The sequence below is a fragment of the Pezoporus flaviventris genome, unplaced genomic scaffold, assembly GCF_033815535.1.
Source record: "Pezoporus flaviventris isolate CSIRO_AGI_PZ_B2104156 unplaced genomic scaffold, CSIRO_AGI_Pfla_v1 ptg000035l, whole genome shotgun sequence".
Classification (NCBI taxonomy): Eukaryota; Metazoa; Chordata; class Aves; order Psittaciformes; family Psittacidae; genus Pezoporus; species Pezoporus flaviventris.
The window spans coordinates 5,402,712-5,543,663 of NW_026892583.1; the positions used below are offsets into that span (position 1 = coordinate 5,402,712).

Sequence of the window (140,952 nt, forward strand, 5' to 3'; positions counted from 1 at the left end):
TTGTTTTTTGTCCTTGTCTGACTCAGCTTTTCAATATGATGCTCTTACTCCTGAGCTGCTCGGCTCTCTTGGCTGACACCTTTCTGTGCACAGCCTCTCCCTGTTGTCTGTACCAGTGGGGTCCAGACTGTCACCCCTTCTGCCTTACAGAATGTGGGTACTTCTTCACAGCTGCCATGCAATAAACCAAAGCCCTTTTTTTCTACCTCACATCATGGTGCCTTTAACTGTTGCTTTTTAACAGTCCCTACAGATAGAAATTTGGCACAAATACAATGTTCAGCCCAGATTTCTCAGCGCACAATTCTCTGGCTTGGCACATTTCCTCTAACCACAGCACTCCATCATGCCCCAGCACAGCCACAGACACCCGTTTCATAGTGTATATAAGGTCACTGAAACCATCTAGACAAACGTACGTGGGCTGACCAAGCAGAACAGGGGTTTTCTCACTGCTCCTCTAGACCTTGGTGAGCCAAGTCACAGGCACTCCTTATACATTCTTCACCTCTCCTTTCCATGTCCCAGTTATGACCCTCTCCCAGCCCGTCTGGCTCTTATCTCAAGGAGATCGTTTCCCATTGTGCTACTTAGGGAAAGGAAATGGGGTGTTTTAAATGTGTGTTTCCATGCAGTTTATAAACCTGTGTTGTATTGCCTTCCACCAGGAGCATTCAGCAGTTCCTCTCCAAGGCTGAGAGGAGCAAAAGCCAGACTACTTTGCACGTATGTATTGGATGCAGCTAAATAAATGCTATTCGTGCCAGGAGGAGATATCATCAGGGGAGAACAAGTCACATGTGGCTGTAGCTACGGTGGCAGCAGACGCACTTCAGTGTGATCGAGCCACAGGAGGCAAAGGGAGTTTGTCAGTTGTCTCTCATGGACATCCTGCACCTCCAAAATGGTGGGCATCAGCCAAGACTTGTCCAATGCAATGAATAGCCTGAAACTCAGATGTTGAAGATGCCAACATTTGCAGAAGATTCCAGCTTTAGGGCTTTTTTTCTCTACACAGTCACATACCAAGCACCATTCCCTGCTCTGCAGTCCCTCAAACCAAACTCTTGCACAGCCTGAGTGCCTTGAGACAAGATTTCCAGAGCAGCGTGCCTGAAAAGCAGGAAGCGTGTTGTGGCAGTAGTTGAGGTGTGAATATTAAAGTGAAGGCTGATGCTTCAAGTGTGTTTGCTTGCCTGTTTGCAAGATTTTGTGAAGCATTTAAAATATACACTGCTCTAGGGCACAAGGAGAGAAACGGATCAAATGAGATGAGCCTCACAAGGCAAAGACTGTAATGAAACATGAGGCAAACATGCAGAGATAAGATGGTGCAGTACACCAGTTCTGGTCAGCAGGAGATAATGACGGGATGCGTTGAGAGCAGGGTGCAGTCGGGAGGAGGAAATACTGGCAGTGCAGGGAGTTCGCAGGAGGCTGCAGTTGGGGAAAACGGGGACCTGTGCTGGAGGCACATGAAGCCGTAGGAAAGGCTCAGGCAGCAGGGAAGGGAGGAAGGGGCAGGAGCAGCAGGGTGCCTCCATTTCCTCCACCAGCTACTCCTCCGGGAGAACGGAGGAGAAGGTGGGCAGCAGGGCCGGGGCAGCTCCGCGCCAACGCTCCTATCGCACCGGAGGCAGCAGAAATCCCACGGCCGTGAACGGGGTGAAGCAGGACTGGCGGCTGCTGCTGCTCCCCGGCTGCGCCTGGAGGAGCTGGGGTAGCCCCAGCGTTCAGTAGCGGCAGCTCCGCGCTCTACCCCCTGTGCGAGCGGCCGGGGACAGAGCGGGGCAGCGCAGGGCAACTTTATCTGTCGGCTCCGTGCGGGAGCGCTCCCGCGGGGTAGCCTTCATCATCCTCCTCCTCCTGCTGCTGCTGCCGAGGGGTGCTGCCAGCCCGGGCGAGATGCGGGCTCTGGAGAGAGGCGGGAGAGGTCGCCAGGGCGGCGAAGATGCGCTGAGAGCGGGGTGCACCCCGCGGAGGGGGAGCGAGGCTGATCCCGAGAAGGAGACATGAGGGGGCGCCCCGGGGAGGAGAAGGGGCTCCCTGGGGAGGGTAGGGGCTGGGAGGGAGGGGAGGGCGCACCCCGCAGCTCCCAGCCTCCCGCAGAGGCGCTCCGGGAGCCGCCGGGCTGTCGCCTGCCCACCTGGGGGGGCCGGGAGCTGCAGGGGCACCCCCCCTCCGCCTCGTCTTTCTCTCCTCCCCTCCGCCGCCTCCCTCTCTCCCTCCCTCCCTGCCCGCCTGCCTGGGATGGTGGAGGGAGCCTGGAGCACCCGGCAGGGCCGCCCTGGGCGCGGGGTGCGGCTCGCCCCGGCCCCGGGTAGGGGGGCGGCCAGCGGGGGACTCCGCTGTCTCGGGGTCCCGCAGCCCCCGCCGCCGCTGCCAGCACCGGTGATGGCCAAGGATGTCCTCGGAGGGGGAAGCCGAGGCGGCTGCTGAGAGCGGGCCGGGCAGCACCCCCGCGCCGGGGGCCGCCGCCGCTGTGCGGGAGGAGGTGAGCGGCGGCGGGGGCGCCCGCCCCGGGCCAGGGGGAGACCGGGAGGGGCAAAGGCAGCTCCGCCGCGGGGCCGGGGTGCGGGGCGAGGGGGGGGGGAAACCGGGGAGCGGCGGCGGGAGGAGGGTGCCCTGGGGGGGGAGGGGGGGAGGTGTTTGCGGGGCGAGGGAGCTGAGGAGCCACCCGCAGCCTGGCCACCCGCCCGGCTACCTGCAGCCCCGCCGCGGTGCGGTGCGCGGTGCGCGGTGCGGTGCCCACCGCGCCCTGCAGTGCCCGGGCCGCAACGAGCCCCCCGGGTTCGGTGGCCGCACCGGGTGCTGCGGGGCTTTCCCGACGGGCCCCAGCGCCGGGCTCGGTGCGGCGGCTCGGCTCCAAACGGTGCGGTGAGGGGAAGGGAGCCTGTCCAGTGTAAGTTTGGCTGAATAAGCCCCGCGGGGTTTGGCCTGGGAGAGCCCACCGCTTCCCCGGGACTTCTGAAACGGCCGAGAAACTGCAGCTCTGCGGGGCGCTGGTGTCACTGGCGGGGCGGGGGGAGGCACATTGAGCAAAGGGAAGGGGTTTGCAGCCAGGGGCTCCGTGGCTTTCAAGTGTTTTGAACTGAAGGACATGGTCGAACCTCTCATTCCCCATTAGGGCCTATGCACTCCTGTTGTCTAACCTGCAATAGGAAACACTGCCGAAAATACAGATTAATGTGTTTCTTCGGATCAGCTTGGAAGCCTTGCGCATCATGGGGATGGAATGATGGATGTGTCTGAGTGTTGACACGAAATTCTGAGCCACAAGACATGGCCAGACAGAGCTGCAGGGCTCTGTGGCAGTAGGTGACGATGCACATACAGCCCTGGACACTGGGGACAGCAAGCTGTCCTGTTTTAGGGATGCCTGAGATTTTCTTCTATGCCTAATATAGCCCTTGCTCCCAACTGTTTTGACAGGTCTGCTATTACATCGTGTAATCCATGTGCAGATCATGGAAGTGACTGAACTTTCTTCATAATGTGGAGTTAAAGCAAATAAATGCACATTCTGCCAGGGATGCAGAGAGCAGCCTTAAAGGAGGCAGACAAAAGAGAAAACAGAAGTGAAAGCAACCCTGTAATATTGCTGTGTGCCTTTAATCTGTTTAAAGCTTTTGTTAACAGGTCCCAATGCTCATCAACAGTCTCAGCCCTGTAGTCAAAATCAGGAGCCACAGCAAACCCTGCATGAAGACACAGTACCCTGAGGCCTAAACCAACCAGCACTTTTTAAAAGTACCTGTATTAGAAAATTCACTTTGCAGCTCAAGTTGAAAAAAACTGCCCTCAATGGGTGAAAATTGGGGTTTTCTCCTGTACAATTGCTTTTTAAAGACCTGTGACACGGTTCACTGTGAAGAGCTGTGGCTGGATCCAGGATCCCACTGTTCCAGCAGTAGAGCTCCCCAATGTAATTACAGCCCTGCAGAAGATCAGTGGATGGCTGATGCTGGGAGGGATTTTTTGATTTATTTGGTCTATAACCAGGAGCTACAGAAGGCTTTTCAATGTATTAAGTCCACCATAAAAACATCCAAGACACTTCTAGACATGAGAGCACTTGAACTCTCTGCTAAGCACATTATATCTTGCTTCAGTCATCCTGCTCTCAGTTTTTCTTCTGTTCCACACATATTTCTATATCTCAAATGCCAGTAACAGCAATAGCTTAACACTGCAGTCCTACAATATTGGTCTTTTCCTTGTGCTTTCCCCATCTCTATGTAAATAGCCTTTTTGCACTAGGACCAGCAGTTGCATTTAAATGCCTGGTATTAAATGGGCATTGCATGGGCTTCTCTATTAGTCTTGTCATTTATGGATTTCACTTAGATCAAATGCACAGGCTTAAATCGTAATAGTGACTGAAAATTGCCTTTGTTGGGTAACAAATCAATGTGATATAAAACCCTGAGCTAGTAACAGAGAATGTATCTGGGGTCTACATCTTTATTATGGAAAGCAGAACAAGAAAAGGTGCAGGTACAGTGTGGGGAGAAGAGAGGCTCTTTGGTTACCGGCCGCAACCCTCATCCTCTTCTGCCAAAGGCCACTTGGGTTTCCTGCTGTCTTTGCAGAGTGTCAGAGCAAGCCCTCAGATTACCTGCCAGTATTCTGGTTTGGGTATTCTTCCGTTAAGTTATTGATTGCTCGACCTGGAATGACTGCGCTTTCGGTGTTAGTTACCAGCCCATCAAACCTGCAAAACAGAATCAAGATCTTTTGAGAGGAGGGAATGGAAAGGATGTGTTTTGCCAAATGTTATTGCTAGGGATGGATTCTCTGGACATACTTGCCTTTACTTTTCTGTCTGAGGTAACAGAACCTGCTGCTGGGTACTGCCCCGGTTAAGCAGTGGGCATTATTTTTCTTGCTTTACTTCTTACTGTGACAGCCGACACCCGCACTGAAGAGCTGATAGTGACTTTTCTGCATATCTGCCAATTTACACCTCAATCCAGAAATGGTCTTAAATGTATGAGTCTTTAAAATCTAGTTGGAATTTAGCTGGAAATTGTTTTTTTTTTCCCAGGGAAGTAAAGCCGTTGCATACAAACATCATTTATTTGCTACCAAAGCCAAGTAATCACTAAAGAAAGCTGAAAGCAGCAGCCGCTTGACATTTTGAAATACGTATTTGTCTTGTCTGTACTGGCAGAGTCAAACAGCAGTTGTCCATGCCTGTTTTTATCTTCTCTTCCATATTTAGGAACTTTAATTGGGCATGACATAATGCAATCAGTTGAGTTATTTGAAGAAATAAGGGGGGAAAACCTCGTGGATCGATGTTCCTGAAACCCACGGTCATCAGCTCACTGATGGAGATGTTACAGAAGAGAGGGGGCACTTAAAACTGTCTCATCTGCCTCTCACTGCCATTGCAAAATGCAGCAGGAGCTGGTTTGAAAAGTCCTATTTGTGGTCATGAGAGCACCAAGGGGTGTTACAAGTTAAGAAAGCATAGCTTGTTTCCAGGCTACAGCTTTACGGGATGTCAGGTCAAAAGATAGCCAGGTCCTTTCCTCTTAAGCGTGCCACTGGAGAGACACCCTCTACTTGGGCAGTTGGCTCCACTTAGTTCTCCAGGGTTTTTACCCATTTCCCCCAATATGAATGTCAAACACTTACTTTATTTGTCATTGAAATGACATTGAAAACATCAGGCATAAGGCATTTCATAACTTAAACCAGGTAGTTTTACACTGTCCCTATCTATGGGGTTGAGCAGTGGTGGAGGAAGCAAGGCAGGAAGCCTCTCGGGTTTATCAGGCCTGAGGCAGGTGAAGCTTCCTCACCAACAGATACCCAGAGTATGGTGAGCCCCACTCTCTGCAGGAGCCCATTTACTGCCCAGTGCTTCTGTGACATCCTTGAGCAGGGGATGGAGAGAAGCAAGGGCACAGAGGCTGTGATGGAGGCTAACATTCCCCACTACCTTTTAAGTAAAAGCTGCAGAAGGACCATTAGGAACCAACCTCCAGGGAGGGTTTATTTCCCTTGTAAACCTTCCCCCAGGAGCTGCACAGGGCACTGACCCAGCAGGCGCTGCCAACAGGGATGGGCAGGAAATGTGAGATGTGGCTCCTAGGGAATCTCTGCTTTTTCCTTCCCCTCAGCTCTTCCAAACCTCATGTGAAAGACTTGCTCGGCTAACACCCTGAATGTTAGCTGCTGGTTAGCCTGGTGGAAGACTGTCACCATCCCAAATGAGTACCATTGACCAAACAGTTATTTTGAGGGCAGTGCATGATATTCCAGTCTTGAGTGAGATTCAAACAGGACAAGCCCCTTTCTACCCCTCCTGCCCTGGGTTTATTCAGCAGTCATAACCCAAGGAGTGCACCTCATTCCTTGATCCAGATGGTCTCCCTCATAGAGATGAAGTCCAGCAGGAGTGGCATTGGAGAAACTGGAAAGCTTTACTTCATGATCCTGGAGTTCCAGGCGATATTTGCATTGCAGATCCTGTCATAAGAAGATCCATGCTGAGGCATCACATCTTTTTTGTGCTTTTGTTCTTTTCATTGCCCCACTTTATCTTCTGATCACATGTCTGTTCTTGGTGCCCTGAAGTTGTCTGTCTTCTCTGCACTTCACACAAGAAGCTGTCAAGAGCTTGGAAAAAATAGATATGATACATCAAATGGATGTATCTGAGCTCTGAAGGGCAATGCAGGCTCCAGCTATGTGGGTTTCTATGGGCAAAGTCTTCTGCCCTCTCCAACAGAGAGTGCTTCCTTGCCCCCATGTCTGAACTGGAGGGAGTTGCTTATTCTGGCTGACTTTCCCAGGTTCCTCCAGCAAGGGAATTCTCTCAGTGGAGCACTGGCTGGAGCAACCGGGGAGCTCAGGGAGCTCCACCATCAGAGGTTTATAATGGCAATTTAGGCAAATATCTGTTAAGTACATAGATATTGTCTCATGGGGGAAGGAGAGACCAGGTGACTCTTCAGATCCCCTGCAGACCTGGTTTCTAATGCTGTTCTCTCAGGTGGATGCAGTCACCTGCTGCCAAAGGAAAAACAGTGGGTCTGCACCCTTTTTTGAAGCCCCAGATACTCTCCTTGCTCTCTCTTTCTCACTTCAGAGACCCCAGAGGATGATCTCCCTCCAGAAGGGAAGTGTGGATACCAAGGATGCTTTTTAATCAATGCAAACCATTGCAAGAGAGAGGTAGGAGGCATCTTCTCCCTGGGAACAGTGCGTGAGTCTTCCTCTGATCTCTTTCTATGCCTTAGAAGAAAATAGCTCAAATCATTGCCAGCGACTAGGGACAATGTGGGGATTAAAATGAGTGGAACATCCCCACGTATCCATAGTGAGTAGGGCTTGTTTTTACGTGTGTCTTAGCACATGATAGGGAGTTAAAACCAAAACTAGTGGCTGCCAAGCTGTCATCAGCACTGTAAAGCCCTTTAAGTTGTTACAGTGATTCTGTCCCTGCACTGTAGATAAGACTGTGCTTGATCTTTCACTTACAGCAGGAGTTCTACTTTTCACAAAAGCGTGGGTAAGCATTTAATTAGTTTTTAAGCTCTGATCATGGAAAATATAGTTCACTCAAGAGTTCACTTTCAGACTCTAATAATTCAGCTCCTCTGAGCTTAAGAACTGTAAAATTGAATCTAGCACGTAGTGAAGCCTTGTTGAGGTCACAGTTGCTGTAATGGCTTTGTTAACTACTCAAAACTCTTTAATAGGGTAACTTCATTTAAGCAGAATAGGTGTTACAGCAAGGCTGTAACAGGGTCAGCAGTGCAGGTCAGGGGTAGAGGCTGCCTCCCTGAGCACTGACCGCTGCCCACAGCACATCCTGTCTCCAGCTGCAAAAGCAGGGAGAAGAAGAGCCAGAGAGGGGCAGGACAGGATGGCGAGTGGGAAGGCTGGAGGAGCTGGCACCTGCCTCAAGTGGAGTGAAGGTTGTGAAGTGGTATCTGGTGTACCTGGCAGCCGCTCTCCCAATGTCGTAAGTGACACCAGGAGAGGATGGAGGGGCTTACAACGCACAGAATGCCTGAGCTTTTGACTGCTGCGGCTTTACATCAGGTGAATAATGTGCAGGGAGTCCCAGCTCACACACAGCATTGTTTCTATACAGCTGTGGTGTTGCACATCCTGGTCCAACATCCAGCCTGGGGAGGCCTGGTTAAGGAAGGACTGGTGGTTCTGGGCTGGGGAAAGGCAGGGGCTGGAAACAGCCACTGGTGAGGGTGGGAACTGGCAGGGTGGGAGCTGACAGCAAAGGGCGGAGAGCAGATCATGAAGTCACGCTTCTGGCAAGGAGATAATGGTAGGTAATGGGGGTGACTTGCAAATGTGGAGTCTGCGTAACCTGACATTACCAGGGAAGGGGATGATAGCTCACAGTATATTTGGCTGTGGGAGAGAAGGGACTTGTGGCTGGAGGCCTTTTTCGACCCACGAAACTGATTGCCCTTAGGAGCTGGACTGGGAATTGTGGAGTACAGCATTCAATTAGTGTGGTAACAAAAGTGATTCAGCATAAGGTATCGGTGCGTTCCTTTGAGTAGCTCTTGCAAACCAGTATGGTGTGTCTTGGAGGACAAGAGCTGGGAGAGTCTCAGTGCCCACAAGTCTTCTCACCTTGCAATGGGCAGAGGGAGTACAAAGGACCCCAGAGGCAGGAGTGGTAGCATCTGCCAGCATGGGATCCCTCCAAGGTCCTAAAGATGGAGAACAGCCCCTTGTGGCTACCTGAAGGTGAGGTGGCCAGCCTGAAGTGCCAGTACCTGCTGGAGGAAGGGGGTAATAAGGGCTTGTGCTGAAAGGGAGGGAATGACAGTCTGTCTGCAGGCCATGGCAGGAGCTAAATGCCCTGCTTCCCACCAGCTGGTACTCAAAGTGGCAGGATGCAACAGTTCACATGCAGATGAGATGCCTTCCTGGAGAGTGCTGCTGCGATGCTCATGTGAAAGCACTTTGTGTCTTCAGGAGGTATAAGAAGGTGTATTGAAGCTGTGCCATGGGTCAAAGTCAGGTCAAGAGATAAAACTCAGGTGTCCTGGCTCCCAGGATGCCTTTTAACCATTAGGTATTGAAAGTGAATTTCTAGTGGAGTTTTCACCTGCTGTGCTCTCACATGTGATTGCAGAATGTGTGACAGAGAGAAGCAAGAGGGAGTGAGAAGTGGTGTTTATGATGAAACCTCATGCCTCACAGGGAAGCATTATCTGATGGGATACTACCTCATCTTAACAGGCGCACCATTATATGGAAACATGACAGCGCTGAGGTCCCAGCTGTGTTCAGAAAGGTGCAGCAATGAGGAAACACTCCCCGAATCTGACAGAGCAGTAGCTGGATGTTATCATGAAGTACTCAGCTCAGCAGCAGAGGGATCTGGCACAGCCACAGCATGAGCTGCAGCAGCTCAGCACCATGGAGATGTAGGTCCTCTGATGAAATGAGCCTGGCAAGGCTCTAACTGGGAGGTCACGTGGGAAACGGGAAGGATGGAGGTTGAGAGGTCAAATCACAGAGCTACCCTGTTCTGGGTTTGTTAGGTGAAAGGATGGCATTGCAAGTAAGTGAGAATAAAACTTCATGGTTCTGGACAAAGCTTGAGTCACAGATCCCTTTGAAAGACTTCCCGAAACTTCACTGGAGCTTGGATCAGTCCTGGATCATATTTCTTGTGAGGACCTGGGACCTGTTTCTATCCCCATTTAAATCTCAGCATGTTCCTTTAAAGTAAGCAAAGATTAAATGGTATTCATAACAATGAAGTATTTTTGTCACTTGCCATGACTCTAAAAAGAGGCATTCAATGAGTAGGCTGGTGAGGAACTAACACTCCTTGGGCTTCCTCTTCACAAGGCTGTGTCCTCCTGGCTCCCCACTTTCCATCCCAAGGAAGCTGATCCATGGCTGATTTTCAGCCTGGTTGCAGGTCAGTCCCTCCCTTCCTCACACTGAGACTGAGGGAGGGTCAGGCAGGACACACAGGACATATGGCAATGGTGAGAACACTGTGGCACAGGACATGCACTCTTCAAGGATGAGAAGAGCACCTTGCAGCCTTAGAGACCCAGGAGAGGGAAGGGACTTTAGTACACCACTGAACTATGGCTCTAGCATCCACTACTGCAGATTCCTTGTGTGCACAGCACAGGGGAAAACACTTACGCTCAGCACCACCAGCCTCCTATCACTGCTTGCTCCTCTCCCACCCCTGGAGAGCTGCATGTTGTGAGCAAAGGAGGGTGTAAAATAGGCAGTGCAGCATTCCTGTTGAAATGAGACTTTCTCAAGCACATAGAGGCTGACAGGTAGCTACTGTCCCCTTCTCCCCACTGTCCCCATCCCTCTGGACTGAAGCAATGGGAGCTGGTCCCATCTGCATTCCTATTTACCCTTGGCTGGTGTTCAGCAAAGCCACCAGTAACATCAGTACAAGCTGCAAGCCAGTAAGTCACACCTAGCTGATCCCCTGGGGCTGTGGTACTGCATCCCAGCAGCTCCCTGAGGATATGTGATGCTGTTATCGGCTGACTGTTAAGTGTTGAGGTAAGCCATGGTGTTACAGCTGTAAAATCTAGTAGGAAACACTTAGAGTGGGTAATAGGAGCTAAGGATAATGGTGGTTAAAGTGTAGAAAAAATAATCATTCTTGGAGATACTCTTGTGCTCTGAGGCAGCTCAGATCCCAGCTTTTCTTTCCCGAGGAGCTCATTCCCAGCATTGGCATTACTGGGAAAAGTCCTCTGCCCCCAGAGTATGTTATTTGCGTTGCTGCTGAGTTGAAAGCCAGGCGCAACAACAACAGCAATCTAGGGGGAAAGGGATAATTTCATTAGTTTAGCATTTTCATGAGCTTGTAAGAAGCTGCCACTAAAATAGCCCTGATTTCTGTTTTGCCCATGGTGACCACTTTGTTGCTAGGCTTCCTTGGCACTGAAAATGTAACTGCACGGATTTCCTTGGAACAGCATGCAGGAGCATCACCCATGGATGTGTCTAGGGACAAATTCTTCATGCTACTTGCGTACGTACTCTTGTGTTTTAGTGAATGGCTTCCCTATCCTGCTGCAATGGGCAGCATATATGTTGGCTGGGATCCAAATGCCTTTCTTTTCTGGAATTTCCTTTATTTCTGCTTGAAGACCTCAGAAGTATCCTGCAAGAGCTCTTCTGAATCTGACATTTTAGAGGGCTGGATGCTCTTCTGTCCTCACCTCTGCTTTCCTCATGGTGGCGTGAACTCGTGAAGGTGAATGGTGTGAAATACCAGGCTGTCTTTGTATGGTATTTCAGGGACATCCTAGCATCTGAAATTCAAGTGAATCAGCAAGATCTGTGCTTTTTCCTGGTTTGTCTTGTCCTACAATAGGCTCTGCTAGAGAGAGGATTAAATGCTACCATTTTGTGCACCTTCCCACCCTGAGATGCTCTCCCTGACAGCTCCATTGATGGAAGGAGAAGATTGAATCTCTGCAGGGATTTAAACAATGAGAGAACAAGTGATCTCAGCTCACCACAGGAGGGCAACTGCTGAAGCGAATGCCTGAGTCAGTGATGCACGTGGAGTACATGCAGGTTATCCTTTTAAAACCGAGTAACAGCATCTTTTTGCTGGGCATTGATGTTGTGGTCCTGAACTGCAGGAAGTTTTCATTCTCACAGGAGTTTCATGGCAGAAGAGCAAATGGTGCATCCAAGATATACGTGCAGCAACCAATGTGCTGCATTGCATTGCAATTGCATTGCAGTTGCATTGCATTGCAACCGTTCAAGGACGGGAGGGAAACTGTCTTTGATGCAAAATGTTTTTTCCTGTTGCCTTCTATCCCTTATATTTCCTTTTCCCTCCACGCTGAGAGCACTTGCTACTGGCTCAGCATGAGCTAGGGGTAATGGGCTTCCTGCTGCTCTGGATGGATGGCAGGAGGGATTTTGTTTCAGGGTCCCTAGGAAGGGATTTATGAGACGACTGTTGCAGTATCTCCCTATTCCCAGGCCTTATTACTGATGCCCCATGTGGAGCCCAGATAGAGTCACAGGTGGAGGAGCCCTTCTACCCATCGTACACCAGCCCTTCTACCCATTATACACCAATGTCTGGTGTAGCATAGCCTGCAGGTTCCTTCTTCACTGTGCTCATGAGTGTCTGACCTAGGAGTTCATTTGGTCCTGGAAAGCAAGAAGAGGTTAACTCTCTTCCTGCAGTTGTCTTCACCCCAGGCTTCTTGGGCCAGTCTTTCACTAGGATCACCTCAGGAGCTGGAAGATGATATTTTACCCACCTCTCTGTGGCTGCCCGGGGACAGGGGGAGGACATCTCCTGGCTCCCCTTATATCATCCTTGTCCACTGCAAAATGGTGACACCTTTCTCAGCATCAGAGGTTCGTCCTGGTGTCAGAGCTCACCTCAATTATGGTTAACAGCACAGCCTAGGGCTTGCCTAGCAAGGACTCAGTGGTCCTCTCTGTGTTATGTCCTGCCATGTCCATCAGGAGGTAGAACATTTTGTGTTAAAGATGGTGTTAAAGTCACCCTGTAGCCCTGAAACCAGGTCTTGGTGGAGGGCAGGAGGATGCTGTGGTGCTGTACTTCTCACTGAGACTCAGCTGCAGTGCCAACCCTGCAGCACACTGTCACCTCCATGGGAATCTCTGCCCTGATTTAGCACAACCTTATCCCACACCCACAGGCTGTGAGGAGGAGATAGGGGCAGAGATCTGGGTTTTGGAGAAGTTTCCAGCAGCAAGAAAGCAGCCATTCAGGGGTAGCTGCTTTCCAGGTCACCGATGGGCCAGGAGGACTGCTGGCTCAGAGGATGCTTTGGTGCTGTTGGGCTCAGGGCTTTCCCTGTCTGTCCTCACCCAGGTCCTTTCTCTGGGCCCAATTCCCTCCTGCCCCTGCTCAGGCTGGCTGGTCTCTGTTGGTCCCTGCCTCTGCCGCTGTCACTTGGTGCATGTCTGGGCTATCCTTTTCTGTCCTCCACCTCTTCCCACTCCCTGTGTTTCTCCCTCATTTCTCTATTTTCATTCAGGCCACATCTCACTATCCTGTTTTCTCTCATTCTTTCATTTTAGACATAATGGCATTTTGCTTCAGTAAAATTGCAGCTCTTGAGGTCAGCCACCAAGGGCAAATGCTTTACAAGAGGGGTTTAAAAGGACAGGAAACACTTTTGGCATGTTTTCCCCAAAGGAGAATTTTAAAGCTTTTGAAACTGGGGAACCCAGATATCTGGCTGCAAACCAGACACAGGCAGTCAAACTGGGGCCCAAACTGTCCACAAAACAAACATCAGAATAAATTCATGCTGTAGCAGCATATTGCCTGCTTATACAGCTTATGATGGAGTTTTCAAGGAGACTGAAGAATGAAGTCTGACAGAAGAGGGGGGAAAAAAACATTTTGATAATAGAGAAATAGTAAGCATAAGACAAAATTATACATCAATTGTTTAAAGGTCGTGACTCCAGAATACTTTGGTCCCTAACCTTTGGACCTCACAGACTGTTTCTTCCCCACTATTGGGGTCAGTTTGGCAACTTTAAGTTCAAATTTATTTTGCCAGGCAAAATCAGAAGTGGGTAAAACAAGAGGTTTATCATTGTCACCATAACCATTTGCATGCTGCAAGCAGTACTGAGGCAGCTAGGAAATGAAGAGATGATTCAAGCCCACACTGCCATACTGCCGCAGTACAATACAGTTACTGGTGAAGATAGTACAGCAACAGCAGGCCTGGTGATAATGTGATCCACTGAAGCTTTGGGAGGGTTTCTTATAGGATTATATGTAGGACTGAGTATAGGATTACTCTGGTGGCAGAGAAGTGTGAGGAGCACCTCAGTGTCCATGTAATGCTCACAGCTTTGTTTTTATGGTTGACACTCAGCTTTGTGAAGACATTTGTCTTGTATAAGTTAATGGGGTATTTAGCCATTAGATTGGCAGAGTTCTGCAGGAATAATTACTAGATATAGCACTATCAACTGGAATTAGCATAAAATCACTGCTGGTAACATTTAAAGTTGGCACAAACATTAGCAGGCTGGTCTGTAATGTTGAGAAGAGCACAGGCCTACAGAGGGATCTGCTTCATTTGATAATTTCATTATTCACTGCAAAGCCAAGTCTGAAATTGCACATTTCAGGGTGGAGAGTGCAGCCACCGCTGAGCCGTCCTCAGAAACAGTGACTGGGAACAAAGTGTGTGAGTGGTTGAACATGAACCCCTGGGTTGGTGCTGGGCAAAAATTTTCTAATGCCACACTTGGAGACAGTAAAAAGGGGGAAATGAGTGGGAATAGGAGGTGATTTTATGTTTTGATATGATGCCACTGAAATAAGTGAAGTCCTGTGTCCACTTGCAGGGTACACATTAAGAAGGATCTCAAGGTGCTGGAGGGAGCGCGGAGCACTAAAAAGAGCTAGAGCAGTGCAGTGAAAGACTTCAAGACCTTGACCCATTTAAATTGTCAAAAAGGAGGCTGAGAGGTGTCACAATTAGTATGGAGAGGTGTCTTCAGAGAAAGCACTCATATGAAAAGCATCTTTTATCACCTGAAGAATGAGCATCCCACTGCCATGAATGGGGGACAAAGTGAGGTGAAATTGCAGGGCCAGTAAAAATCCATCACCAGAACAAATTACAAAGGGGATTTCAGGTTCTTCGTTTCTTCTCATCTCTCAGTTTAAAGCAAAGTGTCTTTGTGGAAGATAGCTTTTCCTAACCACAAGTTACTGGGCTGTAGATAGGACTATAGAGTGAAATTTCATTGCCTGTGAGATACTACAGAGAGAAGGCATAGTGTCTCCCAGTCTTAAAATGTAAACGTAGCTTGGGTTGTAATAGAACCTAAACCTTCCTGACCCAGAATAGCCTTGCAGGGTTGAAAACAGAAATTGCTGTGACTGCTTGTAAGTGCTAAAGAACTGTCTGTCTGTTTACTATATCCTAGGAATCCCCTCCGTCACCAAGGGACAGCCACATGGCTCGTGGGTGAGTCCTGCTATCAGATATATCCAGAGGTCAGCAAAAGCGGTGAGCCATTACTGATAAAGCAGAGGCACCAGTTTCAGGTTAGGCAGCCCACTGTGCTAGTGGAATCAGTCTGGGCATCTCTGAGGGTGGCCCTTCCTCCTCCTGATAATGGAGGAGGGACATGCAGACCATATTGGAAGAACAGGGACATGCCGACCACCCTGACCTGTGCTCTGGAAATTTGTTAGTTATGTACCCATCAAGAGGAAGGGACCTAGAAACACGAGCACAGTTTGCTCACCCAGAAATATACTGTTCTGATTCTCTAACATCAGGTTTTTACATTTCAAACACGCCTTTTAAGGAGAAATCAGGGTTTGAAGGGGATAGCTCTTTAGCATTCTTAGGGACCCCCAATGCAGTTGCTTGCAGGCTTGTTTAGGATGCTTACCAGCTAAAACATACCTGCTTGTCTCTTAATGCTGGTCACTTGCAAGGAGCCAAGGGATGGGGTCAGAGTGCCGAAACCCTGGTCACCAGATCCATGCTTTTGCCATCAGAGCACATTCAGCTCCAGCTGGGAAGTGGGGGATGTGCCATGCTATGCTTCCCTCTCCCTTCTCTCTTCACCCCTTTACACATAGGCCAGATTAACAGCCCAAACCTGGATGCTGCTGTGACACGGAGTATGTTTTAATGATTTTAATTATGGTTCCTGCAGCCAGAACCCAGCCTGGCTCCTATTGAGCCAGGATGAGTGCAGGGTGGGCGTGCCTGAACACGGGAGGCTCCACGCCAGTCCTTGCATACCTGCTTTTGATCTTGGGCATCTGCCATCGCAGGGTGTCTTTGAAGGCAATTGCCCTTTCAGCCACTGACGGGGTGTTTTATCATTTGCAAACTAAGTTCTGCACAAAACTCTCTCGAAGGAGAAATAATCGAAATGCTGCCAGCCTGGAAACTCCTGTCTGCTGCAGGTGTCAGTTGAAATTCCAGTTCTCTGTCAGTACTTAGGGCTTTCCAGACTATTTTCCACCAACTGCAGCAACAAATTAAATAGCATCTATCATTTAGTGTCTCAGAAGGCTCCACGCCACCAGACAGAAAACAGACCATGGGAGGACGTGGAGCTGCCTCTTCACTTTGTGTCATGCACAAATCCTTTGCTCTGCCTGAGCTTTCTGGAAATGATGGCCCAAAACACCGCGACACAAATGTGGAGCAGCAGTGTGGGGCTGAATGCCTGGGGCTAGGGCCAGCTCAGGACAGGGCTGTCCCCAAACCCACAAGGCACCAGATTGTGCCACCTCTCGCCCATGGTATTTTCCTCATTTGTGCCAAGATCTGCTAAAGAATTGGAGAAATGTTTTGTTGTTGTTTTTAGGGGTGGAAGAGTAAAGTGAGTTTTGGCTTGTAATTATGGATAGTTCAGGTAAGAGTTAGCAGGAGTTTCCAATCCAGTCATGTGCAGTGAGAACAAATACCTCTAAAAGCTGTTCAGCAGCATGCCAGAGTGTAGCAAGACGTTATTTACAGCATGTGCTTTAACGTGAAACTCACAAACAGTGATACTGACAGCTCAGCTGTGCTTCTTCACAGCATTCCATCCAAACCAGGAAGATGTACTGTCATCAGTGCTGGCTGAGACCTTGTGGGCGAAATATTTGATTCAGCAAAGCCATCCCTCTGCACAGACGTAGTTGTTGAATCACAGAATTGGGTTGGAATGGACCTTCAAAAGTCATCTAATCCAAGCCCCCTGCCATGGACAGGGACGTACTGCAGTGGATTGGGTTGCTCAAAGGCCCATCCAGCCTGACCGTGAACATTTCCAATGATGGGACACCCAAAACTTCTCTGGGCAGCCTGTGTCTCATTTAATCTTCTGTCAGGAGCTTTCCTGGTTAACACTGGAAGCAAAGCCCAAAGCCCCCACAAGCAGGTGAGGAAGGACACCTCTCTTGATTTGGGTTAGAGACCCAAATCCATGAGTCCTAGACCACAGGCCAAGTGCCTGATGACCGAGCCTCCATCTATTCTGGGACAGGCTGCTTGGCTTGGGCTTTCTGTCAGGCTCTGTCTTTGCTTTCTTCAATTACATTTCTCTGTTAACATTTTGCAGGGGTTATGCTTTTGTTCCACACCAAAACAACTCAGATCCCACAGCATTCCTGAAAGGACGCAACTCCCGTTTGCTGGCTGGCCCAAGTTATCATGGAAATTATTAGTTTCCTCAAGTGCTTATTGTACTCATCCAGAAAGACAAGCTTGCCCTGTTTCAATCCGAAACACTGTGCACAGAAAGGAGAAAATTCCACGTAGCACCACAAGCATTATGCTTGCAGGAAGGTGGTATGTTAATTAATAAAGTCTGGGAGCAGTGCTTTAAGATATTAAGGAATTTTTTATGCAGAGAGAGATGGAAAGATGTATCTTCTTATTAGATTATCGACTGTGTGATACTTCTATTGTAATTGTGTTCCATTTCATGTCTTGCTTGCAAACACTTTAATAGTGTTTCTAATAGTATGATTGTATTAGATTTATTTCAGCAATGGGAAGGAGAAATAAGGGGCTAGAGGCCAGACGAATGTATTCAGAACTTTTGAATACAGAAGTGCTTCATAGGAACAGCATAGATGCTGGAGGAGAGATCCTTTTTATAACCAAGGACCTGCGGAGAGTGGGATTTGCTTATGAACAAAGGAGGGTTTGAGACAGTGGGTGAGAAGAGCCAGGAGAAAGGAACTGTGGTTGTCCCAAAGGGTTTTGAACATGAAGGCCCTGCTGAACTGGACTGGTAGGTGTGTGAATCAGAGATGAGGCAGTGGGCTCTATGGCTGAACGTCTTCATTTTAATGCAAGAGGCAGAGAAGGTGCCTTTTTTACAGGCTGTAGTGAGAACAGTGAAGAATAGTGGCTCAGGCTGATCCATTTTTGAAGAGTGTCCAAAGGATGCATACAGAAATATCATCTTGGACCTGCAAGCCTCTGAGCTGCTGCCAGCCCAGCCTGGTGCTTCTCCAGCGCTGGTGAGACCAGAGCCATCTCTTTCCCCAAAGGGGAGTTGGCATCTCCTGGAGCTAAGCACATTAGGAGGCATTTGCCCACTCTGATATGGCCACTGATAGCCCTAACTAGTGGGGCTGGTTGAATCACCCCTTGGGCAGAAGCCAACCTGTGGGTTGCAAGTTGGACCACAGAGCTGCGGAGAGCAGAGAAGCTGTTAGTCAAGCGAAGAGAGATAAAAGGAAGGTGGGGATTGCAGTGCCTTTGGCAAATAGTGCCTTAACTGGCGTGGGACAGCCTCTCACTTGGCTGTGCCCATGGCCAGGCTGCCAGTGCTTCAAACACGTCATAGAAAAAACTGGGGTTCCTGGAGCTGCACGGAGTACTGAAACACCCCCACTAAAACTGACTGCTGGGCATCTTTTCCTTGGCCTGCTGGCATTGTTCACAGCATTGACCATATGTGACTTTACATGAGCCGTACCTGTGGAAAACTGAGTGTGAACTAAAATTCCTGTGTTAGAATATTGCCCAGGTGTTTTCTTCTGCACAGTACCGGTGACTGGATGGAGATGTTCATTTTTAGAGTTTTCTTCATCTTGGAAAATATTCAGGTTTGGGAAAAGGGCAGAGGTTTGCAGTTCTTCACTACAGTGTATTACTATAGCTCTTTGAAACTCCAGTTCTGTGTCAAGAAAAGACAAAGAATAGGATTTCCCATGAGCTCTGACCTGGAGTCCAGTGTATGGCTGAGGTAGAGGCTTACGTATTGGGGCAGTAACCACACAGGAATAGAGCAGTGGGAATTTGACAAGAGTTTCAAACGATGAAACTCTCAGTGACTGCATTTAGACTTGGGGACTCACCCCATCATGGTTTAACCCCAGCTGGCAACCAAGTACCATGCAGCCATTTGCTCACTCTTCACCACTCCCCTGTTAGGATGGGGAGGAGATCTGGAAGAAGATAAGCCCACGAGTTGAAATAAGGACAGTTTAATAACTGAAATAAAGTGACATATAATAATAGGAAAAAGAGAGGAAGAGGAATGAACTTCAGGAAACCCAAGTGATACACAGTACCATCACTCACCACCTGTTGACCGATGCTCAGCCCTTCCCCAAGAAGTGATTGGCGTCTCCTGGCCAGCTCTCCCCAGTTTGTATCCTGAGCACGATGCTCTAGGGTATGAAATATCCCTGAGGCTAGTTTGGGTCAGGTGTCCTGTCCCTGCTCCCTCCCAGCATCTTGTGCCTTTCCTCACTGGCAGAGCGTGGGAGACTGAAAAGTCCTTGACTTAGGATAAGCACTACTGAGCAACAACTGAACCATCGGTGTGTTACCAGCATTATTCTCAAACTAAAGCCAAAACCCAGCACTGCACCAGCTACTAGGAAGAAAAATAACTGCATCCCAGTCAAAACCAGGACACTCCCCAAAGCTCCCATAGTAATTTTTTCAGCTGATTTGGGGACTACCCGAAGCCACTTTGAGGGTTTCCTGCAAGAGGCCGAGGAAAACAGTCCTAATTCTTACCTGTACTAATATCTTCGCACTGCTGCATCTACAGAGAAGTTAATGTACCATGGCCTTTTGTCGTGGTGACCCCAGGACACCTTTATAACCCACTCAGCTTCTCTAGACCCATTTTGGCCACTGTAAAAAGGATATAGCCCAGAATAATTATTCTTTATTCTGACACATCCACACATACAAAAAGTTCAGGATAAGAACATAAATTCTTTCCAGACTCCTTCTGGATGCATCAGGAAGAATCAGGCCCAGATTCTGCCCTTAGTTGCCGCAGATGCATACTGTGTAGCTCCCTAAATCAGAAAAATTACTCTGTACTTCCACAGTGTCAGATTCGAAGCTATGAAATCAAAACCAAACCCCAGAGTTTGGCAGTGCTCACAGAAAGCCATAAAACCTGTAGTTACTTAGAAGTGGTTCTCTGTCCCAGGAAAAGAAGAAAGCAGTATTAAATCTGACTTACAGCCGCGCAGGGTTAGATGCCAATGCTTCCATCTCATTGAGAAGACAGTAAACTCTTCTTTCTAGTGGTGCTGTGCTAGTATTTCCTGAGTCTGCTGCTCCTTAAATTCCCTGCTGGTTCAAGATTACTTACAGATTCCTGACTGCTGTGGGTCTGAGATAAGCTGTGTTAGGGGAGAACTTTATCCATGGAGAAAGAAAGAGATGACATTTCCCAAACCTAACATCTGTTGGCATCTACAGAGCAGTTTGATGCATTAGAGGCGTCCCCTTGGGAGAAGGAGTAACTGTGTTTCTATTTTTGCATGAAATCAGGCTCAGCAGAGGGCATGATGCTGCATGAAAATCAGTGTGGATCTGCTTTCCCACTGTCATCTCCTTGGAGTTAGGGGTGAGGCAGAGGATGGCAGTAAGAAGAGGGATGCAAGCAGCCCTCCACATCACCTACTAAAGCAAAGGGGGGTCTGTTTCATGCACTTTCTGCTGGCTGCCAGCCAGTAACGTAACTCACTCTGCTTCTGCTCTTTGCAGGGAGACAGCTCTGTTTCCGCTAACTGCTTGGCTCAATTCGGCACTTTTTATTATAGCCCAACATAGCACGACAATGCAGCTGATTCACTGCATCACGGCTGGGGTGAGGACCGCAATCATGCCATCCCAGGGGAAGCAGTGGGAGTACGAGAGCATGAGCTCTGGCTCTGCTCCCAGCCCAACTTTTGGGACTTGAAAGGGATGGATGTGCTGTGTTCTAAATATCCACTCGTACACCTTTAACTCCAATGCTTAAGCTTTCAGGTATTTTAGGTTAGAGCTGTCTCCTAACCAGCCTGAAGCTACTCTGCACCATGCTGTAATCCTGACAATCCTTTTGACTGGATGTGCTTGGATCTAGTAATTTTCCCGATGGCTGACCTCCAAGAAAAATGGTGTTGATCATTTGGTAGGTTTCAGGGTTGGGTGTGAGTCAGCTCTGAGTCAGGCAGCAGCTCCACTAAGCGCTGGTCTTTCTGTGCTGGCACGACCCGTGCAGCTGCAGCCCTGCAGCAGATGCTGCTCCTGAGCCTCCCCAGCAGCAGCATTTGAGAACCCAGGCACTGGGCATCCACAGAGCAAAGGGGCAAGCCCACAGCCCCATGCTTTCAGCTGGGTATGTAGTCTGAAGCCCTCTTGCCCTTGGAAGATGGTGGAGTGCATAAATGTTGCTCGGTCCAGGCAGGGAGAAAGACTGGGACCTGCCTCACCCCCTTCAGAGGGACCCATCCAACTGGGGTGCGGACACGCAAGTCACTGCTGAGCAGAGAGCTTCCCCGAGCCAGGAGGAAGCAAGGAAGGAGTTTTGTTCAGAGACCTCAGTCTCTGGCACGGTGTTTCTGTTTATATTCCCATTTATATTAAGCAGGGTGGTGTCCCAGTCCTCAGGCACCCGAGAGAAAAGCCAGACACAGGCTCAAAGGCAACACTCATTGTGTGTGTTGTGAAAAGCAACGTGACTGACAGGTTCCCCGCTCTCTCTTTGTCTTTCTCTCCCCCTCCCCGGTGGTGTGATTGAAGCAACGCCCCGTGAAGCAGTCCCTGAGTGCCTGCATGTGCCGGGAGTCCCACTGGAAATGTCTCCTCCTCTCCATCCTCATGTATGGCTGCCTGGGTGCAGTGGCCTGGTGTCAGCTGGCTCGGGTCACCAAGCTTAGCTTTGATAGCTCCTTCAAGGGCAAGTCCATGATCTACCATGACAGCCCATGCTCAGACGGCTACGTCTATATCCCGCTGGCCTTCCTCTCTATGCTGTACGTGGTGTACCTGGTAGAGTGCTGGCACTGCCATGTCAAGAGAGAGCTGCAGTACAAGGCAGATGTGGACAGTGTCTATGAATGCATCAACCGCATGCAGCAAGCCACTCCGTGCATCTGGTGGAAGGCCATCAGCTACCACTTTGTGCGGCGAACCCGGCAGGTGACCCGCTACCGCAACGGTGATGCCTACACCACCACACAGGTCTACCATGAGAGGGTCAACACCCACGTGGCTGAAGCTGAGTTTGACTACTCTCACTGTGGATACAAGGACATCTCTAAGGAGCTCCTAGGCCTGGAGAGCTACACAGCCACCAAGCTGAGGTTCACCAAGTGCTTCAGCTTTGCCAACACTGAGTCTGAGAACTCCTACCTGACTCAGAGGGCTCACTTCTTCACAGAGATTGAGGGTCTGGATGACTACATGGAGGTGAGGGAAGGAATGCAGCTCAAAAACGTGGACTTCAAAGAGCTTATGATGGCCTACGGGGACCCGGATCACCTCCCATGGTACGTGTCCCACTATGCTTTCTGGGTGGCAGCTATCCTCATGATCTCGTGGCCGCTCAGGGTACTCATAGAGTATCGGACTGCTTACGTCCACTACCACGTGGAGAAGCTGCTGGGCCTGGAGTACACGGCACCCACGGCGGTGGAGGAGCCCTTGTACCGATACCGCATGCCCCGCGACGCCACACAGGACAGCACGGAGCTGGAGTGGCACATCTGCACCAACCGGCAGCTGATCCCCAGCTACTCGGAGGCCATGCTCATGGACCTGGCCAGCTCCCCAGCCTATGCAGTGTGCCAGTACAGCCAAACGGCCCACGGCTGTGACCGCTGCAACCGCGCCTCCAGCACCTCCTCCATCTTCTCGCGCCACGCTTTCCATAGCTGCAACTCCCGCCTCTCCCTCAACACCAGCCGCTTCTCCCTGTGCCGCGTCCATGGCTCCCACAGGACAGGCCTCTGGAGGAGCCACAGCAGCAGCATCGCTGACCGCGGCTGCCAGGACGAGCAGTGCTGCTCCTACTCCAGCCAGCTGGCCATCAATGAGAATCCCCCGACCTACCATGATGCCCGCTTCTTCCCCGTGCTCATCGTGCACCGGCCCGAGGGGCACAGCAGGCAGCCTTTCTATGTCAGGCGCTCCTCCTGCCTGGAAACCTCGCTGTGACGTGAATCCATGATTCCCCAGCTCCTCTGCCCCGGGATGGGGCTCGCAGAGGTGCTGCCAGTGGGAGCCTGCAAGTGTCAGTCCCTGCAGTGGTCAGCAGGATGAGCTTTAGCTCTTCCCCCTGCCACTGCAAGAAGATGTAGTCCCTCTGACCAACAGCTAACCTCATTTCCCTCCTTCCATTGGTGTCCCTAGGCTTTTGTTCCCCTCTTCCTTTCACTCTTCACCCCTTCTTGTGCTCCTCAGGTCCCTGCCTCCCCTCCCATCCCACTCCCAGTCTTGTTCTTTGCATTTCAGCCACAGCATTGTTGCCACGGGAGGATTTATAAAGCCTGTGCTCTGCAGTGTATTTGCCCTCCTGGATGCCCTGCAAGGTAAGAAACCCGGATAAAGCAAGGCAAAAGGCGAGAGTCAGAAGGCGAATCAGATCTGCAGACACTGAGTAACCATCTGCAAGCCCCAAACAAGTTGCTTTTTTAATGCATTTTATTTTCACCAGTCTTTTTTCCTTTTCTTCTCTCATTTATTGTCTCTTTTCTTCATGTTCTCCTCCTCTCACTTTACCCTCATCTTCCTTTTTCCTTTATTTCAGTTTTCTCACATCTGCTCTCCATTTTTTCAGGGGGTTTGCCAGTCACGGTGTCTTTCAGGGTGTAATTCCCTTACACTGGGCAAAAATACGGTATTTGCAGCACAAACATCACTGCTGACACAACCACAGGCTATGCCCCTGGGAAGTGCTGAGGACTTTCTTTCCAGAGCGGTGACATGCACCAAGAAAGCAAAATGCCCTTTGCTCACCTTGCCCTGCCTGGGCTGCAGCAGAGACACTGCTGCATTTCCAGCTGTAGTTAACCTTGCCCAGCTCCACCCCTGTTAGCAATCCTTACGAGCCCTAATGTAGATCAGTGTCCTGTTAGTGCCACTATTTTTAGGACCGTGGGTCTGGTTTGTGGTTGTTTCATTCCCAGCACTTGCTCAGAGCAGCGCAGGCTGGACAAGACAAGAGGATCTGCAGAGGGAAAGGCAAATATGGTATGAACCCTCCCAGGGGTAGTCTGGAGTTGTTAGGAAGCTCTTCCACCCACAGTGTCTATTAGAGCAGTTGCAGGACTGCTCTACGTTATCATTCAGCAATCTGTGTGCCCTAGGAAGGCTTTTTGGCCAGTAGCCCACTGCCTCCTTCCCACCTTCCCAAGCAGGATGTGGTGCCACCCCAGCCCCAGGCAGGGAGCACAGCCGGGAGCCAGCCCCACCGGCCATTCCTGCTGGGATAATGGCTCTTCCCATAAGGCTTCCCCTGGTGCAGCACCTGCCGGAATTAGTCCCAGCAATGCCAAACCCAGGAGGTGTCCTGCTGTGCTCTGGGCTGCGGGCTGCCCTGCTGGCCCAGTGGAGAGCCCCAAGAGCCAGGGACCAACCCAAGAAGCTTATGGCCACACTGAGGACCTGCCAGCGACCTTGCACCTGCAAACCTCCATCCCACAAGGGATGGTCATGCGCTGAGCAAGCTCCATACCATGTTGTTGTGTGGATGGTGGAGATTATTATCCACCGTGACTCACAGGAGAATGCAATACGATCGCAACACTGTCACTTTAGCACACAAAGTGTTGTCACACCCTGCAGCATATAGGTAAGAAACTGAGCCCCAAGAAGGGCTGGTAACAAATGCTTCCTCCCAAGTCCGTTCTGTGTGCACCTACATGTGATTTAAGATTTGTAAAGTCATAGTCATATGTGTAAATTATCTATAACTCTGCATACTTATATGGTGGTTTCTTATGGCATTGACTGTTGCACTGTGTTAAATACATTTTGTTTTGGTTTGATGACTCCATTTTGATGTGCTGTATTCATTTCAACTCCAGAAATAGAAGCATTGGCAATACCTGGCTAACCTGCTGCAAATGATGGCACCACCAGGAAAGTTGTTTAAATTCATATGAGTTGATCTTTTTTAATATAAATACTTTATGTATGATTTATGTGACATTTTTGTTCTGACAGCTTGGCATTTATCGCAGAAGATGGATAACACATATGATGTGTTATTTTATCACCTCTTAAAAAAGAATAACCATCCCAGACATGTGGAGGAACCAGGTTTGGGCTCAGAGTAATGATTACGTTTGGGCTGGCGCCAAACTGGGTAACATTGAAACTTAGAGAAAAAACCAAAGGGTGTAAATCCACCCTACAGTGACCCAGTCCTACTCTCCCATCTCCACCGTGCCACCTACCACCCCCAGGCAGAGCTGGGAGAGTTTGGGAACTAGGAGGGGATCAGGCCTGGACTCAAAGCTCAGACTCATCCCTGATTTACTTGCATTCCAAAGACAAAGTAAATGCAATCCTTTAATATGGCTCCCTGTCCTCATCTTCACTCACACAGAAAGTTAAAACCAGCACATATGGAAGATGTAAGAGCTGGAGGAGGATGAAACTTCACGAAACAGAGAGGCTGGAATATTTCAACACGGTTTCTTACTGAAGGAGGTGGTAGGGAGGAAAACAAGAAAGGAGATTTGGTATAAATTAAAAGAGAGCAGAGTTCAGCTGCAGCTATGATATTTCCCAAATGAACAGCATAACTCAGTTATGGCAAGCTTAGACCAGACGCAGCCAGGGTGAGCTTCAGTCTTCTTGTGAGCTGTAGCAGCCACCTGTGGCTTTAAATACCACATCCAAGGTCTTGGCATGGCCACTTTGGTCCCATATGTATTTCAGAATGGAGAGCTATATTTGGGCCCTCAGAAGTGGTCACGTTAAACAGTATTATATTCTGACGTGAACGAGCTCTGGCAATCCCATTATTATGATGGGCTGGGCAGAGAATGGAGTTTAACATTTAGTGTCCTCAAAAGCCAATGTAATATCCAGCAGCTCTCAAGCTGTGTCGTTGGCAGGGTTTGGAAAGCACAGAGGGTTTCTGCTTCCTCACTCCCTGTGTTCTGGCCCAACTTTGGGGCATTTATTTGAGAAGTCATCCCTAAGCTGCAAGAGCCCTCACACACACAGAGCTCTTTGCTGTCACTTGCCGTAGCCTCCAGTGGTGACTGAAAGGCTGGGAGCAGCTCTTGTTCTGGCCTGGGGCTGAATATGCTGCCTTCAGCAAATCACCCACTCAGGAAACACCTGAGCAGCCATCCTCGGTCTGCTACACCATAGAGCAGTGCTACTCCTGTGGCCCTTGAATGCCACTTCATTGTCACTCTTCCCATTGCCACAGCTTCCTGATGCAGGATGAGGGATCTGTCTACTAGCGATGGAGGGGATAACGCTGCTCTTCACATCCAGAGTAGGGGGCAGGCAGGTTCTCAAATCCAAGTGCAAACCAGGCAGCTCTATGGAAAACACCTTGCACAAAACACAGGCATTTTGTATCCAACTGCAGACTGACTGCTTTGACAATGGAGTAGGCCATGTGCCAGCAGCTGTTGGTGAACTTTCAGGGCTTCTCATGGAGATAGGTGATTTGGGGTGCTTTCTCACAGGGATAACTCATCCTTATCCCATTTGGTCTCATAATTCGAAGAAGCTGAACAGCACAGGAAGGTGAGGATGCCCAGCAAATATTTCTCTCTCCTGCCTTCTCTCCCGCTTCTCTCCCTCTCTTCCTTTCTTCCTTTTTCTTTCTCCTTCAGAAGTCTCCCAGCACTGGGAATTTATCTCTTGATTGTTGTGCTCCTCTTCAGGCATTTTCTAGAACATGTGTATGCAGCCAGCAAGTCCAGTGAGATGTGACAACACAGTATCGCAACAGAAGTAAGGAAAGGACATAAGCCAGGAAGGCACTGGCTTATTTATAATCCACTGTGCTGTGTCCTGTGCATGTGAGCAGCGAGCACTGCCACCAGTGTTATGGCCTGTAGAACAAAGCCACGTTGCTTAATTCAGTGGCCCAAGAGGTGAGAAGAGCTTATTTTTGTTCAGTACCTAAAAGCATTTCAGATTCTCCGGTTCCTTTGGTTTCCGCACGGTACCATTGCACTCCTCCGTAAGTTTTCCCACAGCAGTTTGCACTCCAACTGGCAGTGCGTGCAGGATTCCAGTCCAATTTTCATATGGCTTTTCCTGCCTATCACTGTTAACACAAAGCCCTTTTCAGAAGAGCCGAAGCCAGATCCCCTGCTGAGGAAAATTCCCTTTGGTCTCCTCCTTCCAGCAAAGCTTTGCTTTCTCACACTAGCCTGGAGCCTGGCCTGTGCTGTGCTACAACTTTCTATCAGGTACTCCTCTTTGCAGATAAACGCTCCCTTCCCCTTCCCAAAGCCTTTGGGAGTATCACCTATGACATTTGGGTGAAGGTAGATTTGGTTATGGTAGAAGCATGCTCCAGGCATGCAGCATGGAGCCAGTCAAGCCTCTCTCAGCTGCTGCCTCCCCCGATGGGTTTGGCTGAGTGGCAGTGCTCGCCTGTGCCTCCTCATTCCTGCTTGTACACTGGAGCGTTCCCTGAGCCCACAGGGCCAAGGTGGTGGTGTAAGCCTCTGTAATTGTAAGGCCGGGAGAAATGCTTAGAAGGAAAATGCCATAGAAACACAGCATTATTCTAATGGGAATTCTTTGTTTTTCTCATGAAAAACCTAAAATCTGCAGAAGTAGCTACTTTGTGGAAGGAGCTATCGCCATGAGTAAGTGTCGATGGGTATATATGGATACACGGGGGAGAGGGAGCAGTGATAGCAAGTGTACGTGAGGCTTTTAGCAAAGAACCAGCACAGAACCTCTCAGCCCAGGAGCCATCGTGATCCTGGCAAGAGGTATGTCACGATTTCCTGTCCCCAAGAGCACCGAGGCTTCCCGCAAGCTTTTAGGTGGATGGCTTCCCAGTGTATCCCCTCACGGCCACCTCACTGCGGCCGGAGGCGCTGGAGTGGGATTGACATCTCCATTCCAGTAATGAAATGTTCATGGCATGGCTCCAGTCCCCTAGGAATCCCTATCAGATATGCAAATAGGAGAGGGAGGGGGAGATCAGAGCTTGGGAGGGAATTACATGAGCTTGTCATGCCTCAGTTTCTCCATCCCCCTACTAGGATAACGCAGTTTCCCTGTGCTCCTCTGTTTAGCCAGGTTTCCAGAGCGTTGCATGCTGATGGCTGTGGCAGAGCTGCCTCGTGTTCTAATGATATTGTTTCTTACGGTGCTTTTCAACCCAGATTCTCACCGTTAACTCCTACGTAAAGGCAGCGACAGATCTCTTTAAGAACTGCCGGTGACTTTTTCCACGCCGTGCTTGTAACTGTGGCAGCAGAGGTCTCCTTCCTCAGAGCTCTCCCTACTTTTCCACTAGCAGAAAAGAGGGCAAGGCCAAGCATGAAGAGCACGGGCGGCTCTCCTCACGTTGCCGCTGCTCTTCCACAGGTCAGGCACCGGGATCGGGTGGCCGGCAGCCCCGAGTGACGGGAGCGTGGGGCTAGAAAGGGCCGGCCAGGGAAGATGGGGCTGGGGCTGCTGCCATCGAGGGGAGGTGCTGCTCATCCCACGTTTAAATCCTGGATTTAGGCGAGCAGAGCCCCGGTGGTGACGGCCTCAAACCCCCCTCCGCTGGGAGGCTGGAGGGTGCGCGGGGGCTCCATAGGGGCCAGGCTGGCCTCCTGCTTCCACGTGTAGAGAGGCCAATAAGCGACCTGGTTCCCGGTGCCCCGGCAGCTCCCGCGGATGTGGGTCACCCGCTCCCGGCGCTCTGCAAACCAGGCCGCCCGGTGGGGCAGCCCCCGGGGGTGTGGGGGGAGCCGCCTGCAGAGCCCCTCTCGCTCGCCCTCCAGAGGAGTCCAACCGCGGCGTGGCGCGGGCCGGTCCCGCGGGTGCGGAGCGGGGCCGGTCCCGGTGATTCGCCGGTCCGGGGGCGGCGGGCGCCCGGCTGATGCATATTCATGATGTGATGTCAGAGGGGGAGCACAGCGCCCCGTGACCGCCCGAGAGCGCCATTTCCTGGAGGAGGCGGCGGCGGCGGCGGCTGAGGAGCGGCGGGCGGGCGGGCGGAACCGTGCGGGGGAGCCGCCGAGCGGCTGCGCGCCGGCAGGGGGAGACCGACCGACCGGCGGCGGCGGCGGCGACCGGACCGGACACAGCGACCGGACCGATCGACCCGGAGGGGCCTCCCGCGCTCGCCCCGGCCGGAGCTGCAGCCAGAAGTTTGAGTCCCCGCAGCCTCCTCGGGGAGCCCGTCGGCGGGAGGCGGTGCGGGGCTGCCTGAGCCGCTGTCGCCGCCGCCGCCTGCGCGGGCGGTGGGAGCCCCCCGCGGCGCGCCGGGAGCTGTGGGGAGGATGGTGGTGCGGGAGCGATGGAGCTGAAGCGGAGCATGGCGATCCCGCGGCTGCTCTTGCTGGGACTGTGGGCTGCGGCGCTCCGGGACGTCGCCACCGTGGCAGGTGAGCGGAGCTGACGGCCGCCGGCGGCAGAGGACCGGGGGCAGCGGGGAAGGGCGGTGGGGCAGAGACCCCTGGGCGCGGCGGGACGAGCTGCGGGGCCGTGCGGGGAGACCGCTCCCAGTCCCCGGAGGGGTTCCCCCGTGGGCAGCCCCCGCCGCGCCGCCTCTGCTGGTGCCGGCAGCCCGCTGAAAGAGAGCACAGCGCCGGAGGACCGGGCACCGCTCTCCGGACAGGGCTGCCTGGAGCAGCGCCGGGGTGCGGGGTCCGCCCGAGGTGGCGGCTGCGGACCCTCGGGCAGCCACAGGTGGGGGTCGGGCCCGTCCCGTCCCGTTTGGCCCCGCCGGGCTCTGGGGGCTCTGCTGCATGTGCAGGTCCAGGGGCTGCTGGGGAGCCGGCGGTGCCCGGTGGGGAGCTCGGGCTGTGCCGCCTGCAAGTACGGAGGAGTGAGTCGCAGCCCGAGTAATCCTCCTGGTTGTTTGCGGAGGCATTACTCTGGTATGTGCCCAGCGCGGACCGTCGCCGGGGGAAGCCGGGCGCTAGCGCATTCCTGAGTGGCTTTTGTTGGCTTTTCCCTCCTGAACTCCCTTTCCGAAGTTTCACCCCCGAGTGGGCAGGGAGAGGCAGCGTGCGGGAGCCTCCCGCCGCTGCACCGGGAGCTGCGGCTCCGCGGGGAGCCTGCGGTGGCACCGAGCGGGGGAGACGGCGGTGCGGGCTGCATCCCCAGGTCAGGGTCCTGAGGAAGCGAAAAGCCTTTCCCTTGCTGTGCTTGAGAGCATCTTCCTCTCACTCTCCGCTCCCAGCATAACTTCACTAAACGCGTACTTCTGAGGAATCAATACTCAGAGGTGGCAAGTTTAAAAACTAAACAGATACATCACGTATTTGACAACCGGTATGTTTGCTCGCTGTCAGTGCTGTCTAACAACTGCTTGATAAGAAATTTCATGCAATTATTTCCTATCTATACATTTGAAGTCCTACAGGTAGGCTTGGAGGAGCCTATTTGCTTGAGCTTGTTGCACTGGCAAGAATGTTATCAGATGAGAAATCATGAGTGGGAGAGTAGAAGGAGGAATAGGTGGAAATTAAAATCCATATTGGCATTCTATGTGCTTCTTGCTGATACCTGCAGGAAGAGATGCTGCAGCTAGAACTGGATTATTGTCAAAACGTGGTGAATTTACTAAAAATCCCTGATCTGTATTTTCTTCATTTCAGTTGATCTTATATCGTAGAGGGATTATATTTTGGTGATGTGGAGAATTACAACTCGGGCTGAACACTTGTACTCTATGTTAATTTCCGACATCATTAATTTGTAAGGGAACCGAGAAGCATAGAGGGTCTCTAACAACACTTCTTTGTTGAACATGTGGCTAAGTCTTTCAGCAGGGCAGTCTGAGGGGAGCTGAGTAGTTTGCTCTTCCACGAGGGCACCTGCAATGAAAGTGGCTGTCAGGTTGTGCATGTGCTCATCAGCCTGGTACCATCTGTTTGCTTTAACACAGACAGAGCTGTGAAGCTTTCATGTTTTATTCCAGTACTGTGAGTGGTGGAAGGGAGGGTGCTTTCTGGCACGCACTGGGACCTGTCATTCGTGCTACCAATGAGTTAAGTAATGCGAGGTTAGATCATCCTCGCCCAAAGTGATTAAATCCTTAACCCAGCAAACAAGCTGTACCAACTAAACTGAAATGATCATCTTACCAGTTTAACAGTGCTCTCTGTGAATTTTGTTCAATTAATAACAGCAGATAGAGAGGCAAAGGACTCAACTTGGGGAAATCAGCTGTTAATAGATTGGGGATCTCATTAAGGAAAGGAGTAGGGGCCTTCTGCCTGTGTTCTGGGATTGCTCCCGGAGCAGTGGTACTCCACCAGGAGTTACAGAGCGCAGTGCTGTTCCCGGGTACCAGCTGCCAGTGGCAGAGCTGGTCCCACAGTGCTGGTGTCCCTTCTCCCAGCAGTTACACCCGTGCTCTGTGTCCCTCTGCCCGGTGAGGAGGCGCCTCGTGGCTGTGCGAGGGTGGTGTTTGGGCAGGGAGGGAAGTGGCACAGGAGAAATCTCGGTATTTGATCACTGGTAATGCTGTAGCAGAGCAGGAGCAACAGGGCTGCTTGCTTTAGCAGCGCTCTGCGTTTCACAACTGGTGTTTTTCTGCTGGGCTCTGTAGGCTTAGTGAGGCATCAGTGAGAAGCTGACCAGGCAGTGAACTGGGTGAAGTTGTCATGGGCTGTGATACGTTCCCGGGCAAGAGTGATGGAGTTGTTTCTTTTTTTTTCTGAAGGATGTGGAAGCCACTTCCAGGGCATAATATTGAATTTGGCCAGACCTGTTCTGGTCTGTCAGTCCTGTGCCACCGCATAGGAAATGGCCACTCTCCCTAACAAAACTGGCTTTACATTCATTTCCCGCTTCCCACCTTCCTGCTTTCCCATGGTCTCCTTTGATCCTCTCGTTCCTCCTTTATATGCCTTTCTTTCTTAAACGTGCTTACATAGCTGGCTTCCGTGTTTTCTCATGGTAATGTGTTTCATATATTCACTTCTGCTTGAGGGAAACACTCCCCATCCACCCACACATGCAGCAGTGCTCGAGGTCAAATCCTGATCGCTTCTGTGTCAACATCAACCCGAGCAGCTCTACCGACTCTGGCCCTGCTGCTATGGGGTCTCGGCTCTGTAGCTCTGGGTACAACGCGGCCCTTTGGCTGGGCTGAAGGGTCAGGGAGGCTCATTGGAGCGCACACCCACATCACGCGATAGAAATATCTGTTCTGTAAACAGTTCTGCTCCTTGGCGAGGCGTGCTGTGGAGCAGGCTTTGCTTTCACGGGTTTCGCAAATTGCAGGGCTGTCTGTAGTGCAGGGGAGCAGCGTACGCTGAATAACGAGACGTAATTGAGTCTTTCTCCTATCCCGGCTCTTTGCAAAGGCATACAATGGAGCAAGCACGGTGATTTCTTAGCAGCGCAGGAGCCCCGTAGTTGAAATTACAGCCTGGGAAAAAGAGGGAGGTGTGGTACCGTGCTGAGTGAACACGCTTGGAGCTGCGGGATCACAGGCACAGCGAAGCTCCCAGTGTGTCTGTCCAGCTCAGCTCTGCAGAAGCTCACCCTGCTGTTACGCAACTTGAAGGAAGCCCCATGTGTACACTGACCCTCTGCTTTTCAGTGCTTGCTTTTGACTATTGCTTAGCAGGCGTAGTATAGCAGTGCCGAGACTAACAGACCCCCTCTGCAGCGTGTGCTGGTAGGGTGTGTAACTCCAGACCACCAACCTAGAGTAATTTGATGTACTCCAACCCCCCTTCTTCTGGGGGTGGGGCGGAGTAGTATTTTTCTTTTAGGTATGAAATTTACAGGATCTCCAATCAAATTAAAGGTGTCCCAGGGCCAACCCGTGAAACTAAATTGCAGCCTCGAGGGAACGGAAGATCCCGAGATGTTGTGGATCAAGGACGGAGCAGTGGTGCAAAGCGTAGACCAGGTGTACATTCCAGTAGATGAAGAACACTGGATCGGCTTCCTCAGGTACAACGGATGCAGGGAAGGAAGGATACTGTGGAAACTATTGCACAGTTTTCTGCTGTCAGCTATAGCTGTGCAACTGCAGTGCCCTCGGCAGGGCAGGGTCCTTCGCTCTGCAGTTCAACACGTGGCAAGGGCATAACTGAGAGCAGAGCTGAAGCCACTTGAGGGCTGAGATTTTATGCACTAGATCCATATTGGTTTCCTGACTGCTGTGGTGACAGGTGCTTTGCTAATGCTTGTGGTGCTTGAGACGTGACTTCAAGGTGAGAGGATGTTCTTACCTTGTTCATCTTATTCTGCCGTGCAGCAGGAAGACTAAGGTCTGACTTACATAGATACGTTTTCTCTTTCATACTCATTCCCTTCTCTTTCTCTCTTGAGCTCTCAGTCTGCCTAAAGGGTAAGGGTTGGTAATTGAAATGGACTCCCAGGATTACATCCCTTTCCTTTCTTTGGGGAGAAGGGTTTGTTACCTGAACCATCACTGAGTCGTTTTGCAGAGACTTTCCTAATGCATTTGCACTACATGGTATCAGTCCTGCCCTGCTCAGAGGCACAAAACTCTTCTGCAAAGCAGCTCTGTGTGCCTTCATTTCAACAGAAGAGGGATGTCAGCTAGTTACAGAAGTACCAAGTTAAACAAGACCCAAGGTTCTGCTCTGGCTTTTCCTATGCATAAAGAGAGCTTGTATAAGCAAACATGCCATCACCATGAGGACTCAAAACTGGTGATTGAGAATCAATCTTCCCTGAGCTCCAGCTTCATCTCCTATTAGGTTTCTTGGATTGACATTGCACAGTCTCCAATTCAAGCAACTAAAGGTCTCTGTGCTAAAGCTTGTCTGCAAGAAACATTTTGATAAGGAAAAAATCTGTGCCTAAGAAAATCATTGCATTATAGTGTGTTTTTCTTGAAATGACACCATTTACTGCCCTCCTGTTCTATTCGTTAGCTCTCTTTGCTCTCCGCACTCTCTCAACCTGATCTCCTTTCTCATCTCTTGTTTTCCTCCACTGCAAACTTTCTGCAGCACCAGGGCTAAGTTAGGGTGCTAAATCCAGATGTGTCTGAACCTCTTTCTCCTTTTTCCTTTCTTCTCCTAAAGTGATCATTTCTACCACCTTCTGTGTAAGACTTTGCTGCAATCGATGTGTTTCAGAACATGGGGCTCGATGGGCGGGACAGCTGATGCCATTTGAAGGCGCAGCTCTGAAAAACAGGCTGTAGTGGGTCCGTTCTGTGCATTTTGGCAAACCCTCTCCCTTTTCTCTCTTCCTTCCTGAGATGTTCTTCCCTTTCCTCAAGGTGAACTGCTAGCGTTAGAAAGGTGGGCATCAGATCTGCTGAGGATCCCTGCATGGCAGCAAGCACATGGGTGCACATCCCATGGGGGGCAGTCCACTTCTGTACATTGACAGGCACTCAGAGGCACAGTGGTGCCTTGGGTAGCTGAGACCTTGTTGCTTTGGGACCACATTCTGCCCTTATTCACCACAGTAGCTTTGTGCTGCTAACAGCAGTGAGGATGCTGCAGATTTCCAGCAGTGGAGCAAGGAGCAGAATTTCTCCCCTGAACTGGAGGTCTGTGACCTGAATGCAAGCCCCCCACAGCTGCCTTCCCCTGCTTGGGTGCATCTTCTCAGACAGGGAACGGTTGCTGAGCAAGGGACAACACAGAAATGTTCATAGGGTGAGGTCCTGTGCTGGAATAAGCCAGCATGACCCCTTGAAATCATTAACCAAGCGGCCCAAGGAGTGTGAGACACTCTTGGGGTAAGAATAACACTAAGTGCAGCTGAGGGGTCAGAAAAGAGCCCCCTTCACATCTGTTCCTGTATGAGGCTGTCACCAGCCCTGTCACCTCACTGGGGCAAAGCTTTGGGCTCACTGAGGTTTGTGATTTGGAGCTTCCCACTAGCTCAGACACTGCAGGTCAAGCTGCTGCTCTTGAAGGCTAGCTAGAGTCATGGTCCAGGATCCAGATGACCAACCCCTTCTATTCTCGGAAGACACAAATGATGGGGTTTCTGCAAGGATCTTTCAGAGGAAGGCTGTCTGCTCTGCTGAGGATTCCTTCTACCCACTTGCTGCGTGGTTTGTGCTGGCTGGCTGTTGCCCTCCTCTCCAGAGCTGGCTGTGTCTCAGTAGGTGTTGCCCATGCATCTGGTTTGCCAAACACTGAAGGGTCCTTTGGGGCAAAAACATGCTTTATCCACGTAAAATATCGATCTGGCTTTTGACTTTTTTCAGCTTGAAATCCGTCGAGCGGACAGATTCTGGGAAGTACTGGTGCCAGGTTGAGAACGGGGGGAAGAAGGAAGAATCACAGCAAGTGTGGCTCATAGTGGAAGGTAAGGAGGAGTAGTAGTGCTGGTTTCCTTTCAGGGATGACCCACCAGTATGCTCTAGGTGGAAGTGGTGAGAGCAGATTGCTCGTGACAGGCTTCTTGGCTCTGAACCTTTGCTGCTAACTGCAGTGAGATCGCTACAGAGCAGGAGTAAGAATAGGAGAGCAGCTTCAAGGAGAGGAGCTGTCAGTTCTTATTCTGGTTTTATTTTGGCACATTAGGAAACAAGATCCTTTCATGCACACACATTTCTTTCCAGCCCCTCAATCCATTGTTGTTTTCATCTCCAAATAATTCATAGAATGATGGGATGGTTCATGTTGAAAGGGATCCATGGGGACCATGTGGTCCAACCCACTTCTCAAAGCAGAGTCACTGCCTGGTTCTGTGTATCAGGCAAGCAGGTCTTTGAGGGCAAAGAACTCTTTTAGCCCAGTTCTGAGTTTCAGAAGGACTGTACATCAGCACTTCATAGCTGTGACTGTTCCATGTGGCACTGTTTCATCCAGTCTTATCTGATAAAGAATAACTTCTACATGGTTGCCCAAAAGTCACCCAGAGCAGCATGGGTTGGTGGCTTCTCACTGCCTCCAGTTTCATTTCCCTTGAGCCATGGCTGTGTTAATAGTCATAAGATGGCTTAATATTTGATGAGGAAGTTAACAGTGCACTTGCAGGAAGAAGTGGCTTTTCGGATGTAATTGGTAACGTTTTGGTCCAGTGCTGAATCAGCAGTCTTAAAGAGGGGGAGCAGGGAGGGTGCTGTGGGAGGTGGTGTGGTCTGGGTGTTGTACAGCAAAGCACTCACTCAGAGCCTTGATAACATCCATAGCAGTTCTCACAGCAGGAGGGACTCTTACCTGGTGCTGTTTCAACTAGAAAGCGTTTACAGCTGAAAACTCTCTCTACTGTGTAGTGTTTCCATTTCTATTCCAGTCGCCATGGCCTGCTCCAAAGGTGGCTGCGTTTGCATGGTGCGTGCATTAGGAGTGATGGGGTCGCTCAGTGTGCTAAGCCATCTGCAAAGACAGAGGAGCCCTGGACAGCGCAGGCAGCAAGTGTCAGAGTCACAACAAGCAGCTGCAGCTATGTAAGGGGGAGTGCTAAGAATGAAGGCCAAAGCTTACAGCAGAAGTTGACAAAATGCAACTAATGGCCTTTATGAGAAAAGCAAGCACAGCAGAAGCTGGTTAAACGTGAACTGAGCTTGTAATCATCTGAAAAGGGAGTTACTGGGGAAAATTAATAAATAACAAATAGTGATAAGGTCTGGTGTTTGAAAATGTGTCAGCTGTTAGCATCAGAAAGCACAGGGAATGCAAAAGCCTATCAGTCCCTCCACTGTTATCTCTGTGTGTTTCTTCTCTGGGCGTACCAGCTTTGTCTAGAGGTGGTTGCTGTATTGATAACAACTGTTGACATCTTTGAGACTGGATCTTTACTCTGGCTGTTTGCAGCCTTTGGTAGGTGCTGACACCCTCTTTGTGTGCCACAAACAAGTGTGAGCTACTGGTGAACTAATTTAAAGTGAGCTCGAGTGGGTTTCGATGCTGTCTAATATCAGCCTTGAGATCCACGTAGGTAGTCTGTATCACGCAGAATTTGTAGCAATGTTGTTTGAACTGGCTTTGTAATACAGCTCAAATGTTTGCTCCTATGAAACACAAAATAAACCCCAAATTAGTCTGAAACTGTTTTCTGGTTTAGAAAGGAGACTCTGGCCTTCCAAGTACATGATGGCATTCGATGCCCAGAGAGGTAATTGAAGAGACGCACTGCAGAGTGTGAACATCTTCAAAGCACAGATTATGTTTCTTACAGAGCTTTCCTCTGAAATTACACCCCTGGCTATGCTCTGTTCCTGGGCTGTGGGCCCCTGTTGTGGCTGCAGTCACACTTGTATGGACACGACTCCATCTATAAACTGAGCTGTAGGAGCAAAATCAGCCCTGTAGGTTGGATGCTGGTGTGAAACAGGGAACAGACAAGCTCATTTCCCTGCTTTGCCACTGATGTCCTGTTGGCTGCTCTGTGCCCCTATGGTGCATCTGTGAAGGGCGGTGCAGGCACTGACCTCTTGTACAAGGAACTGGAGGGCTGAATGGGTCATGGACAGTGAGGTATCCAGGTAACACATATATGGGCACAGTGCAAGTTCCTGAGCTGGATGAATCAGCTGCACACCCTGAACTAGGAGAGTGCTTAATTGTGGTCTTGTCTGATCTGGTTAGCTGCTCCCAGAGCCAGAAAACCTGCCGAGCTGGGCAGGATCCTCCCAGAAGGTTACCTGGGGTGCCATGGTAAAGGGACAGGAGGCAGGGATCCTGCTTGCAAGAGAAAGAAACGATGGTGTTTTCTTTTCTAATCTTCCTTGGAGAAGGAGGGCAAAGCAGATGGAGATGTCGCAGCTGGAATGTGGGAAGTTTATTCACTTTTATTGTTCATGTATGACTGCAATAAAAAACATGAAATAAAACGTGTAAGCACAAACCAGCAGTAAATCCTGCTGATGGATTTGCCTGTGCTGAGCATTAGCCTTTGCACAGATAGGCGCCAGCATTCCCAAAGGGACCTATTTTTGGACCTGTTCTATTTTGCTCATTTATTTGCCACTCCAAAGCGAGTGTCAAGGAGGTGAGGAAGGCACAAAGAAACTGCCACCTGGAAGACACAGACAGCGACTGGACAGACTGAGGACACCGCTTCAGCTGGAGTCTCAGTAAAGTGTTGGGTATAAAAGCAAACTCAGTGTTTCTCAGGGCCTCAACTCTTCTACCAGCCACCAGAAGCACATGCTGGGCCCTGCAGGGACAGCGCTGGTGCTGATGGCTGGTGGATTTTGTGTTACTGGTTTGGAGCACTGAGACTGCAAGAGCATTGCCTATAAAAGGAACCACACGTCTTGATGTGTTGTTACGCTCAGCTATTGCCGCTTGGAGATGACCTGAGGCAGTTAGCACTGCAGCTGTGTTTTGTTCCCTATGGGCCTGATGGAAGGCTGGTTGTACCAAGCAGGAATCTTTGCGTGGTTGGGAACAGATAGCTATCAAGAGAGCTACGTGCATGGATCGCCTTCAGCTCTGAAACAAATTACCCCTCACTCCAAGGCAGGAGTTCTTGTGGTGTCGGAGAGCGCTGGAAGGTGGCTCCAGTCAGTTAAGCTGTGGAGAGAGCATTGTAAATGATCCCAGTCTAGCATCAGGGCAGATTCTTTCCTCATTCACTGGTTTGTTACAGCCACTAGTTCAACACAGTCACCAGCTTCAGTTTTTCATGCATGTCAAGGAGTATCTTGCAGCTGGTCTTTTAAAGTGGTGTTTGCCACCGCTGAAGTTATTGACTGTTGCCTCTTTAAACTCCAGTCTCTCCAGCTGAAAAATTGAGCAAATACTGCCACTAAAACTACTTCACTGGGGAGACTTGAGGGAGACTCAGTGGAAAAGGTTTTTCAAAGGCATTTTGGGAAGCAAACACTCTTATCTCTGACTTCTTCTAGTGGGAGTATGTAGATGTTCCTGCCCTGAGGTGCTCCAGCGTATCTGACCCCTGGTTCTTGTGAAGGGCTTACCCTTCACAAGAGGGAGTCGGATTAGGCACAGGGGCATGGCCGATGGGTGTCCTATATCGGGCACTGGTATCAGTAGAAATAAACAGAAGACAGGAATCGTTCCAGTTATTATCACTTGTCTGTTGCTTTTCTAGGTGTGCCCTACTTTACTGTGGAACCTGAGGATGTGTCCGTGTCCCCTAATGTCCCATTTCATATGGCCTGTGCTGCTGTTGGTCCCCCTGAACCAGTGACAATTGTCTGGTGGATGGGAGACTCTAGAGTGGGGCTTCCAGACATCTCCCCCTCCATCTTAAATGTGTCAGGTAAGGCTGCTACCGATCCAGGGGATCACTTTGAGCATCAGAAGCAGAGAGCTCTCTTCTGATCATGCCTAGTGATACCGGGTAGCCACATAGTGTGAGAATGGTCTTTGACTGTAATTGAGAGTTGAGAGATAACTATCATCACATACAAAGCCGGATCATCTGAGAGGTGATTGTTGCTTTGTGTATTTTCTGCTGGTTTGAGGCACACAGGTTTGGGTGGGACTGGTAATGGGATAAGGATGCTACAGGATACATGCATTCATTGGGTGCTTCTTTTGTTCCACCTCCTGGAAGGTGTTCATGGTTCTATTAAGTGACTCAATTGGTGACATTTAGCTTGATGGCATTCACATGCAAAATCATGCTTCTGCGCACAGCCATGTCACACACACTGCTTTCCTCTTCTCCTGCTCTCTGTTCTTGCATGCCTGCTGGAAGCTGTAATTGTTAAACCCTGATTGCCTCATGTAATTGACACTTTTAGTGCAGTTATATTGGTGCTGAAGTGGGCTGGTTGATGTCAGAGACCAAGGTTTGCCCTACAGCAGGCACTAGGTGCATGGAGGTGAGCCTGCCTCTCCCAGCAGTGTCAGCTGCAGAACTTGGAGCCAGGACGTGTCCATGCTTCTCTCCAGCCCCACTTTCAGGGAAGGGCAATGTATCTCTACCAGGACCTGACTGCATTATTCTTGTAGTTACCTCCTACAGGTAACTTCAGTTAGTTGTTGAACAGCTTTGTGATACTTCTCTTTGCTGTATTTTATTGTTCTCAGCAGCCCTGAGCCAAAGTTAACTATTTAGAAAGAAAAGGTTTTATGACAGAGTCATCTCTGGGGCCTCTTCATCAGTGTTAATACAGTTACACCCAGGGGGAGTTTCTTTCTCGATATCTTGACATCTTTGGCCATCGTTTTTTGTTATCTAGTCCTATTCAGCTTTCCCTTAGAACTTAATTTATATGCAAATCAAAACCTGATTTTGTGATTTGCAGTGGTTTATAATCTGCTCCCTCTCTTATATAGCCAGTCAATGCTCTTCCAAGTTGGAAATGAAAACTGCTCCCTTATGATATAATCTGCCTGTTGAAATGGAGACTGGGAAGACTGATACTCAAAAGGGGAAAGACAATAATGAAATAAGTCTCCCTTCTTCCAGTGAACTCATCCCATGGTGCCCCACACAACTTCTGTCATTGTGGGGCAGTGGCAGAGAGGCCGGAAGAAGGGCATCTGCTCCTAGTGATTCTCCAAATGAATTGCTATTATATATAGTCATCATCGGTGCCTTTCTTTGCCCCTTTTAGTGTTCTCTGAGATACTCCTTGTCTTTGCAAAAACGTGTAGCAAACACAAGCTACATGGTCAGATTGCCAAAGCACGTCAAAAATGATGGTAAGGAAACAAGGATTGCTAGCTAAAGAAAATACCAAATTCTGAAGAAAATAATAATAAAGTACTGGCTAGAAAGCAAACATTTAGAAGGTTCAGCAAGCAGTTGGTTTGGTTTAAAGGATTGTTGGGTTTGGGAAGCAGAGCTGGGAATGGTGCTAGAGAGCAAGGAGATCTTGGTTTGTGGTGTGTTTTGTGTTTTCCTCAGGGCAGGGCTGTGTTTGGTTCTGTCTTTGGGACATGCCTAGCACGTCAGTTTGTGCTCTGCTCTGCTGCCTGGCCTTCTGCCTGCTGGCAGCATTTTCCTCTGGTTCACTGGGGTGAATGGAAGAAGATAAAATACTTTGCTCTTTCATTTCAAAGCAGTCCCTCCTCTCTTCCACTACACCTTCTTCGCAATGATGTTAATCTCAGGCTTGGGAGTTGAATCAAAGGGCAAAGACAGACACTGTGCGAGCTGCTCCACGCAGCTCTGAAATCTTTTTTCTTCCTAAGCTGGATGATAGAATCCTAGAATCATAGAACAGTTTGGCTTGGAAAGGACCTTAAGACCATCCAGTTCCAACCCCCCTGCCATGGGCAGGGACACCTCACACTGAACCATGTCTCCCAAGGCTCTGTCCAACCTGGCCTTGAACACTGCCAGGGATGAAGCGTTCACAGCTTCCCTGGGCAACCCATTCCAGTGCCTCACCACCCTCACAGTAAAGAACTTCGTCCTTATACCCAATCTAAACTTCCCCTGTTTAAGTTTTAACCTGTTACCCCTTGTCCTATCACTACAGTCCCTAATGAAGAGTCCCTTCCCAGCATCCTTGTAGGCCCCCTTCAGATACTGGATGTTCATAGCTTACTCAACATCTCTCAGATAGCCTTGTAAGGCAGCTGAGGGCCAAGTCAAGTGAAAACATAGGGTGGACACATTTCTTCAGGCAGCTTTGTAGATCTTAGATCTGTCTCAGTTCTGATTAATTATCAATGCCTATCTAAATCTTGGAGCAGCCAGCCATCGGTATGATGCCACGTTCCGGCCCTGTGCGATGGATGGATGCTAACAGAAGAGAGGGAACGTAATCCTCACTTGTATAATATCATCCCTGGAAAGTGCCTCAGTGCTCATGCCATAGCATTCTGCTTCAACTTCTTTGCATATCTTCAGAAGTCTGATGCAAAGTGAGGGACAGGTGGGCATTAGCTTGAAATCTGCAGCATCTAGCTGGAGGTTTGCCTTACAGCCCAGTTAGAAGATGGTTGTTGCTCAGGTGGCAGGCTGAAGTCCAGAGCATTGGTTGTTGTATAAGCTCATGGCTCAGCATGATCCTTGCTCCCGAGATGCTCACTAGGATGTGGGAAGTGGACATCTATCAACTGAGCTGCTCTTCTGCCAGATTCACCCTTTTTCAGCGCTTTCTGAAGCTCCCAGGGAAGCTTTGCTACATTCCACACTCACTCCATTAAAAATGTGTTTAGCACATTAATTACATTGAATTCCACGTGCCTTTGACTGGCGCCCAGCTCAGCCCGCCAGTTGCTCGTGCAGCTTGAGCTGGATGTCTCACATAATTGAAATCCTGCTGAAGGTTGAAGCTGGATTATATCGCTGTTTGTGTTTCCTTTTTTGGCTGATCTCCAGGTATTAATCAAAGCACAGTTTTCTCCTGCGAAGCTCACAACGTTAAGGGATTGTCTTCATCTCGGACAGCCACTGTTCAAATTAAAGGTGAGAGAGTACAAGAGAACGGGCAAGGGACTCGGGTTTGCTCCCTGGGGAGGGAAAGGAGGGCTCCTAAATGCAAAGGGATGTCTCAAAGCTGCCAGCAACCAGCACCAGTTGGAGCTCTCAGCAGTCAAAACAGTGCTTTGTGCTCTAACAGCAGTTCCCACTTGCTGTGTGGGGCCGTATCCTCTTGAAAATGGGATTCAAGACTGGAAATAGGATGTCAAATAACAGTTTTTCCTGGAAAAGGAGCCAGTCGGAGTAGTCAGATTGCTTATGAGAGATTAAGCTAGATATAAATCTGTAGCTGGGGAAATCTTTCTTTCCTGGAGATAGATGGGTCTTGTTAGAGCTAAAGAGGCCGTTGCTTCTACTTGCTTCAATTGGCATCACATCTCATGCTGAAAAAAGACAAGGAAGGTGGTCACTGGTGGCTGGTAAAGTCTGCTCATCCACATGGGTTTTATGGATTTGATTTTTTTAACTCTTTGCTCTTTAAAAACTCATTCAAAATAAATAATCTGTAGCTTTTGCATGACCAGTTGCCATTTGGAAGTCCCTAAGTTGATGTCATGATTCCTCTCTTCCTCCGGGTGACTGAAACAGGGACGATCAGAGCAATCAGCTCTTCCCCTCCTCTTCATGTTGAGATGCTTCTGCATTTGAATTTTTAGTCATATTTTAATGCACATTAAATGACATGATTATCACTTCCAGGAGAGGCATGTCACAAAAATCGTTTCCTCCAAGTAGTAGCTTATTGCTCAGTGTGAGTAAGAGCACGCGTTTATGTCTGTATCAGAACTCGCAGTTGTATTAGCTAATATTCATTAAAGGGTACCTTCAAATCCAGCTGTAGATCTAGTGTTTGTACAGTGTATTTTTCTTCAGGACATTGTGGTTGCTGCTGTGCCAAGAATGCAGTCTGCTGGACTAGTAAGATTTATAACTTAATTTAAAAATGTTTGGAGTTGTTGCCTTAAAGGCTCGTCTACGCAGGGGAATTAGTTATTGTGGAATATATCTTCTATGGATATTTTTATCCTTTGGATAGAATGTAGTTCACAAAGCTATTGTGCTTTAAAAAATCTCATCAAGCCATAATTTGAAATAACATTTAGCATAAACAAGCTGCCTTTTTTTTAATGTTAACACAGATGACTTTAATCTTTCTTAATGTATGAATATGATGATGGGGTAAAGGCCTCGAATTCTTGCATTTCCAGCAATTATGTTTAGCCAGAAGTGTTCCATGAGGGCCAATTATCAGCTAATGAATCCACACAACCTATCTGGGAGGGATGTTTCACCATCACACAGCTGTGTGCACACACACATGCTTTTAGGGCTAAGGAAGAGCTAGCTTAAGTGATTCAGCTTAAGTGCCCCAGTATGTGGCAATTCCTAGAGATAAAAGCTGGATCTTAAATAGCAAGTCCAATGCTATAGCTGTAGATGTTCTCACTGTAATACCTCAAAGAGGAGAGTCTGAAAGAGGAGTTATACACTCGGGGAAGCGATGGGGCTCTTTGAAAGAGCAGAAGTTTTGAAGATCTGTTACAGCCCCTTTACAATTAAAGCCAAGCTCCTAACAAGGACATCAGCAGAAACAGGAACAGGCCCAGATAATCTTTGTTTCATCTTTGATTCTATGAACACGTAGGCTTCAATGAAATCACTCCCAGGAGTTGCTGTCCATACATGCACGAACCTCTCTTACCCAGATCCATATGTTAATGAGGACTCATGTCTTCCTACAATTTATTAAACCATTTGTTTCTTCTGTGTTTCCAGAGGCAAATATTTTTGCTAGGACATTTACAAACTGTCAACGTTTCTTCCTATTTGCTGCTGTTGTTGTTCATTATCTATTCTCTGTAGTGCCCACAATGTGCTGGGTATACTCCAAGCAGAAAATTACTGTTATTGTAGCCCACAGTCCCAAGCCATGTACAAAGCCCCATTGTTCCAGCCACTCTACAAGCACAGAGGAAGTTAAGCCTCATTATGTTAACACTCAAGGTCCTGTTTTCAGACTGGCTTTCCTCTATCTACTTCATGTGTGTGGCTAAGGCTTTGAGGGTCGTATCCTGTGTTTCAGAGCACAGAAGGAAACAACAACCCACAAGTTTTTTTCCCAGTGGTTGATGGGGAAATGCAATTTGTAGAAGGGACAGATGCAGCTTTAGGGGAAGGTTCTAGCAAGCCAACCCTCTTCAGTGGCTGTCTCCATTACTGGGTGGATGTGTTGGCGGTTCATTATTTATTCTCACTGATGGTATAGCCAATATCTCCCTTTGCCCTGCCATCCAGTGTTGAAAAATTGCATGTTCCTAAACCCAAAAGTTACAAGTGCGTTTACAAAAGACTTGAATTAAGGGCAGTGTTTCAGTGATATCCAAGTAAGCAGTAAGCCCAAGCTGTTTTTCCCCCAAAAAAAGCTTACAAACCTGACTACCCAGCACCAAAAGGGAAAGAAACCAAGACAGAAAAGTCTTGACTCACAAAGGCCTTGCAAAGAACTCATTTGCCCATCTTCCATCCCAGACCCTTGCTCTGCTGCCCAACCTCTCACCCACAAACACTTCTTATCTTGGTGGCAGACCCCTGCCTTGTGTCCTGGTAACTTGTTAACCAGATAACAAAGGCTTTATAGGGTTAATCTGTGGCACCATCTATTCCCTGCCCCATATTCTCCTCTAGGCCATCTGTAGAGACTTAGGAGGGGGACTTTGGTCAATGCCTTTCTTCTACAGAATGGCCCTGTGGAGAAGCTGAAGGCAGTATTGTGGCTGTCCTCGGTGCAGTGAGAGACAAAGGTGCTCTCTAGCAGAATACAAGTTGGAGGTGGAGAAATCCTGGTTTGCAATTACTTTTCCACTGCTGCTTTCCACTGGATATCACTCAGGAGAGGTGGAAAATGCGGTCAGTCACAGACCTTGTCCTGAGGACCACTGGGTTTGTGAAAGAGGACTCTTGAGGGTACAGTTTTTGGAGGTGCTGCAGGAAAAGTATTGCAGCAGCAGCAAAGGATTGTTTGAAATGAGCACAAGATCAGCGGAGAGGTTGGTGTTCATGAGGCCAGTAATTTTGCAGGAGTGAGGTGCCTAAATGAGAACAGACATTTGGGATTGAAGAAGAGGTAGTGAGGGTTATATGGGAAAGAATAGGAAGTAACTATGTGGAATTACAGTGGGAGGAAAAGAAAGGGCAAAGGGAAGCATTGAGGATCAAAAGGAAGCCGAAGGGCTCAGGTTGATGTGACAGCACACTGGATGCCTTGCAGTGATGGAGGTGTCTGGTCGGAAAGAGGGGAGGGGGGCAGTGCTCTGGTGCTGCTCTGTGCTGGTAGGAAGCACAAACATCCCACTAAATGGCCAGTTTGGCAATCCTGGTTTTGTTCCTGGCTCTGCCCTTTGCCTCGAACATCCCCTCTATAAAACAGAGTGCTTTTGAAGCCTGAAGGAGGCAGTTTTCAGTCCAGGGTGTTTCAGGGTTTGTAATGGTTTTGTAGTGAGAACCGGGGGAGGGATTTTAAAGCCTCATTTGGTTCACAATGTAGGTCCACAGGCCATTGTGTGCACAGGGCTGGGTCATTCATTGCAATGGAGGGGGCAGGGAAGAGGGCTGAGTAGCCAAGGTGTAAACATCACACACTGGCACTGCTATCAAAGAGGTCAACCTCTGCCTGTATGTAACAAGTAAGATACATACTATGAAAGAATGGGTGCCAATAGCTTGTTCAATGTTAAAATAATAGTTTAATCCACAACAGCCGGGGGCACTCTCTAAAGATGTGATATTGTTCCATTTCAGTTAGTGATTTCATTGCATAATTTCCAGCCTCAAGCCTCTGCCATTTCCATGTGAATACCTGCTCGATTCTGTGTATACTGAAAGGCCTCTTTGTTTCCTTTCTAGCCATGCCTCTCCAGCCTCTCAATGTAACCGTAAGCCAAGTCACCAGCAGCAATGCCAGTGTGGTCTGGGTGCCAGGATTTGACGGCCGTGCACCCCTCCATTCTTGCACTCTTCAGGTATGGCCCCTCTGGGTTGTCCCCTGCCCTGCATGAAGAATGGGACTCTCCTGAGCCACAACATTGCTTGGGCCATCTTTTGCTCTCCTAACTGCTAGGCAGTAGTGTTTGAATTCATATTCCACAGCTTTAAAACATGGAAACTTAACAGGATGCGCTCAGGGCATATATGTAGGTGCCAAAGAGCAGGGCATGAAGTTCTGAGCACGGAGTGTCCAGCTGAGAATTTGAGACTGGCCCCATTCTGCCTCCCAGCACATCAGTTATCACGTAATTTGTTCCATGGCAGCTACTCCGTGCAGGGTATGACACAGCAGCACATATGGAGCACATATCGCTCTATGGGAAGTGCCCCTGAGTAGCTGCAGGGTGCTTCTGCTAGCATGGAGCAGCTGGCCCATGATAACTTGTTCCAGTGCAGTGCAGTCCCATGCCAGTTCAACCCTGTGCTTTGTGGTGCCAGGGGAAAAGTTGGGTTCCACACATGCCAGTGAGCCCAAGGGACGAGGAGCTTGCAAAATGTAGGATGTGGTACAGGAAAGGTGGGAATGATGTTGGCAGAAGACACAGACACGTTGGGTTTTTTCATACAAGGTCAGGCCTATTTGAATGTTTCAGTGTAATTTTAAGCCCTACCTCTAAATCTTGGTTGATTTTCCCTTGCCAAAGACCAGAAAATCAAGGGTGATCCTTGAGCTCTACCAGGTGCTGAGAAATCAACATCTTTAGAAAATTGACTGCTTCTTTAGGCTCCTGAGGGAAAAAGGTGCCTGTCCAACGTCAGGCAGAGGTAGTTTCTAGTATTGCACACTTAGAACAGCTGGTAGCAAGCAGTGTGTCATGAAGAAACGGTGGCTCCTGAAGCAGGCTGTGTAAACACAGCCAGGCACATTCCCCATGAATTTATCTGCCAGGTGTCAGTATTGGGCCCCTGTGCTTTCTCTACCGGATTACAACATGAGCTGGAGTGGAATTTCTATGTGGTGTTGCCAACTACACAGAGGAGGATTACAAACACAAGGTACGCTGGAAGCAGCCTAGGTAATTTACTTGCAATCCTCTTTTTATTTGGCAAAGAAACCAGAGATTTCATGCTCTGATGTTTATTCCCTTTCATAAGTAAAAGAAGCCATCATCTTGCCTTAATTCACTGACAGAAATAGTGCCTGAATATAGCTGGCCCCGGTCTCTGGGTTTTGTTGCTGCTTCTGTTCTTGTTCGCAGTTGAAAATGGTGTTCTTCCTCCCTTCTACAATGCGAGTTATCTCCAGTTGGAACAGCCTATTCTCTCTGGCTTGCATGCAGCAATGCTAATCACCCTGGGGTTTGAGTTCCCCCTCACTTTTGGCAGGGGTAAGGAGAAGGGGGATGGGACGTGTGGAAAAGAGGTTGGATGAGAGCAGCTCAGTTTCTGTCCACTCAGCAGTCTCTCACCCCTTTTCTAAGCCTTTTCTGTTCTATTTGGGGAGGACGAAGTTCCTGCTCCTGGATGTGGGAGCAGGGTAACTTGGCAGTAACCCTCCGTGCTTCCTCTGTATCCAGCAATGAGAGGTTTTGAGAGAGACATTGACCCCCATTTCCATGTGAAAACGATCATGCTGCTGGATCCCCATGATCGCTCCTCTGCTCGCCTCCTCCCAGAAAGAGAAGGGTTATTGAGACTTGGCTGTGGTTTTCTGGCGCTCAGGAATTGCAGAGGGTGCCCCAAGAACACCATGTTCAGGCAGGCAGATTGCTTCTGGGGACACGGTAGGGAATCACCATGCTCAGTGCCTGTTAAACACAAGCCCTGTTCCAGGGCATGCGGGGGACAGATGTAAGAACACCGACTCTTCAGACTGTTGAACGGAAACACACATCATCAAGCTGACAGGGTTTAACACAAAAGTCTGCTTGTTTTTTCCCTGCTTTGGATGACACTGATAATGACAACAATATGCTTTTCTGTTAAGGAAACTTGAGATCCTTCCGTTTTCTAGCCAAATAAATCAGTGGGCCAAAAGTGTGCGTGAGAGTGACCAGAAGGGCAGGGAGAAAGGCTGCTGTATATAAAGCACATAAAGTCCACATGAGTGTTTCACTTGTCAGTGCAACTTGCTTTTAATCCCAGCTTTTCTATTCCATGTGCACTTGAGAAGGAAGATAGGCTGAGCCTGGCAGCCATGCAGTGATTTCTGCTATTGTCAATACAAAAGCAGGAGCACTGAACCCGTCTGTGCACTGAAAGCACGCAGTGATATCAGATTTAAATTAACATTCATGTTGCTTACAAGTTCAGATTGGGCGGGGGGAAGAGAGAAGGGTTGCAGAAGCTTCTTTGCAGTTTAACTTGAAACAGCTGAACCAAGCCACCAGTGTCTGCAATGCCTTTAATCCACTACAAAACTGGAAATACACAAAAAGGAGCTGAGAAAAAGGTGACACTTGGCAACACGGAGGTTGATGTTGCCCAGGTTTACACAAGTCTCAGAAGCCAACCATAGCACTCAATGCAATGAGCACATTTAGTCTTCTTTAAAGGAAATAATAATCAACTGTAGAATTTGTAACACAGGTAAGGAAATGTTTTAAAGCATGGAACCAAATTTTCAGCTGGTGAAAAATGGTCCTGCCAGAAAGTGATGCCACTGAAACCGAATAAATGCTCCTGATTCTTGGTCTGACAACTCCCTTTCCCATGTTTTAAACATCACTGGTACCATAGTTATTCTTACACATTCCTGAACTAAACATGGAATGGATTCTTACACCTGTGGACCTGTTAGTCATGCGGTGTACAGTAACAGTCTGTGTTTCACTCTCGGCACAGGTAGCTGAGTCACCAGATGGCCAGGAGGTCTCCACTGAAGTCACCCCAGTGCCACCCTTTGCCTATGGGGTGCAAGGCCTGAAGCATTCCACCAACTACAGTGTTCGTGTGCAGTGCAGCAATGAGATGGGCAGCTCCCCTTTCACTGACAGGGTTTATTTCCAGACCCTGGAGCTTGGTAAGCAAATAGCAGACAAGAACAGGAAAGTAGCTCTGAATCTGAAAAAGAGACAATGATGATAAACTTCATTGGACTCCTCCTTGCTAATTTGGGAATGCAGGAAACATTATATGTGCGTTATGTGTGGAGACCTCGTAGCAGCCTTCCAGTGTCTGAAGGGGGGCTGTAGGGGTGCTGGGGAGGGACTCTTCATTAGGGACTGTAGTGACAGGACAAGGGGTAACGGGTTCAAACTTAAACAGGGGAAGTTTATATTAGATATGAGGAAGAAGTTCTTTACTGTAAGGGTGGTGAGGCACTGGAATGGGTTGCCCAGGGAAGTTGTGAATGCTCCATCCCTGGCAGTGTTCAAGGCCAGGTTGGACAGAGCCTTGGGTGAGATGGTTTAGTGTGAGGTGTCTCTGCCCATGGCAGGGGAGTTGGAACTGGATGATCTTAAGGTCCTTTCCAACCCTAACTGTTCTATGATTCTATACTATCATATTGCTTGTCCACTCCAAGGGTCTCGTAACACCTAACATAATAATATGCAGTCAAATGTGGTTAACATCAGTGGTGCATGATCACAGGGTTTCTTCATGCCGGGCATATGCTCTGTTAGCTCTGAGGGCCTTGGGGTCTTGGAAAGAAATGAGATTCTGACCAACCTTATTTTGTCCTCTTGAAGCAATCATTGTGCTGGTGGCTTGCAGAAGTTGTTCTCTCCCCTCACACTCTCTCTTCCAGCTGATCTCAGGAAAGAGGGTAAAACTGTCTTTGCAGCCATTTTCAGTGTGGATAGTGATTGTGTTCTGTCCTCTGCTTCCAGCTCCAAGCAGCACCCCACAAAATATCCATGTTATTCAAAGAGATCCCGGTCTGATTCTGGAGTGGGAAGGTGTGGCTCCAGATGTGCTCAAAGAAAATGTTCTGGGATACAGGCTGGAGTGGATTCAGGATAATGTAACTCAGGTAACAGATCGAGGGGAGAGCTGAACCATTGGGCTCAGAGTTGGAGAATGTTCACATTTTCTGTTAATTAGGGTTCCTCATCCCTTATCCACACCAGGGACCTAGATTGCTGGTATTGCTTTTGTGTAAATGGATCTATTCCTTGGTATTTGGCCTGAAGAATTAGGCCCATTTCTCCCTTCCTGGCATATTCAGAATTCCTTCACTTGACTGTTCATCTGCAGACAGAGCAGTTCTCTGCCATCCCTCGTACAAGGATAACACAGAGGGAATTTGGTTTGCCTCTATCTCTTCCTAAGTGCTGTCCTGAAGGCAGCTCAGACAGACAGCGCATAATATGGGCTTTCTCTGTTCTCTGACTGGGACTTGGCTTTCCAAATCCCAGCAGCAAGGGTGTATTTAGGAAGTGAATGAGTTGTGCTGTAAATCACAGGAAGAAGGTGGTGGATTCGTTTCTTTCATTTACAGTATGTAGGGAGTTGAAAGGATCCTGTCAGGGTGGAAGGCATTTCATTTCTTCTTCAGCATTGACCTTTCCCAGGTATCTACCTGTCTTTGAAGTTCACAGCATTTCTTATGGTTTCTCACTTCTTAATATGTACTTAGCCAGTGCTTATTAATGATGAACAAGCTTATAATAATAGACAGCTAGAGGGAAAAGAGACTTATTTCCTTTCTGCATGGCCCATTTCATTCTAGGTCAGCACCACTGACTTTGACAATATTTTGAGTTCCCATTGAATTGACATTGTGCCTGTGGTGGCAGCTGGATCTTCAGGGGTTTACTGCAAATTATGTGTATGAAGAAGATCCACGTGTTGGCCTTGTCATCCTAAGTGAAAACCGGCCATGAAATTCAGAAACCATGTGGGATTTGGTCAGCAAGTTAAAACAGACAGACTCCTCCCTTGGATTAAAACTGTCAGATGCTTTGCTGCATGTTAGCGCATCTTTGTGTTTAAACCACAAGCAGTAGGTGTATCTTTTAATAGCAAAATAAGCCCCACATTTCTATAGCAACTCTCACGGAAGGACCTCAAAGGAGAAAATCACTAAACCTCATCTCTTCCACATACCCTGGGAAACTGGGGAAAAATAGCAGTATTTTTGAAGAGAAACCCCAGATGATATCCCAGGGCAAAACTGAGTAGGACCAGCTCCCAGACCTTGTATCACAACTCCCAGCCCTTGTTGTAGCACCAATGAAGTATACAGTCATGGTCTGGTGTAGTTTTAAAGGTGACATGTTGGACTGGATTCCTTTGAAGACAGCTTACAGTTTGTTGCCGTTTGCTCTCAGGGCGAGATGATCGTGCAGGATACAAAAGCTAATCTCACAACATGGAACCCCCTCAAAGACCTGATCATCAGGGTGTGTGTGCTGAACACTGCAGGATGCGGGCCCTGGAGTGACCTCTTCCTGCTTGAAGCCCAAGAGGTCATGGGTGAGTGTCCGTTGCCTTCCCTTCTCTTTGGGGAAGAACGGCAGAAGTGCTGGGACTGCTGGTTCTCTCTGACTCTTCTCTCTTCAGTGCTTTCAGCTGACTGAGCCACGTGCCTTTATAGAGCAGACTTCATCAAGCAGAGTACAAATAAAATCATATTTAAAGAGCTGGTACAAACAAAACAGCTTTTGGCCACTACTGAGTCTTCTTTAACAGGATTTGCTGTGTTTAGTGCAGAACCTGGCAATAGGAGACACAACAGAAAAGGTGCAAAGGAAAGTCTGAAATCCTTCATTTAGGCTTAAGCCACACACATTTATAAGAGTAAATGTGACAAAAACTCTAACATAGTTCCTCTTCTTTGATTTAATTTGAAGCCATTCCTGACTAGTTTCAGTTGAGCCTGATTTAAACCATGGCCACATGGGGGTTTGTAATGTTTTTACTGAATGTGTTCATACTAAACCAGTTCAGCTCTCTCCCTGGAAAAGCTGAGCTACTGGCAGAAGAGAGAGGTGATGGTACAGAAGCTGTATCATGCAATCTGGACCAGGTGGAAGGGTTTGTTGAGAGCAAAGAACAAGCCATGCATGTGTAGCGTGCATTCCTAGTGATAAAGGGTAGTGAGGCTCATCTGTGCTGGTTTTCTTGCTGCTTGGATTTCACAGTGAATGGGAAGTGGGGGGAATCAGGCTATAGTGAAGGGCAGGATGTCCTATGGGGAGATGAGTAGAAGGGAAAAAAGAATGAAAGACACTGTAAAACAACTAGGGGGAAGACATTCCAAATGAAAATATGGATTGGTGATAAGTCAGTGAGGTGCCAACATGCAAAAACCCCATAGTCTCCTGATGTTTTGTTCCCAGCACCTGTGGCAGGATGAGAGAGCAGTCTCTCATATCTGATGCTGACCCTCCTGCTGCTGCTTTCTTCCCATTCCACATGTCTTTTGAGGAATCACATGGACAATGATCCCTCCACACTTAGGGATGGTAGTGGAAACACGGAGTAGGGTTCTGAGGCCAGCAGGACGTGGGGAATAGGGACAGGGTAGCAGGAGAGAACTGTAGCCTTATTTGCAGTAGTGTATCTAATCCTAGTTTTAATGTGCACATTACTCAGGCCCTTTGGCAACCGGGTTCCTGTGATGAAGTCAGCACTGGTGGCTATGTGTAAGCACATACTCACTGTGGGATCAAAGCCCTCACATTATTTAAAGGAGAATGAAGGGTGCAGAGGTCCAGAGCTGACTCTACGAGAGGCTGGGCATTGGCTCCATCAATTTTTTTCCTCCTGCTTTTTGCTCAGTTATTTTCTGTGGTACCCAAATACAGAGAAAAGTACCTGAAAGGACTAGAATATCCCTTTGCAAACTGGCCAGCACTGCTGGAAGCACCAGGGAATATATAGCATTTTACATGGAGCTGGAATGGGATAAACCTGAAAGCTCAATATGTTTTCTTGGTTTTATATACAAACCACTTCAAAGAAAGTAGCATAAGGAGTGATGCTTGTTTTGGCCAAATGCTGAAAGTACACGTATATTTCTTCACACACATAACAGGCTGGAAATAAAGGTTCACTGTGGAAACACTGACAGGCCTTGAACATCAGAGCTGCAGAAAGGCTGCAGTTTTGTTTCAGGCCTAGTAGAAAATATAAGTTGCTTCCTTTCCCAAAATAGCAAACTGGCACTGGTTGCTTTCTGTGAGAAATGCCAGGGGTGGTTTCTGACTGGCTCCTAGTGCGGCAGTGAGGATGACTAAGCTTGTATAAACTTTAAATCATATTTCTCATCACAGCAAAGGCAGTCAGAGCACCACCCAGCTTATGCAGAGATCTTGTGCACCATTAACAAAGATGACTTTAATATTTCCAATAGAAACATCATTGCAGAGAGGAACAGAATGGGCTAATAGCTTTCTCCAGTCTGTAATCTTCACGACTGTATGCAGGAGAAGACTCTTGGGTTACACTCTTTGTACACCTTTGTGATGTAAAACCTGCTACAGAAATAAAGGGGGTTCTCTCATCATCAAAGGGTTCCTAAATACTCAAGCTCATCTAATACTGTCTTCTCTCTGCCTTGTGCAGCCTTAAGGCATATGCCTGTTGGAAAATAGGGATGCAGGAGATGGGAAGGAGACAGAGCTGGGGGAGGAAAGGCAACTCAATCTTGAGCTGCAGCTATCTTCTGTATCTCAGTGGCACTAGTGGGAAGCAATGATCTGTGGGGCAGAGGAGAAGCAGTGAATTTCAGCATTTATTTCTACTTCTGACACATTTGCTATGAACTGTGGGATGTGCTCCTGATTCCTACAGTTCAGAAACAGGGAGAATAACTTAGTTTTGTGTTTGTTTTGTTTTCATCCAGCCTCCTTTTGGAGGTGACCTAAATCTCTGCTCTCTCCCCAGGCCAGCTAGCAGAGAGAGACTAGAAAATAGGCTGAGAAAGGTTTGTCTCACCACAGGGGGAGGGAAACCTCATGGTTTCAGAGAAGACATTTTACATCAGTGTTGTTAGTTGTTTCTGCCCTGATTGTTTGGCAGGAACAGCCCAAACGATTGGTTTGGGGATTGTGGAGAGGGTTCGAGTTACCTTTCATAGCATTTTATTCCACTTCTGTTTCTGATCCCTCTCCCTCCTCATAAGCAGCCTTGAAGGCTGGGGTCAAAAGGTGCAGCAAGAGGGAGTAAGTATCATGAAACTCAGAGCTTATAAAACTCTGTGAGTCACTGATAAGATGCTAGAAAATAGGTGCTAAAGCTCTGGTAATTTGTCTCAAGTGGAGAAGTACCAGTTCTGCTTCTTCAGTGGTCCAGAATTCTGTTTCCTTAAGCTCTACCTGTTAATTAGACTAACACTGCTTCTAAAAAAATTGGGTGATAAGGCTTTACAATGTTACTAGCAATTAAGCCTTAGAAGCCTTTTGCTTGCCAGGACTCTGCCAGTAGGGACGTCTGACTCCTTTTCACATACATCTATGGAGAGGTTCATTCAAATCTCAGCCCATTAACCTAACATCTGTTTTAAGGGCAGATTTGCTTACACTCTGACATATAACAGAAAAGGATTACATACATTGTCAAAGTTGGTTCTTGCTTAGCTCTGGTTTTACCAGAGCACAGTCAACTGCTGAAGGTGAGCACGGGAGCATGAAGATGAAGGAAGGGTTTAAGGACCCGTTACCTGTTTGGAGATACGAAGGCTATACTAGATTTTAATAAACCCATACAAATTATCATGTAATATTTGGTAATAGTATTTGGAGAAGAAATCTCTTGGGGAATTGGATTGATTTCTCTGTTGTTTGCCAAGCATAGATAATATTCTTTTATTCATAACCATTTGCTTATCTTCCTCTCCTGGCAGCTTACTCAGATTGGCAGCATCTCCATTTCTTCTGTAGACAGTTGTAGTCAAAATCATACGTATCCTGGGAGCAAATATTAGACCAGAACTGGAACCTGCACGCTGGCTAACTTATTTCTTGCTTTGCATGGCACCTTTTAAAATGCACCTTTTCTTTGGTAGAGACACATTGAGAAGTTGCACCAACCAACCAATAACATTGGGAAGTTACAGCCAATACCAGTCCCATGGCGTGCCCTTCTTTGTGGGAGGGGAAGTGCAAATATTTTCACTGGATTGCAGTTGTCTTTCTCTATTGTCTTTCAAAGTGTTATCCGGTTGGCATTCAGGCAGTACTGAGTAGCCTGGTCAAGGTCCTGCTGCCTGCCTCAAACAGGACGAGGTGAAACCTGCACACAAAATGCTCCTATTAAGCAGCCTTTTTGCTGTGAGAGTCCAGTTTCAAGTGCCCCAGATCATGAGCTCATGTGAAGTAACATAATGTGGAACAGCAAGTGCCTTTTACTTTCTTGAGGCTCACAAGGAAGAACAGATTCTGATAACTGGATGCATCTGCTCTGCCTTTGCTGTGTGAAACAGCTAGTTTTTCTGATGATCGACTGAGTAGCTGTTTATGCCAAATTCCAGTGTACAATAACCCACTGTGTACACCAGACCCAGCAGCATGGCTTTTCCATTGAAAAGCAAATAGGAGAAATGTCCCAGTATGGTCTGTTTACTATTGACAGTCTTCTGTGTCCTGACTGGTGTTTTCTCCATCATCTAGGTGGCCAGAGACAACCTCCTTATGGAACGTCCTGGGTCCCTGTGGCATTGGGCATTCTCACAGCTCTGGTCACGGCTGTTGCCCTGGCTCTTATTCTCCTTAGGAAAAGAAGAAAGGAAACTCGATTTGGGTAAGGGAGGTTCTTGTGTTGGTTAGACAGAACACTGAAAATACAGTAGAAAAAATGTTATATCAATAGCTAGGCTTTAATAGAATACGGAAATATAAACTAGATAAACATAACTCTGTAAGTTCTTAGCATTGTTGCTTAAGAGACTCAAAGAGAAAAGACCCACAGATGAATCATTTTCTGTGTTCTTAGGGGCTGGGCCCTTTATCCCATGCCAATTTTCAGGCTAGCAGCTTCTTGTAACTTCCTGACTGCCCAGAGCTCACTGGATCCCCAGAAGTCTCCTTTCCATCACCTCTGACACTTGGCTGTGGGTTGCTTTCTGCTGCAAGCAAGGTTCCTGTTCTTTTCAGAGTCTCACAAACCTCTCACAGCAGCATCTCTGTTTATGTGTCTCTTGCAGCCTGCCCCAACCTGGGCACTTAGGATAAGTGATTCCCCTCTTTCCAAGGGCTCTCACCTCCTCTAAGTTCATCAACAAGGCAGCATAAACCCCATCATTCCTCCTCTTTGACTCTTTAGCAAAACAATCTGTAGTATTCATATGGCAAGGGATAAGAAATCATCTGTACTGTTCAAGACACCCTTTTAGAAGTGAATGGCCCTGTAAGTAACCATGGTCCTTGTGTGTCTTTTCTGCCTTCTAGCCATGCCTTTGGCAGTGTGGTTGGCAGAGGGGATCCAGCAGTCCATTTCAGAGCTGCCAGGTCTTTCAACAGGGAAGGTCCAGAGCTCATTGAAGCAACATGTAAGTAAAATGACGTGAGTGATTCTGCTTGAGAAACTGTGTTCATGCATGTACTATACTGCTCTGTTTTCCCTGACACTGATGGTTTGGACCAAGAACATGTGATCAATTTACACAAGGAGGTTTAGACAGTGTGGGTGGCAGAGGTGAAAGGCCAGAATTACTGTTGCCATACCAATTACAGAGCACTTGCTAATTACAGATACAGTCATTGGGTATATTAGTGGGAGGCATAAATTCACCACTCCCCTGCCCCAGTTTCACACTACTGTGACTCCTTCTACTGTAATATTATGCAACAGTGAGATAAATATGGCTCAACAATAACAGCATGCTTTAAACTCAGTGCTGAGCTGTGCTACAAGCATGAACCAATTAATCAGTCTTGGAACACCAGGAATTCATAACTTCTCAAACAGGAGATCGAATCCCAGGAATGGCCAGAGTTAAGATGATCCATTTCTGTCTCTATGTTCAGTAATGCCATGGCTCTCTGTAGCTGCGTTGCATGCCTGGGTTACAATGATGAAGTTCACTTCTCTGGGTTTAGAGGCCCCTCCATTAAATCTAGTGACCATAAACTGTTGGACATTGTGTTATCCTCTCAACCAGGTACTGTGAGACTTGTACTTAAAATAGTCTGAGAGACAATCATTGAAACTGGTGCAGCTCCATCAGCTTAAATGAAGCTGTGTGAACCAGTGTCTATCAATGTCCTTTCTCACTGGATTTTGTCTTCTCAGGGTTACTTACAGTACTTCTGTATTCCTGTTGCCCTTGGTGTGTTCAAGGATGGTGTTATCACAATCTTCCCTGTTCAGTACTGTTGGTGAGGCTAGAGGACATGGACGGGAGCTCTGTCTTTTTCGTTTTCATGCTTCCAGTATGGGAATCAGATTGGAGATGGAGATAAGAACAGGCAATTCTTGATGTTGTGAGAGAACATTCAAGTATCCCTTATTTGACTCTTCCTTTGCTTTTTTCCAGTGGAGAGTGTAGGGATCAGTGACGAGCTGAAGACGAAACTCAAAGATGTTCTAATCCAGGAACAGCAGTTCACCTTGGGAAGAATGTTGGGCAAGGGTAAGAACCAAAACTGAACAAGTCTTCACATTGGAAGTCCCACATGTGTTACCTTTACTGTTGAGCAGGGATAAGCAATTATTAAGCAGCTTGTTTTATGTCCCTCTGCTTGTAGATGTCAGTTTAAATGGAACTTTCCCTTCCACAGAGATAAAACCTTTCAAAGGTTTAGCGTAACTAAGAGGATATTGGCTAAGCCATTCCTATAATACTGCTCTACGGAGTCATGAACTGTAGTCTGTGCTCAGCTTTCCAAAGTACTATTGATTCACTGGTGTGTGAATCTCAGAGATTTAAACAAAGGGATATTCAATTAAACTTCTGCTCTTTCTAGTAACAAAGTGGTGCTACAGAATTCCTTCCACTTAAGTGAGCATGCATCAAGTATTAAATGGGCTGAGACAATACAGAGACAGAGGTGATCTACCTCAAACACTCCAACCTCTCATAAAGTATGTTGATTCAGCTATTCTCAATACCTGGGGTGGTTTGACTGTAGATTTTAGTTTGGGCTCTTAGAGAGGCCCCTTTGGAACATTTATCCTCATTAGTTCAGGTCCTTAGGAGCATTTCTGACTGTGGGTGTCCATCTGGATGTCCCGCACAGGTGCTTCATCCATTTCCTTGAGGTTTTCAGCTCAGGAGGGATGGGCAGAGTAAAGGTGGGGATGCTTCTCATTTTGCTTTAGCTAAAAGATTTGCTGAGAAACCCTGTGAGGAAAGATGGTTTTGAATTTAGATTTCCCAAATGGCAGGCAGGCCAATGTGATAACTGTTGTATCATCCTTCCCTGTTTCTCAGTCTGAAGGCAATCTCTGGAAATAAGTGAAAACATGTAATGGTAAAGCCGGTAACTAAGAGGGGAGCATAAGTCAGGGGTTATAAGCAAAAGGAAGCTAAAGTGTTTGGCTTCCTTCTTCTTTATAAGCAGTTTCATTGCAGTTTTCTTTGACCCTTTCCCACTGAGAGCATTCTTTTGCTCCATCCCTCCTAGAACAAATGCGTTTCTTTCAGAGCAGGAAGATGACCTTCCTGCAGAAGTGGTCTCGGAGGGCTTAACAATGCTAAGTAATCAAACAGCTGTTTCATCTATGTCAGCTTTTGGCCAGTTTCTGGGATCCTGCTTCAGCCCTTCTGGGTTCTGGGCTGTCCCCATGACAGGTAGCTGGAAATTGGCTGCAGTGAGGCCCCTGGGATGGCCTTGGTGGGAGGCTGCAGCTGGCGGGATCTGGTCTGTGTTGTCAGCCCTGTTCCCTCAATCCCATGCTTAGCATACAGGTTCTAATATAGCATAGCTGCATTGCCTTGGGCTCTGCTGACTCTACAGCTGAGAAATAGCTCCATAATACAGAAGCAGCACAGAAGAGCCTTCGCTCCTTCCAGTTTTCCTCTTTTGTGGTCAGATCCACTGCTCTTGGTTATTGTGAAATAGGCATGCGCCATGCAGTAGTGAAGGACACTGCTGAAAGGCTAATGGAAAGATAATGCTTTCAGGGTAAGTGTCCCGAGTGCCATGGTTTGCTTCCCTCTTTTCAGTACTAGAGTTCCTCATACTACTGCTTTTTTGGTGGGGTAAGCAGTTACAAAATTAGGAAGAGCAAATCTGGCATCATCCATCTGATACGGGATTGCCTTCTTTCCCTCTTGTTTTCTTCTGTTTTCTGGACTGCTAGCACAGTGACCTCTGTTTACTGGTAGTGATACCTCTTGTAGGTATACATAGGCTGAAAGCTGCTGGTTGGAACTGCAGAATACAAAATGAAGCTGGTAGCTGTGTTTCCTATGGTTATTCAGCTTTGCCAGTGACCCTTGGAGTGACCCTGCTGTGAATCATACTTTCTTTACAAGAAGCTGTTTCCTCATTGCCTGCTCTGGTCACTTCACAGGGGAGTTTGGATCAGTTCGAGAGGCACTACTGAAGCTAGATGATGGCTCTTTCCAGAAAGTGGCAGTGAAGATGCTGAAAGGTAAGTGGGAGCAGAGCTACCTGAAGTACTTAAGAGAAGAGAGCTTGGAAGGATTAAATGCTATCTGTCCTATCCTCCAGGAAACATCCCCCAATGCTCTTTACTCCTCTCTGAGCTTCCCACTCAACCACTCTACCCATGTTGTCTTCTATCCCTTTCATGTCAGTCTTGTAGCAGAAGCTTTTCAGAGAATGACCTATACCACCTTAGTTGCTTGTATGGCACCTAGCATGTGGTGAGTGCAACCGAAACCAAATCATAGCTACAGCTTCTGTGCATAGAGAATCTTGTTTAGTTGCTTGATTCAACACAACACTACATCACATGGCATAGACAGCTCAGAGAGGTCTGCTTTGCCCCATTAATTCAGCAGTGAAAGACAGCATTCCTCCAAGCATATATCCTAGAATAAACAGAAGAGTGTTTGGGCTGAATGCAGTGACAGGCTAACTCATCTTAGTCAAGCAAATTTGAATAAATAGTCTAACTCCCTTCTGATTTGTCATTTGTTGAGTGTACACAACTAACACGTTCATCAGGCAGAAGTCTAACAAGAAAAGCAATTAATAGACAGATATAAGTCAAAGCAAGTATGTGTATATATGTATGTGTATATATATTAACCTATGTTATTTCACCCCTGTTGCCTGTAAAGCAGAAATGAACTGTGGCTGACTTAAAGCAGAGTCATACTCACTTATCTCTGGAGCTGAGTTTGGCTGCCACAGAATACCAGCTTATACTGAATATCCTAGTACCACATTAGTGTAAGTTGCATCGCCAGTTTCAACAGTGATTCTAATCAGTTTGCGAGCTTTTGTGTAGTCACACTGTCTACCTTCAGGCATGTAACTTGGAAACTGTCACCCTCCAGGAGCACCTTCCTCCTCCATTGACTGTCAAAAGGGAATCTACCTTTCTCTTCTTAATCATATTTAAATTACTTGCCTAAAGCAGATAATGTGAATACTCCCCTACAGATCTGAGTGTGATCTTGCAGCAGGACTGGAGGATTCCTGCTAAATTCAACAGCAGCAGTGGGCGAAGTAGTCCACTGAGTTAATTCTTTATTATAGTGATATAATTCCATAAATCTGGAGCAATAGCAGTGAGAAATAATTTACTGCAGCTTTATGCTGATGTATGTCACTGCTGAATTAGGTCCAAGCTCTCCAGCAGTGTGGGGTTTTAAATCTTAGCTCTAGCACTTCAGAAGACTCAGCTGTGCTAAGAGACATAAAAGCATAGATCTTTCATGCCATCCTTATGAGAGATGAGCTGGGGTCTGCCGTGCCAGCCAGGGGCTCCAGGCCATCTCCTCAGTTTCAACAGTCTCTTTTATTTTCTATGATGTCTCCCTCACATTGCAGTTTAAGTTCTTTTAGCTAATTAGTTTCTTACATCTTTAACCCACACATGCTCTGCATGGCTTCCAAGGGAAGCTGTCCCTGAGAAAAGAGCTTCTAATCAGCAGGTCCTTATTCTGCTAAGAACCAGTTTACCAGATGTCTCTGGTGTGTGCTTACCGCTCCCATCCCAGGAGAAAGTGTCAGGCTCTGCTTTGTTGTAAACGGGCTCATCCAGCTGTAGGTCTGAGAGGATGAGCTGTGCCACAAAGAGCAAGCCTCTGATAATCATTATGTGTAAAGTCCCTTGGAGCCACCTACAAAGGAAGCAAACTTACAGTGACTTTCTTCCCAGCGGATATCTTCACCTCGACTGACATTGAGGAGTTCCTGCGAGAGGCTGCCTGTATGAAGGAGTTTGACCACCCCCATGTCACTAAACTGATCGGTAAGGAGGCACTGCTGCTTGTGCCACAGAGCACCTCCTCTTCCTTCACAGCCTCACACACTCACCCTCACTGCTGTACAACAGCAGTGCTAGTGCAGCCGCCTCTTGCATGCACCTGGAGTCTTGCATGCACCAGCACTCAGAGGGAGTTGGAGTGTGTGTAAGTGCTCACGACGCTTGCCCTCATACACCAGTAGTAAGCATCTCTTCAGCTATTTCTTTGATCTTGCAAGCATTACCTGGGCTGGCTGAGGTGTGTCCAAACTGCTGTGAATTGTGGACAGATGGGTTGGTAGACATATAGAGTGAATGGAGATTGTGCGTTCCAAAGTAAGGGACCAAGACATCTGTTTGTGGGTGGGCACTATGGAATAGACAATATACAGAATGTGGAGACTGCTCTGCAGAGACTGAGGTTTGGGGCTGGCTGGTCTGGAGTGATCCTAGAAACACTTATAGCTGGTCCTGCTGGGAGAGCAGAGAGGCAGTGCTGCCTCTGTAAACAGGGTTAGAGGTATCTTAACACCTCCTGGCATGAAGCCATGCAGAGAAGCTTGGAGCATGGAACCCACGCACCAAAACTGTGCATTTTCCTCCGGATTTCTAGGAGAAAAGGCACAGCAGCCTGTGAGATCCCCCTTAAGACTGATGTGTTTGCTAAAACCCCTTTGCTATGTGTGTCCTGATTAGGAGTCAGTCTGCGGAGCCGTCCCAAGGGCCGTCTCCCAATTCCCATGGTGATCCTGCCCTTCATGAAGCATGGGGACCTTCATGCTTTTCTGCTGATGTCACGGATTGGGGAAAACCCTTTTGTAAGTGTTTTACTTTAGAATTCCTTCTGGGAGGGTATGGATTTTCAGAGAATCTGCTCAGATCTGTTCAGGGTTGGTCCCCCCAAGGCATTGGCATTTGGCTGGATTTTAATAGCAGAGAAAGCTGTGAGATGCGATGTTGCAGTATTTCATTCCATGCATGTTGAGGACCAACTCTTCCATTCCATCCCCTCCCTGTTTCCCCCATCCCTGCTCAGTCAGCCAGCAGAAAACCTTGCAGTTTTGCCATACATGCTTGCAAGTTTCCAGGAAGAGAACTTGAACTGTTCTTTCTTTCAGAACTTGCCTGTTCAGACACTGCTCAAGTTCATGATTGATATTGCCAGCGGGATGGAGTACTTGAGCTCAAAAAACTTCATACACAGGGACCTTGCAGCTCGGAACTGCATGTAAGTGATCCACGTAAGGACCAGAGTGGGTGAGAGAGGGATGGGAAGCCTTTTGTGTGACAGAAGTGGAGGCGGGTCCCATCCAAGGATGGTGGTCCTTGCATTTAAGTGACCATGGGCATAGGGGAGCCATGGCCATGGGGGTAGGGGTGTGTGTGGGCAGTGCTGGGAGCACAGTGATCCCCGCAGTCCCACTGAGCTTCCAAGTAGACCCTATTTATAAGGAACTTTGCCATCATGTTCTGCACATACAGTTTCATAGAGTTGCACAATTGTCACTAGTCACTCAAATGACTGTGTCAGCATGGGCTATTTGTTCCACAATATAATGTAGCCAAGAGGAGAGAAGGGGTTTGGGTGTGTTAGGAGAAAGGGACTTTCACTGTAGCCTGGAGTCTGTATTTCTTGTATCTATTTTGAGACTTGATTATCACAATATAAGAAATGTAGCATTTCCCTGAAAGCCTGTGGAGAATGCCTTTAGAAATAATTGCAGGGTGAATACACTGTATGATCCCACATTGCTGTTCTTGTCCCCAAACTGCCTTGCCTGCTTCGAAGGGAAGAAAAGTCCTTTTCTTATCCTTTGCACTCTGCTCCTCTGAGAACAGAGTAGAGAATTGTCAAACAGAAATCTGCCTCTGAACAAAACCACGACAACGGGCAAAATCCTCAGTGAGGCACAGATTTCCAAAGGCATTTGAATTCCCAGATGCACAGACAGGAGCCTGGTGTTCACAATGAAGAACGACGGGTTAGCCTGCTTTGGCATTTACCAGAAACCCATACTGATTTCCTATTTTCAAACATCTAGAAAATACAAACTTCCTCCAGAGGAAGCTGAATGCCTGTTTCAGCGTATCTTCTGGGGAAAGCAGGGAGTCCTTTATGAGGCCTGGGAGCAGGAAGCCTTTGTGGGCTTTACTTGCACCGTGTGTCTAGGTTTAAGTAGTGACAGAGCAATCTAGACGATTAGCCAGGCCTGGAGACAAGATGTGGCAGATATAGTTTGAGCAGTTGTAGCAGCCAGTCTAGGCAAGCACCCTGTGGTGCTTGATTGCCTATATACAGTGCATGCCTTAGTGACAGCAGTGAGCGCTGCAGGTGTCCTCTGGCAATCCTTGATACTATAGAAAGTACCTTTGCATAACAGAGTAGACCATCTGAGCATAGCCATTTCCTTGCCTCCTTAGTCCTCATTATCTCCCTGTTAGTCCCAAGGAACTGATTTGAGGCCACTAAACTACTTCACATTGGTCATCAAGTAGATGAAGTCATTATCCTTCTGGGTAACACTTGGTGATCTGTATACCTCAGTTCCCTGGACATAACAGGGCTCTGTGTTTCGCCTGAGGTGGCCTCTAAATGCTTTCCTCAGTGATGGAAACTTTCCCTTAGGTTGGATGAGAACATGAACGTGAGTGTTGCAGACTTTGGGCTGTCTAAGAAGATCTACAGCGGAGACTACTACCGCCAGGGCTGTGCCTCCAAGCTGCCAGTGAAGTGGCTTGCTCTGGAAAGCCTGGCAGACAATCTGTACACAACACACAGCGATGTGGTGAGTTTTGCTCTGGTGCGTCTGGGAATCACTTGTATTCCTGCTGAAGTGGAGGAATCCTTCTGTGTTCATTGAAGGTGGAAAAGGCCCTGGTGACGGGAAGGGGAGTTTGCCTTGTGTTTGAGGAACAGTGCTACCCGTCTTGGGTGTCAGAACTCAAGACTAAAAATACATGCAAGTGGTTTATGGCAGAAGTCATGAACCTTTTTCCTCTTGTTCTTTGGTCCTTCATTTTTCAGTGCTTATCCCCATGCTCTCATTCACGTTTCTCCATCTCCTTTTCCTCTCTCTTTATGCAGTCTCTTTCTTACTCTTATTCCTTTTCCTTTCTCTTCTGTGTAAAAATTTGAAGGTGACATTTGCAATGCCTTAACCCACACACTCATGTGCAAGTGCAGCAAAGGTGCACTCTATCCTACAGAAGGTATTGGTGGAAGTTCACAGACTGCGAATATATCAGTGATTAGACATCCCCCTATAACTTCTCCCCAAGGAGTGAGGCTGAACCCATTCATCTGGAATTTTTGCTTCCTTTCCCTTTTTTTCATTTGGGGTTGTGTTTGTTTGGTTTTGAGTTTTTTTTTTGATTTTGGGTTTTAGTTCTGATCCCTTCTCCCCTCTTCCTTGCTGCCTTTTGGTCCGGCTTCACACTAGTTTTGTCCTTTAGGCCTATGGACTTGCCTTCCCAGTTATCCCTGTCACAGTGTCTCTGAAGAGCTCACCAAGAGTACCTTGTAACTTGGCTGCTCTGTTGCCCAGTGATTTCTGCAACCACTGTGGACAGTGTTAAGTGACTGGTGATTGCTAGCTCAGCCAGTTCACCGTAGACACTGGACAGGCTTTTGCTTATGAAAATAATCATTTTTTTTTGCACCTAGAAAACCTCGTGACTTAGTTTAGATGTACAACTGTTGCAGTGTAGAGGACAAATGAACATGAGCCATATGTGGTTTGTTCCTTGACCTGCTTATTGCCTAAACTGCTTTCATTTGTGCCTGTACACTTCCAGTAACTCAGAATCTGGCTCAATGAATTAAACTGACCTGTGAGCCCCAGACCAGATCTTCTTACAGCCGGGAACCACAAAACTGATAGCTTAAGAACCATGAGATGCTTGGGAGAGGTCTGCAGGTGGAAGACTGCAGTAACTCCCAAATCTTCCTGTGCTCCACTGCAGGATAGGGCCAGGCAGAGCCTTCAGCTGTCTCCCAACATGATGTGTCATTTCTTTGTTTTCTAGCTAGAGATAGTCCTTGCATCACTGCTGCTCACATAACATTACCCCAGGCTGGGAGGGTTGGCACAGCCTGAGCACACTGAAGCGTCAGCCCAGCGAGCCAGGGACTGTCTGTTCACTTGTTCTGTGTGCTGTTCCCTTGCAGTGGGCGTTCGGGGTGACCATGTGGGAGATCGTGACCCGAGGGCAAACCCCTTATGCTGGCATTGAGAATGCAGAAATCTACAACTACCTCATCAGTGGGAACAGGCTCAAGCAGCCGCCGGAGTGCCTGGAAGATGTGTGAGTACTTCCTTGCCCTGCTGACATATGATTCCTTGAGAAGCTTGGCTCGCTGGAAGGAAACAGGGGCAGCTGGCTGGGATGCTGATCTGAATCCATCCCCTTTCCAGTACACAGAGGCATTCACTAGAAAGTCTCTGGGTTAGCTACCAGATACGCTCTGCTGGCAGAGCTCCCTGGAACCTGTGGTAGCTGCACAAGCAGCTAACTTGGCTCAAGGGTTTGAACAGTGTCAACATAAGCATCTCTTGGCTTTGTGGGAACTGTAAGTGTATTTCCAGAAACGCATTGCTCCCTACCTTCTCAGGCCAGTATCTGAGAAAGGAGATGAGTTCACAGCACACTCTGAAGGCTGAATAGAAGAGCAATCTAGCAAGATGACAAGGAAGCTGGATTGCAGAGGCAGTGGCCTCATGGACAACATGCAATCCTCTTTCCTTCCTCTTCCCTCCTGCTCTGATATTAGGTGGATTATTTCATGCAGTTTCCTTTCTCCTGCATTTTTCCACATAGGGAATAATCTGTACTCTTGCCATTAAAGCTGTACACTTTCATCTTCTCAGCAGTTCATTTTAACTCCTCCTTATTTTTAAATGAAAACATTGTTACACCACTGCTTAAATACGTTAAGTATCTGCAGCTTGACTGCTGTCAGTAGCTTTGGTTGCAAGTTGCGGAGCTTATGGCCATAGGATGTTATAGATGCCAAAAGGAGAGGAGAGGTTAAAAAGCCTGACAGGCATTGAAAGAAAATCCATCAAAGACTACTGAAAATGTACAGCCTTCATTTTGAGAGGCCCTTGAGCTACAGGTTACTGAGACCTGAGAGAATATACCAGAAAGATCTCACTATAGTGTTCACACTCAGGTTATGTGCTTTCTCTGAGTGTATGATACTGGCCCCTGTCAGAGGCAGGGTACTGGGACAAATGGACTGTTTGTCTTGATTTATTACAGCCAGTCGTTTTCTGCCTTTTTTTCAAATGAATTTCTGCTGTTTGCCAGTGAGGATAAAAGAAAATAGTGCCACCGAATAGCAAGTTTTCATGTTATCCGGAGCATTTAGAATTATTTCTACTGTTTGTGAGGGATGTAAATCAGGATTAAGATGACTGAACCGTAGAAGCTTTCTGTAAAACTAGTGTGAGATCAAAACCAATCTTGTAGAGCTGATAGCAAGCAAGGGACACAACAAGTAAAATAAAAGCCATCATGAAATGCTTTATTTCCAAGTAAAGGCCATATCAGATTTTTCCCGTTTACAAGTTTAACTGAGGTTCATTTGTGTGCGGTGTTTTTCAGTGCCAGCACTGTGCTTTGTTCCTGCTCCCTGTGGAACTGGCAACAATAATGCCATAGGAACGCAGCTGCCAGTCTTGTGGGTGATGCACAAAGAGGAGGAGGACAATGGCTCCGGCTGTGCTCCAGCCTAGTGGGCTCCGGAGGAAAGCCAGCCAGTGCAGGGGAGCAGAGCTCCTCACCCCTTGCCCAGCACAGAGCCAGCAACATTCTATGGAAAGACTTTATCAGGGCCTGTTACAATAGGACAAGGGGTGATGGTTTAAATTAAAGAGGGGATATTCACACTGGGTGTGAGGACAACATTCTTTACAATGAGGGTGGTAAAATCCTGGCACGGATTGCCCAGGGGAGCGGTGGATGCACCATCCTTGGACGTGGTTCTGGGCAGCCTGAGCTAGTTGAAGATGTCCCTGCTCATTTCATGGGAGTTGGACTAGATGACTTTTGAAGGTCCCTTCCAAACCAAACCATTTTATGGTTCTATAGTTCTATCTCCTCACACTGGCCCTCAGGCAACCAGAGCTGAGGTGATGGGTGTTTAACCGCAGGAGAAACGCTGCAGGACAGGAGCTAAGGCTGCTAACATCACTGAACACATCTGCATCGGCATGGTGCCTTTATAGTAGAAAGGCCATTGCACCCCTCTTCCAGCAGTGAAGCTGTGGTCTGTTCCTCCACAGCCCTCCACTGTGCCTTTTTCCAGTCTCACTGTCAACCTGTTGGGAAGCAACACTGGCACTGGGAGCACTGAGCTAACACGATGTGAAAAATAATACTCTGGAAATAACTCGCACCTCCCACAGTTGGATCCCTGTTTTGTTTCTTCCTGTGTTTCATTTGCTTTTGAGCTACAGTTTGGAGGGATGGATTCAGCCACAGCAGAGATTGTTCAGGATGGGGGTTTTGTGATTTGCTATTGCCAAATGGTGTCGCACTCATGGTCCTCTTCTAGCTCTCCTCCAGAGATGGTAGAATGGGGTTTTATCAAGAAGCTCAGCATCCTTTGGCAGGGCTTTGGGGTTTTTTGTTACTGTCTAAATAATAATTTTGACCAAAATGAGAATGGGAAGGAACAAAGAATTATGTGCTGTCACCTGTGCAAGGCCAAAGCAGATAGGGTTGGGGAAAGTGTCTGTGTTTCTAAAGATGAACTGTGCAGTACCCCTGTTCGGAGGTGCAGGGGTGGCTGCTCTGCTTCTCACTGCTCTTGTTGCCTTCTATTTTGCAGCTATGATCTCATGTGCAGATGTTGGCATCCTGAGCCCAAGCTACGCCCCAGCTTTGGAGTGCTCCGGTCCCAGCTGGAAATGATTCGGGGGAGGATGTCCATACTCTCCTCCAGTCAAGATCCTCTCTATGTCAATATTGGGAAGGACAAAGAGGCGTCTGCAAGTGACCCTGCCCTGCATGCCTCCTTTGGGAACACGGACGGTGAAGAGACCATTGCTGGGGCAGCTGCTGCTGTCACAAGTGACTATCGCTACATCATGAGCCCCTTGTGCCTTGGAGATGATGCCGAGGGTGAAAGGCATCCAGATGGGCAGGAAGGGGAGGACAAAAGCCTTCTGTATGAGCTGGAGACAGAGGGAGAGAAAAGTTGTTAGCCTGTACATAGCAGTGACACTGCTTCCCTGGGACGGGATGTGGTGCTGTGTTACCTGGGGCTCTGATGCCAGATCTGGAATGGCTTTGAACAGCAGTGGCCAGAGCTCTTGGGCAGCTTCTGTAGCTTTCACCCCCTGTGTGGGCTGCAGTGGTGGATGGCACGGAAGGACCGAAACCCCAACAGCACCTTGGATTTGGGGGAGGAGGGCGGTAGGGTTGCAGGTTGATTGCATCCCACTGGAAGGAGCTCAAAGCTAAGGTGGGCAGAGTGTGTGCTCTGCTCCTCACTGACTGCTGGATCAGAGCTGAGTACACCTTCTGTTCAGTCCGTGCTCGCTCTTGTGTAGATGTTGTCTTCGATCCTGGCTGCGTGACTTTGGGACTGGTACCTCTGAAAACACTAATGGGTATTTACACTCATTCAGGACAAGAGGGCAGAATTCCCCTTGCATTCACTCAGCAGTACTGCCGAGACCTGTACTGCCGAGACTTGTTGCCTACCTCAGTGGTTCTCAAACTGATCTGCGGATCTGCTTCCACCCCATACCGAATTTGAACATCTGGTTTATTTCATGCAGTGACGGTTGCTGCTCCCTCAGTCTGGGGCTCTTTTAAGAGTTTCAGACACTTTGATGAGCGATGAAATTATAAAAAATGAAAATGCAGCATCCCTCTTCGCCCCACGTACCTCTCTTATGTCTTTTTCTTCTGTTTGATGCCAATTCAGGCCTGACCAGACTTGCAGCTGGCATTAAAATGGGAAGGGAAGGAAAGCAGCTGGCATGTGTGAGGGCAGAATCCAACTTCAAAGGGATGGAAAGGAAAGGCTGTAGAGAAGACTTAGCAGAATGGGGAAACAGTGCTAATTAATGTTAAGTACTGCCCTCCAGGAGAGGAAGGAGACAGCTCAGATGATGCAGAATGGCAGGATTGCTTTAGGTTAAGCCGGAGCAGGATTCAGCATTTGCTTTTAAATAGGGTTCCTTTAATCTCTATCAGTCCTATGACTTTTTCAAACCAAGTGCTGTAGCTGCTGCAGTAAAGCTGTGAAATCGGTGTTGGGAAGGTGTGTGAGCCGGAGGGAAGGGACCAACGGGGAGATCTCTTTCCGAAGAGAGAGTCCTCATGATGAAAAAGCTTGAGAACCACTGGCCTTCCTGTTTAGGAGGTCTTCTGGCACGCTGTAAAAGTCACATCAGAACATAAACTAGTATCACTGCAGCCTTCCAGACAGGGCAAAATGAATGGTTTTGCTCTCCGCGTTTGGTTTTGTTTTCCAATCAGCATGTCTGACTCACTATAACTGCAAATGCTTGTGTGGTTTTTAATAATTTAATATTTTACTGTAAATCAGCATTTGTTTTGTGCAGTGGTTCCCAGCAAGGCAGCGCAGTTACATCTTACTCTACTTATCCAAAATATTTGCTAGATCTTCATTTCTTTTCTTTCCAGTGCGCTGAAAACTCAGCAGTATCACAAGACTTGGGATTCCACATTGCTCCTCCTCAGAAACAAATACCACAAATGTCATCATTTGCTGAGCTGGCAAAGATGGGACCAATAAGTCTAATGAGACTGCAGACTTGGTATCAGAACCCTCCACCCTTTGATGTCCAGTATTTGCTTATTGTAAATTTTGGGGCTACCTACAAAATTCAGGTCCAGTTTCAGCCCTTAGTGAGAACACTTCCTAGGGAAGGGAAATTTCAGCTGGGGGCTTGGGCATGGGGCCTTTCTGTAAAGTTTCCTACTGACCAGCAATGTCCTACAGATGTCTCCAGAAGTTCAGTGCGGTTTCTAAGCTGGAGATACAAACTGCACCATCTTATGCCCCAGGCAGCACAGGGTTTTCTCTTCATTTAGGTGGAATGGTGTAAATGCAGGTGAGAAGATAACACCTAACAAAGGGTAACAGAAACCTGTGCGGTGCAGGTTATGGCGAGGGCAGAAGGTTATGCTCCCTGCAGCTGCCTGGGGAGTGCAGATGTACATAGAGACTCTAACTTTGGGAAGCATGTCTTTAGTTTTTATGCATTTTTTAATAATAAAACATGTACTGTGTCTGAGTCCCAGCCTCTTACCTGTGGCAGAGTTTGCGGAGTTCAGTTAATGGGTGGGAGCACAGTGAATCTGACAGCCCCAGCTGAAAACCATCACCAAGCACAATGAAGTTACTTCTTGGAGGCAGAGAACATGTTTGGCCTCTGCAAATGGCAGTTACTCTGCATTGCTCCAACCTTGAGACTGTGAAGGCTGAAATGTGATGGGTGCGGACCAGTGGTTCCACAAAGAGGTGGGCTCTGCGGCCACCACTATATAGGGGCCTGGGGAGAAGCCCTTATTGGTATGTGCTGCACCATACCTGGGAATGCAAAGCCTCTGCACCAGTTCCTCCCTGAAGACTGGCCTGCACCTACCAAACCACTGGCAGTGCTCTCTGTGGAGGAGAGGTTTGGAGGCGGTGGGTAAAATTCAGCTGCTGAGTCAAATGTTCCAAGCACAACATAAAAGAGCCCCTGGATTCCCAGCTCAGAGAAGAAAAGGTGTACCTCACGCTTTTATTCTTCATCAGCAAACAGCACGTTGCACGCCCTCTGCCTGCCAGCTCACACAGAGAGGAAGAGTGATGGTAAACGGTACAAGCGCTCACCCCCCATCTGCAATGCAGGAAAAACGACTTCCGAAGCGCAAAGCGGCTGATTTAGTTAATATTTTAAGGTTCCGTTGCCCAGTGATGTCCCTTGGATCCGTTCAGATGATGATTTAATCCTGTTGCACGCAAGCCTGGTCAGGTCAGGTACAAATTAGGCTGTGTTGTGCGTGGGAGAAGCAACACAAGAAGAAGAGCCAGTGAGAAAAGAGGAAGGGAAGGAGATTTTAGAATGGGGGCAGCTAGGACAAGCTGGGAAGACAGCAAACAAGGGAGCCGGGAAGCAGAGATGAGGAGTTTTGTATGTGAAATGCCAGAACAGAGGAGGCATTGCCCCAGCTGGGACCAGGCAACAGTCTGAGGTGGGGCCTGGCTTTGTGTTTTGGTGAAGGATACAGCCCTGGTGCTCTGCAGTGTGTTGCTCTTGAATTGTGTAGAGGCTGTACACAGCTGCCCTGGCTCTGTGAGCCTTTAGCCCAACCATTCTGACTTAGGCACCAGCCTGTCACACTGGTTTCCCAGCTAAACCAAATGTTTCCCCCACAACCACCCTTCTTTTCCCTGCTTCAGTACAACAGTGTAGTCCCTCCCATCCTCCCAAGCGGGTGAGCTTTAAGGCCCCTTCTAACCCAAACCATTCTATGTTTCTAACACAGTCTCAAGCCACTCAGGGCAGTTACCAGCTGGGTTGTGAGGCAGCGTGACCCCACAGTGCCTAGCATGGTCAGAGCAGAAGCTCACAGCATCATCTGTGTTGTGCAGGGGTAGTTAATGCATAAGGAGAGATGCTCCCATCAGCTCCAGTGCCATGGCTGACAGACAGGCCCTAGACTATGGGCTGCACTGGCAGCTCTGCCTGCAGATGCAGGGATGCTCTGGTCTGATCCAATACCTGCACACTGTGGGGAATAGCATACTCAGGGCTGACAGCTCAGCAGGTGCTTGTAGTGAGTGAATATACCTCGGAGCTAATGTACAGCTACCCTGGGACCTGCCTCATTCCTTCCTGACCTGTGCTGCAAGAGAAGTCTTACAGTCTTGCTGTAGTAAAACCCCCCCCTGAAGCCAAATGTAATTAATTTTGAGTAGAAGCTTGAGCCTGGCTGACTGGAGAAAGGAACAATATTTGCACATAGGTATTTTCCTGATTTACATTCGTTTTGCTGACAGTATTCATTCTCCCCTGCTGCTCAACAGCCACCAACTTCTGCAAATTCTCATCTGTTTTACAAGGGATTTCTATCGAGGACCCTCATACATAGTCCTATTTTTATACTGATTTGCTATTTAACTCCTGATATGCTCCCTTAAAATAGTGAGTTCTACAAACACTAGGAGCAAAGGAAGCCTGGTGTCCTATGGATTTGCATCCCACAGGGGATTGAATGCCCCAGCTGAGCTTGCCCCTAGACGAGGTGCTTACAAGAGCGTTTCCCTTGGTGGAGTTTCTGATGTCTAATACAAAGTCACTGAACTTCCACCTGCGGTGAAGGTACCGATGTGGCGCTAAGGGGGTCTGCCACACACAGCCTGTTTTCAGGAACCTGTAGGAAATGCATCATCCTTCAGTTCTCAATCTTCCCATCACATTCGGCCGAAATGACGCAGTGGATTCAAAAGCTATTAGGGCCAACATATGTAGCTAGTGATCAGAAAGCTTTGTTACCATGGGAAACCGAGCTACAAACGAATTACTTAGTCCGAGAGCAGAAAAGACCAATGGACATGGGTTTTGATTGCATTTGCTTTGTCATATAAAATGAACTCTGCATCAGAATGAATCAGACCTCAATCACTGCACTGAGGACTAGCGACCAAACAAAGATGATTGACTCCTTACTTCGTAGATTCTCCAGCTTGAGGCATGCAAAGCCAAGTCATTCCCAAGTGTGGCTGGGCCGGGGAAATGGAACACCTTTTGGTCACGTTTGACAATAGGATCTAAATTAGGAGGCAGGCTTTTCAGCAGCACAGTTGCTGGCTGCCACTCAGCCCAGCTCTCAAGGTGGGTGCTCCCATGAGCCACCAGCCACAGTTTGGAAAGCATCTGAACAGCTTTGGTTTCCACCACTCTTTTCACCGGCTTAAAATAGAACAGAAAGAAACGTTTGATCTCGGGAAATAGGTGGTGCTTGTTGATTTAAGTCTTGTTAGATTCAGCAGGGATTTTATGGCATGGCACTAGTTTCTAGAAGAGTCTTTGTAGGCAGCTGGCTCTTTTCAGCGTGTGGTGTGAGGAAGCAGGAATTCACGAAGAGGAAAGAGATCTAATAGGGAATATACGGTATTTCACTATATGCTGATATATACAGTGGCAGTAAAGGTGGCAAAAAGTGGGAGCTGAAAGAAAATGAGGTGGGGCATTGGAGGGAAGCGCGCTCTGTGTACCCATAACATGGCAATTAGTGCAGCAACTTCAGAAGGTGGCTGCTTTCTTAGTTAACGCATAAGACAAGGACCCTGACTGCTGTCATTATCCGAGCTCCGTGGGAGACTGCCGCTGGCTTTTTACTTCTGCTCCACCAATGAATGTCTCTGCAACAGCCACCTTTGTGCGACGTGGGTGTTAACCAGAGCAGAGCCCTCTGGTCACACACTGCTGCCTCTCCTTGTTTCTTCTTATTAAATTACCTTAAAAGAAGCTAAAAGAAAACAAGGTTTGCATTGCTAGACGATGTGCAGCAGCATGCCTACACTAACGTCAGGTAAGGTTCAGACCTAATTAATACATTTTCTGGTAGTATTCGTCTACATTATCCCTCCTCTTGCACAAAGATACACAAGGAGAAACAGGAGCAGAAATATTTTGCAGGCGTACTTGAAAGGACTGAGCTTTAACAGCCTTTTGGTGCCTGTGAACTTTGTACCTAAGCTGCAGGGTGTAAGCATAAAGGAAGATGCAACTTGGGGGCTATGCAGGGGACCCAAACTGCGACCTGGAATGAAGCAGGCTCTTTGCTATTGCCAGAACCCTTGGTTGTAACAAACCCCTGTGTCAAACCCTGACCTCAAGGCTTGGCATTTATTCAGCAGGCAGCTGGGGCTATTTAAGACCTATCTCCCCACTACTTGTTTGCTCCCCTCTGCTGGAACCAGGGATCGCAGCATCTGGGTCTGGTGCTGCTGAGGGTAGCGAAGGCAGCAAGAGATGCACAGAAAGGATGCAGCAGGGGCACGTGTTCCTACCAGCACTGCTGTGGGGGTGGAAATCTCCGGCAGAGCCAACAGCCGGTGACTTCTCACACTCCTCCTCTCCCCGTCTGATTCACTCCAGCTTTGTCTGCCAACACGCCCGGCTGCGCAGTGCACTCGGATGGAAGCTGATGCGCTGGGCTGCACCTGAGGCAACGGCTGGGCTCGCTGCGCAGAACAGCTCCCATGTTTTCCACCTATTGATGAAAGCTTGCTGGGTCACCACTGAAATTGCTCAGGGCCAATTTTTTTCTGCCAGCATCGGCAGGCAAGGATCCAAATGAGAGGAGCAGAGCCTATTTATAGCAGAAAATAACATGGCTCAGTGTTTCTCCTTTTGTACCTCTTAATATACTCCAGGAAATGTTGCTGGTCTGCTGAGCTCTGTCAAGCTGTTGATGAGGGGCTGTGGTGCTGTAACTGAAGACCACTGTTGGCCCACAGGGACCTTATTTATTATAGAATCATAGAATGGTTTGGGTTAGAAAGGACCTTAAAGCTCATCCAGTTCCAGCACCCCTGCCATGGGCAGAGACACCTTCCACTAGATCAGGCTGTTCAAAGCCCCTTCCAACCTGGCCTTGAACACTGTGAGGATCTGGGGATTCATGCTCTTGTATCTGACCATCATTGTCTCAGTGGAGCAGAACTTATCCCAGGGGCTTCCTGCACCAGAGGCCTGAATCGCTCACTGCTGATACTGGTGTAAATCAGTGAGAACGGCACCAAGATCATTGGAGGTTATTTCCTGGCATGAAAATAACACAGCTAAGAGAAGCAGCACATAGTGTGTAACCTGCAAATGCACCCAGCCTGCCTTTACACCATGCTCTCTGCCCTCTCCCGGGTGAAGATGATTTGCTGGGTTGACGTTGGTTTTCATCCTCGTGCCTGTTCAGCTGCCAAGTGTTATTTAGCACTGCTGAGCCCTGATGCTGATCCCACAGCAGGAGCAATGCACAGCAGTTCACGGAAGTCCACGGGATGATGCCGTCACAAGGCTGGCAAGGGTTCAACATCGTGCTTTACAGCTTGCCTGTTTCTAGGCTAATTTCTATTGGCATCAGAAATCTGTGAATGTAGAAAATCTGCACTTGCCTTTGTTCCAGGAAGGCTCTAATAAGAAAAAATTAATGGATTTGTTTTCTCAGTAAACACCTTACAAATGGGCTGGGCAAAAGGGTGTCGCTAACAGTGAATGTGGCAAATAAAGATGTTCTTAGCTCAGTATCAGTGTGGATGGGAGTAACATCTGAGAGAAGACAGGGCTTTCTGTGGTATTCCCATGCATTAGAAGGGTGAGGTGTATCTCTGCCTCCCCAACAACATTCTACTGCAAGTGGAAGCAAGGCGCTGCCTTGTTTTCACCATACCTTTCCCTTGGTGCAGATAAACCCACAGACAATGGTGACTGTTCAGTTTCTTCCCACTTGAGTTTCTTCTTGCACCTCACACTGCAGCTTCATGTCTTCTTGCAGCAGTGAAAGGCAGGAGGGGGAGGCTTCAGGGCAAGGCTGCAGTCTATCTTTTAGTGCCATTTCTAATGTCTGGGGCTCTCAAAGGTGCTTTGAATGAGGATGTTGCAGCATGAGAACTACTGGCTTCACATATCTCAGGAATCATCAGCACTTCCAGCTTACAAGGAAATAATTCTAGTAGCTGGCCAGTGGTTTTGGCACTTACAGGACGGTCAGCCAGGAGGACTGGAACCAGGGGGCTCAAAACCACAGCTACTTTTGCACTGTTGCCGACAGACGCGTGCAAGAGGTTTGGCAGCTGATGCTTTCTGCTTGGTCTCCAGAGCAGCTCCCCTCATTTGGATCAAGAGCAATCAGCGCTTGGGTCCCTGCAGTGTCCCCTGCAACAGGATCTGAGTGTACAGAGGACAGTGTCCTCTTGCGAGGCCATCTGTGTGTATGGAGCACTGAGAAACTCCAGTGCTGGAGCCATTAGTGGCCATGCACAATGCCTGCCACGGGCCCTCGTGAAACCACAGCTCCTCCTGGCTATGCAATGTCTTCCACGGGATGTTTCAGGAAAGATTTATCCCCCTCCCCTGCCCCCATTTATTAAGAGGTCTCAGATTTATACTGTTGCGATAACAATCTGCCTTCAGGGAGCTGCGCCTGCATCCTCCTTCCTTGCCGCTTTGATGGGAGGAAGATTTAAGTCCTTGCCTTTGGAGTCGCTCATTACAGTAGGGAAGAGCAGCACAAAGCCAGGTGCCTGGGGAGGGTGGGTTTTAGTCATTCAAGCAGGGAAGGGTTTGTTAGGCTGCTGTTCAAAACAAGAGAAGGAAAAAGACTGGGCTAATTGACAAGGCTTATCACAGCAGAAGAGCCAAGCCTCCACTGAAAAAAGCAGCTGGGAGACACAGTAAGGCTGGAAAAGCAAGGCAGGGATGCCTGTTTGCTGTTCCCTCGGGGAGTGATGATCTTGAGCCAAGATCATCTGCCCAAAGGCAGTTGTGCCTGTTAGGAACTGGCCCACAGCAAGAAAGCCAAGTGCAAGTGTGTCACCACAGATGCATTCCTGGGAGGTTTCTGCCTTAAGTAAACACAGTGCCAGAAGTGCACTGCAGAGAGAGGAGCTGGCAGCTCCCCTTGTCTGGGTGCTGCAGTGAATTTCCTCTCTGTAGAAAGAGAAGGCAAGGGGCTGAAGTGCAGCCCTGTTTGTGCCCTGCCTTCTTTGATCTGGGGAGGGCAACGGTTTGGGAACTGAGAGGTTGCAGTTGTCCCTGTCCCTGTGGAGGAAAGCTGGGACAGAAAACCCTGCGGAGGACTTGGCCAACTTGCACTCTTCTCTAAAACAGAAAGCAGGAGCCCAGACTCAGAAGCACAGACTCTCACGTGTGTCCAGAGACAAAGAGATGTCTTCACCACCCAGTGACCACTGACCAGGAAGATATAAGAAGGAAGGCTACTAGAAGAACCAGTCTGGAGACCTCAAGTGAGCTCTTGGTTGGCTGTATTACATCTGTGAAACAGAACCAACAATAAAGCCAGGGCAGGCCTTCCACTTCTGCTGTTTTTCTTTGCAGAATTTTTCAAGTAAATCTGGCCATGCCTTCCTCCTAACCTCACCCCTCCCATCCCAGTGGCTGATCCCTGGCCTCAGTCTTTGGAAAGAAGAACCCTTCTTGCTGTGCGATTCCACTGCTTCCTTTGCAGCCCTGGTGACATTAAGTATAAAAGTCTAAAAGGCATAAAAGGAAGGTTCAGGCTTAAGTCGTGACTATGATGCACAACAGCAGCGGCTCCAAGGGTAACCAAGACAACTGATCCTTTTTAAAACTTTGCCCAATAAAAACAACATTAGGGAACTCTTAGAAAGCCACCCTTCCTATGCATTCAGATAAGAAGGTCCTTATTTGGGATGTAAAACCGACACTAGAAAGCTAGTAAATGCCAGCTTCACAATTATCTCAGTATTCTTTATCTGGCTCCCATGTGCGTAATAGTGATTTCATGAAAAGTTCACACATTATTTTCTTCATATGACCCTGACTCATTCGGTGCCCAGGAAGTTGCATCCTTACTTCTGACATTTTGCAGACTTTCAGTGATTGATTTAAAGCATTTCAATAACATACTTCAAACACAAGGGTGGTGGTGGTTGTGGTTAAATGCAATTATTGTTTAAATGTAATTATTTTTACATTGTGACTAATTATAAATGGATATTCATAATGGAGGAACAAAATTGATTTATCTGGGTTTGAGTTCTGCAGTCATCAGGAATAAACACACCAGGTAATGAGTTTGGCAACAAAATGCCAGCCTTAGGCACAGACCAGATTTAGCACCGCCCTTTCTCTTTGTATCACACTTCCTTCCTCCCACCACCTCAGCCCACACAAAACCTGTATGATTTCCTCCTCGAAAAGGATGTGCCTGTTTCTGCTCAGTTTTCTAAAGCATATGCCTTTATTTCCTAAATATGTTCCTCAGTGGGAACTCTCCTAATGGATCGACAGGCCCACTTTATCACTCTTGCTGTGATGGGTGGGAATGGAAGAACTGAAAAGGTTGGGATTTGATTTAGGGAGCAGGGGAGGAGGCCCACAGTGAACAGTCACTGAACAGAAGAGAAGGGAGACGTGGGACAATGAGTGGGAGCCTCTGGGTGAACTGATGGTGTGGAAGAGCAGTGTGGTCCCTCAGCAAACACACCCCTGGAAGAACAGGTAGCGCACTTCCCGATTTTCCCCCTTTAAAGGATTTATTATTAAAGAAAAGGAGTGGAAGAAGAGGAATATTCTTTTCCTTACTTATTGAAGCTCCCTGAATCTGTAATGAACTCTAGCTTCACAATACTTAGCCTTTAAAAAACCCAGACTGATTAGCTGGAAGATTGTTTATCGTGAAGAAAAAAAGCAGAAGGAATAAGCAGCAAAGAATTCTTCTGCAAAACCTCAACACATAATTGGGGCACCTCTGCTTCAAATTACACGCACATCTTCAAATTAAGGCTTTCGAATCTGACTGGCATAGGAGCTTCTTCAGCAGAGCAGTCGTGAGATCTGCCTCTCTCAGATAAAGGATGGGTTTTGCACTTGGAGACCAAAACAACACTTTTTTTTTTTTTAGCTGTGTCACATGGTTGGCTCATTTCCATGATATTCACACAAACACCATCAGCTTTCCTTCAAAACTGCTCCAGTTAAAATGTCGTTTTCCCCCAGAGAAATAAATATCAATGACCTCCTTCCCCTGCATGTGTTACCTTTCATTTGTCCAGAGCCCAAGCATCTTCGATTGTCTTCGTGTTACTTCTTCATTCTTTCCCGGGTTTGCAACATGATTACATTTGATGGCAAATGGCAAATTTCATTTGCGTGACGTTTCCTCTGCTTGGCTTGTTAGCTAAAGCACATGTTGTGGCTGGGAATTGGGCACCAAATCCTTTACGGAGGCAGGGATTTCAAAGGAGTGGTCTATCCTTTGATGTGCTCACGGACTCCAGACAGCCAGAACCCAAACCCACCAGTGCTTACTCTGCTAGGTGAGACCCAAATGCTCCCAAACGTTGGCTGCAAGACTGCAAACGCCCACCAAAGGTTTAGCTTATGCACTGCTTGGTGTGTTTGCAACCTTCAACATTTGTATATGGATTCCTCAAAAATTTCTCTAACAGGTGAGGGAAGATATTTTTGAGCTTCTCTGTGACCTGGGAACCAAGCACTCAATTCAATATCAGTTCCAAAGGAAGCTCGACTTTGTAGAAGTATAAACCTATGCCCAATTAGATATCTCCCTTTTCACACCCCTCACAGACTCCTCGGCCATGTTGTCACAAATTCTCAGTAACATTTCCATGCCTGGGGAATCCCGGTGGCTGCCATGACTGAGCATCTTTCAAGGCCAAGACCTTCACTGCAGAAATTCTAGCCAGGGCTACGTTGTGGTGCTATTTACCATCACCTCCTGATTACATTTTAAATTAGCTCCCAGCACATGTGATCTGCCTATAGCGAAATCAACCTGGAATTAGTTTTCAAGACTGCGTAAAAGCCTTTGCCTTGCTCTTTGTTGCAGTTACTGCACTCTGTTTGTTGCAACTGAAGACAAGTTCATCCAGCCTCAGGTGTCTGCCTTTGCCTGTGCTGCCTGTAGCGCAGGGGGTTTTGTTCTCATAGAATCATAGACAGGTTTGGGTTGGAAGGGACCTTAAAGCTCATCCAGTTCCAACCCTCTGCCATGGGCAGGGACACCTTCCACTAGAGCCGATTGATCCAAGCCCCATCCAGCCTGGCCTTGAACACTGCCAGGAATGGGGCAGTCACACCTTCTCTGGGCAACATCTGCATGGTTTTTAGTTCAGCATTTGCTCCATTATGTTATTCTGGACCCAATATAGACTTTCTGGAGGGTGATCTCCAGAATCACGTGGTGTGTCAGCTGAACAGGGCTGTTGTATTTCGAGGTACTATTGAGTATGTCCCTATGCTGAAGGGCTCTAAGAGCCTTTGCTTAACTCTTTCCACTTGTGAGTAACACGGATAGCAGCCTGCTAACCCCGGGCAGCTCTCCCCGTTCTCAGCACACACAACTGCCCTGGCAGTCCTGTGGGGACAGAGGTTTTGCACAAGCAGCATTGCAGAGGTACGGAAACGTTTATGACCCACGTTAACCGCACCGCGGGCGCTCACCGGAGCTCCAATAACGACCGGAACATCGCACCCCGGTGCGGATGAGCCCGTTTTGCCGTGAGTTATAAGCCAAGCTGAGCGGAGCGGGGACGGACGGACGAGGCAGCGCGGCCGAACGAAGGCATCCCGGAGAGCAGCCGGGGCGCGCCCAGCGCCTCCCGTCCCCAGCGCGGGGGGGGGGGGGGGCGAAGAAGCCGGCGCCGGGCAGCGGCGAGCAGCGGCTCCTTGAGCCGTGAAGGCAGCACCGGAGCCGCGGGATGAGAGCGCCCACGGGAGGCGGCGGCGGGGATGGCGCTGCCGAGTGCCCCGCGGCTGCGAGACCGGCCCCAGTGCCCGGTGCCCCCTCCGGGGGGATCGAACCCGCGCCCACCACCGGCGTCCGTGCGGCCCACGCGCGAGCGGCGTGTTCGCCTCGCGCAGGGGCGGGGGAGGGGCAGGAAGGGCGCGGCGCGGCGGAGGGCGGGGAGCGGAAGCGCGTCTGCGGGCGCGGCGCTGGCGGGCGTCGTGAGGCAGCGGTACCGGGACCGTGCGCCCCCGACACCTCCGCACCGAGCGGCGCCCGCTCTGCCCCGCTCCCGGTGCCCGCCTGAGGGGAGGGAGGGGGCGGCGGGCAAGGGAGGGGCGCACGTGATGTGGCGCCGCAGCCAATGAGGACGGCAGGAGGTGGCGCGTGGCAGGCGAAGGCCGCGGGAGCGGGGCGCGGGAGCCCGGGCGGTGATCGGCGGCGGCGGCGGCAGGCAGGTAGGTAGGAGCCGGTGCCCCCCGGGGCGCTGCCCGCCGGTCCCGTGTGTCCCTCCCCTCCCCACCCCTGCCCGCTCCCCTTCGTTTTCCCCCTCCCCCGCTGCCGTCTTGAAGTTTTATTCGAGGAGGTGGTGTAAGGCGTGCGCGTCACGTGAGCGCGGCTGCCCAATCACATGGACGCGCTTCCCTTCCCTTGCAGGGCCGCACTTGAGGCGAAGGGGGAGCGGGGCAGCGGGACGGGCTGCCCTCTGCTCGGCTTGACCCCGCGCCTCTCCGTACGGGGCCGCGGACGGACGGGCTGGGCAGTGCTGGCCGTCACTTGACGGGGGTCGTGTTCACAGGACCGAGCCGCCCCACAGCTCCGCATCCGCGCTCCCCGCCCGGGAAGGGTCGGGTGAGGCCCGGCCCCCAGCAGCTGCTGCTCCCGGAGAGGGCGGAGGGGGAGGGAGAGGGGAAAGAGAGGCGTGGCCGGCGCCACCCGTGAGACGGGGCTGGGCTGCCCGCGCCCCGCCCCAGCGGGAGAGCCCTTCCCGGGGCCCTGCCCCGCTGCTCACCCGGCGCCGCTGGAGAGCGGCTTGGGGCGGGCAGGGCGGAGCGAAGCGTCCCGGCGGAGCGGCCGTTGGCCCGCGCGTGCGCTCCGGCACGTCGCGTGCGGCGGCCGTTGGTGCGGGGCGGGGGTTGGTGCTCACGCCCCGGTCTCGCTGCCCGCGCTCCTCCGCCCCGGTGCTCGCCGTTATTCTGGTGTCTTCCAGCGGTCCCCCCGGCAAAGGCCGGGCGCCGCCGAGCCGAGGGCGCGCCAGCGTGGCGCAGGAGGCGGCTTCGTGTGGCGGGGCTGAGAGCTCGGCCCGCCGCGTCTATAGCTGCCGCCGAGGGGAGCAGAGCAGGTCAATGCCCGGCGGTGCAGTGGCTGTTCGTGGTCTTAGGTAGCACGATAGTTGGTAAGCAGTTTAAAAGGGGGTTACAAATGGTAAAGTGAGCTCGTTCTGCAGTTGGTAGGCATGAACGTTTACCAGTTATTTTGTCGGCCTGGTTAGATGAGCGGCTTCCAATAACGTGGTTTGAGTTTCTTGCCTAGCTTCTTAAGGTGTCGGAGCTTATGCAGTCACACTGCTTTACTCCTAATGTAGAATCCCAGAATGGTTTAAGTTGGAAGGGACCTTAAAGCTCATCCAGTTCCAACCCCCCTGCCTCAGGCAGGGACACCTTCCTTTAGACGAGGTTGCTCCAAGCCCCTTCCACCCTGGCCTTGAACACTGCCAGGGATGGGGCAGCCACAGCTTCTTTGGGCAACCTGTGCCAGTGCCTCAGCATCCTCACAGGGAAGGGATTTTTTTCCTTAATATCTAATCTAAATCTCCCTGTGTCAGGTTAAAGCCATTCCCCCATGTCCTGTCACTACAGGCCCTTGTAAAAAGTCCAGATTTCTTACAGGCTCCTTTAGGCACTGGAAGACTGTAGTTTCCAAACTCATGGGTCATCTTTCATCATGCTTGATGAAGTGACTGAAGCCCTGAAGATTCGAAGGCTTTGAAAAATGAAAGCTGTGTAAAGAAGAGGGCAGGCTGACAAATTGGCTTTGCCACTTGTGTATGTTTTGCCTGTGCAGCTACTGCACCCTTTCAGTGCCCTCAAGTGCAGTTCTTTGTTAGTCTGTATCGAGAACCAGCATGGGGAATTGATTCTGCTTGAAAAGTGTTGCTGTGGGTGAGAATTTATATGTGTGTGTTTATGTGGGGAGGGAAAAAAGCATAGTTTGGGGGTCTGGCAGAGATGGGAAGTGTTCATTCACTTACAGTCCATCTGTCAGCAGCTGACTACTAACCTTGCCTACTGTTCGCTCAGTGTTGGTGCCGGTGCAGTTGTGCCTCCCATGGGAGGGAAACAAGTGATTGGAGGAAACCAGTATTAGTCCCACTTGTGAATAATGTTTGGTAACCTACCAGAAAAAGAAATTCTTTGAGCTTCTGCCCTTTCTTCATTTACACTCACATCAGCCAGATCACTTCTAAAGCACATGGTTGTGTATGTCGGCTTTTAAAAACCTAATTTCCTAAGGAATAGGAAATCCAAGGCATTCTTTCTACAAACACAATGGAATAGATCTCTGCCTAGAGGAGTGAGAAAGAGCTGTCAGCTAAGAAGTGGCTGTTGGTTTGCTGTTTCATAGGCAGCAGAGGATCTACTGAAAGGTTCAGCCATGGTGTGCACATAGTGCCATTAGCTGTGCCAACAGCAAGTCTTACTTGATGCCTTGTTCTTCCATAATTAAGGATGTGGTGTGCTGTGTGTTTTGAGTTTTTCTTGGAGTGTGCATGCTGTTTGTTTGTTTAGTACTGGCTGACTTTAGAACAAAGAATTGAATGATGCTGGTGGAGTTGCTCTTCTCTCTCCACAGAAAGATGACGTGTTTTCACTGGTGTTCCATCTGGTTTGAGTATTTGTGATAAATCCTTGATTTATATTTTCTGAACTGGATAATGAAGACTGCATTAAGAAGGATATGGGTGAGAAGGGTGATGAAGGCTTGTCATGAGAAGAAAGCAACCAGAAGCAATCATTTTTTTAATTGATCTTTATTTTTAATCAAGCCCAAACCTGAAAGGCAGTGAGGGATGTGAACAGCATAAAAGCCAGAAAATGAATGTGGGAGCCAGATAAAACATATCTGCAATAAAAATATTTGCATTCATTGCTACAGTCACTATCTTCAGGAAAAGCCAATTTAGAGAATGACAAGATCGTGACCTAATTACTGTTGCACAAATACTCGTGATGATAGAATTGTGCTCTTTTGCTAACTCTTGCAGTACAGTGCTTTCTGCTAATAAGCTGTGGTCTGCCTGACCACAGGGTAAGTCAGTAAATCAATAATGAAGATGGATATAAACCTGGAACCCGTCACCAACAGTCTGGCACTTTAATTGGTGTAACTCTTCTTTTTACCATAACTTTAAAGGGCAGTAGAGGTTCCCTGGGGCTCTAATTTGATGAGCCATTGGTGACTCTGTAGCAATGACTATTGCTGTGAGACAACAGCATAGTCCTGAGCTCAGGTGAGGGCTTTTTTACTTGCCTGGCTTGTTTTGCTGAATTTTCCTATATTTTGCTCTCTTTTTTTTTTTTTCTATAATGTGGATAAGATGCCCTAGCTGAAGATTCATGTGTGTGATAAATGCTTCACCTGATGGCCATAAAGGGACTGAAATTTGTCAAAATTATGTTATTCCTGCTCATTATGGCTTGGGTTTGCCAGCGTTGCGTGGCAAAAAGCATGAAACATTGCTTTCGTCTTTTGTAATTTTCAGTAGTTGAAGTGATAGTATGCTGAAACAAGTAAACTCTTGGGAGATGGTGAATACTGTGTGCTGTACATAGAATTAATGTTGTTAAAGCACCAGCTTTAAGGAGCATTGAAAGTTTGGACTCTTGTGGCAAATACGATAGGTGAAGCTGCTATTTCCCTCCTCCTCTCCTCAAGTTTTTGCCCTACTGCTCCAGTAGAAGCTTAAGCTTTTGCTGGGGTGTAGCTGACAGTTGATGAAGCACTTCCTCAACCACCTATTCATCCTGCAGTAGTCAGGGCTTTAGTGTTGAGTGGATTTGGTTTCAGTATAAAGTAATTGAGTAAGTTTGGTTTGAGTGTAAAGTAATGCTCTCTGCAGGGACCTGATGGCTCACAAACTGCGTTATGCTTGCTGTGGGTTAGTGCATTCTGTGTGTGTCTGGAGCATCTGTTTTAGCATGTTTGCATCAGTGAAGAAACCTGAACTGGAAAAGCAGATCTCTTGCTCTCTTCCCCATCTGCAACAGTCCATTTCTTGCAATATTTTTTTTTTATCTCACACCTTTTAGCTAGATTCTGCTACCAGTTACATCTTAAATCTTGTTGACACTGCATTGTACTTCCTTACTACAGCTAAAAGAAGAACTTAAACTATCATAAATAAAATGATGAAGACCTTGGTTTTGTGTTTTGTTTTTTTTTTTAAAGTAGATTTGGGCTGGGATTCTGTTGCCTAATGAGTCTGGAGTTACAGATGCTGCAAGTTATTCGGCACATCTGTGTAGAGCAGACATTCAGCTCTGGGAGGACAGTACTCTTTCTGGGGCCAGTTACGGACTAGAAAATGGGATTAGATGCCTTTCTGTTGGCAGTTTAATCCAACCTGAAGCGTCAGAATAAACAGCCTTTCTTGTGGGGTGCTACTATGTTAATCATTCTCCAAAGTGGCAAAACATTGGCTAAAGAAAGTACGGGTTTGTATTTGTCCTTAAACCATGACAGTATTTTAACCCTTTTAGTGTGCACATTGCACAACACTTCTAATTAGAATATCAGTACATTTTCAGGTCTTTAAACTCCTTTTCTTATTTTAATGGCCAAAACTTGGGACTTTGTATGATGATCAGAGCTGCCTGGTCATGGTTAGGAATAAACTTGTAGACAAGGCTGTGCTGACTGCCTGCTGCTGGGGATGTACTGCATGGGCACAGTTGGTTTTGATAGCTGTTGTTTCCACCTAGAGGATCTGGTTTCAGCTGGAGCTTGTTTTTAGCTAGGGAATTCCGGAGCTGAAAGCTTCCCTTATGCTCCAGTACTCCTCCAGTAGTAATGCCTTTCAGAGTATACTGTGTGACAGAATTGTCCTGTCGTGTATCTACTTGTGTAGTGAGATCAGTGTATTCCAACTCAGAAGGGGATTGCTAACAAAAAATGTAATCGGCGTTGCGTTTATGTTTCCCACAGGTTGGCAACTGTTATGTTCCGCTTAACTATCTCTGCAACATATGTTGCTCTCCCACTTGCAGATCTTTAGCAAAGCTTGAGTGTTGTGACCTCCCAGCTAGTGATCTGTTACGGAATCTTTTGCTCTGTGTTACTTGCAGTGTGTAGGCTTGAACAGGAGCTTTATGCCTGTAGGCATTACTGAGAGAAGGGATGTGATGTACTGGGTACCGAAGCACAGTTTGTGAAGCCTAGTTCATTCTTACAAAGTGCTGCAGAGCAGGGAATGTGTTTGAAAGAAGCATTTTGGGAAAGAGGGTACTTCCTGGCAGTGAACTTTAGCATTTCAAATGCAGCCATCAATTACTAATTAGTAAAAGGTAACTCACTCTGATCATGAATGACAGTATTCACTTGGTGCAAACCAGTTAATTCTATGCTGCCAATTGGTGTTTAGCACAAACAGGGCCTTAAAACTGGTGTATGTACTGATCTAAATGGGATGTAGTTCTTTGTTGCAGTATTCCTGTTTCTTGTTAGCTGTAAGCTGCTGAGAACCAGCTTAAGGTGGTGGAAATCTGTGGTACTGCTGTGACTTTGTCTGGTGAATCTGTTCTCTTGATAAACTAGAGATTCTGCTTTTGCTGCAGGCAAGGATTTATACCTGCATTGGGTAAAATGCTAGCAAAATCTGTGGCAATGTCAACAGTCTCTGGTGTTGCTTCTCTTATTGTATTGGAACATGTGGCCTGTGGGCCATGAACGTGACACTGTCTGCTGTTCAGTTCTGTGCAGCTGCTCTTTGTTGTGTATATGTCCCCCTTGCTGAAGAAAAAGACATTTCTATATTGTCTGTTCAGAAATACATTGCTTAATACACAATATATCAGTGTATCCTGTGGCCCTAAAACTTGATGACCGGTATACCTTATACATATATGCCACAGGTAGAAAATGATTGTTCTTGATCAATCTTGGACAATGTGGCTTAGTTTTTTAATTGGTGTAATTATTTCTGTTTGAACTTGTTAAGGGGAAAAATACTGTGCTGGATCCGAGAGCTTGAAGCTGCTACAGTTCTGTTCCCCCAGGTGTAACTGTTACTAAGGCTAAAAAGGTATACCCAGTGGGCACAAGCACATAGAGCAGATGTGTACATGATACATACATGTGTATGTATCTCGCCACACAGATCAGCCAGGTACATGGCTACTCACAGATAGCAACAACATCCTTATCCTCCTTCCTTCCCTAGCTGAGCAGGATGGAGGTCTGCTAGGGAGGGTATGTGTGCATATCTATGTATACACACACATATATGTGCATGTGTATGTACATCGTAGATTCCCTCCAGCAGCCTGGCTTATACATGCAGTCTGCCCAGCAGCTGGTTCCTGGGTCCCAGTCCTCCCAGTTGCTGGCTTCTGGACACTAGAGCCTGCAGGCCACAGCCCTGCTCCAGGCTGGGTATGCGCTGTCTGGTCTTGGCTGTCTGGGGCTACTCTGCTTCCTGGGTTCAGCACCCCTGTACCCACTGACCTTGCCCTATAGAGAGACCCCGATGTGCACACACACAGCTAGTGGCACACCCTTGTCTCCCAGGTCCTTTGTTGAGGGGCAGGCACACACAGAAAATATTAATAGTGTTCTTGATTCCTTCCCTTTGGATCCCACTTGCATTGTGAAACTTGAAAGCACTTGGCTATTAGCATTGGCTTTTTCTTGTCCATATTTTAAAAACTTCCAAGATGGAACCATAATGTGAAGCTGTTTAGAGAATGAGGGAACATGACCCTTAACAAAAAGATTACCATCTCTTTGTGATGTTTGGTATCTCTTTCCTTCTTATTCCTCTGAACCTTATCTTCTCTCCAAATCCACGCCCCAGCATTTGGGGTGTTCCCCTTCCACTGTGCCAATCTTATCTGAGTATATGGAATTGTGTTTTAACCCAGACAGCAACTAAGCACCACACAGATGCTCCTTGCTTCACCCCAGTGGGATGCAGGAGAGGACAGTAAAGGTGAGAAGATTGCAACCTTACATTCTTTCACATGTGTAGAACTTTGTATTTCAGCAGTTTCTCTGTAAAGTGAATGTGTTTAATCCTCAGGTTTTTCAGTTTGAGTTCATTCTTCTAATTAAAAGGGAAAAAAATCCCCGTGGTGTTCACTTACGGGCCTACCCATGTTACAGTTTTGATGTATGTTTTTCAAGTGCCATAAAAACGTCTTTTCTTTAGGTATGTGCATACATTTCAGTTGCCAAGAAACCTTGAAAGGAGTGCTGGCCCCTGTGATGTTGCTTTTAGGATTCAGAAAATAGTCAAACCAAGAACAAAAGTGTGACTTGAGGTGTCGATTCAGCTGCAAAGCAGTTTGTAGTAGGTGTCACCGTGTGCCAGACTGTGGTCTGTAGGTGACCCTGGGCTTTGGTGGCAGCTTATTGATGCTGATGCCTTGGCTCTGGTACTGTCCTTTGTAACGGATCTAGTGTTGTAGAATAAATGTCTTTAACGGAAAAAGGAGGCTTGGGGGCGCCATTGAGGTGTTCACTTCCAGCCGCGCTTTGTTTGGTGTTTGTTCCCTTGACACTCAGAACTCTTGTTTCAGCGGGCTTATGCCTGGTTTGCATGACTTCCTTGATGCGTGTGAAGGGCTGTGCACGGCGCGCTGCTGGGCCGGGTGCTGAGGCAGGGAAGGCTCCTGAGGTTATGCCTAGTCACTGCTAGGCCAGGGTTGATTTGTTACCCAGTTTGCCAAACCTCACCCAGGATGCCAGGTCTGTCAGGGGCACGGTGACATCATGTTGGCTCCCAGAGGTGAGGGGCACTTGTGCGGCTTTGGTGGCATAGGGACGAATTATGTCAGGTCAGTGCAACCTCGCTCAGAGGGATGCGGGCTGATGTTGCTCCCGGCTGACGCTTCCCTCGGGACGAGGGGGTGCAGGCACCCGCGTTCCCGGCCCGGCGCCAGCTCTGCCCAGAGACCGTGTGTGGCACGCGTTGTCCTTGCGGAAGAGGAAGCGGCGAGGGAGGCGGCAGCTCCGCGCCGGGGCTGGCGGTGCCCTCCCCGCATCGCCCCATGGCGCGGTGCGGCGCTCGCCGACCCTGCTCAGCCCAGGCAGCCGCCGGTGTCGCATCCCGCCGGCGCCGCCCCGCCCCCCCGGCCGTCGTGCGCCAGCGCGGGAGGCGTCCCCGCCACCGGCCAAACCGGGGCCTGAAGCGGGCCCGCGGCGGCGGCGCTGTCGCTCGGAGCCCCGCGTGGCCTCGAAGGCGGTGGCGGCGGCCGGTGCCGTAGCGGTGCGCGCCCGTTCCAGAACCTTCCCCGCGCGCTGCGCCCTGCGGCCCCGGGCGCCGGACCCCGCGCTCGGCGCGGGCACGTGACGGGCAGGCGGGAGGGAGGGGGGCGCGAGCTGGTGGCGCGCCTGCGCGCGCTGCGGCGCGGTGACGTCAGCGCGGCGCGCACGCACGTTGTCCCCAGCTGGCGGACACACGGTCCGCGTGAGGAGGACGGAAGCGGGAGGGCCCCGCGCCTCGCCCCGCCGCACGGTAACGACCGCAGAGCGCTGCCGCGCCTCCTCCCGGGCCCGCCCGCGGGCTCCGCGCCGCTCCCCCCGCGCCTCCCGCCCGCTTCCCCAACTGCGAAAATTAACACCCGCCGCAGCCACGAGGCCACGGGCCCGGGCCCGCGGGGCCGCTCCACGGACGCGACGCGACGCGCCGCCTCGGGGCCGCCTCGCCAGCGGCGGGGCCGCGCCGGGCTCCGGCGAAGAGCGGCGCGGCGGTTTCCCCACGTGCGCCGGCCCCGCTGCCCTCCGCCTCCACCAGCCGGCGCTGGTTCCAGCCCCCGCCTCTCCCGGAAAGGCCTTAGCGGTCGCCCTCCCCCCGTCCCGAGGCTTCCGGCTGGGGGCCGTCCGGCGGTGGCGGCAGGGCGGGGGGAGGGCGCTGCAAGCGACAAGTGCGCTGCTCGGCCCGCGGCCGTGACGCCACCTGGCCCGGGAGGGGCGCTCGCTGCATCGGGCACGGCGCCCCGGGTGCCCGGGCGGGCGGTACAGCACCGCTGCCGCGGTGTTGAACGGCAGCGCCGCGCGTTCAGCGCTCGCTGCCATTGGATCCGGCCCCGGGCTCCCGTCGGCAACGCGGCGGTTGCGGGGCTCCTCCTGTGAGCGCTGTGTGCAGGAATCGTGGTCTCCGTTGCAGCTTGGAGGCTTCGGGGTTTCTGCTTGTTTGGGTCTTGTTTTCGGCTTCGGAAATAGATTTTCCCGCATCTGATTATCTTCCTGCTTTTAGCACATCTCAGTTCAACTTTCGAGTTTTTTTGGCCACTGCTGCCTAGTTAGATGTTGCTCCTCGAGTATAAGGTCTGCATATGAGTAGAGAAAAGGGATATATATGAAGCAGATTAAATCTTAATTTCTACAACTACACACGTTTTCCTTGAAACAGTGGATTAGAAACTCCGTGCTGCAACAAAGTAGATTTGTGTGTATGACCAGGTGTAATAAAATGTGTGAAATTGTTCTTGTAATAGCCCATGTCAGTGCTGAAATAACGTAGCTTTTGGCTATTGTAATTGCACGTGATCACATTGTAACCACATGCGTGTTTGACTAGATGCTGTGAGCGGGGCTTATGGTAGAAATAACTACAGTGGTGCAATGTTTCCAACTTTAGACGTTGGAAAACAGAAATTGTGACTCAGTCACCCTTTCTGTGCATAGAGTTTTTGCTGAGTGGATGGTGTTGAGCTTTTTTGTATTTATTTCTGGCATGTGTAGGAACTACCTCAGGTAAATTTAAAGTTGCAGGTGATCTGCAGATCTTAATCCAGATTTAAAACCAGTTTGATAGTGTATTTCCTTCATGAGCTAATACAGTTTTGATGTGTATTGCACAGCACTGGTGTGAACTCACTTTATGATTGTATGTTTAATATACCTCTAAATGTGCGAGAGGGTAAGTTGGTGGGAAATCACATACAACTTAGGATGTCATTTCTTTCTCCCCACTCCATCTGTTTGATTTATATTTCTGTTGTGTTTTTATAGATGAAGGTGAAAAAGCTTTTCGGGGGGGTAGCTTTTCGTGTTGCTGGCACTTAAGATGTGATCAATTGAAAAAGGGCATCGTTCTTCAAAAGCAGCCTCATATTTTCTATTTTAACAGCTAATGAATTTCGTGCTCTAGGCTCTGCCTTGGGTGGTTGTGGGTGTGTTTGTGGGGAAAGTGTTTCATCCTTAAAGGAAAAGTGAAAACCAGATCTTGTTACTCCGCAGGTCTCAGAGCCTGTACAGAACAGTTTTGGGGTTTTTCCCTCCAGTTTAACTCTTGCATAACGTTTTAAAGTGCAAAGTTTAAAGGTTGGAAGCAGATATTTTCTAGGTGTCAAAAACATTTATCATGGAGTATAAATTGCCTGCCTCCTGAGCTTTGAAGTAATTTCCCACATGCATTTGGCAGCTGGCTTGCACAGTGTTTCCTCCAGCAGTGCCCCAGTCCTAGCATCATAAATGTGTCTTTTTAAATACCCAGTTCAGTTAAAACTTGGGAATTTGACTTAATTCTTTGTAAAGAAATACAGTTGTTCTCAAGCAGTTAACTCCTGTTGATGGTGATTCACTCCTGTCCCTGGTTCTCACCAGCTAAACATTGATACCGTCAACGTGTATTTAATTCCATATACAATATGGGACAACATGCAGACATCTGAAAGGGGGAATGGCGTTCAGAAGTTTTAGTTAGTGGTGATGTAATATTTAGCCTGTGAGGTAGATACACAAAAGTCAATGGTATATATGAGGTAAAGGTAACCCTCTTTTTTAGTTCCCTAACTGGTGATGGGGCTAATCATTAACGCTACAAATGTTTTCTTGTTTGATTAAATTATTTCCATGAATTAGAAGGTAGAAGTAGCTAAGGTTTTGCCTTGTGCTTTACATGCATCCATTTAATCTTAGCTGCATTGCATTTTGAGGGGTTAGTCTAATTTTTTTCCCAAAGCTTACCCTTAAACTGTTTTTTCAGGTTTTTTTTTCCTCCTGTTTTTTGTTTCTGCCTTATACAGATATTTAGAAGTTCCTGGGACTGGGGTTGGTAGGAACAAAGAAATCCCAACCCCACAAACTTAGTCTTCTTTAGTAAAGATATTTGGTGAAAATGTGAATTTTATTTAACATTTTCTTTTCCCTTTCTTTCCCCTTTCTCATTTGTGAGAAGTTTTGGACCTCTGGGAGCTATTTCTTTCTGGTCAGAGCAAGTGATATCTGCCTTTCTGTCAGAGATGTGCCATTTGTCCTTCTGAAAACTTCTGCACCTTTTGCCAAATGCTGTTAAGAAAATGATCTGAAGAGTTGGGCCAATACCAGAACAAAGCACTTTGAAATATCGAGCAAAGTAAGGAGTTCTCTTGTGGCAAAGCATTCTAAGAAAATGCAGTTTAAAGGTGTCATAGCCCTCATGTCTATAAGGCCTAATTTATATACACACAGGCAACCTGGATTTGATGCTTCTTCCTAATTGCACTCTATAGTACTTGTTATCTTTTAAGTTTTTGATGTGGGGAAGTGTTGCACAAAGGATTTCTCATGAGACTTAATTACTCAGACTGTATTTGAATAACTTTTCACTGGGTTTTCCTTTTTTTTCCAGAATGGTGAACACCCATAGAAGGCTATCAGAACTGTGTAGAATTTGCATTCGATTTGAGAGCTTGTAAGAGTACTCATCATGGAGAAACAGCAGCTTGTCCTGGGTAGCCAGGACAGTGGGACTGTGTCTGGTGCAGCACCTGCTTTTTTTGTCATCCTGAAACAACAGCAGGGAAATGGTAAAGCTGACCAAGGAATCCTAGTAGCAAATCGTGATGCTTGTGCTCTTGCCAGCAGTGTATCTGCTCCAATAAAACCCAAAGTCAAGACCTGTCTCCCAGCTGACTGTGTCTCAGGGGGCATTACTGTCACCCTAGATAACAACAGCATGTGGAATGAGTTTTACCATCGTAACACAGAGATGATCCTGACGAAGCAGGGGAGGCGCATGTTCCCGTACTGCCGATACTGGATTACAGGTCTGGATGTCAGCCAGAAGTACATCCTAGTCATGGACATATCCCCTGTGGACAATCACCGATACAAATGGAATGGCCGTTGGTGGGAGCCCAGTGGGAAGGCAGAACCCCATGTTCTTGGAAGAGTGTTTATTCATCCAGAATCCCCTTCCACTGGCCAGTACTGGATGCACCAGCCAGTATCATTCTACAAACTCAAACTTACCAACAATACCCTGGACCAGGAGGGTCATATAATCTTGCATTCTATGCACCGCTATCTGCCACGACTTCACTTGGTGCCTGCAGACAAAGCCACAGAAGTCATTCAGCTCAATGGCCCAGGTGTCCATACATTTACCTTTCCACAGACAGAGTTCTTTGCAGTTACTGCCTACCAGAACATCCAGATTACCCAGCTGAAAATAGATTACAATCCTTTTGCTAAAGGATTCAGAGATGATGGGTTGAATAGTCGACCTCAGCGTGATATGAAACAAAACAGTAACTTGGACTTGGAAGGAGGTGATGTTTTTAGTGCTGCTGGCATTCGTGGTCGTCCGTCTGAAGTTGGTGCATTAGATTTGCATCAGAGAAATTTAGATGCTTCATTCATTGGTCAAAACTCATCAGACACTGACATGGACAAAGATTCCTTTAATGCAGAAAGGGACTTCCTGGGTTTCCTGGATACTGACCTGTCTTCAGGTGATATGCCAAAGCTAAAACAAGAGGTCTCTGAAAGGTGGGTTAACATTCTTTTTTTAGCACAAGTACTGGTTGAGTGGGATATGTGGGGAGACACTAAATAACAAGATGCTTAGTATACAGATTTGCAAAGGTTGCCTGACTTGAAATGGCAGAACACTTAGTATTAAAAGCTTTTCTTAGCTTGAAGTCTTCTGTCAGTCTGGACTTTCTAATGTGTCTGAGGAGAAGAAAAGTTTGGTATTTTTTCCTGTGTTGCTCTAACTCCCTTTGTAGAGCAGTGTTGAGGGATTTCTCTTAACCCTCTTAACATTTTAGAAGACTAATTTTTCAGAGTTGCAAACAGCACATTGTAGTCATCAGAACTTTTTACTGTGAGTGTGGTGAGACTGGCAAAGGTTGTCCAGAGAAGCTGTGGCTGCCCCATTCCTGTCAGTGTTCAAGGCTGGGTTGGATGGGGCTTGGAGCAACATAGTCTAGACAAAGGAGTCTCTCTCCATGGCAGAAGGTTGGAACTATATGGTCCTTAAGGTCCTTTCCAACCCAAACCTGTCTATGATTCTGTGAAAACGTTGTTCTTTTTAGGATTGCTTACCACAGCAGCATGCTGCCTCCATGTCTTTGTTTCTCATTAGAGGCTGGTGGGGATGTGTAGTGTGTATGGGTATTTAGGTTGGGTGTGTGCAGGGATTGCTACAAGGCACTTGTAACTGGCAGCACACCACTGTTTTTTCAATAACTGCTTGTGGGAATTTATTCCACAAAGCAGCATGAGGTAGCCTGCCTGTTGGTAGTCGGTTGCCTCATGTTTGCTCTGAGGTAAGAGAATCTGCACCATAGGGAAGTACTTCAGAATAACTGTTACACTCTTCACACCATAATTTGCTCTGTGGTGATTTTAGGTCTGTGTACTTATACAGTAGTGTCTTTTTGAACCATTCTGTTCATATCACATAAACAGTAGTAAAGCAATCTAAGTGTATATTGGGAGTCTACCTGTAGCGTGGAACCTGCTAGCTGTAAGTGTTTGTGCAGGTAAAACAAGCTCGGCAGAACCTATTATTTTACTCTACTTTCGCTTGGCTTCCAAAATCTAAGCAATGAAATAGAGCAAATCTAGTAAATAATAAATCTGTGTCAAGAGATGCTTAGAAATACTTTGAACCTGAACATGAAGAAGTGGGTTTTTTTGAAGAGGTTTCTCTGCTGCCATGTTTCTTCATTCTGCCTGTAAGTACCAGGCTTAATCTGCCAAAGATTTAGTGACAAAAGCAGCATTATGTAGATCAGTACACCAAGGAATTATTCACCTGCAGGATATCAGGACGATGTTAATGGTGTAATTAGAGGTCAATACTTGGAAGAAAAAAGATACAATTATCCAATTTGTTTCTAAGGCTGTATTGCTATACTACTTCAGTGTGTTTTAAAGAGGGCTGCTCAATGGCTTTTCTCCTTGCAGGAAGTATCTCCTTGCCTTTTGTGTAACTGAAAAACTTCAAAGTCCTCTATTCTTCAAGACTTCATTGAGTAGAGTTGTAATAATTCTTAAGAATACTAGAGTTGTTTTGGGATCTAGAGTAGCCTCACCTCTCTTTTGCAGTATTTTCCAGTGTCACTGTATTAGGTAGAAGAACATCCTCTACACCTCTCACATCTTCCAAACACATTGTAAATTCAAGAGAAACCCACCTTGAAGACTGAAAGTACACTGATTTTAGAGAGGATGGGCTTTCCTGAGTTCCTAAAAATCCAGCATGGAAAAGTGATTAGATAACTGTGCATATTGGAATTAAACCAGTAAAACTCTGCAAATAATTACTGAAAGGTTTATTTTCTCTTCAAAGTGATATTTTGATTATTTCTTTGGGGTCATCCGCAGTTGAAAAAAATAATATTTTGATAATTCTGTTTGCCTGAAGAGGGTCATTGTAGCAAATTATTTGCACAGCTGTTTGAATTGCACAGCCTGGGGGTTTTTTGGTTCCCTTCGTTCCCAAGGAGTAAACCCGATGGTTTTAAGGACTCAAGAACAGATGATACAAATTGGCAAACTTAATTTCTTCTGGTCCAGAGCATGTTAGATACATTCCCTGGTTTCACATCCAATACAGTTTATCTCTGAAACGTGCTAAAAGTTGCACAGACGAGAGATTATAAAGGGCTTTTCTCTGTTCTTGGCTTGGAAGCATCTATCATTTGATGAATAAATGTTACCACCGTGCTGGAACTCTCTTCAAGCATCGCCCAGCTTTTTGTTTTATGGTTTTGTAATCTGTGGCAGTCAGATTCTGTACTTGGAAGGAGAAAAATTGATCTCATCCAAGAAACAGAACTGTCTCTGTACGTGCTGGGGGTCTTCAGAGCATCAGTTCTCCTTTTTCCTTCATATCTGTTCACAATGTTTTCATGCCATGCAGCTGAGATCCATTCACAAACATGTCAGCCTTTCAAGGGCTGTGTTGAGTGAGTGGCATTTTTCTTTATGAAACCAGACACATTAATACTTGCATATTAATGAAGACTGAGCAGTTTTTTGTCGTAGGCAAGCTATTGCTGTTAGTCGATAGGCACTGTCTCGCTTCCATGCAGGGTAGTGATTTCTGCGGAGTTTAGATTTGGGTGAGTGTCAGAAGGTGGGAGCTGTTGCCTCCCAGATAACGCTCACTAAAGGTACTGGAGTTCCTAGCATGTGGTATTGCCCCCAGTGCTCATTTTTTCTGACACTTTTGAGAATGAAACTATGTAAAATTTGTGTATACCTGAGAATAATTCTAATCTTGAGTTAGGAGCACACTTTGGAAAGAAAGGGCTATTTTCTTTATACAAGGTAGTGTGGTTGGTTGGTTGGTCTTTTGTTTGTTTTCCCTATGGCCTGGTAGTATATTCAGTTTCATCAGATGTCTTGTAAAGAAAAGAAATGTTTGAGTTGTGAATGCTTCTATACAAATGGTTATGCCTGGAACACTCAGATGTTGGGGCCATGGAGGGAACCATAAGGAAATTTCACTGGTTCTTAAGTCTTGCAGGCTGATGTGTGCCCTTTCTCCCTTCCAAGGTCTTTTGAATTTCCTACTTCAGCAGTACAGATACTGTGGGGTTCTTAATGCTCCAGTAGTTTTGTTTTTCTAATTTGGTTGTCTTGTGTTTAGTGTGAGTTTGCTTTTCTTTCCTCCTTGCCTTCCTTTTGGAAGAGGAAGGCAATTGACTTTATATCTGACCTGAACTTCCCCTGTTTCAGTTTGAACCCATTATCCCTTGTCCTGTCACTACAGTCCCTCTCTGGCATCCTAGTAGGCCCCTTCAGATACTGAAGGCTGCTATGAGGTCTCCACACAGCCTTCTCATCTCCAGGCTGAACAGCCCCAAGTTTCTTAGTCTATTCCTTTTATAGATAATACATTGTTATTACAATTATGTAGTTATATTTGAAATTGTTATTATTAACTACCATTAACAAATATTGTTATTTTTACTAAAATAAGATTAACAGTTTGGATAATAATTTAACATCATTAAAATGATATATATTGTCTCATTAAAAATACATTTCTGTAAAGGGAGTATTGGAATACTGTCCGATATGTTTAGTAAATAAGTACTGACTGTTGTTTGATGAGGTTCTCTCATGGGTTGACCCTGGCTGGACACCCTGTGCCCACTAAAGCTGCTTGGTCACTCCTCCTCCTCAGCTGGACAGGGGAGAGAGAAAGCTCCTGGGTTCAGATAAGGACAAGGAGAGTTCAGTCACTGATTAGTGTTGTGAGCCAAATAGACTTAACTTTGGGAAATTAGTTTAATTTATTACCAACCAAATCACAGTAGTCCTCCTCCCACTCCTCCCTTCCTCGGCTTAGCTTTACTCCCTAATTCTTTACCTCCTCCCTTCCAGCAGTGCTAGGAATGGGGGTTGTAGTCAGTTCATCCATCACGTTGTCTCTGCTGCTCTTTCCTCCTCAGGGGAGGACTCTTCACACTCTTCCATTGCTCCAGCATGGAGTCCCTCCCATGGGAGACAGTCTTTCACAGACTTCTCTTGTGTGGGTCCTTCCCAGGGGCTGCAGTTCTTCACAAACTGCTCCAGTGTGGGTCCCCTTGACAGGGTGCAGTCCTTCAGGAGCAGACTTGCTCCAGGATGGGTCCCTCCCATGGGGTGCAGTCCTTCAGGAACGGCCTGCTCCAGCATGGGTTCCTTCCACTGGTTGCAGCCCTTCAGGAACAGACTGCTCCAGCGTGGGTTCCCTGTGGGGTCACCGCCTCCTTTGGGCATCCCCCTGCTCTGTCATAGGATCCTCCCTTGGTTGCAGGGGAATCTGCTCTGGAGCACCTTCTTTCCTACTTCTTTGTTGACCTTGATGTCTGCAGAGCTGTTTCTCCAGCATAGTCTCACTCTTTCTGGTTGCAATTGCTGTTGTGCAGTAGCTTTTTCCCTTCTTAAATGCATTATCACAGAGGTGTTACCACCATTGGTGATGAGCTCTGCCTTGGCCAGCAGCAGGTCTGTCTTGGAGCTGGCTGGCATTGGCTCTGTTGGGCATAGTGGAAGCTTCTAGCAGCTTCTCACAGAAGCCACCCCTGTAGAACCTGCCCCACTACCAAATCCTTACCAAGCAAACCCGATACAGGTTCATTATGGGTACAAGTTTCTGGTTTCATACCTTAGCTGCTTCCTGTTGTGACAGAGAGCCAGCTTCTGAGATGCCCTTAACAAAACTCCTGACTGCAGTCTTTTCACTGTTGTGTCTGTCCCTCAAAGAAGCCCATCAGTGGAGTGCAACTGGCTGCACTGTTAGTCTTCAGTATCTAATGCATGGTATATCAAATTCTGCTTAGTTTAGTGCTGGATGTAAGATGGAGCATAATTCAATAGGATATTAACATTCTGTGAAAGTTTAAACAACAGTTGAGCTTAGGAGTTGTCTGTATGTGGCTTCAGGATGAATTAACTAGAATTTTAGTGAAATCTTGTAAACTGAAGAGCATAAAGCACTTGGTTTATTATTTGCAAGCACAGTGGCTTCAGTATGGGATACACAGCAAACTAAGGCCTCTTCTGAGTGCTTAAAACATGATAGCTTAGCATAAATTCACGCCGAGTCTCAAATAGGAGGAAGTGCAAGTGTTGCCCTGATATTCCTAGGGAAGGAAATTGTGCTGCTGCCTGCAGATAGGAGTTGGACTGGTTTTAATGATGGCAATTTCTTTTTTTGGAGCACTTATAAAAATATAACCTTGTAAACAACAGTTTATTTAGCAGACACATATTTTGGAGCATTTTGGCTTTTTATTTTTGCAATATGTAACCACGGACTGTGGGAGATGAGTTTGGGTAAAGGAAGGCATTTGATAAAGATCTTGTGTTTTGTTTTTGTCCCCTCCTTCCCACTCCAGTCCTGTTGCGAGCAGTTACGAAAGCAGTTCCCGTGTGGCATCCCCGTTGGACCCAAACGGACACTTTAATGTAGTCATTAAAGAGGAACCAATAGATGACTATGACTACGAGTCGGGTATTTGCACACAAGGAGTAAGTGTGAAACAGGAAGACACAGATGAAGAAACGGATGAGTATTCCAACACTGATGATGATGATCCCATCCTACAAAAACACCTTATGAGACGTGGTGAAACAGATGGAACAGATGAAGAATTCAGGTCTAGGAAGCGCGTATTAAACAGTCCTTCAGGTGTTGCCAAAGCAAAAATGTTAAAATTGGATAGTGGGAAGATGCCTGTGGTCTATTTGGAACCTTGTGCAGTCACAAAGAGCACAGTGAAGATATCTGAGCTGCCACAGACCATGCTTTCCTCTTGCAAGAAGGATAAATCCCCTTTTAGTGCAATGTCGGATCCCTTGCCTATGTGCTTTGAAAATCACAAAGGCTCTTGCTCAGGCACAGACACTGTTACTGAGGAGTTAGTTATGAAAAAACAGTCTTCTGGAAATAAAGTGTCACAGAAATACTCTTCAGTCAGAGAGGCCCAGTGGGCTCTATCTAAATCACCTAATTTTAACCTCAGGGGCTCTGTAAGTTGTCAATTCTCAGCTAAAGAGATCTGTGGAAGAAAAAGGTCTGGCATACTGAAGAACCCTCTGTCCCTGAGAGGCTCTGGTAGCAATCAGAACACCCTCTCATCAGTTACAACTAAAAGAGGAAGGCCACGGAAACTGAGAATTTCCAAGGCTGGTCGACCACCTAAAGGTATAGGGAAAGCTGTAATAACGAGCAAGAACGCCTCACTGGGGTCTGGGAATATCCTTCCAGATGTTAAGCCAGACCTTGAAGATGTTGATGGAGTCCTCTTTGTGTCCTTTGCATCAAAGGTAAAACCTAGCTGTTCTGAGTAAGATACAAAACCTTTTAGAATGTCTCATTAAGTCCTTCATACTTCCAGCTGAAGGTGTATTTTATTTTAAACTGAGTTTTGAGATTTATGGCATCTTTCCAAATCTGTTCTTATCCTGTCCCTGTATTAATCATAACATTTTCTAACGTAGCAGCTTGGGGAGAAATAGTGGGATCTGGAGGTCTTTATAGAAGAATGCATACTTGTTTGTTAAGTAATCTCGTGTTTTGAATACGTTGGTGATGTTTTGATGTGGCTTAGTTTGTATCTAAGTCAGTGTTTAAGTATCTTGTACTTAAGGCTCTTCATGTATGTAGGAAGCTCTTGACATTCACACTGTTGATAAAGCTGGAGGAGGAGAAGAGTCACGGAATCTTCAGGCTCCCTTGTTGACTACAAATGATCCAGGTACATTTTTGTGGGTTTTCTTGTAAGTGGCTATTCTCTGCAATAACGGAATTTGTAAAAACACACTGGAAAATTAATATTTTTAGTCAGTTTTTTGGCACAGTAATTTTTTTTGTATATTCTTTCTTTTTGAACTTTTGAGTAGATTGTCAAGCAAGAATACAGGTACTAGAAAAGGAATTGATGGAAGAACTGAAGACATTGAGGCATAAGCAAGTAATACATCCTAGCCTTCAGGAAGGTAAGTGGGCAGTGTACATATTGTTGCCCCTCCTTGTATAGTATACTTAATCATACTGAGTTGGTATTTTCCTACTGGATGTAATGCTGTTTATGTTCAATACAGCTGGGATCTGGGTTTAGTTTCAAACACAGGAAAGCGTAGAGGTGTGCACGTACAAATGTGAGAGTAAGAAAGGAAGTTTGTGAAGTATCCCTCTTGTCATTTGTGGCAGTGAGAGAAAATCTGTGGTGCCTGACCCATTTTGTTTTATGTAGAGGCTTTAAAAGTAGTTTCTACCAGCCAGTAAAGATGTTCTTGTTTTCACACATTCATGTTGAAAACTGGAAGGGGTAACAGAGGCAGAAAATGACTCCTGAATCTCCAGCAGCAGAGAAAGCCGCTGCATGTCGTTATATGCCTCTTGCAGAAGATGCTGAGCCTTCAGACTGCCTGTTCTGTAATGAGCTAATCCTTGTAGAGAGCAGATGGAGTTGATTTTACTCACCCATAGAAAATAGCCATTTCATGGTAGTAGAGGTGCTGGAGATCCAGAAACACTTAACTAAGACTGCATTTGCTATGTTTGAATCTGTATTTTTGTGAGTCACTGTAGATCTTTGTTGGGGACTGTAGTGATAGGACAAGGGGTAATGGGTTCAGACTTAAACAGGGGAAGTTCAGCTTAGATAAAAGGAAGAAGTTCTTTACTGTAAGGGTGGTGAGGCACTGGAACGGGTTGCCCAAGGAAGTTGTGAATGCTTCATCCTTAGCAGCGTTCAAGGCCAGGTTGGACAGAGTCTTGGGTGACATGGTTTAGTGTGAGGTGTCCCTGCCCATGGCAGGGGGTGTGGAACTAGATGATGCTGAGGTCCTTTCCAGCCCTAACTATTCTATGATTCTATGATCCAGTTCACTAGTCACATAAGAGGTCCAAGCAAGCATGTGATCTTGTGTTTATATACAGTATTATCCTGAGGTCAGATGGAAGGAGGTCATATCAGCATAGCAGAACTTAATCTTCTCTCTACTGATGATATTGAAAGACGTCAGCAATAGTAGTCCTGAGACCAGTGGCATTAATATAGGCTTTGGGGCAGATAATGAAGGCAGTGATCTGAATGGCAGTGTTGCACCTCATGCTCTTGAGGTCCTGGCCCTGAATTTTTCAAGCATCTAACTGTAGGGATTGAGACTCCAAATAACCAATTGAGACTCCAAAGATTTTTGCTCTGATACGAGTTATTTTGGGTCCTTGCAGAGTTTCTGCTGGGAAGAGGCCTGGATTATCCTGAATCCAGAATGTTTTATACACGTGGTATGATGCGAACTAGCCTGTCGTCTTTTGCAGACATTTAAAGGGATGCCTTTGTGTCTTGCTAGTGTTGAGCTGACATTCCTGTCTTCCTCCTTTGCAGAATGGTCGTAAGAAAGGTAGTAGAGAACTCTTGGAGCTCTGTCCTAGCTGTGGTGGCAGTGAAACCCATCCCCAGCCAGGTTGTACCTGAGTGGTATTGTGGATGTGTAAATGCAGTTTTCCTCTCCCATGATTCCGGAAATAGGCAGCCCTGTTTTCTAATGACCCCTCTAGCCAACCTGCCCTCACAGGTCTGCACATGTTGTCATACATTGCATTAGCACCATGTTTCCAAAAACTGTGGTAAAATCTCCTTTCTGGTTAGCTGCTGGCAGTGCTAGATACAGCACCGACCAAATGTTGCAGCCATGTTAAGGCTTTTTTGGTTTGTATTGTGGGCCTCCTAGATAATGTCTTTACCCAAGAAAAGTAATAAGAAATTAAGGTATATTGTCAGCCATCACCCCACCACAGCAAGGGCTGTTTTACTCATGAGAGAATCCTGCAACAGGGAACATGTAAAACCCATGTGCTTTTCCTCCAGCTTCTAAATAAGGGGTGGTGAAGTGTGTGTGGTACCTTCTGAGGGGTATTGAGGACTTCACAGATACTACAAAATGGAGAAGAAAAAGTCAAGCATCAGGCTAAGGAAGAGGTCTGAAGAATTTTGACTTTCTTGAACACTTGTGACTGTCATTTCCAGTGTTGGATGGTAATCTGCTGATCCTGTTTAATGGTGAAATCATATTTCAGCAATGAAGAGAATGACCCTCACCTGTCTTATTTATTCTTAGAGTGAAGTTATGTGAAAACTATTTGCAGCAAGAGTGTTACTACAGATAAGATACAGGTGTAATTAGATTAGGCTGTGAATTACAACATACGTGTGTGTGTGTGTGTTGTTACACTTCAGCTGCTGCATGTAAACTGGACTCTTTATTCAGTTTACCTTCAGCTTGCAAAAAGTTAAAGATCCATTGTAGAATAGAGGTTGGTGAAGGAACATAATGATGGTAATGGAGATACCATCAATAAGACATAAGAAGGTGGCTGGAGAGTACCTCAAGGTCACACTTAAGGGCTGTATCTTTCTCCGGACGTACTAAGTAGCATCCTGGAGCTTGGTGCAGCCTTATTAGCCTTCTTGATTCTGATACTTGTTCTCCAAAGTTTCTTGGCCACAGATGATGACTAATAAAACCACCTTGTCATCTGCTACAGAGCAGGCAAAGGGATATGGCTCCCTTCTGTCTGAAAGATGGGAAGTGCATGTTTCTAAATGTGCTTTCAGCCATTCTGTAGAAGCTTTCTGGCTTTCTTGTCCTCACGGCAGTATGGGAAATGGACATAGCAATTCTGACTGATGTTAACTCTGGTTTTGGTTTTGGACAGTGTAGTTGAGAAGCGTAAATTTCATTTTGGAGATGTGTTGGAGCTGTACCTGAACCTCACAGTTGCAGTTCATTTGTGACATTAAGGACATGGTGATTAGGGCTATCTAGATCTTGGAGGAACCAGCACTGCAGGAAGAAAATGCTTCAGAAAGAAGGGAATTCAACTTGAGCATGTTAGAGGGAAGGCTCCTACTGAAGTACTGCAATGCTATGGGATGTCTCTTCTGTCTGAGCTAATTTGAATCCCTTATCATATTCAAAGACACTGTTGTCACATCATATTTCAGATTTGGCAGCTGCATCTGGTGGAGAGGAGAAAGTTCTTAAGGTTCTTCATTTGCTACTATTAGATTACAGCAACTGAAATTTAGCAATACTCTAGAATGTTAGACATTAATAGAAGTGATAATTCGCCTGTCATATATGGTGATGTCTCTACTGACACAGTACTTGCTCTTACTTTTTGTTCTCTATAGGCTGTCTGCATTCATTCCATGTTGCATCCTCTTACTTTATGTCTGAGTGTTTTTTACTTCGTGATCTGAAACTGAAAGAATAGATACTGTGTATGGGTGATGTTCTTATTTTGGTTTGAGTATTAAACAAAGCAAGGCTTGGTTTTGGAGATGATAGAATAATTCAAAGGGAGTGTCAAGAAAAACAAACTGTACTCTTCCCATTTTAAATAGCGTTTGAAAAGAAATGGATGACATCTTGACATTTAGCAGTTGACATGTTTTTATACAAGATGCTAGACTGACTTGGCTTGCTGCTCATTTTGCCTGTGTAGATTTGAAAATTACATCTCACTAGACTGTCTTTGATAACAGGCTCTGTTTAAACACCCATCTTGGAGATTTGTTCCATGTCGATTGTTTTCAGGCTGCCAGTAATCAGGTCACTGTGTTGCCACTTAGGAATACAAATGTGTACCACCAACACAAGATTTCTGCTGTATGTGCAAATGCTGCTTTATGTGACCTGAGCCTTGTCATACATCTTCAATTTCAAAACTCGCATATTTAATAAATGAATTTCAGACTTGTTGGCAGCAGGAGCACTTAGCAGTAGGCTTCTATAGCTAACAACCAAAATAAATGTTCTCAGCTCCAGACTGCAAGCTGAATTTGATTGATAACAGTTATTTCTTGAACTCAGTGTAGCAATATTTTCCAGAAGAGGTACTAAGGTCCTGGCTTTTTTCCCTTCAGCATTTCTGTATCTGTATTTGTTTTGTCATGGAAAAAGGTAGCGTTTGTGGTCAAGTAAAGTCTTTCTATATGAGTATTTTTGGGGAGTTGATGGAGGAAGGTGTTATAGGCAGGTGGTGACATTAACAACGCCTATTGGTTAATTTCCATATGGGCACTTTTCCCTCTTGCTTCAAAAGACAAAAAAAGAAGTCTTATTGCAAAATGCCAAGCTTGGAAAAAACATAACCTGCTGAAATCTGGATTTGATGAGCTAGTCCTGAGAGTGCTCTCAATACAGTTTTATTTATATCAGAGTTCCCAAACACACACATTTCAGAACTAAAAAGTGGTTTGCTCTTGTCTCATTACTGGTTGAAACTGATGCGTGTGGTGTACGTTCTTTCACAAGAATAGCTTTCCATAGAGAAGGGGATGTGCAAGTACCACTGGCAGGATTGATGATTTATGTAGCAATACGTAATACCAATAATCAGCTGAGTTGGGTTCAGGCAGTGACTCTGGCCTTTAAGGATTTTAAGTAGTGCTCACTTCCAAAAAGGAACAGACACAAACTTTGATCATGAGAACTATGACAACACTGGCACTTTGGTTAAGAAATTTCTGTGGAAACTTCCATAGTAATCAAGAAAACTGAAAAGTAATTAAATTTTTTTCTTGATTTTTTCCCATTCCCTAAAATATTCTTTAAAATTTTCTTAAAAATATTCATTAAATAACTCATACTTGCTGCAAATCCAGCATAAGTAACAGTTACAGTTGCTAATGCTGTTTGTCAGGTCTCTTAAAATGGTGGGTGAATGCTAGAAAAACCTGCGTATAACTTAATGGTTTCCTTTTTAGTAAGTATCTTGACTTTGTTTTTACCAGTGTCTTGGTACATTGAGACATTGACTGATACTTGCTTCTTTTAGTGGGACTGAAGCTGAATTCTGTGGACCCAACAGTGAGCATTGACTTGAAATACTTGGGTGTGCAGCTTCCCCTTTCCTACTCAAATTACTCCTTGTGGAGCTATCCAGGAACCAATCCCAATTCTCCAGGTGGGTTGAATAAGAATTTGTTGTAATCTTACTTGTTGAAAGCATTACTTTTTTATCATCAATAATCAGAAGGAGGGAATGACCATTTACTTGAATGTGGCATCTTAAAGCAACTGAAGCAGTATTAACGTAATAAAATGGGGAAACTTCCTTAAATCATCATGTGGTTCCTGGCCAAGGAATCCTGAGTAATTCTGGCCAGGCTGTCTTCAGCCTTCTCTTTTTCTGATGGTTGTGATCCAGTAATGGTATCAGTCTAGTTCTGGTACGTTTTGTCTACTTGACCTGCATTTTCTAAGTGCGAATATACACATCATACACATCAACTACTCTCAAATTGCTCAGGAAAAGTTTAAGCATTCTACATCTCTCTATTGCTCACATGCCAAGCAAAAAAAAAAAAGCTGTCTTACAGAGAGCCCTGATGAGTATGAGAACTTTACAGAAAAAAAGCTTGAGGCAGCACTTGGGGGCTAATATGCAACTTCATCATCGTTATTTATTCCAGAAGTGCTGACCAGTTGTGCGTTTTAAACTTACTCTGTATCCAAACAGTCTCGTTGTACTGTGACTATGATTCTAATGCTGTTGGTCAGTATTGTTTTTAGTAATAAACTGGTTGGACAAGGTATAGGGGTGCTTATCCTCCTACTTACCTCTTTCTCCTACTTTAATATTCTGTGTCTTCCTTATTCTGGTGCTTTTAGGAGATGGTAAGGAAGCAGATGTATCTCAGCTTTTTTTCACTGCAGAAGAGGCAGATTCAATTCAGAAGACCTCAATCAGCTCAGTGTCAAATGCAGTTATTTCTAGGCTGGCAATATGTAAAACAGCCACACAGGTCCCTGTTAGTATATTTACGTTCTAGCTTAGTTTCCAGAGCTGATGGCTAGCTTGGCAGGGATGTTGCTGTTCATCTTTTGTGATTGTTCCCTGTCTCTGCCCCTAATTGATACTCATCTGAATCTGACAGAACAGCAAACATTAAATGAAGTTTCTACAGATTTTGCAAAAGTCAATGGCTCATTTGAGGGGAGAGACTCAAATTATTTTCCTTGCTGAGAGAGGTGGTAGTGTCAGTTCAAAACCCGCCTGTTCCATTTTAACCTTCTGAAGAGCTGATTCACCTGTTCGAGTTTTGGAATCAACTGCTTGCACCATTGCTAAGGAGAATAAAACTGAAACCACAGGAGAAGACGTCTTCTGTGTAGGATAGCAGGTGCATGGGCATACAGCAGAACTCTGCAGGAAGCTTGGCTTTGTTAAGTATTCTATTAAAGTTTGCTTATTCAGGCTTTTGATTTACCATTCGTCGTCAGTCCCTGAAAAGGACTAAGAGAGTTTGCTAGGATATTGGTACAATCAAGCTTGGTTCATAAACTCAGGCTACCTTTCTTCTTTTCCAGATACTGGATTTCCTTTTGTTTCGAGGACAGGAAAGACAAATGATTTCACTAAAATCAAAGGCTGGCGAGGGAAGCTTCATGGTGCTTCTAGAAATGAAGGTAAAAAAGAGGTCAATTTGGTGATTGTGTCTTAAATAGAAGTATGAGGGTTTATATCAAAACTGTTGAATTTTTTGTACTGCTTCCATTGTCAGAGTGGAGATTTACAAGGGAAGAGAGAAACTTACTCTGAGTAAGATAAAAATACCTGTGTTCTGTTTTACACAGAAGGCTTGAGTGAAGATCAAAACTGTAAGAGTTTTGGGTTTGTTTCTCAGTTTTGGGTTTACTTGGAAGTATGGTAATCCCAGAAGTCTGTTGCCCCAGAGACCCTAATGAACTAGAGTAGTTTTCATTTATAGGTGTTTTTTAATTCCATTTAGAGTGGGTATTCTTTACACAATTGATTACTTTGCCCTCCTTCAGGGAGCAATGGATATTCAGCAATATTCCAATTTTTACTTTAGGTTAAATATTCATGATGTACTTTCTGCACTTCCATTCAATGTTGTGCACTGGGTAGGCTGGGTATTCAGAACAAAATACGTTGCATAGAAGCACTGCCTGTTGAAGACTTGCTGGTTTTGTGAACAAGTACTGTGTTGAGTCTGGCTGAGATGGGAGGTAATTTTCTCCATGGCAGCTAGAAAGGTGTTGATAACACACCAATGTTTTGGCTGCTGCTTAGCAGTGCTGGCACAGTGTCACTGCTGTCTCTCCCATGTTCTACTCTCACCCATAGTCTGAGGATGGGCAAGATCCTGGGAGGGGGCATTGCCAGGACACCTAACTGAAAGCGACCAAAGGAGACCTGGACAGGCTGGAGAGTTGGGCAGGGAGTAACTTGATGAAATATAACAAGGGAAAGTGTAGAGTCCTGCATCTGGGCAGGAACAACCCCAGCTTCCAGTATAGGTTGGGGAACGACCTGTTAGAGAGCAGTGTAGGGGAGAGGGACCTGGGGGTCCTAGTGGGTGACAGGATGACCATGAGCCAACACTGTGCCCTTGTGGCTAAGAAGGCCAATGGCATCCTGGGGTGTATTAGAAGGGGGCTGGTTAGTAGGTCGAGAGAGGTCCTCCTTCCCCTCTACTCTGCCCTGGTGAGACCGCATCTGGAATATTGTGTCCAGTTCTGGGCCCCTCAGTTCAAGAAGGACAGGGAGCTGCTGGAGAGAGTCCAGCGCAGGGCAACGAAGATGATTAGGGGAGTGGAGCATCTCCCTTATGAGGAAAGACTGAGGGAGCTGGGTCTCTATAGTTTGGAGAAGAGGAGACTGAGGGGTGACCTTATAAGTGTCTATAAATATATAAAGGGGGAGTGTCACGACGATGGAGCCAGGCTCTACTCAGTGGCAAACAATGATAGGACAAGGGGTAATGGGTACAAAGAGGTTCCACTTAAACTTAAGAAGAAACTTCCTCTCAGTGAGGGTGACGGAACACTGGAACAGGCTGCCCAGGGAGGTTGTGGAGTCTCCTTCCCTGGAGACATTCAAAACCCGCCTGGACACATTCCTGTGTAACATTATGTAGGTGTTCCTGCTCCGGCAGGGGGATTGGACTAGATGATCTTTCAAGGTCCCTTCCAATCTCTAGCATACTGTGATACTGTGATATTCCATACTGTGTGATGTCTGCTCCGCAATAAAAGCTAAGGGACGCACACACACATTCGTTATTGGGGTGTTTGTCTTCTGAAGGACAAATAGAGGCTGGGCAGAGAATGGATTGAGAGCAGCCCCGAGGAGAAGTACTTGGGGGCCAAGGGGATTTGGTTGATGAGAAGCTCAACACAAACCAGCAGTGTTGAGGCAGGTGATTCTCCCCCCTACTCTGCTTTCGTGAGACCCCCCTGCAGTCCTGTGTTCAGCTCTGGGGCCCCCAAGACAAGAGGAATGTGGACCTGTTGGAGTGAGTCCAGAGGAAGCCATGAAGTTGATCAGACAACTGGAGTGCCTCTCCCGTGAAGATAGGCTGAGTTGGGATTGCTCATCTGAGACCTTATAGCAGCCTTACAATACCTAAAGGAAGCCTACATGAAATCTGGAGAGGGACTTTTTACAAGAGCATGAAGTGATGGGACAAGGGGGAATGGCTTTAAACTGAAAGAGGGGAGATTTATATTACCTATTAGGAAACAGTTCTTTACTGTAGTGAGACATTGGCACAGGGTGCCGTGAGAAGCTGTGGCTGCCCCATCCCTGGAAGTGTTCAAGGCCAGGTTGGGTGGGGCTTGAAGCAGCATGGTCTAGTGGAAGGTGCCCATGGCAGGGGGTTGGAAGTGGATGAGCTTTAAGGTCCCCTCCAACCCAAACCATTCTGTGATTCTATGATAACTGCTGTGTGTACTGAAGCCCTACTTCCTGGTTCAGACAGCTGGTTGTGTTTCAGAATGGGTTATATTTGGCGTGCCTGTGTTGTACTCCTCTAAAAGAAGAGTAACTGTTTTCTTAGAGAATTATTTACCTCTTCTATAATGTTGAATTTTATAAGATTTGTCAGTATATTCTCTCAGGAGCTATATTGCTCTTTTGTTTATTTAGGTGGCAGTTCAGAAGGTTCCTTGAAGAATCGCTCAGCGTTCTGTAGTGACAAGCTGGATGAGTATCTGGAAAATGAAGGGAAATTGATGGAAACGAGTATGGGATTTTCTTCTAGCACTCCTGCTTCTCCTGTGGTGTATCAGCTTCCCACTAAGAGCACTAGTTACGTGCGAACACTCGACAGTGTCTTAAAGAAGCAGTCTACCACAATTCCATCAACATCTTACACGTTCAAGCCTGTTCCTTTATCATCTACCTCTAGGAAGACAAAGTCTCAAAACAGACAGACATCTACAAACAGAGTAAAATCATCTTACAAGCCTATACTGCCTTCACCTTTTACTGCAAAGCAGAAACAGAACATTTCAGCATTCGGGGAAAAGGCTGCTAAGTCTGCCTCAAATATCAGTGTGACTAACCAAGCCGGTGGTTTCATGATGTCACCTGTGGATGAAAACACACTTCCAAAACAGATTAGTTTGCGCCAAGCACCACAACAGCAACAAGCAGTTCGTCCACCAGGTTTGTCTAAATCTCAAGTGAAGTTAATGGACTTGGAAGACTGTGCTCTCTGGGATGGCAAACCACGGACCTATATTACAGAAGAACGAGCAGACATCTCTTTGGCAACCCTGCTTACAGCTCAGGTAGATCTGTAATAGTTTCTTTCCTTTCTGTACTGCTGATTTTCCAGATGTGTCCACTTAACTGATGTTGTGTATAGATGCAGAAAATAGGACCAAAGCTCTAAGGTGCACGACAAAGCATGGTGTTCCTTTGTGGTGTAGTCTTTGCAGTGAATGATGAGAAGTGCTGACTTAGTAGTATGTGGAAATGTAATTATGATAGTAGCATGTTGGTGCGAATCATTAATAATTTGAGTATCTGATTTTCACCATCAGAAATTCTGGTTAATATAGCTGCATTTCCTTACTATTTGTGTGTTGAATTAACTGCAAAACCATCCTGGTCACCTGATTCGGTTTTCACATGATAACTTCTGCTTTCTTCACATCCTACTTATTACCAAGATAGTTTAGCTGTCTCAGACTGCCTCTCAGATGACTTCAGATGCCAGCTCTCCTCTGTTCTGTTTGTTACAGTATAGATGACAAATTTTCCGATTTTAACCATGTAGTTGGAGGAGTTATTCTAAATTAAGTAATTTTGCATACGCTTGATTTAATCTTCGTAAAATTTGAAGTGCCTGCTTCCTTACATCTTTTCTTAGGCTTCTCTCAAAAACAAACCTATCCACAAGATAATCAGACGACGAGCACCTCCTTGCAATAACGATTTCTGTCGCCTGGGTTGCATATGTGCCAGTCTGGCACTGGAGAAGCGTCAGCCGACCCACTGCCGCAGGCCAGACTGCATGTTTGGTTGTACGTGCTTGAAGAGAAGAGTGATGCTGGTGAAGGGAGGATCAAAACATAAGAGAATAATGAAAAAGGCTATGCGTGGAGATCTTACGTTCTATGGAACACAAGAAGACCAGCAAGAGGATGAAGATGGGGAAGAAGAGGGTGATGGAGAAGAAGATGAGCTGAAGCAGAAAGAGAAGAAGAAGAGAAAAAGGGTGGAATACAGTGAGTATTGCTGGGCAACAGTGATTACTTACAGCTTTGCAGAAATCACCTGTCTTGGTGGGCATTTCTGTTGGGATGTAGTAGTGATGCCATTTCTAAATCCAGAAATTATGACTGAATTCCAAGAGACGTCTGCAACATCTGCTTTCATATAGCTGACTAGCAGGAAATTACACCTTTTTCTTTTATTTTAACTCTTACTTACCTGATCAGCATTTTAAGTACTAAGTTGTTTGTTGTGATCCAATATCTTCAAAGAATAAGGATGTGAGATAATTACTGCTGTCACTGTTGGTAATCTTCACTGTCATAGTGCTGTTTTCTTCCTCTTTTACCAAGTGTCTCGAGCTGTATATGCAATTGCTGTGTATAGTTGCATGGTTGCTAAGTGTTTTATTTATTTATAAGTAAGTTGGTTTTTTTTCTTGGTTTTTCTTTTTTTTTTTTTCAGCTATTTGTGACTCTGAGCCAGAACAGCCTGTTAGGAATTGCCCATTGTGGGTGAAAGTAGAAGGTGAAGTAGATCCAGAGCCAATTTACATCCCAACACCATCTGTTATTGAACCAGTTAAGTCTGTGATACCACCCAACCAAGAAGTCTTGCCTTCTAGTAAGCATAGGTCTTCCAGTGGAACGAAACCAGGCAGAGTCTATATTCCTAAACCCAATCCAGTGGTAAGAGAGAAAAAGATGTGTTTGTTTTCCTTTGTATTGAAAACTAAACCAAACACTGTCAAAAGCTTCTGCACCAGGCTGTTTCAGAAGAAATGTGAGGTGAAAACCTGAGACTATCTGCCCATAGGTGTGTTGATAAGCTAGGATGAGTTGACTGTATATAAATCTTTAGCTGTGTCTGTCATCTGTTGAGAATTACTGTAGCAATACACAGATGGTGAAAGGTGCTCATAATTCACTAATGGCCTCATTTAAAAAATGCTATAATATATGCTATTGGTGGCAAAATGATTGCTTTTCCTGTAATGTTTGTGTAAGTTATTGGGCTACGTTATGCGCAACCAAGTAATGAATTATTTGGCAGGTAAGGGGATACAGACACAGTGATCAGTATAGCTCTGGAGTCTTTTTTTCTCCTTTTTTTGAGGTTTCACAGCCAGTGTTGGAAGAATATGCCTTTGCCTCTTCCCTCACCTTAGTATATAACAGAAGCAACAGCAATAGAGTCTAAACTTGCCAGAGTTGCTATTTAACATATACCAGCTAAAGTCAAACAATGCATGACAGTTGGGACTTGTTTCCTCACTTAATATCTGAACAGGTTTGGGTTTTGGGGATGGTGTTCTGTTCCATTCCTCTCATCCCCAGTATGTAATTTAGAAGCAAGATACATACTGGGCAGTGTGGTACTAAGAGGGCCGATTCAGCTTTAAATGCCAGTCTTTTGTTTTGACAGTTACTATTAAAGCACTAATGCTGAAGTGTTGCTAGGAAGCAAAACTGTTTCATGAATCTAATGTGAATCTTGAACAGAGAGGTTCCTTTCTCTCTTTTTTAATTTCTTTTATTTCTTGGTAGATTCGAGAGGAGGACAAGGATCCTGTCTACTTATACTTCGAAAGTATGATGACCTGTGCAAGGGTCCGAGTGTATGAACGCAAGAGAGAGGAGAAAAAGCAACAAAAAGACAAAAGTGATTCCCAGAGTCCTAGAGTGAAGGTATGAAGTCGCACTACATAGCATGTGTCATAGAACAGGCAGAAATATTGAAAATGTTGAAGTAATATTTATCCCAGAAATCCCTATGTGATCCATTTGATGGTGATAGGGCTCTGAAGCCTATCACCAGTAAACTTTTATCCTGTTACTGTGATAGAAATTGTCTTGTCTGTGGAAATTCCTGGTTACGAAGTGGATTATCATGTAGGAGTTAAATGTTGATTGAGAAAAGAGCTGGTTTAAGATGAAACTTCTCGTATTGTCAACATTGACATGTTTTCTGATTTGGGGTGGCAGTATATGATAGACTGGTTTATTTTGTGATGTGGAAGAGAGATCCAGAGGATGATTTTTTTTTCTCCTTGCATTTCTTTCCTCCAGGAAGAACCTGAACCAGACCCTCAGCCTCCTGAGAAAGCAACCTGTGAGGCAGACAAAGACACTGATAAATCAGGAGGTAAGATCTGAGTCTTGAGTATAATTCAACCTTTTGGTAGTTCCGCCTTTTTGTGGGGTTTTGGTAATGGCTTTATTTTTTATAAGGAAGTTTCAGCTCTTGATAAAAAGTCCGTTTTCTGGGGGAGTTGTTATGGTTGTCAATAAAAACTTCATGATGTGATTACAGTTTCCTGTTTTCTTTAGCAGTTGTGTGTGTAATGTGGGGGAGATACAGCAGTCTAAATATCCAGTTCTCACTGTTACTCTAAGGTTAAAATGACCAGTATTACAGTAGCTTCTTTAGCAGTAAAAAACAATATTGCACAGCAGACTTGTCTTCATGAGTGATAATCAGATATTTGGGAAGGAATGGAGGTCACTGGCTTTGGTTTGTCTCGGTTTCTTTTTTTTCCCCCTCCTTACTATTACTTTGTTGTTACTGAATAATAAATGTGCAAGTGGTGCTGTGAGGATGGGATCCTTAGAACCATATGGGACAAGGAAGCACTTGTACTTTGTTTGCAGTTGTTTGCTGTTGAATTCTAGTTCAAGTTTAAAGGTTGAAGTTTTGTTACATTATGTATACCAAGTTTGAGGTTTTGGTTCATAAAGAAGTAGGCTAGACATCTGTGTTCTCCTGAAGCGTCCCAAGTCATGTTATGTAATTTAAAATGAGATACACTAGAGGCATTGTGTCATCCATTAATGAAATATAGGTGCCTTTTGGAGCTGAATTTTATCACTGCTTAATGTGTACAGCAGCGCACTCTACATTTAAGGATGGGAATGGAAAAATAATACAACTAGTTGAAAATGCTCGTGAATTGGTAGGTGAAATTAAAATGGCCAGGACACAGGGCTCAACATCCTTGCAGTTTTGCAAAAAGTGACGTTGGATCTCTGACAACAAAAGGTCATGCTTCTCTTTATACATCTTCTGAAAAAGCCGCTTCTGCTAGCAGCACGTTTGCCCCTCATGCCGTTCTAAGACACTGGTCCTTTTCTGACTCCAAAGTGCCATCTCTCAAGTAACCACTGATGCTTTCTACTGCATGTTGGTGTTGCTTGGAGGTCTTTCATCCATGTACTGAAACAACCCAGCTTTGTTTAGCTTGTGATGCAATGGCTGCAGGGAATGAACTGAGAAATAATTACATTAGTTTTGAAGTGAGTTTTTGATTGCTTGTGAAGCTCTGCAGGGGGAAGTGATGTTTTGAACAGGTCTTTTACTTGTTGCCCTGCAGCTGAGACAAGGGTGGAGGTGTGGGCAGAATAAAACTGTTTGAATATCCAGGTGATTAAAATGCCACAGTATTGCAGAAACCTGTTTCAATTCTTCCTCAGAGAAAAGCTGGTGTTCTTCCCGTAGCGAGGGGGACTCTTCCTCCACCTCCTATGTTCATCACACCACTCCAGGTGGACCAGCCAAACTTATCGAGATTATCTCTGACTGCAGTTTGGAGGAAGATCACAATAAGATCTTGACCATCTTATCACAGCAAATCAACAATAAGGTGCCACAGTGCCTCAAAGTGGGTAGCTTCGCTATTGAATTGGCTACAGAACCCAAGGCCGAGGATGAGAACCACCCTCCTGTCTACTCCTCCAGAATGAAGATTTCAGTGCCATCCTACCAGGAGAAGGATGAGAAACCTGAGATACCTGTCTTGGAGACTGCTGATAGTGGAGAGCCGTCATGCAAAAGCACAGAAAACTCACAGGTCTTTGAGGGAGACCCACTGAACAAACTGGAGGAGAGCTTGCGTGGGGGAAAAGGCTTACCTTTTTATGCAGGGGTTTCTCCTGCAGGAAAGATGATCGTCCACAGTTGCAAAGCTAATATGAGCCCCTTGGGCTTGATTCAGGTGGGTCCCTCTGCCTTTACTGTGGAGATTAGATTCAGTTTCATCCAGCATCCCACAACTTCTTGAAGGGGAGAACACTCTTTGATTTTTCTACCTAGTCTTGCCTGTCCAGACAAGGATTCTTAGTATTTGATGGTATTCCTGCCTCTCCATAAACTTGTCCCTTTCAGGATTGACTCAATAACAGGAAATCTGATTGAAAGTCTGAAATCTGATGGTTTAACTTGTCCTTTCGGCAATTTGGGTCTTGGTGGCCCAGTTACAGGATCTCTCTCAGGATCTTTTTGGTGTTTTGGGGAAACTCCCTGCAGATGCATTTGATAGATGATAACCTTAAATGAATGGCGGGTAGGGAGCACAGAAAGCATCTTTTCTGAGGAAGTGTACACTGGGACAAAACTTTAAAATGAAACTGTAAGCATTAAACTCTGTTTTGCTACAGCTTACTGTTAGCATTCACTAATAGTCTACCTTGTGTTTGCAGAACAGATCTTGTTCATCAAGAAAATTCATAATTCTAAATTCAGCAAGTCCTTTCCCTGCAATTTCATGCTGCCAACTTGGTATTATGAATCAGTGGTAGGAACTGTAGACCCAAGATCAAGATCTTTTTCAGTCAAAGGTATTTGTGGTTACAGTAATATCACTTTCAGGAAAGGCACATAAACGAGGAAATCAGAGTAATGTTTATTTTCATGGCACTTTGCAGATATGGCACCCTTAGAGAAGCTAATGGAGTGGGAAAAATGTAGGGGAGATTTCTTTTATTAAAAGTCGATCAGTAAAAAGAGTCAAGACCTTGTTTAGTCCTGTGTTTAAATACATTTGGCTTCTAGAAGGTATCAAACACCCTGAAAGTAAAGTGCAACACAACCAAAGCATCCCATTGACCACTAGGCATAAAACCTGATGTTTAGAAATGTGCTGTTTCTGCTCTCCCATGCAGTCAGTTACAACTGCAACTTTGAGTGTGAAGTTTGTCAACTCACCACACCTTAAATTACAGTATCCAATGACAGTACAGATAAGAAGAAAGCTGGTAAGGCTTTTACAAGCTCTTTTAGAGTTTTGTCCCAATGTATCTGCCATAAGTATTCTTTCTTGTGTAATGAAAAATTTTATTTGATATTGTCCTTGAATTTGGCAACCCATATTTATTCAGGACCATAGTGTAGGTAAGGGACAGGAAGACTTTAGTGCCAGCTTCATTCCATCTAATTTCAGTGATTTCACATCCTCCTTTGGAGTCTGTGGTTCTGTGTGGGAGTCTGAGTAGCATCTAAAAATTTGTGTTATAAAGATACGACAGAGTTGTTTGAAGTTCTCCCCAGCAGTAAGGAGATTAGGAATTCCCATTCTGAACTGCAGTGCTTTTTTAAAGACACTTAGAAGTCCCATGGAATGAAACACCTCTCCAGAGGTGGTGAATTAGCATTCTTTTCACAAAATTTCCCTTTTCCACTTTTTTCAGGTTAATGATAAAAGGTTTCCTCAGGCCAAACTGCTTTTGGGACAGATGGGGGCATTACATCCTGCCAGTCGGCTAGCAGCTTATGTCACACGCAGGCTGCGACGCACAGTACTTGGTGTCTCAGCCCTCAGTACTGTGATCTCCAAGGTAGATTCCACTGCTAAAGCAGCTGCTTCTGGGACACCATCAGTCCAGGTGCCCACAACATCAACTCCCAAAACTACATCTTCCACCAGCACTACTTCAACCCCCACTGTGACGACTCTGAAAACCCATGTCCCAGCACAGAGACAGATAGGTAGGTTGGAACTTCTTACTGTGTTTTAAATTGCGTGAAGCTGTAGTAAAAAGTGAGTGTATCCAGCATTGCTGTTGATTTCTGTGCATCAGTGCATGCTGCCTTTGGCTGCATTGCCTACCTAAACTGCCTCTGCAATAAATAACCTCTTTAAAGCAGAAAGTTTTATTTTGGCTTCAGAGTAAGATTACAGATGTTGACTATTAGTTATTTTATTAATGCTTCTAGAGCATTTTTCAAGAGACAAGGAAGGAGTGGATGGAGACACACTGAAAGTTAAGCTTGGACTTTTGTTCTGAGTTTCCTTGCTGTGATTTTTAATTGTTTTTCATCAAACATCAGTTTAAAGGATTACTCTAACACTGGTTCTTCACTGATAGTTTTTCTGATGATGTTGAATTTATAGTAATTGGGATTCTTACGACCACAAGATGTGTGAAGCAGCAGTGAAAGACAGGATGGTCCAAATCTGGATTAGTGAAGCAACAGGTGTGCAGCCAATAACCACACCAGCCTGTAATCTCCTTGGATTTCACAAGCTAAACAGGGTTGGATTTAAGCAGCACTTTGAGTATCAGAAGAAGCATATGGTACTTGAATGTGAATTGGTACTGAAACGGTTACCTCAGCATGGCAAGAGAGGAAGTTCCCTTTAACTGTTACATTTTACATGAGTTTCAGAAAACACATATTAAAATACCTAGTGCCCATCCACATTTTCCCAAAGTTATTTAAGGATCTGAAGAAGCTTTTCAAGAGAAGAGGATGTTACCTGTGTCCTGGCAAAACTCTAGTTTCTGATGTTTTGTTTCTTCCTGCCTGAATTTTCATTGCCATGTAAATGGGTGTGTTGTTTCTCTTGTCCTGTAATAAAACTTCTTGTTCTGTGTGTTTATGCCATACTGTTGAAGAGCTGGCTACGTTTCATTGATGGGTGAAGTGGCTGTTACATCTGTGATTTAAATGTTCTGGCATATTCTTGGTTAAAGATGCTATATGCATCAATAACTATGGTATCTAAGTTGGGCTTGTTCCATAATCTCTGCTGTTGTACTCACCTGTAGGAACCTGGAGTTGTGTAGTTGCGGTATTCTAATCTCTTGGAGAGCAAGGGATGGGGGAAGGATCTTCCCAATGGTCATTGCTTCCTATTGATCAAATTTGTCCCATCCAGTCTCAGTTGCATGAGTGTTGCTGCAGGGAGAAGGGGACATGGCAAACTCTATCTCTCTCTCTCACCCCTTACGCCATGGCTGTGTAAGATGTGGATATAGTAGAAGGGGAATGAAACCCAAGAAGCAGTGAGAAGAGGAAGATCACACAAGCTGTTACAGGAAGAATTTGAGGCTTAGAAAATAGCTTTGGGCTCATTATTTCGTGTTATTTAGGTGTTTGTTTTCCTGTGCTGTAATTAGGATTGTCGGTTTCATGATAAAGAACAGCCCCTCAAGACGCAATTCTTTGTGTGGCCAGGAAGAATGCAACAAAAAGCTATAGAAGTGTGGAATAAAGCAGACTTAATTCTAATATGTGAGGCATGTTCAGGACTGCCATAAAGGTTTCAATTTAATTACAAGGTACAAAGGAAGCGGAGGCTCACTTGCATGCTGAAGTTACAGTTGTAGCACCTCATGAAAGGCAAAGAGGAAATCTGTCACAATTTTGACCTGCAAGTTTTTATTTGCAGCTGCCCGACCCTCGCCCGGTGGTGTGTTCGCACAGTTTGTGATGAACAAAGCCGGAGCTCTGCAGCAGAAGGTTCCTGGAGCGAACACACGCCAGCCTGTGTCAGGGCCACAGAAGTTCAGTATCAAGCCTACACCGATAATGGTTGTCACTCCTGTGGTTCCCTCAAGGCTACCTGCAGCTCAATGCACAGTCTCTCCTGGGATCACTACGGTCACCACCACTTCTCCAGTTATTGTGGAAAGTATCAGTGCGGCAGCATCTTCTGTGACCACTCCTGGCCAAACAAGAGCTAGTGAACCTGCCTGCTCTCCTGCAATTACAGTCACAGCTGTTCCTGTAACATCTGGAATCGACATCTTTACTACTCCCTCATCCACCACGCCAACTGCCACTGTGAACATAGGAAAAGCAACAGGGACTGTTGTACCAACCACATCACTCCCTAAAACTGTAGTAACAACACCAACTGTTACTTGTCCTGTTGTCACAACGTCCACTGCTACGGTTGTGCTAACAACAGCTGTGACAGCTGCATCTGTGGTGACTTGCTCTGCTGGCTCTGTTCCGATTATACTGTCAGGAGTTAGTTCGAGTCCTTCACTGACTCCAAAAAAAGGTAAGACTTAGGTGCTTTGGGCTATTACTGCAAACACTTCAGGTTTTTATTCCACCTCCGTCATATCTGCAATACAGTCCACAACTGTAGAGCCCAACTCAATTATAGATTCACTTGTCTCACCCTTCTTTCCAAACTAGGGTCAGAAATGTAATCTCTGTAAGTTGCTTGTGTTCCAGAGCCAGTAGAGGAGGAGAAAAAATGCAGGTATCTGGTCAGTGACTGCTATGAAATGAGCTGTCACATCATCTGTTAGCCCATAGAAAAGTATAGCACAATTATGACTGCTAGAATTGCATGGCTGGCAGTCGAAGAAGCAGGTATGGGATTGCTCTTGTTAACATGGAAGTCTTCTGAGTCACAGTGAGAAATGTCAGTGGAACTGCACGAAAAGACTCTTCTGGCCTTGTTGGTTCTGTGTGTGTTCTGTGAATGAAAGAGGAAAAAAAATAAATTCAAGCAAATTTAAACACTTGTGCTTGTTTTCACTGAGGATAATGCCTGATTTATAGGCTGTTCTCTGACTTTTTTATGTAACTTTAAATGTTTCAGAAGATGCTACTGCACAAGGTATAAACAAGACTTCCCAGATGTCTCCTGGAGCAGAGAAGCGTGTAGGACCTCGATTGCTGCTGATTCCGGTGCATCAGACATCTCCTGCTTTGCGACCGCTAAACAGCATGCAGCTTGCTCAGAGGCAGAGGATGGTCCTTCAGCCTCTCAGGAACCCTGGTGGTATGAACCTGTTCAGACATCCTAATGGGCAGATAATTCAGCTTGTCCCCCTCCAACAGTTTCGAGCTACAGGTGCCCAAACCAATGTGCAGCCAGTGATGTTCCGCAATCCAGGTACAAAGTCCAGTGTTTCTTGACTGACAAATGCATTACCTAGTAACTAACAATGTAGTAAATGCTCCATCCATGATGCTTGTTTCCCCTGCTGGAAGTAATCGAAGAGGGTCTAATTTGATTCTGCATGAGTAACTGAAGAGCATAGTTTAATTAATTTAGATGAAATGCAGCTTAAACACCATTCTTAAAATACAGAAAGTGCAGTTAATAGCTAAGTCACCAGAATTTGAGAGTTCTGTGCAGCAAGTGAAAGTCTCTGTGTATGTATGTATAGTACAGTACAGCCATGTCCATTGTACTGTTGTAACTTAAGTTCTGTTGATCTGGTGATTCAAAACTAATTCTTGTTGAAGATTCTCTTTAAAAGAATGAGCTGCTGTTACCTGTGTCTCATTCATAGAATCACAGATCTGCTGCTCTATTTTTGTTTGGTTTGCATGTTTGTTAGTGCTTTTACAGCAGATGTTCAGATCAGATGTTACAGTACAGTACAAAATTGTTGGGGGTTTGCCTCTTTAGAGTGCGAGAAGAAAGATAAGTTTGATTTTCAGCTGATTGTAGTGCATAAAGAATGTATGCATTGCAATGTATGTAGTGCATCTTGAGAGGGAGGCCAGGTGGTGTTGAAAACAGAGGTGAGAGCAAGCGTAGTACATGGCAAAATGGGGCTGGGAGTAATCCTGTGCCTTAGTTGAGGTTTGAACATGGAGTGTGCTAAAGAATCAGTCAAAACGTTCATTGACTTTCTTTCTGATTTGGGGCTTTTGCTGTACAAGAGAAACTAATTGCCAGCAGTGGTATTTTTCTTTGTGTTTTATGGAGTTCTGAAATGCCACAGAAGAATTCAGTAAGGAAAAAGGTTGTGGTATGATTGTGTCATCTTGTCAAGGTTTTTCTCTGTGGAAGTATTTGCAGGGAGGGGAGGTGGAGCTGTGGTGTTTGTGGATTTTTTTTTTTTTCTAATCTCCATTTTCCTGTTTTCCAGTAAATGGGAATGCAGAGAACTAACTAAATGTAATGCCTTTTTTTGGTTAGAAAACTTAATGCTGCAGCTTACCATTAAATCTCTTTGTTTTAGAGTAGCCACCTCATGTATTTTATTGGGGTGTTCCATATGAAAATGAAGCTGTTTGTATGTCTGTGCAGTACCAGCTCTTTCATCCCTGAGAATGCTGGCTACTTCCAATACAGCATCAATACTAAAACGAAATAAAAAAGGCTTTGAGGAAATACTAGTTGATGTTTTGCTTTCCTCGCAGGCTCTGTTGTAGGAATCCGGTTGCCTGCACCTTCTAAGCCTCCGGAGTCACCTGCATCTCCCACTTCCTCTGTGTCTTCCACTTCTCCTGCCACAAACTCAGCTGCACAAACTGCAATACCCAAGTTATCCCCTACGTCTAACCTAGCCACGCAAGCATCTTCTCTTCTTCCTTCAGTACCAAGTTTTGTGTCACAGGCAGGCGCCCTGACTCTGAGGATCGCTCCTACTGCTGGCAGTGTGACAAATCAGACAGCCTCTGAATCTAAAATAACCTGCAGCTCAGGTGGTCTGCCAGCTACTGCTGCTAATCTCATACCTTTACAATCTGGTAGTTTTGCTTTACTTCAGCTCCCAGGACAGAAGACTGTGCCAAACTCCATTCTGAACCATTTTGCATCTCTTCAGTTGAAGAAGAATTACAGGAAAATATGCAAGAAAGAGGAGCCGGATGTTGCTCAGCAGAAGGAGAATGAGAAGGCTTCACGCTCAGATGACGCTGTGGAGTCTGAGTTCGCAGTGTCTGATAGGAAACAAGAAGAAAATGAGTTGTCAATTAACCAGTCAAATAATGTTGAAGAGTCAGCATCTGGCACAGTTGCACCTGATAGAAATTCCACTGCATTAGAGATGGTGGAGAAGGACTCAAAGGTGCTAGAGAGTTCTTGTGATGATAGCACTTCTTCTCAGCACGATGTTTCCGCAGATGTCATATCATCTGACCACTCGTACATCAGTGAGAAGCAAAATGATGAGGAAGAAAAAGAGGCTTTTGAGGAAAAAGAGGACTCTCTCACTTCTGAAACTGCAGTGAAGGCTTTTTCAACTAATTCTGAAGCTGTTTGTGGGTCATCTGATCAGTCTCTAGCTGCTCCTCTGGATAATGCACATCAACAGAGTCTTGAGAATCAGGAGAGTGCACGGTTGAAGAACCATGTGAATGAACAGACATGTGCTGAACAGGAAGAGAAACCAATAAAAGAGGAGGAAGGAGATGAACACACACAGATGAAAGAGGACAAGGCAAGTTCTGAGCAGTCACAGAATCAACAAGAGCAAGGCACACAGCTGGAGAACATGGAACAGAATGAGACTGAACCGTCTCAGAACAAAGAAGAATGCCAGGGTGATGCTGTGCAGCTAGATATGGAAAGGAAGGACAACAGGAGCTCTGCAGAAGCAGAAAGCGTAGAGGAGAAACTGGGGAGTAAATGTGGTATCAGTTCTGCAAAAGAGCAGGAGGATGCTTCAGGAGAAGAGCATACAGTCAGTACCAAGGAAGGCAAAGCAAATGTTGCTGGGCTGGGAGGCAGTAGCAACAAAGAACAAGCGCCTTTTGATTCTCAGGAAGAACTGAAAACGGGTCATGATATTGTAACGCATGTCAACAGTTCTTGGAGTAAAATATCCAGCATTGTACCACCTTTAGAAAATAAAAGTGAGGTGGATAACAAAGCTGATACCTCTGAGAAAAGTGACTTCCTGATACCAGAAGAGAAGACACAAGAACTTCAGCATCCCAAAATGCCCACTCTTGGTATAACTGCTGATGGTATGGAAGAGGAAGAAGAAGATGATGATGAAGAGGATGAAAAAACGGATGATTCTGCTGATGAGATGCTGGATGGTGCTTCTGACTTCCCGAGTGAAGAGGAAATAGATGTTGAGAAAGTGGTAAGCATTTCACTATTTCTGAAGGTCATTTTATTTAATTGACCAACTAACATGTCCCAAGCCATGGATTTGGAAGACACAGTGTGATCTTTTTGTTCTGGACTTCATTTTCTTTAGAATGTCTGGATCAGGGTTCCATGTGGGAATGTCTTCTGTTTCTTAGTTGTATGCTTTTATTACAGGTAGCATTGTAGTGGCCTTGTAGAAATTATCTGGTTTTCAGATAAAAGGAGTTCTATCGAGCAAGCTGTAACAACCATTGCATGTTTATTTACTAAAGCAGCTTGGTTCCTTGTAACATGACTTACAATCCTAAAATGTAGTAGCCCATCTAGTGTTTCTGTTAGTTTAAGCTGATTCCTTCTACTTCATCTTTGTACCCTTTAGTTAAAATTCGCAAAGGAATGTTTGAATCTCTCCTTAAATTCCTCTTGAAATTTAGAAATACATTCAAGTAGTGCTTGAAAGCTGTCATTCCATATGCGATAGAAAGCAAATTGCTTTGGAAGTCACAAAATGAGAGTAAAACATCGTATTTAAGTATAGTTAAAGTATGTTTAGACTTTGGTGCTCATGGAATGTCCATCAAATTCCACCTAGAAATTAAAAGGAAATCCCACATGTAACTCCCTCATGTACTTTTGAAATATCTGTATGTGATACATCAAAAAAAAGTGCATTGTTACTTAAAATTTATGAAGTTGTGGTTCTGTCAGTCAGTCAAGTAGGAAATAACATAGCCCTTTCTTGGGATGAGATAAAAGTGGGAAGAGATTAAACTGGAGAAGAATTGAAGTACAAAGAAAGATAGAAGAGATTATGTTAGTGTCTTCAGGGCTTTGAAAGTATATAGTTCTTGTAGGTCTCTTGTCTTAATATAGTCCTCTCACAGTTGAAAACCAAATTAGACTTCTTTTTCTTCTAACCGTATCCAGATTAACTCAGTTAAGTCAGTAACTTGGGCTCTTAGAGAACCTATTTAATTTCCAGAAAAACTGACTAATCACTTGATATTGCAGTTTGCTATTCTGAGGCAAGATGATAGCATCTCAGCTGCGTGAAGGTGAGGAAACTGAAAGCATATGTAACTTTAAAGTTCTTTCAGGCTGGAAACTGAGCTGTTGCTGTCTTGTCTTTAGTCAGACAGTGACAGTTTGGTAACTCCTGTATCCTTCAGTATCTTCAGCAGAGTTATCATCAAGTTTTGAGAACCGGGGTTAATTTGTGCCTGATGCTAGATAAACTTTCTATACAAGGTAGTCTTATCTGTTGGTAAGCCAACAATAACAAGTCTAGGTCACAGAGTAGCCTCTTATCAGCGTTGTTGTTTTCTTTTGTGCTGCAAAAGGATGATGAAGTGAAAAAATAATTAGAGATTACAAGAAGCGTTTGTTTTGGAAGAAACTCCCTGTGCAGGTTTTGACTAGTACGGTTTGGTAAGCCATGTAAGGGTACGTGTTTGCCATAAGCTCACACAGACGTGAGTAAGCTGGCTTTGGTTCTAGAGCAATAAAGCTGAGGAATGAGATTTCAGGGTACTGTAAAAACGTGTCTGGAGTTTGGGTGAGTTCTTAGTTTGTTAGTCTGTGCTGCCTACATGTAAAGTTAGCGTGTCAGTGCCTAAGGAGGATTCAGTTTTAAATCTAAGTATGGAAGTCTGTTATTTTTTCACTGGGGATGTACTCTTTTATCAGCATAGTGCTTACAATCAGGCTGCACTGGTATTATTTGTCAGACTGGGTGAAGTCAATCAGACGAACAAACTACTAGAGGACATTTATCTGCTTCATTAAGCTAGTGAAAACAGAGCAAAGTGTACATGTATGTCCAAGAATACTTCTGTTTAGTGGCAGTACTAATGACAGCTGTTTTCAGTACTAGTTTGGAATATGGGCTGGGTTTAGTTGCTCAGGGAATACCTATTGAAAATTCCAGTGAGAGTCGCTTTCTACCTACCTGTAGAAGCTATTTGTGTTTGGTTTTTAGTACATTTGCCTGCATTGGTTCTCATTGCAGTAATGACTTTACTCTTCTTAATTTTACATATCAGTGCTCTTCAGATTACCTTTTTACCTTGTGCTGAATTTGTGTGCTTGACTTACGAGACTCTTGTAGACACCTCCTCTATTCAATGAAAAGAGAGAGGCTTCCTTAGATGTTCTCTTGTTCTTTTGTATTTCCTACCCTGAAGTGCATCAAGAGAAGCTTAGGAAGATTGATCGTTGTGGGTTTGGTGATACAAATAAAACCTTCCGAGATACCTTGTTAAGCAAACTAATCAATATCGAGACTTGTTGTCTGAACAAATCCAAGTGCGATGGTCTGGGATGTGATGTTAAACTCTTGATCTCCAAAGCATGGTGATTGCACACAGGATTCCTGTTCAGAATGACTGTTTGGCCTGGGCTAAGTAACACACTGTGTCTGTTAATTGTTCTCATGAATTCTTTTTCGCTTAAGCCAAAACCATGCCAGGGGGTGTTCTAGTATTTTAATGGTACAGGTAGAGTCCCATGGTCCCATTTAAGTTACTAGTCTAAACGTAGCTTCTGTGTCTGGCAAGTTATTTTAAATGTCATTAAAATGTGGTTTTCAGTCATTCTTTTTCTGAGCTGACCATGAAAATGATAAGGAACTATCATGAGTTATTATAACATCATAAGTTGAATAAAAATGGCAAGTAACATTTTGTGGACAGTTGAAGTTCTAACAATCTTTTACATGTTTTGAGCTTTAGGAACTGACTGACCATATGTGAAATCTGCAGACACTGTAGAGTAGAAGGCAGATCCAGAAATGAGGCGTTTGCTTTGGAAATGTCTTAACAGCATCCTTTGTCACCGAGGACCCTCCGCCACCAGGCAGTTTGCTCTTCAGGAGCTAGCAATAAGGGTGTAGGCTGCCAGGAACAGACAGATTAAAGTGAGAGGAGAGTGCTTAGAAAAAGAAGTGTTGAAATGCAGAGAGGGAAAAGTGCTGACCTTTCTGTAGCAGCCTTGGAACTTCTGTTGTAGTGTGGGATTGCTCCTCTTGTGTCTCCATTCCTCAAGGTAATTTTTACTCTCGGAAGCTCAGAGGCATTTAGAAGCTTTATAACTACAGGACCTGTGGAGAGACAGACGCTAGAAATGTAGGACTTCCGTCCACAGGCATCTTAGAAGCTTTGCACCCTGACAAGGAGTCATGCTGGGCTATGAATAGGGTTCAAGCTATGAACAGGGTTCAGCCTGTGACAGGTTGTCAGAACACGTGTAGGAATAGCTGTTCTTGTGGCAGAACTTCACTTCTGATGGTCTTTGCAATTGTGATGTTTTCCCTGTTGTTAGGAACTCAGGAAAGATACCATCCTGAAGCATTTTTTCCCTTTGTTGTTAGATGTAAGAATGACAGAAGTTAGGTGTTTTGTTTTCCATATGTTCACATTCAGGATTTGTGAAGTTCCTAATGGGTAGTGGAGAGGAGTTTTTCACTGTCTTTCTTCCTTTTCCCCATTTTCTATTTTTATCATGTGTTTCATGAAAAAGCTGCCACATCTCAGGTTCTGAATACCATTTATCTGGTATGGTAACATGCAGAAAGTTCCACCATGAGAGCAGCTCTAGCTGGATAATTATTATCAACCCTTTGATTAGCACAGTGTAACTTGGCAGCACTCGGAAGCTTTACCATGATAGTGTTTATACAGCAAGCACATTTCTTGAGGGCTTTTTTCCCCTCACTCTTTGAAATGTAGCGTCTTTTGAGCTGCCCTGCACATCCTCCTTCCCTGCAGTGTGATGATGTCTAAATGTAGTTTAGACAGCAGTCATGCCCACTGAAGAAAAGCAGTGTGCATCTCCTGCATTTAGAACACAGCAATGATACTGTATAAAATGGAAAAGGTAGAGAAACTATCAGGAGGCTTCCAGCACCAAGGAGGATTTATGGATGACCCAGGGGAGCAAAGTGCTTTGTGTATAATTAAATACAGCCATGTTGTAATAAAAATGTGTCCTGGTAAAATTACATTAACCCTGTGCCTCTTGCCCATGTAATATTTTCAATGTAATGGCATGTATCTATTCAGTAGCTCTGTAACTTAAATAGTATCTTTGAATATTAGTTTGTTTTCAGCCAGTTCTTTTTCCCCCTCTGGCTTTATGATGCTTTTCCATCTCACATCACCCGTTGTAGCTCAGCAGAAGGGCTGTGTCTGGGGAGACCGTGCAGTTTTGATATCTTCCAACTCCTCTTTTGCTTTGCCCTCCCTCCAGTCTTACCAGTTAGTAGACTTTAATTTCACATTGAAGATTATGTTCTTCTCAGCTGAGGAATCCTTGGAATTTTAGCACTCTGGGTCTTATGATACATCCTCTAGTTTGTTCTGTGATCCCTGGCATAGCACTTAAAGACTTCCAGAAAAGTATCTAAAAAGGACTTCTGAAAAAGACTTGGGAATCTCCGGTTGTGTGTTTGATTTTTCCTGCCTTTCTGTGACTTTGTGCAAATGGGTCAAGTCTCTGCTTTTCAATGGGGAAGCTGCAGAATTGATTTAAAGGCAACTTGGGTGCACTGGTTGTCTTAAGAACAAAATGACTCCTTAAAAAAAGGCATCCAAAAAGTGGTTCCTGTTCATTCAAACTGGATCTTGACCAAGTCTCTAGCAAGTAATGCAAATGTGAGGAGTTGTTGAAAAATTGCTGTCTGTTTGCATAGGAGATATTCTTAGAGAGAGAGATTTTACATCCAAATAGAACTTGGATTTCCCAAGTTTCTGTGAGTGTATAGAGCCACTTGACAGCCATGAAAAAGCTGCATACTGTTCACAGGCAGTGTTTGAGAGCTGTTATGTATAACATGATACCTATGCTGAAATGCAATGTAGTCTTAACTCAGAATCTCAGTAGCCCTTATGCATATGTGTTCTGGATCTAGGCTGCAAGCAGTATGTGGTTGGACCTCGCCACAGTCCCAGGGATGTGATGTCTCCTGACTTTCACTCTCCTGCTCTTTTGGGGAGCTCTTGACCAGCATGTCAAGTTCAAAGTGATGTACTGCTTCCTTGGTAAAGATAGTTCATGTTCTCTGTGCTCTGCCTGGTCCTAGTGTTAACGAGTCTTTGTGAGAGCATACTTACAAGGTGAAACAAACAAGGATTTTATGGGCTTTTGTGCACAAAGAAACAGTACTTCATTAAGTTCCTAACAGTGCCAGTACCATACTTTCAAAGTCAGATGAGAATTTGGTTTACCTCTGTGCTGCTCCTTATAACAAGAACTGTCATGGCATAATCCAGATTCACAGCTGCTCTGAAGGAAAGCTGCAAGAAACCCCTGAAGTTAGTAGTAGTACAGTGACTTACTTACCTCCTTGCCAAATACAGAACTTACCGAGATCAGAGCTGCTTTCCTGGGCAGGGAAGAATGGTGTCTTTAAAGTCAGCATGTGTTAAAAATATCTTTGAAAGATACTTCAAAGTGAGAGAGATTGATCTCTAAGTATAGTAATTGCTCATCACTCTCCTTGCTCTTTTCTTTCTTTTTCAAAAGACGTGACTTTTACATGCAGAGAAGTAATACGGGAGTGTGCATAGCAACTTGCACAAGTGAGAATGCTTTTCTGTTCAGATCTAACAGCTATAGCTGGTAACCTGAGCATCGCTTTCCTTTGTTTCAGCAGTAATGTCTTGATGCTTCATAGTACAGGAAGAGGTGTCAGCAAGTGAGTAGTTTAGCAGTTTATACCATGTTCTACACAGAATCTATACTACCAACACATTGTAGGATGCCTCATGACAGGAATGGAAGGTGATGGAAGACTTGGGAATATTTGACACTCTTTTTATGCGGGGAAGATGCTGCATGGTTTGATTCTTCTTAAAAAACTGTAAGATTCTACAGGCAGTATTTCCTATGTGTGTATGTATGTAGACACTAAAATATATGTACTATATACACACACTTTTATATGTATGCCCTTTTTCATATATATAGATGTGCAATACACTTGCCATATACTTTACTAAAGGCTACATAGCTGCTAAGTGTATGTTTGCTATATTTTACAAAGGTTATATCACCAGTGTAGCCTTTAGTAAAAGAGGGCAAACTTGCCTTATTTTTCACACAGATTCTGTTTTCAGTTTTCCATAGTCTTAATCACACAGCTATGGGAGATGGTGTATTTGCTACACAAGCTTTAAAAAGTACTGATAATGTTATGGGGCAGCGTGGTTCACAGTGGTGGCTACTCTGATGTCAGTAACGAAGCTGGTGGCATTTCTTGTGGTATTCTTTAGAGTTTAGATAACCCTGCAACAGGCTGTGGGGTTCAGAGTTGTGTGTTTATCTTTTTTCTGGTTAAGAAAAGGTTGTGTTTAGTCAGTATGAAGACACCAAATACTATCTCAAACATTAAAGAGCCTGCTTCTCTATCAAAAAGGAGATTACCAGCTAGGATGTAGTGTTTGGTCCCTTTAACATAGTTACAGACTTCACAGGTGTGCACCTTACAACTGGTGTTTGGAAATGTGTATCCTTAACTACTCCTTAGTTACACCTGTGTGGCAATTTAGGTTGCTCTTGTTTGGTTTTGTTATAGTGCTGTATGTAGCCTAATCTGTGGTCAGTTGAGTAAGTGCAAGATGTCCTTCTTTCTAATCAGAGTTTTTTAAAACATCAGTGCAAGTTGCAGATAACTTTAAATAATCAGTACCATGAAAAGCATGCCACTTACTGATCTAGTACTGCGTGTTACTTGTCTTCCTGTTCTGCACAGTAGTGGTCTTCACTGTTTACCTCAATCTCAGGTAAGTATTCAGTTCAGAGAAGGGGGAGGTTTCAGCCCCTCAAAAAGAAATAACAGAAGGACAAAGAGAAGGAAGGTGAAACAGAAGAGTAGGAGGAGAAGATTGTGTTAGTTCAGGGAACTGGGTGAAACAGAATGGAAGTATAATTACATTTTCTTACTTAAGGAGGAGAAAGAGTTCTGCATTCTGTAAGCAGACCAAAGGTTATAATAAAAAAAAACACCTGCCATTAAAAGCTGTAATGCAAAAGATTGGTTGAGTAAGGTTTGTTGCAGGGGAGGGAGCACCTACTAATGGCCACAAGGTTGATATTTAACTCTTGTAGTTGCTACAGCACTGCGGTTATTCTCTATCTCTGTCTTCGCATATGGTAGCCAGTTTCCTTGGTCAGGCAAACACAGAGAAAAGGTTTTCTTCAGAATATCATAAGTATTTAAAATAATGATTGGGCAGTGTTTTGGAAAAAGCCAAAATCATATAGCATATAAGCAGTTAACTGTATGACCCCAGGCAACCTGGCTGTATGATGTCTGACTGTTGCTGTCGTAGGTATGAAAGACGATTACCAAGGTGATAACTATCCCAACTCATGTAAAAAAGAATGTGGATTAGCAAGAGCCTGCAGTGGTGGGGTTTTACAAAGAAGTTTAATCTTATTCAAAAACGGAGGCAGGAAAGCTCTGCCCTGTGAAAGCTTTTTATCTAAGCCATAGTAAAAGCATATATGAGAGAGATGGGCTTTGCCCTTACCAAAGTTCATTGTGCAGAGTTGCTAGTGGGAGGAATTGCTGGAGGTGACAGTTACAATAACCACCTGCTGGCACTGTTTATTGGCCAGCGTAGCTGGAGATGTTGACTTTTTTTATTGCTTCTTAATGTTCTAATGTAATCTCTTTCTGAGACTGAAGTGAAACTGTTTTGGCCTGAGCTCTATTGCTAAGTAGATACTCATTTTAAAAAACGAAACAAAACCTGTTCCAGGAAGCGCGTGAATACAGTGAGGATGACGAGCAGGTGGACATTGAGACCGTGGAGGAGCTTTCAGAGAAGATTAACATTGCCCGTCTGAAGGCCACAGCTGCTAATATCCAACCTTCCCAACAGAAGTAAGCATCCTTGGAGAGCACTAAAGTTTTGTATTTGATGGGTGAGCTGGCATTGAATGAACCCATTAAACAACAGGTTTAATGCGATGGTAAGGTAAAGCAAGGCTTGTGGCAGACCTTCTCGAGCGCTGGTGCTTCCCAGTGTCTGTGAGGATTGGGCTGTCAGAACTAAGAGTAGATTCAAGGTACCTTTGGCCTTTTGTTTTTCTTTGCCCTCCCCTCTAATTAATTTGGTTATGGGGATGTGTATTTGTAATGTACATTTATTATGAGTGCATTGCCACTTCCTGCAAGCTGAATGTGAGTGGGGTCATCTTTGCTTTAAATGTGATTTTACAAGCTTTGTTTATTTTGCTGGTGGACTTGCTATTTTTAGGCAGGAGCAGTCATTGGCTTAATCTCTCATCCTGTAAGTGAAAGCTCTGTCTCTGGGGCTGTTGCCCCAGCAAAGACAGTATTTTCTTATGCACATACAGTCTGCCATGGTTGGGTAGCTTGGTTTTTTTTTGTTGTTGTTCTGGGGTTTTTTTGCTTGCTTATTACTGTTGCTGCCATCACATTTATAATGATAAGGTTCAAAGTAAAAACATGGCTTACTTGAGGTATGCAGGGATGGTCATGGCTGTTGCTCAGTTGCACCAAACGAAAAGATGGGGAATGTTGCATCTTCAGTTCTTTCTGTTTGAAGACTTTTTGTTTTTAGAAACTGAAAAATCCATTGGGTGATGATATATACATCCCACATCGTTCCTGGCGTTTTATCCTTCACCTTAGATAGCGACTTTACTATAAATTGTGAAGATCTTTCAGTGAGAAACAGATGCCGTGTTTTGTAAATATAATTGTTTCAAATATGTATTGTTCTTTCTTTTCCTCAAGCTCTGGAGATATGAGGAAGCTGTTGTTATATATTAGGATAGTAAGAAATGTGAGGGGTTTGGTTGGTTGCTCTTGGTGGGGGAGGGATTGCTGTGCCATTTGTATTGAACCTCTGTTGCTTGTTCTTTTTAAGAAAGAACCATTTTAAAAAGCAGTACTTTCTGCAGCTGACAGTCACAGGCTGACTTTATTCTCTTTGGCATTTAGTGAAACAGTTTGTCTTTTTGCACTGTGGGTTAATTTCAGAGCTTTCAAGATGATGGCACTGAAGATAGAGTTTACTTTCTTTAGGAAGCTCAATTGTATCCTGCTTTTATGTCGTTACACAAGGAAAGGTTAATTTCAAGGAATGATAATGAGCAAATCTAAGCTTTTGGAATGTGGTTAATGAGGATAGAGTGCATGAGATGAGTAGTGCTGGGAAAAACTTTTTACCTTTCTTCCAGATACCATGCTCGTAGTTCTTCGGATGAAAAATTATCAGAAAATCCTTCGAAGGTATATGTTTGCTCTCCTCTTTCCTTTTGGTATCACACCTCCATTGTAAAGATAAACTTTCATCTCAAGTGCAACTCTTTAACGCAGTTTATCTACCTTCCATAAATCATAGAATTATAGAATAGTTAGGATTGGAAAGGACCTTAAGATCATCCAGTTCCAACCCCCCTGCCATGGGCAGGGACACCTCACACTAAACCATGTCACCCAAGGCTCTGTCCAACCTGGCCTTGAACACTGCCAGGGATGGAGCATTCACAGCTTCCCTGGGCAGCCCATTCCAGTGCCTCACCACCCTTACAGTAAAGAACTTCCTCCTTATATCCAATCTAAACTTCCCCCTGTTTAAGTTTTAACCCGTTACCCCTTGTCCTATCACTACAGTCCCTAATGAAGAGTCCCTCTTCAGCATCCCTATAGGCCCCCTTCAGATACTGGAAGGCTGCTATGAGGTCTCCACGCAGTCTTCTCTTCTCCAGGCTGAACAGCCTCAGCTTATGATTAGCCCCAATTTATCATTAAATGCAAGGAAACAAATGTGTATGGGGGTGGAGCGGCGGCTCAGTCCAAATCTCATTAAATAAAAAGGACTGCTATTGGAAACAGTGGGTTTGAGACACAGCTTTATGAATGGGAGGAATACCTGCCTTTCATTTATTAGTACGTTTGCTTAGTTTTTGTGTTCTTGGCATAAATAATTTTTACAGCACACTTAAAACAGTGAGTGAGAAATTACTTTCATGTGTTGAAGAAGACAGCATGTAGTTACGTAGACTCAGCAATGGGCAAAAGGATTTCTGATATCAGTAGTTTAAATAATACGTATCTAGGCAGAATCCTTTCAAACCAAAACTCCCTGCAATCCTTCTGAAGCTTATGCTGTATTTTTGGGTGGCTTTGAAGCCAGTTGCACTCACTGTCCATGATAATTATCTGTGATGTACTTGATGTCAGATCTAGAGCTACCTGTTGTGGTGGGGTGGGCCTGGTGTACGTCTTATACCTTAGAGCAGACTGGTATGTATGCTTTTGCCTGAGATGGAGATGGGTTCCATGATGCTCTGCCTGCTTCACCTTCTCCATGTATTCTTCTCCCTGCCCTTGAATTTATGGCACAAGGCCCTTTTGTGAAAGAAACCTAATGCCCTGTAAGAGTACTGATGAAATAACAAACCTTCAGATCTGTAGAGATGAGTAATTACGCTTATTGCCTGTCAGCCTTTTTGGAAACTTAAGCAAATTCAGAATCAGAGCCTGTCTTTGACACTCCTGTTTCTTGGTAGATGTCTGATAAGTTTCAATGTCATCTTTCACATTCTTACTTACAATGCCTCTTGGCCCATTGAAACAAAACAGAAATCAAACTAGTTTAACTCCAGGGAAGAATTCAGGCCTCCTATATTTGATGAGATTGCTTCATTCTGTAGTAGACTTTCTGACAAGCAAACAACAAGAAAGATTTGGCTCAAAACATGTGTGATTTTGCTGTAATCCTATGATTTACCTAAGCAGCCTTGTATTGCAAACAGTAAAAGCTTGTGAATAGGAGGAACTGCTCATGACCTTTTCCTTTAGGGTTGATGTGATTATGTTGGTCATTTTTTGTTGGTCAGCATTTCATGCTTATTGCGTGTGCTTCTGACACTGAAATTTCATGGAGATGTAACAGCAGAATAGCATGACATGAAATCTTCAGGCGTCTGTATAAATCTTGTATATCAGGCATGCATTTGAACACTGCTTGCCATTACATTTGCCTTTTCATTTAAACTGGTCCATACGGTTACTTCTGCAGCAGAAATATCAACTCTGGAGCAGGAAGCTGAAGACGGTGGCAGAAGCCTTTGCTCATTACCGCCAGACGCACACAGCAAATGAACGCCGGCGACGTAATGAAATGAGAGATCTCTTTGAGAAGCTGAAGAGAGTTCTGGGCTTACACAGCCTGCCCAAGGTCTCCAAATGCTACATTCTCAAGCAGGTAAGTATGTTTAAGCGTAAGTAAGGAGGAGTTTAATGTGGACAGAGTAATTAAGCTCATATGGACTCCTTGAGTTGAGTCCCAGTAATGCTGTGATTAGAGAAGTTCTGTCACTTTACAGGACTCTAGAATAAAACAGTAGCTGAAAGAATCTGTATCCCTGAAAGCTTGACCTGATGACACAGACACATTTTTTCAGATTAGCCCTCTCCTTGTAGTCTTTGTGAATTTAACCATGGAAGGTTATGTCCTAATTGCTCAGTGGTTTACCGTGTACATCAGGCAATTTTGCAATACATCAAAGTCCTCCCTTTTTAATGCAGAAGAAGATAGCATTTCATTAAGTATTACATTGCCATTAAAAACTTCATTGTAAAGGTGTAAATAACAGGAAACAAAATCTAAGCTGTAGGTATACTATTATGTTTATCAGCTGCACCTTGAAATTGTGAGTTGTTTTTCTTTAGCTGTATTTTGGAGGAAGGATGAGCAAGATGTTTATCACTTTCGAGCTTGCATTTAGGAAAAGCTGGCATTCCATGGTACCTCGCGTGCTTTCTCTGAGTCCTAGTTTCTCAAGATGATGAAAATGTCTAAATCAATTTTGTAAAGGTTTCTGGGAAGGAAAATGATTCTATTATTTTGGGTATCATTGGTTTATATATCAGTTCCCTCACGCTTTTCTAGGCCTATGAGGAAATCCAAGGATTGACTGATCAGGCAGATAAATTTATTGGACAGAAGAACTTATTGATGCGCAAACAAGATGTTTTGATTCGAAAAGTATCCAAGCTTTCAGGTGAGACTGGTTTTGGATATAGAGTAGTTGGAATAATGAAAAAAGGCTTGCAATAGTAGGAGTGAGTGGAGGGATCCTTAGTGGATCCAGGTGAGTCATTAGTTCACTTAAAATTTAGACTCTTGACACCAAAGCTCTGACTCAGGGATACACTCATCAGGCTGATAAGAACTGCTTTTGTTTTCCTTTGTGCCTCAAGGAAGTAGCATGATCTCTGTACCGCCAGCCACAGGATTGGGTTCCTGCGCATTGGTTATGCTTAAGTGTGTGTGGGGAAATCACTTCATTCTGTCATTGTCGTCCTGCTCAGTGCTTCACAAACATACACAGCTGTCTTTGATCAGCACCAAGACATTTGACTACTGTGCAAATAACTATCCTTGTACTACTCGTCTGAGAACTAGTGTTAGTAGTGTCTAGTAGAAGACAGCTTCGTCCGTAGAACTGCAGTATATTCTGAGCTGCTACTCATTCAAGACAAAACTGTGGTATATTTATTGTGTCTTTGTGTCTCATTTGAAGGTGTAGGAAAGCTGTGACACAAGCCAGTGCCAAAATGTATGCAAACAAGCAAAGCAATAAATTATTCTTCCAATCTTCTTACTGCCTGGGAATAAGACCTGTAAATTAGAAATGGAAGATACTTAAATCTTGTATATCTATGTGAATCAACTTACGTATATTTGGGGTACTCAATAAAAATGTTTAGATGAACCCTCATCTTAATCCAGAAGCGTATGATGGGCCTTTTGGGCAGGGAATGAAAGCAGGTAACTTCACAAAGTAGTTTTCTGCTCTTTTGCATTCCTAGTGAAGTACCTCAGAACTGTTGAGGAAAAAAATCCTCTCTCAAGAAGTTAGTTAACTATAGACTTAACTGAAGAGAGACCATGCTGAACCCAGGACATAGGACATAAATACTAAGCAGGAAACAAGCCAGTATTGTCTCTTGAACATTGATTGTATTAAATTGAGTGCATCTGCAGAAAACAGATTGTGTATAAAATCCTTGTGGTCGTTCAAGGTTACAGTTTTCATGCTAGTGGTAAACTGTATGTGAGTTTACCTCTAAATGTCATTTGAGTAGCAGGGTCCATTAGTCCAAGAGGTTTCATACCAAGTAAACATAATGTTTTGTCTGGTGGTCATACAATAATCAGTAGAAGAGATGTGAGATTTTTTCACAGCTGTGGATACTTTCAAGTGATACTTGCTCAGCAAGAGCTGTTGCTTGTCCAGGCTGGTTTCTGCTCATCAAAGTTGCAGATAAATTCTGAAATGTGTGGATGTTCCTGAAGAAATAAAAAATGGGAATAAATATGTAATTGCTTTCCTATGTTAGTAAGTATGCTGTTTATTTGGTGGGTGTGGTGCTTACTATGTTCAGTAGCTGAATGGTGTCAATAGATATTTAGTTCTACCTTCAGCTCTTCAGTATTGGAAAGAGAGTTTGAAGTTAGGTTGACTCTTTGGTAATTTTCCTGTAGGGAAGACTGAAGAGGTTGTCCTGAAGAAGCTGGAATACATCTATGCCAAACAAAAAGCAGTAGAAGCACAAAAAAAGAAACAAGTTGAGCCAGAGGAATCTGCTGTAACCTCAGCTGCTAGCACACAGCAAGAAGAAATTTCAGCTCCCTCCAGAGAGCTTCCTGAAGTGGCTATGACAAATAGAAGAGGCAAGCCCTTGATACTTGCCAGGAAAGGAGTCCGTGCCACAGGTGGGCTAAAAGTGTTTCACATAAAGGAGAGACAAATATTGAAGCAGCACTCATGGGAGGTCAGGATGCTAGGCTGCTTGTGCAGGCAGCTTCATTCTTGAAGCGCAGTTGAGCACAGGACCAGGAAGTGTCCATCCAGTAGGTGTTAGAAACCATTTGTTTTCAGCAAGGATGAGACCAGCACTACTGAAGTCTTTAGGTGAATGTGACTTTGAGTTTTGGAATGATGGGGAATGTTCAAGGTCCGCTTGGATGGTTGGGCTTGGAGCAACCTGGTCTAGTGGAAGGTGTCCCTGTCCATGGTAGAGGGTTGGAACTGGATGACCTTTAAGGTCCTTTCCGACCCAAACCATTCTAGGATAAATCTAGGAAGGAACAAAAGGATGGCAGAAACACAGACTTCCATGGTAGTACAACTGTAATGCTCTGTAAGGATCTGGTAGTGTTTCTTATTTTGGTAATAATAAATAGACCTTATTTAAGTGGTATCAAGCTATTACAAACAACTGATCATTCTGATTTACCAGGCCTTATTTTTGTTCAGTGCTGGGGAAGTCTGGCATCAGAATTTGGATATCTGGGGTTTGTAAACCTTCTATCTGGAGTTCCTTCCACACCTGTACTAAACTCCAGATCACAGGTATCATTTGCCATTGAGGGTGCTGTGCCAGAATGGATTGACCGATTTACATGTCTCTTTTTTCAGAAGACACCTCATCCCCTCTCACACTAACTGCTGCAAGCCTGGTGATGACTCCACAGGGGCAGGTGCTTACACTGAAGAGCCCACTGGTACCAGGGCAGGTAGCAGCCGTTCCTTCCACTCTGTTGCAAGCTGAATTAAAGCCTCGACCTGTCACTACTGCCATGACAGCACAGCCAGGTACGATCACGTGAGAACATGTTGATGAAAATCAGTATAATGCTGTTCTTAGGTGTGCACAGCAGTTTAAAAAGTAACAGGTGGTTAGATTTTTGCTTTCATTTTGGGGGGTTTTATTCACAAGTTAATTGAGGTAGAACCTGACTCATAAGAGATTGGATGCAATTATGTCAAGCTATCAGTTATCAACAGGTAAGTAAAATCTGTTAGATTTTCACTATTTCCAAACTAGGGATACCTAGGGAAGATGTCTTAGTCATCTAACCAATCTGTATGTCTACTTTTTACCACTTTCAGAGGATGTTACAGTGTAAACTCTTGTCTAGAAGTGCAAGGCTCTTATTTTCCAGGCTTAACTGAGTATCTGAAAGGCTCTTGTTTCCACCTCACCCCCGTTCCCTTTTCTTGGATAAGGTATTGCTTCTGTGATGATTCAGCTACCAGGATCAACTGTTCCTGTCCAAGTAAAAGGAATCCTAACTAACTCTACCATTCCTATTACACTGTCAACTGTTGCTGGAAACCCAGTGCCCTCAGCAGTAATATCGGCTACAGAGCCCCATTCAGGTAGGCTCTTTTTCATGCATCTTTTTGCTCACATGCAGGGAACTTTAGCCATGCAAAGATGAAGGTAAATTGTTTTCTCACTAGGAAGTAATGGTAGGTATCATTGTCTGGGTATTCAAAGAAAATCACTATTAAATGTCTTGAGCAGATTGGAGGGGCCTCGAGGAGATTATAGATGAGAGCTTTTTGACTTTCCTCCACCTCCCTGAGCTTCCTTGCCCTCAGTGAAATCAGAGTAAGTAGGGACTGGACTGTGTCTGTGATGTAAGGAAGCTGCGGTGCCAAGTGGTGGGGGGGCTGTTTGGTTACATCCATCCTCCTGTTCTGGCACAGCCCATTCCCATGTCCAGCCAGTTCTGCTGCCCCTTGGAGAGATGTTTCTTAGGGCTGAGTGCTGTACATGGGGTAAGCAGCAGAGCTTGCTCTTGTTCTGCCAGTTGAAAGTTAGAGCTCTTAGTGTTTTAAGGCTTTGCTTGACCAAAACTGTGTAAGCAGTTTAAATTGCAAATAGCAGCTTGCTTTAGGAAGATCTGAAAGTGAGCAATTAATACTTGGGCGTTATCTCAATGTCCGGCTGGAGACCCGTAACGAGTGGTGTCCCTCAGGGATCCGTGTTGGGACTGATCTTGTTCAGCATCTTTATCAGTGACATGGACAGTGGGATTGAGTGCACCCTCAACAAGTTTGCTGATGACACCAAGCTGTGTGGTTCAGTTGATACGCTGGAGGGAAGGAATGCCATCCAGAGGGACCTTGACGTGCTTGTGAGGTGGGCTGATGCCAACCTCATGAAGTTTAACCATGCCAAGTACAAGGTCCTACACCTGGGTTGGAGCAATCCCAGGCACAGCTCCAGGTTGGGCAGAGAAGAGATTCAGAGCAGCCCTGCAGAGAAGGACTTGGGGGTGCTGGTCAATGAGAAAATGAACATGAGCCAGCTTCAGTGTGCGCTTGCAGTCCAGAAAGCCAACTGTATCCTGGGCTGCATCAAAAGTAGCGTGACCAGCAGGTTGAAGGAGGTGATCCTGCCCCTCTACTCTGCTCTTGTGAGACCTCACCTGGAGTATTGTGTGCAGTTCTGGTGTCCTCAACATAAAAAGGACATGGAGCTGTTGGAACAAGTCCAGAGGAGGCCACGAGGATGATCAGGGGACTGGAGCACCTCCCGTGTGAAGACAGGCTAAGAAAGTTGGGGCTGTTGAGCCTGAACAAGAGAAGGCTGCGTCGAGACCTCCTAGCAGCCTTCCAGTATCTGAAGGGGGGCTATAGGGATGCTGGGAAGGGACTCTTCATTAGGGACTGTAGTGATAGGACAAGGGGTAACGGGTTAAAACTTAAACAAGGGAAGTTTAGATTAAGGAGGAAGTTCTTTCCTGTTAGGATGGTGAGGCACTGGAATAGGTTGCCCAAGGAAGTTGTGAATGCTCTATCCCTGTTGGTGGATTGGCCAGGTTGGACAGAGCCTTGGGTGACATGGTTTAGTGTGAGGTGTCCCTGCCCATGGCAGAGGGGTTGGAACTGGATGATCTTAAGGTCCTTTTCAACCCTAATGATTCTATGATCTTGCAGTTAATGTGGCTCCTGATGGATGCTCCTTTGTTTGGCTTTGCAGAAAGTGAAGATTCATTCATGATGCCAAAGATCGTTAATGTAACATCACTGGCTGCTGAGGTAAGCATGGGTCTAAACCTGAACAGCAACAACAACTTTAATACAACAGCAGCTGTGGATGCTCAGGCTTCAGAGAAATCGGTTGTAGCATCTGTGGAAAGTAGGAAGAGTGACAGCATCCTTTCTGAAGAAAAAGCTAAACTGTGTCCTGGTGACAGTGGCGGAGATGGAAGAAATACCACAGGTCCCACGAAAGTTTTCTTGGAAAATAAAGATGGCTTTCCCCAGCTCCGAAATGTATCATGTACAAAGGAACCTCCTGAGTCCTTCAGCAAAAAGCTTTGCCTTGGCGAGTTTGTAGGGAGCCAAGTGAGGAGGAAAGACGGTGATCCTGGAGGGGAAAGGTTAAAACCTAAAGAATTGCCATTCCGCAAGCTGCAGATCAAAGATTCCAGAATAGAAATGGAATTGAGGAAAGTAGCGTCTGCAATGGAGGAAGCAGAACTGGATGCAAGTGAGTTACTGAGCAGCATTGAGGAGAGCGATGACACAGATGAAACCCTCACGTCGCTGCTCAATGAGATTGCCTTTCTCAACCAGCAGCTGAACGACGATGCTTCAGCAATGTCAGAACTACCCAGCACTCTGAACTCAGACTTCTCTCATGAAGATGCAGAAGCCCGTCGAGGAACATCTGGTCAGCTCACCACTGCAGGTGGGTCTTCCTTCCAGTTTGGCCATTTGGGAGGCAGTTTTAAGGACCTTGCTGAAGTTCCAGAGGGTGGTGGCTCTATAAGCCCTCTCCTCCTGCACCTGGAAGACGATGACCTCACTGATGG

The 140,952-nt window shown here is 46.2% G+C and overlaps 3 protein-coding genes across 19 annotated transcripts in view; all 3 read left to right on the forward strand.

Moving 5' to 3' along the window:
* Positions 1-1,823: 1,823 nt before the first annotated feature.
* Positions 1,824-24,781, forward strand: LOC133273790 (transmembrane protein 151B-like). Of its 2 annotated transcripts, none has more exons than XM_061462323.1 (2): positions 1,824-2,494; positions 21,531-24,781. In XM_061462323.1, exons 1-2 carry the CDS (start codon positions 2,405-2,407, stop codon positions 22,944-22,946), a joined length of 1,506 nt encoding a protein of 501 aa, XP_061318307.1. In that variant the 5' UTR covers positions 1,824-2,404; the 3' UTR covers positions 22,947-24,781. The 2 variants fall into 2 exon arrangements, with proteins under 2 accessions (XP_061318307.1, XP_061318308.1); XM_061462324.1 differs by lacking the exon at positions 1,824-2,494 and adding an exon at positions 19,809-20,919.
* Positions 24,782-28,932: 4,151 nt separating this feature from the next.
* TYRO3 (TYRO3 protein tyrosine kinase) lies at positions 28,933-70,744 on the forward strand. Of its 3 annotated transcripts, none has more exons than XM_061462320.1 (19): positions 28,933-29,326; positions 32,675-32,858; positions 35,110-35,210; positions 38,910-39,080; positions 42,105-42,191; positions 46,110-46,225; positions 49,035-49,212; positions 50,024-50,166; positions 51,467-51,611; positions 55,751-55,880; positions 56,528-56,628; positions 57,616-57,711; positions 59,598-59,678; positions 61,380-61,472; positions 62,163-62,284; positions 62,585-62,694; positions 64,093-64,252; positions 65,635-65,771; positions 68,302-70,744. In XM_061462320.1, the coding sequence occupies exons 1-19, from the start codon at positions 29,239-29,241 to the stop codon at positions 68,675-68,677; spliced, it is 2,619 nt and encodes an 872-aa protein (XP_061318304.1). In that variant the 5' UTR covers positions 28,933-29,238; the 3' UTR covers positions 68,678-70,744. The 3 variants fall into 3 exon arrangements, with proteins under 3 accessions (XP_061318304.1, XP_061318306.1, XP_061318305.1); XM_061462321.1 differs by having other exon boundaries at positions 28,936-29,326; positions 32,710-32,858; XM_061462322.1 differs by lacking the exons at positions 32,675-32,858; positions 35,110-35,210 and having other exon boundaries at positions 28,935-29,326.
* Positions 70,745-90,184: 19,440 nt separating this feature from the next.
* The window catches only part of MGA (MAX dimerization protein MGA), a 52,732-nt gene continuing 1,964 nt past the window's right edge, over positions 90,185-140,952 (forward strand). The window contains exons 1-27 of one of the 14 annotated variants that reach the window (XM_061462328.1): positions 90,185-90,301; positions 92,356-92,532; positions 92,788-93,929; positions 99,284-100,214; positions 100,555-100,645; positions 100,791-100,886; positions 105,742-105,870; positions 107,277-107,375; positions 109,861-110,507; positions 111,092-111,449; positions 111,901-112,124; positions 112,983-113,123; positions 113,505-113,580; positions 114,906-115,426; positions 116,373-116,465; positions 116,898-117,195; positions 118,883-119,500; positions 120,053-120,349; positions 121,612-123,284; positions 131,053-131,177; positions 132,503-132,554; positions 134,350-134,535; positions 135,223-135,334; positions 136,822-137,052; positions 137,759-137,935; positions 138,350-138,502; positions 140,115-140,952. The exon at positions 140,115-140,952 is cut by the window's right edge and continues 622 nt beyond it. In XM_061462328.1, coding sequence (XP_061318312.1) covers positions 92,866-93,929; positions 99,284-100,214; positions 100,555-100,645; positions 100,791-100,886; positions 105,742-105,870; positions 107,277-107,375; positions 109,861-110,507; positions 111,092-111,449; positions 111,901-112,124; positions 112,983-113,123; positions 113,505-113,580; positions 114,906-115,426; positions 116,373-116,465; positions 116,898-117,195; positions 118,883-119,500; positions 120,053-120,349; positions 121,612-123,284; positions 131,053-131,177; positions 132,503-132,554; positions 134,350-134,535; positions 135,223-135,334; positions 136,822-137,052; positions 137,759-137,935; positions 138,350-138,502; positions 140,115-140,952 — 9,230 coding nt within the window. In that variant the 5' untranslated portion in view covers positions 90,185-90,301; positions 92,356-92,532; positions 92,788-92,865. Of the gene's footprint in view, positions 90,302-92,285; positions 93,930-95,495; positions 95,759-99,283; positions 100,215-100,554; positions 100,646-100,790; positions 100,887-105,741; positions 105,871-107,276; positions 107,376-109,860; positions 110,508-111,091; positions 111,450-111,900; positions 112,125-112,982; positions 113,124-113,504; positions 113,581-114,905; positions 115,427-116,372; positions 116,466-116,897; positions 117,196-118,882; positions 119,501-120,052; positions 120,350-121,611; positions 123,285-131,052; positions 131,178-132,502; positions 132,555-134,349; positions 134,536-135,222; positions 135,335-136,821; positions 137,053-137,758; positions 137,936-138,349; positions 138,503-140,114 lie in introns of those variants that run through there. The other 13 variants (XM_061462333.1, XM_061462325.1, XM_061462329.1 and 10 more) reach the window with 13 other exon arrangements.

What these genes read in the sequence shown, in the direction of transcription:
- LOC133273790 (XM_061462323.1), top strand. Translation starts at nt 2,405, where the DNA reads ATGTCCTCGGAGGGGGAAGCCGAGGCGGCTGCTGAGAGCGGGCCGGGC. An exon ending in CCGCCGCTGTGCGGGAGGAG is followed by an intron (nt 2,495 to 21,530) that starts GTGAGCGGCGGC and finishes GTGTGATTGAAG; the next exon opens with CAACGCCCCGTGAAGCAGTC.
- TYRO3 (XM_061462320.1), top strand. Translation starts at nt 29,239, where the DNA reads ATGGAGCTGAAGCGGAGCATGGCGATCCCGCGGCTGCTCTTGCTGGGA. An exon ending in CTCCATCTTAAATGTGTCAG is followed by an intron (nt 39,081 to 42,104) that starts GTAAGGCTGCTA and finishes GCTGATCTCCAG; the next exon opens with GTATTAATCAAAGCACAGTT. An exon ending in GGCAGTGAAGATGCTGAAAG is followed by an intron (nt 59,679 to 61,379) that starts GTAAGTGGGAGC and finishes CTTTCTTCCCAG; the next exon opens with CGGATATCTTCACCTCGACT.